General features: G+C 45.6%; 1 protein-coding gene across 1 annotated transcript; it reads left to right on the forward strand.

The window, feature by feature from the left end:
• Positions 1-3,229: 3,229 nt before the first annotated feature.
• LOC144768697 (uncharacterized) lies at positions 3,230-119,893 on the forward strand. Its single transcript, XM_078652558.1, has 2 exons — positions 3,230-3,501; positions 108,475-119,893. The coding sequence occupies exon 2, from the start codon at positions 108,498-108,500 to the stop codon at positions 110,466-110,468; it is 1,971 nt and encodes a 656-aa protein (XP_078508684.1). The 5' UTR covers positions 3,230-3,501; positions 108,475-108,497; the 3' UTR covers positions 110,469-119,893.
• Positions 119,894-144,179: the final 24,286 nt, after the last annotated feature.

Genomic DNA, 144,179 nt, shown 5'->3' on the forward strand with positions numbered 1-144,179 from the left:
CGCTCCCTTCGTGTGTTTCGTCCGAGGATGCCCTTCGCTTTGCCCCCGGGCTTGGTAGCTCCATCTCTTCTGGTTCCGGGCCTTGTAGATATCTGTGTAGGTCATTGGGGTCATCGAAGATTCTGCTTCCGTGCCTATCTGTCACTTTCATTTTGGACGGCCCCTCAAAGATGAATGCAATGTTCTTTTTCCGCAGGTGGTCCCTCTGGGCTAGGAAGCCTTTCCTCGCCTCAACTGTTAGTTTGGAGAAGTCTTGGGTGATTGTTACTTTGCTTCCGTTTACCAGCATCGGACGGCCCTTCCTGGCTACCGCAAAGATCGCATCAGTTTGATTTTCTCTTAGGGGTTTGCATATTATAGGTCTAGGGGCGTTGCTGTTCGCTTGCTTTCTGGCCGGTATGCGATATGCTTTGGTGATCTCGAGCGGTTTGTCGAAGCTGAGTCCGGTGAGTTTGGGTATTAGAGACTCCAGCATTAGGGCGCATGCCCCCGGTGTATCTTCCTCCTCTTCGGGCACTCCCAAGAGTCTTATGTTCCCCTTGCGGCTCCTGTCCTCTTGCTCCGCCATGGCTTTTTGTAGTGCCGTTGTTCTCTTTATCACCAGCCCCAGGTCTTTATGTGTTATGTTGGCATTGTCTTCCAGCATGCCTATCCTTTTCTCTGCCTCGTCTATTCTGCCATTGGCTCTGCTTTGCTCGGCTCTTATCGCTATTAACTCCATCTGGATGCTGTCTACTGTCTTTTTCGTGGCTTTTGCCAGCTCGTTCCCTTCTGTTATTTTCTTCAGGAGCGTGTCTAGCGTGATTGTGCCGTCCCCCTGGCTATTGCGCTCCTTGCTCGGGGAGGCTGGAGTTTCATTCTTGCTTTTTTTCAAGTCGTTTGTGCCCTGTTTCCCGTCTCTGCCTGCCATGGCTTCGGTTCCCCCTTTGGCCTGGTTAGTCTTGGGTTTCCCTTCTGTTGGCGGCTGTCTTTTGGCGGCTTTATTTTCCCCCTTCCCTTCCTTGTTCCTCAGGGTGCTTATCGCTGTTAGGGGGTTGTCTCTGAACCTGGGTGGCCACTTGACCACTCTAGTTTTTGTCCTATACTCCGCCAGCCTCTTGCGGTTCCACCCCTTGTCTTCTTGCCTTTTTTTCCGCTTCCCCCCGGCTTCCGCTCTGGTGGCTCTGCCCCCTCTACCGCTTTCTCTTGTTGTTGCGTTCGCTGGGGGTGTGGGGCCTGGCTATGGCTTGGTGTTCCCACGGCTCTCTGGGCCTCCCCTTTCACCCCTTGTTTCCGTGTGCGCTTGCAGCCCTGTCTGCCTCAAGGTGGCTACCTGTGCCTCCTATTTCCTTAGTCAGATGCTTGCTGTGCTTGGCCTTCTTCTTTCCTTTCTGTTTCGTGCTTGTCTCTGGCGTCTTTTTGTTTGTGCTTCTGTTCCGCTGCTCGACGTTGTCTGCCCGAGCTTCTCTCGCTTGTGCGTGTCGCTTTGTATGCCTTGCTAGTTTCTGCTGTACCGTTTGCCGTAGCATCAAGATGGCAGCCTCGTGCTTCTTTCCTTAACTAAGATGGCCGCCGTATTATCGGCTTGTTCCACTACGTTGTTTGTCTGAGCTTGAGGCTTGTGTATGCCGCCTTACAAGTTCGTGCTTTGCGCCTTATTGCAGCATCTCGATGGCTTTATCTCCGTCTGCGCTTCCCCTCTCGTCTGTGTCGCTTAACTGGTTCCCCGCTGTTCCGCTTTACCGCTGCGACAAAGATGCTGCAACAAGATGGCCGCCCCGTGCTTCTCTCCCTTCACAAAGATGGCCGCTGCGTTATCGGCTGGCCTCTTTGTTACAGCTGCCTATGCTGTGTCAAGATGGCCGCCCCTTAATTCTTTGCCTCTGCCAAGATGGCGATTTGTATTCTCGACCAGCTCGTTTGCTACGCGCAGATTTGCCTGCCTGCTTTGCGGTGCACGTTGAGCTATCTATCGCCGGGGCCCGCTTACTTGATTACCGCCTCCCGGTGGTTATGCTGAGTTGGCCGTTGCTTCTTCTGTCTCTTCTGGGCTGGTTGCTTCCAGTCGCTCGTGATGTCCTGCCTCCCTTTTCTCCTTCCTGGCGGGCAGTCTGATATGGGGGCTAGGATGCTCGGATGCTACGGCCACTGTTGGTCTGGTTCTGCCTATCGCTTGCGTGGCCGTGTTATCCTCCCGGGTTCCTCTTTAGTCACGCCGCCATCTTGGGGTCGCTCCTTTCTCTCCTGCCTCGATCGCCTTCTTCCCCGCCGTTGCTTCGTTCTTTGCCCATTTGGTCCGTTGAGCCTCTCGTGGGGTGCCGATTCGGTTCCTACACGCCCTCGTTATTTTTGGCTCTGTTTCTTTCGCGTTAACCTTGGATGCGCGCCGCTCGTTCAACTTGGGGGTCGGGAGCTCCGGACTTAGGTATCCTGCCTCCTTGCCATCCAAGCCACGCCTTAAACTCGGTTAAACGCGAGACCTATTGCATTGGTAGCGCTAAAGATTGACGGCCCTAGGACCCACACAAACTGCTGGGTAGTGGTCCTAATGGGGAGACTATTGCAGTTTCATAAATACTGTTGCATAACCTGATCAGATTGTTCACATAAATTGCCACCTCGTTCTCTTTAATATAAATAAAGGCAGGGTTAACGGGATGCCTTAATTAGGAGGTGATACACCTAGGCTTTGAATACAGAAGAGCCTCCCGGGGAGACTCATTCCTTAAACAACATGTGTGATCGCCGGTACAACTGCTGCTTGTGAGTCTTGGGCCGAGAACGTCCCCCCCTACACCGGGAGTTCGCCCACAGCGTGAAACAACCCCCTGCTGGATAGAAATCCAACAATAGAAAATGAAACACAGGACTAATGTCAAAGCAGATTAGAAAGTTTCTTGGTGCAAAATGAAAAGACACTGCTGCAAGAAAAAAAAAACTTCATTGACCATAATGCATTGCACATAAGAACGTTGGATGGTGAACATTAAAGTCGTGCAATAAGTGGAGCGAGCTGTGCAATGCACCACTACAAGGCCCATAGTGCAGTGCGAGAGCAGAAAGAGATGAAGGACTTGAAGCCACGGTGAGCACCAACATCGGAAGTGCATCCGAATCGCACCAGCAGTGACCAGCATCATCACATTCATCTGGTGCTTGCGTGCGCTGCTGCAGTGAGAGTGCACACGCTCCAGCACTGCACTGACTGCAGTATTTTAATTTTTTTGTAGGTAAAGCAGGTGCACAACTGGGCACCGTGGTGGCGTGCGCTTGCGGCTTGTTGCACGCACTGTTTTAACCAGATTGGTGTCACCCCAGACGGGGACGGGGTGACACCCGGTGCGGTCCGCACCCCCTAGTGACGCCTCGGTGATGTCAGCGCAGGCTCCTAGTTTACAGTCCGTGTCCGCAGATTCCAGGCTGAGGGTCGCTAGTTTGATGCTGTGAGCAGCAGATTTCGGACTCCGGGCTGCTCTCTTTCTCCCCGGGTTGAGCGCCGCAGGAATCTGTAACCCGAGCCAGGTCGGTTCATTGTGTTTATTTATTTAATGGTCTTTTAGGGAGGAGCGTCGCTGTTTTCAGTGCGGTTTGCCCAGGTTCGAGCACACAGAAGAGGGAGGGGCGTGTTTGTGATGGTGGGAGCTTTACTCGAGCATCCTCAGCATCTTTAATCTGTGCAGGCATGACGAGGACCTCTCGGAACCAGAGCGCGTCCCCCAACCAGTCGTGACGTCAGATTTTTGGGAGAGTGGCTCCCTTGAAACCTATAGGGGTTTTATGTTTGTTTGTCGGGCGGCGCTGGTTGTAAGGACATTGATATTCCTATTAAAAATGGGTTAAGGCCCATACCACATTTGAAGAGTTTCCTAACCTCTCGGCCATCCGAAACTGACGAATTCTGCAGCTAGGTTTGGGAGTTTCCTAAGGTATAGATCTAAAGAGCTTCATTACTCTGCAGGCTGGCATTGGCTGCTTCACACACACATACCTTTTGGCTCTGGGAGCTTCCTAACATGCCTAGTCCGCTTGCTGACCCTCTGCAGTTTTGTAAACTACTCAACCCTGGTACCACGGCTGGGCATAGCATTCAAGTTTTATTATGTCATGTGTGAGAAGCGTATGCAGTATTTTTTCAGTGCCTTCTTGTACTTGTAGTCTTGTTTGCTTACCTCTTTTATAGTTGCAAGACTACAAATGCAAAGAAAGAAAAACTCTGGATGTGCGACACACACCTGAAATGTGGGAGTTTTTTAATTGGAACTTGTAATGTGAAAAGCGTTCAAGTGACTATACCATGCACTATAGGAACAGTCTCACGTGAATGAAAATATTAACTGGCCAAGGCATGAAAATCTGTCCAACAGCGTCCCTAAATTAACTTTAGTGAAATCCACGGTTTAAGTATTTTGCTATATTTGAGGATTGCAGTATGGCAGATTGTGTTTTGAAAGTTGAATGCTGGTCCCTAACATATGAGCAGCAATGCTTAGGTTCCTTGACCAGGGTAGCCCCCTCGTATCCCCCACCTAGGGAATAGTGCATACATTTCTTAGATATGAGGTTCTGTTTTTGAGTCCTATAAGGGTTTGTGTATGAAGAAGAGGGCCTTAAACAAATGTTTTTTGTTTAACTCAATGCCAATATAGAAATGTAATGTTCACAAAGACAGAGATGGAATCCTTCCTTTTTGGATTTAAAATTGGCATGGCTGCCACCTTTTGAACCATCTTTATTTTTTTAGTGAACTTTTAATGACAGTTCAGGTAGATAGGTTTACAGTAGAGTAGCCTCATAGAGAAAAACATTAACAATGTGCATGTGATAAGACAAAGTAAAAAAGTATATAATACGTTTCTTAGTGCGTAGCTGGACTATACCTTGCCACGGTTTTAAATGCAAAAACAATAAGGTGATGGATGAAATGCTTGAATTAATTTCTGGCAATCGTTTGGGCCGCATCCCAATATCTTTTTTTGCCTACTATGCCACCACAGTTTGGAATAAAGCTGTACCTGACTGATGAGCCCATAAATAGGGCAAAACCGGTCCTTGGTTGATTGTGTTCCGGTTGAGGGAGGACCTGCTCAGCAGTTCGGGCTGGACTGTTCCAAATGGAGCAGGTTCCACAGTTTTGTTTATGACAAGGTCTAAACTGAGGTGACACGGTGTGCAAAGTAACAGTCGATTCGGATGCGGCCCAAATAATTACCAGTAGCTCAGATTAATTCAAGCATTACACCCATCACTTTTTTGTACACTTTGCTGCACTGTAAAAGCTCATCAGGCCCGTATATGATCTATAGTCGTCACAGTTCTGGGAAAGCATATAAATTACATCTTGCCCTGATGTGGTCTAACACTGCAACAAAGCATGGGCACGGGTAGCCTCCCAACCCTACTGTCAGTCCTGAAATGCTTTTCAACCACATAGCAAGGCCTGGGGTTGGTGGTGGTGTGGGGCTTGGATAGCTTCTTGGCCTATAGCCTGAGTACCCTAGTATGGACGCAAACACATGGGGTGCTTCTCCAACCCTGCAACCAATCCTGTGGAGATTCTCTGTCTTATATTCATTCCTAAAGGGCATGAACACATGCAGCCTGCGTTGGAAGCTTCTTAACACACACACAAACATTTAGAGATCTTTGACAATGTGTTTCACAAGGAAAAGTGTAAAGTGACAAGATCACCACCCATGCAAATGTTCTGCTTGGAAGTCTAAGTTTGTAGGAAATACTTATCTGTAAGGATAATATTTCACATTCCTCACAGAATTTCTATATATGAAACAGGGTAATTGGTACTTTTAAGAACCTTATCTTAAAACTTTACAGCGTCAACACATCATGTTCTAGTTGCCACACATCATTTGAGAGCTCCTAGGTGCATTCTAGCTCCGGACTCTAATAATAGTAAAAAATAATTTATGGACTGCTGACGTGGGGTGGGAGGGGCAATAAAGTAGAAAGAGATCTTCTGCTGCCAGAGTGTTTTCTTGTCTCCTAATCTGCATCATTCATCATTGGAGGGTCTATGTCCATCAAGAGGGATTTCAATGATCTTAAGTTGCAAGCTTCCCTCACCAAATCAACCAATCAATCAAAAATTTAGTTTATTGGTTGATAAAAAACCACAAATGTAAAACCAATATAATGCATATAAAATCAATAAATCTGTCCTTCAGGCCTTGTAAGCACCAATGTGACCATCACAAGCGCATAGAGCCAGACCCAAATACATGCCATACACAGACAAATAAGCTAGCAATCAATTTGTCTCATTGTTCAAACAACAGCATAACAATGTGGAAATTTTGACTAATTTAAAACCATTGGCCTTCCTATATTGTGTAAGTGGGCCCAGGGAAATCACAGAAAGTACATTACTAAATACGGAAATAAATATGTGATCACAAAGAATCGTACAGGCTGGAGAACATGCAAATATCCAAGGCTTAATGTGCAAGGGGGCAAAAACGGTGCAAATATTTTTGAGACGTTACCTCATCTCGCGTCCTCTGCCAAGGATGATCGCACAAAACATTGTCAAAATGTTTAATGCGAACATCAACACTACTGTGCAAAAAGGCATTATCAAGGTGCTTAAAAAGTGCATTAACACAATTGTGCAATGAGGCATAGGCAGTTTGAACCTATTAAAAAGCTTCCTTCCACCTGCCGTGTGAAAGTTTATCTGCACAATGCTTTATCAAAAGGGCCTAGTGCTCTGAGCTTGGAGCAGTTGTACAGCATACATAGTGCAGCTGTGCAAAAAAGCATTGTCAAAGTGTTTGGCAGAAGCATTGACAGGACTATGCAAAAAGGCAAACTTGTATAACACTCATTTCAGCCTCGTCGGCTTGGTTGCGTGGGGCAAATATTGATGCAGCTGTGTAAAGGTAGCATTTACTGTGCAATCAGAGCATCCAGTGGTAAGCAGAAAGGAGGCCATACCTCACGATCGTTACCTGACCGATCTTTTAATTGGTGCTTGATAGCGGTGCCAAGGTAGGGATCAATAATTCTCTTTTTCTATCCCTAGCAACCCCTCATTAATTAAGTGTTCTATATAACCCTATCTAACCCATGGACAACATTCATGTTAGGATTGTAATCTGTTTGTTCAAATTGCAAAAAACTGCACCAGTCGAATGTTCAGCATAACATTCTGTGGATTTATAACCTCTTTGGCCGCAATCCAGCAGGTTCGAACATCTAAAGCTAAGAACTCCTTATACAGTAATGACCGCCGGTGTATTAGTAGATTCGAGCACACACCCAGTACATGTACATTTTGCCTGATGACACAAGAGGCACAATGCATCTTGCGTTTGGGAAATCTTCCTCCCACTTTGGGACAAAATCGAGTGCTGGAAGGGGTCCAAGTCACAACTTTATCAGTTCCCTCTTGATTGTCAATGAGAGTGCTGCCTCGAAACAGGACTGTTCCTTGCTTATGTTATATGAGTTTATTATGAACCACCCATGCAATCGTTTTGTCAGTGTAGCTTTTTCTTCCCAGCTGCTTTTCTGCTGAATGCATTTGTTCACAAATTCCTTTAAAGTATAGTCAATTCAATAAACTTTATTCGGTTTAAAAGTGTAATTTATTTATTTATTTAAGAAGCTTATAAAGCGCGCGGCTACCTCCAGCGGGGGTGTCCCGGCGCTAAGATTACAGGTCAAATCGCAAGAGAGGTTACCAGGTTCAGAGCCATCCAAAAGACCAGCAGGGAAGCTTTAATTAAGTTAACGTTTAGGAAACAGCAAGGTTTTTAGTTTGCGTCGAAAGACTTGTTCTGATTCGATGAACCTGAGGTCCAGAGGAAGACTGTTCCAGAGCCTGGCTGCAATAACGGTGAAAGTTCTACCACCACTGCGGGCCAGCCTGAATCGGGGGACATTCAATAATCGGAGGCTATTGGATCTCAAATGCCTCACTGAAGAAGATATCTTGAGTCTTTTGCTCAGGTAGGCCGGGCAAGTGCCATGGATTGCCCGAAAGGCAAGGATCAGAATCTTAAAATCAATCCGTCTAGCTATAGGCAGCCAGTGTAGCTCATCTCGGTAACTTCTGACTGAGTTGCGAGCGGGGATGTTACCAATAAGCCTTGCTGCTGCGTTCTGAACGATTTGCAATCTTTCTATAAGATATAGAGGGGCACCTGCATATAGGCTATTGGCGTAGTCGAGATGTGCCATAATGAGTGATTGAACAATCGTTTTGCGGGAGGACTGAGGAAGATAGGGAAAGATCTTCCTTATCATGCGAAGTTTATTGAAACAGGCCGTTGATACTTTGTTAACCTGGGCTTTACAGGAAAGGGTACTGTCGAATAAAAAGCCAAGATTACGGGCAGACTGCACAGGTATAGGAGGGGGGTTCAGGACAGTGGGCCACCATAAGTTAGCAGGTGGAGTAGACTTCTGGCTAAAAAAAAGGACCTCAGTCTTGTCCGTATTTAGAGCCAAATGATTGGTAGCCATCCAGGTGCAAATGTTGCCCAGGCAGTTTCTGAAGTTGGAAAAGAGGGAGTCAGAGTGGTCTCTGAATGAAAAAACAAGCTGAGTATCATCAGCATAGGAGACCACTCTGACCCCCCAGGACTCAACTACCCTAGCAAGCGGGGCCAAATAAACATTAAATAATAAGGGGCTCAAGGCGGAGCCTTGAGGCACTCCACACGTGAGGGGTTTATCTTCTGATTCAAAAGGATGCATCAGTACCCTTTGGGTTCTACCGGATAGAAAGGATTTAATCCAGGCTAAGACTGTGCCTCCAAACCCCAGTTGGTGTAGTCGGGCAGTGAGTATGTCGTGTGAGACAGTATCAAATGCAGCGGACAGGTCGAGGAGAACCAACATGGCCTCCTCACCCCTGTCCACTGATTCCCTAATAGTCTCAGATACCTCTAGCAGCGCGGTCTCGGTGCTGTAGCCAGTTCTAAAACCGGACTGAGTATCGTGCAACAACTGGTTAGTTTCTAAATATTGAGCCAGCTGTTCCTGAACCACCTTCTCCAACATTTTAGCAGGTTTGGGCAGGAGCGAAATCGGCCGGTAGTTGCTGAGTTGAACAGGATCAGCGCCCGGCTTCTTCAGGATGGGAAGTAGCCTGGCATGTTTCCAGACCTCAGGAAAGTGGCCGCAGGCCAGGGAGAAATTCCAGATGGAAAGGAGAGGGTTGATTAAAACAGGGGCGAGGGTGCTCATAATTTTGGCAGGGACTGGGTCTAATGGCGATCCCGACTTGACTTTATGAAAAAGAGGCAGAGCTGTTTCGGGAGTGAGTAAATTGAAAGAGGTAAAGGAACAGTGTGAAGGATGGGGAGCAATGGTCTGAGGACTAAGTGCAGAGGTATCAAAGGAGGAGGAGAGTTTGATTATTTTATCCTGAAAAAAATCTGAGAGGCCGTTGCAAAGGGCTTGGGTGGGAACACATTGAGTTTTTAAAGCAGGGGGATTTATAAAATCCTTCACAATGGTGAAAAGGGTTTTGGAAGAATTTTGCGCCTGATGAATAAGTTTTGAAAAGTGGGCTCTCATCGAGGAGCGTTTGAGTTTTTTAAACTTATTTAGGGCATTTTTGTACGTGGATTTGGCAGTAGGATCGTAGGTCTGGCGCCATATGCGTTCCAGCTGCTTACATCTGCTCTTTTCCTCGCGTAAAGCAGGGGAGAACCAGGGGGAAGAAGGACGGGATCTGGCGGATGCCAGAGGGGTTAGCGGGGCAATATGATCCAAGGCAGAGATAAGGGCAGAGTTATATCTCTGCCCTTATCTCAGCCATAAAAGTTACACAACACAAATACAATATAAGTGACCGTGCATTGTTAAAAAGATATCCAGAACAGCAAAAACACGTGAATAAATAATTAAAAAACCTAGGAGACACTCATTACTGGTCCATATAATGTCTACAGTTGACAGTTGCTTCTAAAAAACCCACAATAAAAAATATACAGTCCTCTTTCAATAATTGGAGATACACCAATGCCGGTCGAATCTGCCTGAAGTTCAATCTTTTTGAAGGGGGAACCAGGTAGCTTTTGCGAGGGAATTCATACAGTTGACATAAAAACATAAAATGCAGCATGTCCTGAGGAGACTTTCCGTCGCAGCCGCAGGGAGCTGCCACTGTACCTGTAGTAAAACATTTAGGTCTGGAAAGCAGGAAGTAAAATAGGTTCAATCGAAACCTGGTTAAAAGGAATATTTTGTGCGTGGATAATGACCCCATAAGATAAGGCTCAGCTCTCGGGCTTGTTTTCGACTCTTGGTGTAATTCAGATGATGTTTTCATTTGCAGATTAATACAGGATACTCGCTATAATTACGTGAGTATTTTGTGATTGGAGCATCAATATATTTGTTTGGTGATGATGTCACTTGTGAATTTGTTACACTGAGTGGATTTTATTGATTTGTAGGAGGTGTAGGTGGTGAGATTAATTCAGAACACCTGTGAGTATAGTTCCTGATTATTAGAACATATGTTTATTGACTGAAAGAGATGTTGACATTAGGACTATATGCATTTTTTGCGTGTTTGTTTGTTAGGTCTCGCCTGTCGATGCGCATGCGCATCGAGCTTGCGAGACTATTGCGGTTTAAACAGAGCTTACCGAGATCAGGCGATTCCCAGGCGATTTCTTCCAGTGCACGTGAAAGCGCCAGCACAATGCCACCAGCCGCTTGCCTCGCGTTACCACATCAAAGGCAAGGCGGCCTCGTCTCAGGCCCCTGCTGCTTCACACCCTCATGCCGCTCTCCCCGCTCCGCCCCCTCCCCTGCCCGCCGTGTCCGCTTCACTTTGACGGCCGCGGGCCGTCTCTCGTGTTTCTGCTTGTTTCCTTTTCTCTCTCGGGTCCTAATCCCCGTCCATTACAAGCCTCGCATATGTAGTGTTTATCGACTACCATTATAAAGATCCTGCACGCAGCAGTCTCTTCGGGGACATGAGCAGCTAAGAGGCTCCCTCTATTGCAACCTTTCAAGAGCTTGCCGTCGGTTTTGAATTTGCTGGGTCCTTTACATTGTGGCTGCTGCTTGTTGATAAGCATTGTCCCTGTAGTGCAACATTGCAGCTCCTCCCTACTGCTTGGTATTGATTTGGGCCGCTTTCCTTTGCTTGCGGGTCGTCTCATTAATTTATGTTTCTGAGGCTCTCACCACAGCCTTGAAGCCCTTCCTCAGTTGCCTGTTCTGCAGGCTTCGTTTAAATCGTTTAGCCTTTGTTTACCACATAACCCGAAAGGGGGCATGGGCTTCTTGTTGAGCTGTTTGGACCGTAGAGTTCAGAAGGGTTGAACTTGCAGAGTGCGCGCTTTGGCCCAGACTGCCAGTCTGCAACGAGTGAGGCTTGTGCTCTTGTAAGCTTCTGAACTGGATGCACCAGCCACGCTTTTATTTGGCGGTTTTCTTTCAACCACAGGACTTAAAGATTTCTTGTTTTTTTTTCTCAACGCCCGTCTTTGTTACTGTGCCCTTCTTTATGCCTGTGACCCGTCTCACATTTTATATCCCTTCTAGTTCACATTGTCTTTTCTTTTGTTCTGTGCCTCTTCCTTCACCTACTCGGCGCACAAACATGTTTTCTTATTGAAATTGACAACACAGGCGCCGTCAAAGTTTGCGTGCCGAGTACACAACAAAAGAAATGTGCGAGTGCGCCATATCAAAGCGGAAGCATCCATCAGCTGCTCCCGGCAGCTGCTTTCGCCTCTTTCACATAGTACCCCGGCCATGAGGAGGGAAAGGAAGGATCCGTCACTGTTAACATCCCTGTGGCTCGGGTGAGGAAATCAGTCCCTATTTTAATAACTGTAGAAGGCTTTAAAACGTGTGTGTTTGCTTAATTAGCGCTTGTGTTCTCAGCGGATCGGCGTTAACTGCTTTAAACTAATGAGGATCATCTGAAATCCCAACCGCTTGCAGCTTGTTTTCAGCCTATCCTCGGCCCTCCCCCCAGCCCCTCTAGCCTGGTTTACTCTATCGGCAACCAAACACAGCAGTTCCTAATTCACCCCTGCCATTGCTGCTCCTTCTCGTGTTGGTTTCATTCCTCCCCTGCCTCCTCCCAGCTGTTTCTGATTGCTTTACCACCCCCTGGCACACCACTCCACTTTTTGTCTTGCTTTAATTACCCCAACATTCCTCCCTCGTGTTTCTTGTTTCCAGCATCTGTAGATATTTCCTCTTTTAAAAACACTTCCTCCCTGCTCTACAGTCAGACACACGCCGTGCTTCCTGGGACCCTTTCCTAAGGTTTGATTTTTTTTCCCTCTTGCAGGCTGCAATAATTATTTCTAAATGTTATTTGAGTACGGTAAATGTAAATTTAAACACTCTAAGATAAACAGCGTTTCACATTGCAAAAACGCAAACAGAGAAACAGTCCGTCCAAAGAATCGTTGAGTTTGGGGCCAGATACATTTCCTAATATATAATAACTTTCAGGCAATTTATCTTTACACAGCACCCATATTTGCATTATCTCATGAGTTCAATTGAGTAATTTAATCAATACTGGCGGTCAGTTCACCTGCTTAATTATAGCAGCCTTTGTCGTCCCCCTCGCTAATTTTTAAACGTTTATCCTTAGAGCTTGGAGAGTTTTCACTGAGAAATGGAGCATTACTTGCTACAAAATGGTTACAGAAAAAGTGACACGCAGTCTGTGTCGGTTTTCTATTGCGCTACTTTTAAATCTGGGTCTTTATAACCCTATTGTTGACCCTAAATAGGAAAATCCCATATTAATGTCCTTGTTGTATCGGCTTCAGCTGGTGTCCATGGAATTCTCTGGTGTTGCATGTCACCAGCAAATTTTCCACGATTTGTGTCAATGGCCATATAACATGTAATGCCAGACAACTGAAATGCTACATTGGATTATGTGAAAACAGTTTTAAATATGCCCCACTTTGTGTAATTCCTGCAAATCTTGGCAAAAGGAGGCTAAACAGTTTACTTCAAACATATGCGTGAATATTGAGTAAGACCAGGTCCTGAAAACTGACATCCATGCGCAGGTGTGTTACATACAGAGAAAACAATAAATCTTTTTTGAACTGATCTTATGAATATAACAAAGATGCAGTGGCCTCACTTCTCCTTCTTCCACTGTTAACACAGGACTCATCATAAAGCTTTTCCAGTTTATAGCTGCAGATTCAAGAAACAATCCAAACAAGAAACGGAATATATTCGACAACACTTTGCCTTCTGTCAGCAGAAACATTAATTATCCAGTGCGGTTCTCCATGTCTAAGTAACTCACTGTATCCGCACAAAGCTGAGGTCCTACGAGCAATGGGCATTAACTGCCATCGCACTACCTCACTCTCTCTATCTACCTCACTAACTCACTCTCTCTCACAACCTCACTCTCCCTCACTACCTCACTATCTCTCTCTCTCTCTCTCTCTCACTACCTCACTCTCTCTCTTTCTATCTCTCTCTCACACACACTCTCTCACACACACTCTCTCTCACACACACTCTCTCTCACACACACTCTCTCTCACACACACTCTCTCTCACACACACTCTCTCTCACACACACTCTCTCTCACACACACTCTCTCTCTCTCTCTCTCTCTCACACACACACACTCTCTCTCACACACACACACTCTCTCACACACCCACTCTCTCACACACACTCTCTCTCACACACACACTCTCTCTCACACACACACTCTCTCTCTCACACACACTCTCTCTCTCACACACACTCTCTCTCTCACACACACACTCTCTCTCTCACACACACTCTCTCTCTCACACACACACTCTCTCTCTCACACACTCTCACATACACACACACTCTCTCTCACACACACACACACACACTCTCTCTCACACACAGTACAGCCTTCTACCGCCACCACTCTACCACTCTCTCCACCATCACTCTACCACTCTATCCGCCACCACTCTATGTGCCACCACCCTATCCACCACTCTATGCACTGTACGCCACTCACACACGCAACGCCACTCACACACGCAACGCCACTCACACACGCAACGCCACTCACTCACGCAACGCCACTCACACACGCAACGCCACTCACACACGCAACGCCACTCACACACGCAACGCCACTCACACACGCAACGCCACTCACACACGCAACGCCACTCACACACGCAACGCCACTCACACACACGCAACGCCACTCACACACACGCAACGCCACTCACACACACGCAACGCCACTCACACACACGCAACGCCACTCACACACACGCAACGCCACTCACACACACGCAACGCCACTCACACACACGCAACGCCACTCACACACACGCAACGCCACTCACCCACGCAACGCCACTCACCCACGCAACGCCACTCACCCACGCAACGCCACTCATCCATTTGCAAAACAAAAAAGGTCAAACTCTTCTATTGCGAGACCTATTGCATTTTCAATGCTTGTTTATGTTTTTGTATTAGATTCTGGGGCATTGATACCCCTCGCATTTAGCCACTTCCGGCTGGAAGTCCATGGTAATGTGGTTTTAAATTAGGATGAATCAGTGGTGGTGAAAGTCACTTTTTATTGGACACATTGGTTGTTGGGGATGTGTGTACACCATTATATGGAGTTTGTTGGCTCACATTGTGGGTGCGTTTCACTGGTTTTGTTCTTTTGGGGTGAGTAGACGATACCATATATGTAGGGATAATAAGGATATTTCCTTTTTACATTATATATATATATATATTCTATTTTTAGATATATATGTGCAACTTTTCGTCCTGATGATGGTCCTGAGGATCTTATAGACCGACGGGGGACCGAAACTTCGACGCTGAACATCGTTTTGCTCATACATTAATTTTTTGTGACTCTGAATTTGATGTATTGTAATATGAAAGCTCTGTTATGTATGGTATATTGATTTTCCATACTGAAAGCAAAAGGTGTTATATACTACTACTAATTGTGTTTGGAATCTTAGTAGTATGTGTGTTGCCATGTTGCAATTAGAAAAAGAAAAACAGCACAAAATTACAAATTAAATATTTTTGTGGTATCTGTGCTAATTTCCCTGCATTGGTGGATTTATGATCACTGTCATGACTGTTTGAAAATTGTAATTATTCTTAAACAATTCCTTGGGGGACAATTTGTATTTTTGTTATTAATAATACCCAGTCCCCATGGGATTATTGGGTGGCTCTATTGTGATTAACATATGAAGCTATGGCCAGGCTTTTAGCCTGGTACACTTGAAGCATAGCTCCGGTGGGTTTCTTCCCTAATTTGAAAGCAAAATTGAAGACTGCTGCATTTGCCCTGACAACATCCCCTTTTTTTTCCATACTAGTGGGCCCCAATTAAGCTTGTTGTCGAAGAGGACCCCTAAATATGAGAACACATTTGTGTGGGGAATTTTTGAGTCTCCCACTCTAATTTGAAAGTTCTTCTTTGCCGGCTGCCCACTTGCATAACGTAGGATTGGGCATTATTAATTGCCAGATCCCTGTCAGACATAAATCCTGCGAAGGCGGTTAGCAGTAATTGTAAACCCCTTTCGGTCCTGGATATGAGGACCGCGTCATCCTCTAATAACAGCACAGGAATCCCTCGCCTTCCTACCCTTGGACTGTCAGCCCCAGATGCCTGTAAAACGTTATCCAATTCATTAATATAAAAGTTAAATAAAAAAGGAGCCAGTGTACAGCCTTGCTGGACTCCCTTCTTTATGTTAAAATCCCTTGTAACACGCAGGTCTTGTGAGAACCTAACATTGGCTTTGATTGACTTATGTAAGTGCTCCAAAAAATGTACACAACTGGTCTCCACGCCCATTGCCCTCATGGACTGCTAAAGCTTATTCCTATTGACACAATCAAAAGCTGATGACAAGTCCATGAAGGCAAGGTGAATAGTCCCAGGGCGAGCGACAGTGTATTTACTCAGTATTAGGTAAAGTTTAAAACATTGGGCAACTGTAGACCGTCCCTGTTGAAACCCATACTGAGTTTCTGACAGTATCCTCTTATCCTCTGCCCAGGATGATAGTCTTTGAAGGAGGACCCTACCCACCACTTTTACCACTGAGTCTATAAGTGAGATGGGTCTATAACAGCTAGGGCTGCCTCTATCACCTTTTTTAAAAACAGGAACTATTGTAGAGGTTGCCCAGGACGGAGGGCATCCGTACTGAGCCGCTGCATTAAAAACGGACTCCAATATCAGCGCCCAAAAGGAGGGGTCTGCCTTAAAAACAGTGAAACAGTGGAAACCACCCCCACACACATACAAGGAAATACACTGGGCCTAATATTCGCGGCGGAAGATCTAATGACCATGGATACAATTCTTCCAGTAGGTTGGTCAGACCATCATCTCCTTCTATTCAATATCCACACCCTGACTAACACAGGACCCACAAGTGTACAGGCCAGAACCTTTATTGGTCGTGATTGGAAGGGCCTGTTGAAAAGGAAAGAGGAAGGAAAGTTTGACTTTCGTCATGTTGGGACCTCGTTCAAATCGGAGAGTGATGTCACTACAAATTATCTATCATTATGCAATGAGATAACTAAGAAACTTGATGATACTATACCCCTGAAAACAATCAGGAAAAGAGGAAAACCCTCCGCGCCCTGGTACACGGACAAACTGAAAGAATTGAAAAGCGCCTGTAAAAAGGCGGAGAAGCTCTGGAGGAAAAACTACTCGGAACAGGAGAAAGTGATGTGGAGGCTTACAATCGTACAATATAAGAAGGAAATTACTAGAGCCAAAGCAAGCCATTTCGCAGACCTAATTCTCAAAAGCTCTAATAAGTCTCGCGACACCTTCACGATTATCAGAGAGCTATCTCATCCTGCTTGCGCTGACAGTCAAATCAAGCCCTCACAAGAATTATGTGACGGCTTAGCACTATTCTTTCAGGAAAAATCTGTAAAATTGTCGAGGGAATGAAAGGTAATTCTATCCCCACAATACAGGACAATAGCTATCAAGAGAACAGAGATAAGAAGGTGGAAAATGCTAGAGGCCCTTCTCCAAACGCCATCTTGGAACATTTTGAGGTCCCTCTAGAACAAAATTTTTGAGAATAGCCCTTAACACGTCATCAGGATCCCCTCTAGATCCTCTACCCCATAGAATAGTTAAGGACTTTGGAGATGAAATCTTCCCAGTGCTGCATCAGTTATGTAACCAATCTCTCTACACAGGCTCCGTACCTAAAGACTGGAAATTGGCGGTTGTCACCCCACTACTAAAGAAACCAAACCTGGACCCTAACTGCCAAAAGAACTACCGACATATATCGCTCCTACCATACCCGATAAAGATCATAGAGCGATGGGTCAGTAGATCCCTAGCCCTCTTCCTAGAAACCAACAACATCCTGGAAGAGGAGCAATTTGGTTTCAGACCAGCCCATGGAACTGAATCAGCCTTACTGACAGTTCTGGATGACCTACGAATGAGGGGGGACAGGGGAGAATCAGCAATCTTAATTTTGCTGGACCTGTCCGCCGCATTCGATACGGTGAACCACGACATCCTGATAAAAAGACTGAAGGACATTGGAGTCTGAGGAGTCGCGCTTGACTGGTTCCGCTCCTACCTGACGGATAGATGGCAGGCAGTAGCTATCCCTCCTTATCAATCAGAGTTTATTAAAGTTCCACACGGGGTTCTACAGGGGTCTGCAATCATCCCCATACTTTTCAACATATATATGCAACCCCTGATGAGTATCATCAAAAGTCACGTCATTAGCGTGACTAATTACGCAGACGATACACAGTTGATGATCTCTCTTGATGGAGCTCATGCAGACTCACTTGAGACCTTCCACACCTGCATGCTGGAAATGTCACTCTGGTTAAACCAGAACTCATTACAATTTAACAGTGACAAGACTGAAATCTTGCACTGTATGGTAGGAAGAATCCCCAAAAGCTTACCTACAGACTTCTGGCCTCAGCTGTTAGGAGACTCGCCTACCCCAGTGAAATCAGTAAGGAATCTCGGAGTTACTTTTAACAACAGTCTGAGCCTAGAGACCAACGTCAACAAGCAGGTCAGCAGCTGCCTTGCTTTAATGCGAGGACTGCGAAAGATGCTACCTCTCCTGCCTTCACAGGACAGAGCCAACATAGTCAGGAGCACCATCCTCAGCCGCCTGGACTACTGCAATGCCCTTTTACTGGAATCCCCTGCCTATCTTATTTCCAGACTTCAAAGTATCCAGGCGGCTGCAGCTAAACTGGCACTCTCTCTAGAACGAAGATCTTCTACCACTCTCGCTTTGGCTGACCTTTACTGGCTGCCTATACACCAGAGGATTTGTTTCAATCCCTATGTATTGTCTTTAGGGCAGCTCATGGGCTAGGCCCCTGACCACTCCAAAATAAATTTAACTGGTATGAGCCTACCCGGTCTCTTCGATCCTCATCTTTAAACCTTATCAGCATACCCAGGATCAAGAAAGCCACCTGCGGTGGAAGACCTTTTAGTATAGCTGCAGCTCATTTGTGGAACAACCTTCCTACTGACATCAGAAAAACAAACGAACTGATGGCCTTTCGAAAAAAGGTTAAAACATGGCTCTTCCCAAAAATCTAATCGCTCAGAACCTTAGACCACTGCCCTCTCTGTTACACAGGTTTTCTAAGCTATATGTACTCAGCGGCAGGATGCCCGTAGGGTTGCAGAGCGCTCTATAAATGCTATAAATAAATAAATAAAAGATCTGGGGGGATCCCGTCAGGACCGGGTGCTTTTTCAGCAGTTAGATCTATTCTGCCTTCCTGAATCTCACCCCTCTCAAATCTTAGAGCTGCCTTCTGAATACCATGAGGAGTTCCTTGGTTGTGCTCAGGCAGGCATTCAAACATGAGTTCAAAATATGATTCCCACTCTTCCTCTATTATGTGACAATTGAGCCCCCCCCCCGTCCTGATCAAACAGCGGTTTGTTGATCACACTCCAAAACTTCGAACTGCTTCTGAGAGTGCCAGGATCCAGCAACTCCCCCATGCTTCCTCCTTCAATGTACCCTTTTGTACTGCGAGGGCCAACTTGTATTCCCTACGGCAAGCGATAACATCGGCTTGCACTCTTGGTTAAATGCCAGACCTTCCCTAAGCCTCCTAGCTGCTTTAGAGCAGTGGGTGTCGAACGATCTGGGGCCGGCCAAGTATAGTCACTCTTATTCAGTTACCATAAGTCTAGGATGCCAAGATTCAGTATACTTTCCTGTAGGTATTTGGCAAACTTACCTTTCCCCCTTGTCAGGTTTATATCTGCACAACAAGTTTAGCCAGTGATCCCCCTGGGCACTCCCCAGTCGATGACAGCACTTCATGAAGGCCCCTTGCCTGGACACTGATTGTTTTACCAAGGCAAATTCCAATCTTACTTCGGTGGGGGAGGCTGACTTTGGAATCTGAAACGCTCCTTTATACGTTTGTATTGCAAGCTTCTCCAACACGTCCGCTTCTTCCCCCAGCATTATTTTGCCTCCATATGATAAAGTTGGAATCCGTTTTGATTTGATCATTATCAGTGCCTTTAGATTGTGGCCCTACAGACCTTTCCTCAGGTTTGAGAAGACAAAGTTTAGGGTCTCAGTTTTTGCAATGATAACCTTTTTTGTGCAGCAAAGGAATTTTGCGAGTCCAATTTCAACCCTAGGTACATGTATGTTGTAACTTCGTCTATGTTGGACGCATTCAGCGACATTTCCCGTTTTTTGCTATTCTTCGTTTCAGCGGTATAACTTTAGTGTTTTTGGAGGTTGAGTTCGAACTGGTTATTTACTGAGTACTCAACAAGCCTGTTGATCAGCCTTTGAAAGCCCACACGAGTATTGCTTAATGTTGGAAATGGGGGCCTCTGGTTGGCGCAGGTAAGTACCAGCGACAAGCAGGGACCCTCACTTCCAGTCAGGGTGGGAGATTACCTCTCAAGAATAACCCTTGCTCACCCTCTAGGTGCGTGGCGCGAGCAGACAAGGCTAAACTTCGGGGCGCTACAGTTCAGCATTTATGAACACACACAGCAAATCCAATGATCCCCCCCCACAAATGGACACCAGACTGTATGTATATCAAAAATACGTAACTTTATGAGAAGAAAATATGGATATGAGGCAGTGCCTTATCACAAGACCAATAGAACACGCAAGTTGAGGCCACAAGATCTTTACATAGGCAATTGTTCTTTCAGCAATACTTTAAATTACCAGAGTTCCTTTAGGAATGGTTATTTTGCAGGTTCCCACACTTCCTTCCGTTCTAAAATACTTAATACAGTGTTTCAGTCCCTTTGGTACAGGTTGGAGCAAGCTGTACGCCTCTTAGCGCTCCTGTGCGCTTCATATGGTGCGAGAAACCAAGGCCCTACCGATGCTCACGCATCTCGCGGTACGGGGCGTACGGATTGAAAGGCTGGTAGACAGGAGTACGCGGCGTACCGTCCAGGTGGTTCGCAGCGCACAGCTTCCTTCTCTTCAATCCCAGCGTCCTGTTTAAAAATGAGGTGCAAAGCGCACAGTCTATAGTGTGCGCTGCGTACAGTTCGTTGGGAGGAAAGCGTACCAGCAATACAATGCGTTCAGTTTTAAATGCACCCAGGTAGAGATACGCGACGTACCGTTCGCCTGGGTCTCAGCACAGTTCAAGATTAACCTGGTGTACGCAGCGTACAGTCCTGGTACGAGTGGTACTAGTAATTACAGTGCAGGACAGTGGTACGCGGCGTACAGAGCTGACGGGGAAAACAGAACGTTGCGGGCCCCGAGCCCGTTGCAGACAATTGATGAAGGGCGTACCTGGAAAAGCGTGGAGCAATTATTTAGTTTTCCCTCGTTGGAGGGGGACGTGTCGTAGGCTGATGGTGCGCTTGGTACACGGCGTATCTTCAGGTCGTTGACTCAACGGACGGGTTCTCACGGGTAGGCGCGGCCCACGACCTTCAGTACGGACGGTACTGGGGGGTCACTTGAGGGGGCGGCGCGACCTGTATTATGCCTTGGGAGGCCAAGCGGGGCGGCCGGGTACGCTTCAGACGTACGGGCGGCCGTCCAGGCGTGGATGGCACTCCGGAGGGAAATTCCGGGGGGATGGGCGAGAGAGCACTTCGGCACGCGCCAGTGGCAGGTGGGGGCAGAGGAGCAGGCGGCCTGACCCGAGGGGCAGAGAGCGGCTCTAGCAGAGCGAGGCTCTCAACGGGTAGAGGGCAGGCGAGCTCCCGAGTGCCACGGCCCTAGGAGGGGGCGAGGGGGTGCAGTCCCAGCTCCGGCGGGAGGAACACACGGCTCCAGTCAAACAGACGAGCGAAGACACAGGGAACCCACTGGTCCTGGGGTTCCGTTCAGGGGGCAAGCTTAGACAAGCCCTTGGAGATAGTTCTCAGCACAATAAAGCAAAGTCCTGGTCAGGGCTTCTCCTCTCCTTCCTCAGCAAGGCAAACAGCAGATCAGTCCTTCAGCTTCTTCTTGGGGCCTTCTGGTTGGGCAGAGGTTCGTTGTGGGAAAACAGGATCTGATTTCTTAGGAGCAGGGCTCCTACATTTATAGTCAGTTTCTTTTGTCTTTTCAGGCCAGGGGGGGCTTTGCATAGTCCTTTTCAGCACTAGAGCACTTTGTTGTGCAGACTCTGCCTTCTCCTTTCAGTGTGTGGGGCAGGGACAGCAGACGCTCCGCAGGAGGTGGAGCCAGCATTGAGAGGACAAGTACAGTCAGGAGCACTTTGTTGACAGTCTTCCCTCTTCCTGGGCTAGGTGTCGGGCAGAGTCATCAGTCGCTCCCCAGGAGGTGGAGCCAGCATTGTGGTGGCAGAGCACAGCCCTATTCAGAGTCAAGGGGCACTCCCACCACCCACTCTGGTGTAATCCCTCCATTTACCACCTGTCATCCCCAGACCTGTCACTCACACAACCCAGACAGCAGATACACATCCTGGCAGAGGCGGGCTAAAATGGTTAGGCAAGCAAATGCTAACTTTCTAAAAGTAGCATTTGCAAACACAGGATATTAAAATAAACTTTACTAAAATAAGTATTTTATTATTCTGAGTTCAGGCATACTAAACTTAACTTTCTACCATGCTCCCTGAGTTTGTTGGGATTATGTAGTGTAATAATTCCAGCAGCCCATTCTGGTCTATGGAGAGTAGGTAGCCTTACAATAGTGAAAAACGAAAATGGCTGCAATTCACTATTAGGACATGCCACACACATCAGGGCATGTCCTACCTTATGCTACAATGCACCCTGCCCTTGGGCCTACCATAGGGGTGACTAGTATGACGTTAAGGGAAGGTTTAGGGACTGGCAAGTAGGTGTACTTGCGCAGTTAGCATGACAGTACCAGACTGCACGCAGGTTCTGCAATGGCAGACCTTAGGCACATTTTACTAGGCCGCTTCTGTGGGTGGTACAACCAGTGCTGCAAGCCCACCAACAGCATTTGTATTTACAAGCCCTGGCACTCCTGGTGCATTTTACTGGGGACTGACAGTAAACCAAATAAGCCAATCATGGAATCCAATCACATATACACTTTACAGTAGGGAGAGCATATGCACTTTAGCACTGGTCAGCAGTGGTAAAGTGCCCAGAGTCATTAAACCAACAAAAACAGGTCAGAGAGAATATTGGAGGAAGGCAAAAAGTTCAGGGATGACCCTGCAGAAAGGGCCAAGTCCAACACAACCCCCTTCCAGCCAAAACGCAGGGTAGACCAATCACTACCGTGATGAGCTTCCCTGCTTAGGGCGATAGAACATGGACCTGGTCCGCAACAGCAGGGGCATGTTCCAGTTCTACGCCAATCTGAACCTATTTCAAATCCTCTGTTCATACTCTCAGGGTCCACCAAGCCAATCCATGGGGCACCCTTCTCTTCCTCTGGGGACACCACCGGTGCAGCCTCTAACCTTAACTTGTTCACAGGTGTGTCCCAACATACAGTCATCAAATCACAGTGGCCACTGACAGTAGTCAGGGCTGAGACCCAGGCCTCATGCCTCTCAGGGCTCTCAAACCTCTGTGGCCTCAGAGAGCGGGAGGCAGTAGCCCCAGGTGCTTGGCACCCTTTGTCCACTCTTCCTCCTGTCAGGTCAGGGGGGACACCATGCACCTTTCACTCTAACCTAGGGTCTAAACCCTCAAGCTGCACCAGGGTCAGAGACGAGGACTCCCTCCCTCTGCACCCCCTTCCAGAGTACTGCCCACTCCCAACTGGAGTGGTACCCCTAGAAGTGACATGGGTCAGGATACTGATTACAGTGGTTCCACCCTCCAGGTCAGATAGCCTCTGAACCTGGCTTCCCAACCCTGGGGCTAACCCATGCGGCTGAATGCTCACCTGGCGCACCAGGACTCCCCAGGGAGCACGCATGCTCCCCCCGAGGGTGACACATAACTCATGTGTCATGTGACAGTCTGCCCGGCGCAGATCTCCCGTCCCCTGTCCACTTGACAGTGCGCGAAGATCCCCCAGGACAGAAGTGGTGTCACCATGGTCATCCCCTCGGGACGCAGCCCTTATGGCTGGCCTCTGACCCACTGGTTCTCCCACAGAGGACTCTTTCCCCCTCTCACCCCTCCATCTGGACTTCTGTACCCTCCCAACTGGAGTGGCACTGCCAGACACCAGAACTACTGGACCTCTACTTACAGAGGCTCCACGTTCTCTAGATACTAGGATATCCTCCTCAAATGCTTCTTCAGACCCTCTGGAATCCACCAAAAGGTCAGCCTCCAATGTGAGCTCCCTGGGGTCAGAGAACTCACTCTCAAACAGGTGTTGGCATAGCTCTGGAGAACAGGGACCTAAAATATGCTCTCCCAGAATTGGATCACACAGCCCCTTACAAGGGTCAACCAAACTATCCTTCACCTCACCATCCAGTGCCTCACACACATACTCCACACCATACCCCTGGGACTGGCAAGACAGTATCTGACTGTCTCTGTCACACAACCCACACTCTTCTGGGCGGTCTCCATACTCACATTCCAGGGTTTCTACTTTGGGGGAACCCCTCTCCCTGTACCTCTCATCTAGAGTCAGTAGAGTATCCCTCCCACTACTAGGACCATGAACCCCTACGCCAGCTACCCTATTCCCTTCAGGGACGCTGCGCACTACCGTAGCTACCCCATGTCCTTGAATCTCCTGGTGTATGTTAACCCCCTCCAAGTCAGGTGCCACATCTCTGGGTGTGTGTACTACTCTCCTAGCACTAGATATCTGAATGTTGCTGCCACCATCTGAGCTGGACTCCACCTCAGCAAAGCTCAATCTCTGAGTTGCACACATTTCTGGTTGTTGGGCTGAAGCACTCATGGCTTCAAGCCCCTCGAGCTCCAAATCAATTTTCCTCATTCTCAAGTTATGCTCAAGCTGAATTTTCTTTTCTTCCAGGGCTAATTTCCTAGTTTCTAGCTCCAGTTGTATATTGAGTTTGGCCATCTCAATTTCATGTCTCCTGGTCTCCTCCCTGTCTGCCAACTCCTCTGGCGACAGACCTCTGGATGCTGTCTTTTCCATTCTCACTGACCCAGGCATGACTTTTCAAAAGTCCAGCAAAAATAAAAATCAATAAATCTGTTGCTGCGTTATAGGTCTGCTCTCACTATGTGGTGGTCAATAATTTACTGTATTGAAATCACAAATGCAAATTCGAAAATCCCATCCGCTGCGACCAATGTTGGAAATGGGGGCCTCTGGTTGGCGCAGGTAAGTACCAGCGACAAGCAGGGACCCTCACCTTCAGTCAGGGTGGGAGATTACCCCTCAAGAATAACCCTTCCTCACCCTCTAGGTGCGTGGCGCGAGCAGACAAGGCTAAACTTCGGGGCGCTACAGTTAAGCATTTATGACTACACACAGCAAATCCAATGATCCCCCCCACGAATGGACACCAGACTGTATTTATATCAAAAATACGTAACTTTATGAAAAACAAATATGGATATGAGGCAGTGCCTTATCACAAGACCAATATAACACGCAAGTTGAGGCCACAAGATCTTTACATAGGCAATTGTTCTTTCAGCAATACTTTAAATTACCAGAGTTCCTTTAGGAATGTTTATTTTGCAGGTTCCCTCACTTCCTTCCGTTCTAAAATACTTAATACAGTGTTTTAGTCCCTTTGGTAAAGGTTGGAGCAAGCTGTACGCTTCTTAGCGATCCTGTGCGCTTCGTATGGTGCGAGAAACCAAGGCCCTACCAATGCTCACGCATCTCGCGGTACGGGGCGTACGGATTGAAAGGCTGGGAGACAGGAGTACACGGCGTACCGTCCAGGCGGTTCGCAGCGCACAGCTTCCTTCTCTTCAATCCCAGCGTCCTGTTAAACAAGCATTTGCAATGCAATAGGTCTCGCAGCATTAAAGTTTGAGTTACTGGCATTGTGGATGACAATGCTTTGCATTCATTTTTTTTCTTGAATTTGCAATTGGTACATAAACAGTGCCAGGAAGCGGGCCACAGTGAGTTGTGAGGCAGGCAGGAGCACAGTGTCACCACTGTGCAGTGCCAGGAAGCGGTCCACAGTGAGTTTGTGAGGCAGGGCAGGAGAACAGTGTCACCACTGTGCGGTGCCAGTAAGCAGTCCACAGTGAGCGTGAGGCGAGGCAGGAGCACAGTGTCACACCTATGCAGTGCCAGGAAGCAGTCCACAGTGAGTGTGAGGCGAGGCAGGAGCACAGTGTCACACCTGTGCAGTGCCAGGAAGCGGTCCACAGTGAGTGTGAGGCGAGGCAGGAGCACAGTGTCACGAAGCGGTCCACAGTGAGTGTGAGGCGAGGCAGGAGCACAGTGTCACACCTAAGCAGTGTAACAGCCATGCAGTGTGCCCCCGTGCAATGCCACCCAGCGTTTTGCCAGCGCCGACCAGTGTCGGAGTATTGCCACCCCGGAATGTGTCACCGGCGTGCACCGTACCCCCAGTGCTGTGTCACCGCCGTGCAGTATGAAGCGGCAGTCTAAAGGGACGGTGGGGGCTCTTGGCCACGGGCAGCAAAGGTTAAATCACAAAAGGCTTTTGCCGAGCAGCGTTGCATACCATGCATACGACACACAGACACACGATGCTGTGCAGACCCAGGCCTCAGGTCCGTGTTTATTGCTCACAAGTTGACAAGTTTTCATTACAGAGAAGTTTCCGTGAACAGTCTGGCCATATCTAGGGTCCCGTGGGGCGATATGGAAGGAGAGGGCTGGGGAGAGGTCACAGAGACAAGGGTGGAGCAGACGTTTTGCAGGATAAATACGAAACAGTTTCGAGTAAACAGAGGCGGGGAAGGGGGTGTCCGGTGTAGGGCCGGGCAATATGAGTTCTAATCACAGCTTCTCCACTTGAGCAACTAACCGTGATTCAGGGCTAATGACTTCATGAGGCATTGCCAGTTCCCTTACCTGTCAGCAGCGGAAGTGCCTAGAAACCGTTTAAGGCGCTATACAAACACTGGGCATTTCCGCTAAGGTGAGCGGCCGCTTGAGAGTACCAGCTCAGCATATACTCTATGCGGATGTGGGCCATGAGGGGCGCCTCCACCTTCACCATCTTGTTCATCCCGGCCTGGCCTGGGCAGGCCCGGGAAGGGTGGGGGCCCCACCCGCTCCGAAGTCTTGACTTTCCTTAAGTTTTCCATGCCGGACAGGATGGGAGGGCGGCGGTCTGTGGCGCAGCCGTGGGCCCCTCAGCTGTCGTAGCGCCTTGACTCTGCACCCCAGGCGCGCAGGACAGGCAGGGCGGGCCCGACTCTAAGAAATGGGGAGGCTGGGTCTCCTGTCTGACCGGGGTGATGGCGGAATAGCCTCGTTGAGGTAGAGGGCTGTCCGGAAAGTACATGGTGGCAGTATGATGGGGTAAGTACCGAGCCACGAAGGTCCGGGAAGGGCGGGGGCCCCACCCGCTCAGAAGTCTTGACTTTCCTTAAGTTTTCCATGCCGGACGGGATGGTAGGGGCGGCGGTCTGTGGTGCAGCCTTAGGCCCCTCAGCTGTCGTAGCGCCTTGACTCTGCACCCCAGGCGCGGAGGACAGGCAGGGCGGGCCCGACACTAATAAATGGGGAGGCTGGGTCTCCTGTCCGACCCGGGTGATGGCGGAATAACCTCGTTGAGGTAGAGGGCTGTCCGGAAAATACATGGTGGCAGTATGATGGGGTAAGTACCGAGCCACGGAGGTACGACCGAGTCAGTACTCTGCCAGTCGGCAAGGAGCGGACAGCACAGCTGGGCCAAGTCCACGTTCAGCACAGTTTGGGTCAAATCTGGCATTTTTAGTATGACAGAGAAAAGCCTGAGTGAAGTGTGCTGGAAGGGGCCACGAGTGGGTGCAGTTTGTCATTTCCAGTCTGCGGACACAGGCAGCACGAGTGCGTAAAGTCAATACTGTGCCAGTCTGCGAACACAGGGCATCACGAGTGCCTAAAGTCAATACTGTGCCAGTCTGCAGACAGAGGACATCACGAGTGTGTAAAGCCAATACTGAACCAGAATCTGGATAAAGGGCATCACGAGTGCCTAAAGGCAATACTGTGCCAGTCTGCGAACACAGGGCGTCACGAGTGCCTAAAGTCAATACTGTGCCAGTCTGCAGACAGAGGACATCACGAGTGCGTAAAGCCAATACTGAACCAGAATCTGGATAAAGGGCATCACGAGTGCCTAAAGGCAATACTGTGCCAGTCTGCGAACACAGGCCATCACGCGTGCCTAAAGTCAATACTGTGCCAGTCTGCAGACAGAGGGCATCACGAGTGCGTAAAGCCAATACTGTGCCAGAATCTGGATACAGGGCATCACGAGGGGGAATAGTCAATACTGTGCCAGTCTGCAGGCAGAAGTTACGGTTGAGTGATTTGCCCCGAATCACTGGATCTTGAGCCCACGGCGACCACTCGAAGCTGGTTCCCCATCTCCAAAGTCGGCAGCTCTGAATGTTGACCTCGTCACTTTTTCGAAATACTTCCTATTTTTATTTATAATCTAGGAAGGCAGATGTGCTCTGATAGTAGAACGTGGTATTGCAATCTAGCCGCTCCTGTGCTGTGTACACAAAGAGGGAGGGGAGAGACATGCACTATGTACAGGTTTGAGTTGCAAGATGACTGGCAAGCACGCGAAATCGGGTGTTCCTGCACTTAGCCTGTTTGAGCATGTAACAAAAAGAAATGACACCCGCTGCTCGCATTTCACCGGTTCCTGCAGAGCTCAGACACCTCCACCGATGGGGTGCAGCGAGCCACCAAATCTGGTTAAATTTGGACTCAACAGACATTTGAGAGCCCCCGGGGCAGGGGCACTCACTCATAGCGTCCGTCCGGCCTGCCTGCCTCCCTCGGCTGTTTCTCGCTCACGCACACAGAAAGAGATTACAAGACGTGCAGGGCGAGTGCCGGTCCGGCGAGAAGGGGCGGGGGTGTGTGTCTGTGTGTGCGTGCAGGGGGGGGGTAGGGGGCGGCGGCGTGTGTATGCGTGCGTGTCTGTATGTGTGTGTGTGCGCAGGGGGAGGGGTAGGGGGCGGCGGCGTGTGTATGCGTGCGTGTCTATGTGTGTGTGCAGGGGGGTGGGGGGGCGGCAGCGTATGTACGTGTGCGCTGGCTGTGTGTGTGTGTGTGTGTGCGCTGTTAGTGCATGCAAGCAAAAAGAAAGCAGGGGCTGTTTGTGCGTCTGCGCAAGCGCGTCTCAGAAGCGCACTCACACGGACAAATCTGACACTGAAAAAGCGCGCGTCCGACTCGTGTCCACATTCAAGTAAGCACAAGAGGTATACTAAAGTATACAAGAGGGTCTCGATGCTCGACCTAAAAATGAGGTGCAAAGCGCACAGTCTATAGTGTGCGCTGCGTACAGTTCGTTGGGAGGAAAGCGTACCGGCAATACAATGCGTTCAGTTTTAAATGCGCCCAGGTAGAGGTACACGAAGTACCGTTCGCCTGGGTCTCAGCACAGTTCAAGATTAACCTGGTGTACGCAGCGTACAGTCCTTGTACGAGTGGTACTAGTAATTACAGTGCAGGACAGCGGTACGCGGTGTACAGGGCTGACGGGGGAAAACAGAACGTTGCGGGCCCCGAGCCCGTTGCAGACAATTGATGAAGGGCGTACCTGGAAAAGCGTGGAGCAATTATTCAGTTGTCCCTCGTTGCAGGGGGACGTGTCGTAGGCTGATGGTGCGCTTGGTACACCGGCGTATCTTCGGATCGTTGACTCAGCAGGCGGGTTCTCACGGGTAGGCGCGGCCCACGACCTTCAGTACGGACGGTACTGGGGGTCACTTGAGGGGGCGGCGCGACCTGTATTATGCCTTGGGAGGCCAAGCGGGGCGGCCGGGTACGCTTCAGACGTACGGGCGGCCGTCCAGGCGTAGATGGCACTCCGGAGGGAAATTCCGGCGGGAGGGGCGAGAGAGCACTTCGGCACGCTCCAGTGGCAGGCGGGGGCAGAGGAGCAGGCGGCCTGACCCGAGGGGCAGAGAGCGGCTCTAGCAGAGCGAGGCTCTCAACGGGTAGAGGGCAGGCGAGCTCCCGAGTCCACGGCCCTAGGAGGGGGCGAAGGGGTGCAGTCCCAGCTCCGGCGGGAGGAACACACGGCTCCAGTCAAACAGACGAGCGAAGACACAGGGAACCCACTGGTCCTGGGGTTCCGTTCAGGGGGCAAGCTCAGACAAGCCCTTGGAGATAGTTCTCAGCACAATAAAGCAAAGTCCTGGTCAAGGCTTCTCATCTCCTTCCTCAGCAAGGTAAACAGCAGATCAGTCCTTCAGCTTCTTCTAGGGGCCTTCTGGTTGGGCAGAGGTTCGTTGTGGGAAAACAGGATCTGATTTCTTAGGAGCAGGGCTCCTACATTGATAGTCAGTTTCTTTTGTCTTTTCAGGCCAGGGGGGCCTTTGCATAGTCCTTTTCAGCACTAGAGCACTTTGTTGTGCAGACTCTGCCTTCTCCTTTCAGTGTGTGGGGCAAGGACAGCAGATGCTCCGCAGGAGGTGGAGCCAGCATTGAGAGGACAAGTACAGTCAGGAGCACTTTGTTGACACTCTTCCCTCTTCCTGGGCTAGGTGTCGGGAAGAGTCATCAGTCGCTCCCCAGGAGGTGAAGCCAGCATTGTGGTGGCATAGCACAGCCCTATTCAGAGTCAAGGGGCACTCCCACCACCCACTCTGGTGTAATCCCTCCCTTCACCACCTGTCATCCCCAGACCTGTCACTCACACAACCCAGACAGCAGATACACATCCTGGCAAAAGCGGGCTGAAATGGTTAGGCAAGCAAATGCTAACTTTCTAAAAGTAGTATTTGCAAACACAGGATATTAAAATAAACTTTACTAAAAGAAGTATTTAATTATTCTGAGTTCAGGCATACTAAACTTGACTTTCTACCATGCTCCCTGAGTCTGTTGGGATTATATAGTGTAATAATTCCAGCAGCTCATTCTGGCCTATGGAGAGTAGGTAGCCTTACAATAGTGAAAAACTAAAATGGCTGTAATTCACTATTAGGACATGCCACACACATCAGGGCATGTCCTACCTTATGCTACAATGCACCCTGCCCTTGGGCCTACCATAGGGGTGACTAATATGATGTTAAGGGAAGGTTTAGGGACTGGCAAGTAGGTGTACTTGCGCAGTTAGCATGACAGTACCAGACTGCACGCAGGTTCTGCAATTGCAGACCTTGGGCAAATTTTACTAGGCCGCTTCTGTGGGTGGCACAACCAGTGCTGCAAGCCCACCAGCAGCATTTCTATACAAGCCCTGGCACTCCTGGTGCATTTTACTGGGGACTGATAGTAAACCAAATAAGCCAATCATGGAATCCAATCACATATACACTTTACAGTAGGGAGAGCATATGCACTTTAGCACTGGTTAGCAGTGGTAAAGTGCCCAGAGTCATTAAACCAACAAAAACAGGTCAGAGAGAATATTGGAGGAAGTCAAAAAGTTCAGGGATGACCGTGCAGAAAGGGCCAAGTCCAACACTTAACAAAAGCAGATCGTCTGCATACAGGATTTGTTACTCAGCTGTTGAGACCGAGGCTCGGTGCATGCAACACCACTTCTGCCAGGGAGGGTGAGAAATCCCATACAAAAAGTTTGAACAACAGCGGTGCCAATACACATTCCTGTTTCAACCCAATGGAGGTGTTAATCTTTATGGACAATTGGTGTCTGTTCCCCACCTTAATCTTTTCCTAGGTTTTGTCTATTACAGCTGGATGGCTCTTAAACGTTTGTGTGTAATTCCCCAGGGTAATAGTTTTTCCCAGAGGAGGCCTTGAGGGATGCAGTCAAAGGCCGCTTTGAAGTCCACGAAACACATAAATAGCAGTGTCTGGGTGTCACACACTCTTTTTATTATGAGCCCCACAGCCATTAAGTTGGTGGTGTGTCCTTGCTTTTTAGTGAACCATGTTAGGTTCATTGCCAGCCGTTTTGCCTATTTTGCCCACTCCTGTAGATCTTGCGCATTGCTGAGAAATAATAGAGGTCGACATCGAGGAAAGATATCAACCTGTAGTTGCTAGGGGATGTGGCTACCCTGCCGTTGAAGTTTGGGTGGATCACTGAGCCTCTCCAGCTTTCTGGAATGCTTTCCGTCAGCGGTATTTGCTTTAACATCGAACTCAGGAAACCAGCCCAGGTTGTAGCATTGTGCTTAAGGATTGCAGTAGGTATGTGATTAGGACCATGTACGCAGTTGGAGCGTGAGTTCTCAATTATTTTTTACCAAGGACCCCATTTAATGATCCAAGGGTTCGTTGAGTAGTCTAGAGTGGCACCATTGCTGTTGGTTTTCAGGGTCACCAGCTCGTGTGGGCTTGTGCTGTGTTATTTTTCATGTGGGATCAGACCTGGTCTCGGGACAGTGTGATCATCTTTACTTGCCTTATAATGTGTTTGTAGGTATTTAATCAGTTCTTCCTTGCTCATATTAGCATTGTTTGCTGCCCGGGGGCCCTTATCAAGCTTGTGGATTAGTTTCCAGATGCTTCAATGATCGTTCCGTTTGGAGAAGTAAAGTAGCTTTGCCCACTATGCTTCTGATCTATTTCTTTAGCAGCCATATTGCCTTTTTTAGTCTCTTATGCTCCCTTCATAGGCACTTTAGTAATACTGAGTCCTGTGGTGAGCACATAATTTGACGGAGCACTTTGTTAATCCTTCACCTGTTAAGACGAACTGGTTTTGGCTGGTTGATTAAACTTTTGTGAGAGATGGTTTTAATCTTCTCCTGATTGTTGGCCAGGTATCTTACTGCTAGGGTCTCTGACAGGCTCTCTATCGCTGTATTGGGTCCTCCCTTCTGGATAATATTTCCTTCAGGATTCCCTCGGCCTCGCTTTCCAAGCCTTCAATATTATCTGGGTTCCATTTGAGGCAGATTGAGCTTCAGCCTGCACTGTCCTTGTCTGATCTGATACGGTTGTGTCAGCGCTTAGACCAAAGTTTTGCAGGTGATGGTCACTCTCCAGTCTGTGCTCAATTTTAAAATCAACTAGTGCACCATACAGACTAGCGCTCACCATTGTGTAATCAAAGTATTAGATCATTTTGAAGGAGTGCCTTTGTACAGGCAGGTGGAATGTCCCCCGGGAAGCGTCGATTAAGTATTACCAGACCATCTGCTTCACAAGCCTTTAGGAATCTTTTCCCAAGGTTGTCATGGTGTCTATGCAGGGGTTGACTTGCGCTGGCAGCACCCATAACTACTCGTTGCCTCCTGCATGAGTGTCTTGAAAAAGGTTCAGGTTAAAATCTCCGGTAATTGTCATTTTTGCCATCTGTTTATCTCTGTTCAATTCCAGGAGCAGTTAGATCAGCTTCTCCACTATTTAAAAAAAAAAAAATTATTAAAACTTTTATGAACTTGAGAGTACAGAGTCATCCTGGCAATATCCTATTACACTTCAAAACATGATAAATAATAATACATCGATAGGCATGTGTTGCATAAAGTAAACATTTGGAGGATTATTGTTCAGTTCGTCTGCGCATCACCATGTCTTCTGTCGGTGACGTACATATCTCCACCTTAAGGCGTTCCACCCCCCACTTTGTGTCCCTCTTCTTGGGACAGCCCCGCAATTTGTAGACCTCTTTTTCCGCAATCATGCATCGATCCATCTCCGCCACTCATCCAATCGTCGAGGGTCATTTATCTGATCCCCAGAGCGTAGCTACGGCCCTCTTAACCAACAAGTACCCCAATGCCACCCATTTTTGCTCGATATCTGTCAAGTCAGTAAGTTCCCATATCTTCAATATTCCTAACTGTGGCGACAATTGCAGCTGTTTGCCCAGTGTATCCTTCATTTTTTGGGTCGCGTTATTCCATATATGGCGAACCTCTGGACTGTCCCACAAAATATGATAAAAGGTGCCATTCTGCCCACACCGTCTAAGGCATAGTGCGTCTGCTCGGTTGCCTATTCTAGCCAGCAGCATCCCAGAGAGATAGGTCCTGTGTAGGATTTTTAATTGGATAAGGCGAAAGCGGTGGTTTATCGATGTTTCTCTGGGGGACATTAATGCGGTCTGCCAGGCATCCTGGTCTAGTAGCCCTACATCTTTTTGCCATTTTTCCCAATGTATCTGAAAGGAGTCGGGTATGTTGTTGCAGAGCTTTAGATATGTGTAGGAGATTGCCTTTGTTGGAAGTGGTTCTGAAAGTTGTCGGTCCTCTAAAGGGGAAGAGTCCGGCAGGGAGGATACATCCAGTATGTTTGTGAGAAGGGGGTGTCTAATTTGTAAATATCTAAACATTTCACCCGGTGCAAGTGTGTGTTTGGTTTGCAGTTCTTTGAAGGTGAGAAGTTTGCCCTTGTGTAATAGGTCTCCTATATTAGTAATACCAATGTATCCCATTTATCAAATCCTTCATGACGACAAAGTAGACCCAATCGTTGAGAGGCCAGAGGGGTGTGCTTTAGTGTATCTGCCCTTCCATCCCAGGAGCTTGGTGGCCTGGAACCATACAGTTACTGTTTGCGACATAGGCCCCAGGTAGCGGCCTTTTCGGGCCTTACCATAGAGGGCTCCTAAGTAACCCTCCCGTCCTGTTTGATAGCGTACTAAATGAAATGTCAGGTTAGATGGGGAGCCATGAATCCATTGGTTAGTGGCTAATCGTTGTGTGGCCCAGTAATATAGGCGCAAATCCGGGAGGGCAATTTCCCCATCCATTTGTCAGTTTCTGGAGAGCAGTGTGAGGTGCACCCCCATCCCATAACAAGGTACGGACCTCCCCTTCAATGGCAGTAAAGTAGGTGTTGGCGACTGGGAATGGACAGTTCTGGAGCACATATAAGAATCGAGGGAGTACAAGCATTTTAAAGAGGGCAGCTCTGCCCAGGAGAGACAGGGGCAGTGACCTCCAATGTTTGACATCCTCTTGTAGCTGTCTAAAGGGGCCCAGAAGATTTTGATCGTAAAATACCTTTGAGTCGGTTGTGATGTAGATCCCCAAATATTTGAAGCCCCCAGTGGCAACCTCAATCGCATATCCACGGGGTAGGCGAGGTGGTTGGCCGTGCAATAAGTACAGTACTGACTTAGACCAGTTGATGGTATACCCCGAATATTTACCAAAATTTGTAATGACGTGAAGCAGACTGTTCATTGATCTCCGCGGGGATGCCAAATAGATCAAAATATCGTCGGCATATAGTGAGATTTTATCTTCCCTATCTTCGCTCCAGCGCAGTCCACGTATCGAGACATCTCGTCTTACCCAGTGCGCTAAGGGCTCGAGAGTCAGTGCGAATAACAGGGGGGATAGGGGACATCCCTGCCTGGTCCCCCTCTCTAGGGCGAATGTACGTGATGTATAATTGTTCACTTTGACCTGTCCCAAGAGTGCAGTGTACAGCAGCGTCACCCATTTTTGAAATCGAGGGCCGAATCCAAACCTCACCAAGACCTCAAACAGGTAGGGCCATTCTATCGAATCAAACGCCATGGCGGCGTCTAGCAACAATATGGCTGCGGCTTCTAATGAATATGGTTGCCTTCCAAGGATGTTGTGGATACAACAGATGTTTAGAGCGGTGTTAGGCCTGGTATAAACCCCAACTGTTCGTCATGAACTAGCGAGGGGAGGCGTGTGATCAGGCGGGACGCAAGAAGTTTGGCCAACACCTTTGCTTCTGAGCTTATAAGAGATATGGGTCTATAGGAGCTACAGTCGGTCGCCAGTTTGCCAGGCTTGTGTATGACAACAATAGATGCTAGTCTTTGATCTAAGGGGAGAACTCCCTGCGCTAGGCTCTCCTTGTACATATTTTTCAGCTGCCGGGCCACTTTGAGGGCCATGCCCTTGAGAAACTCAATTGGTATCCTGTTGGGTCCCATTGCCTTCCCCGAATTAATAGCAAATATGGCTTTACAGATTTCTTCTGCTGTTATGTCGGCATCTAGAGCTTCCCTGTCACTGTCTGAGAGAATGGGTAGAGTCATTTCCCCTAGAAGTTGACGCGAGTCGTCTGAGGAAGCCGCTGTCCTGGATGTATATACCTCCTCTAGGTTGTCAGCGAATGTTTCAGCCACCTCTTGGGGATCTGTTATCCATCTTCCGTCGCCCAGTAGGAGTTCAGGGACCCTTCTGGCTGCTTCGTCTCGCCGCTCGAGCCAAGCCAGCATCTTTCCAGCACTTTGTGGCAGGTGTGAAGTCTTGCCTGAGTTTTTTCATGCGCAAAGGCATAATATTCTAGTTGCTTGTTCCGGAGGGTGCGGGCGGTATCATCGGAGGGAGAGGTGTTATGTTTCTAGCCGGAGCAGGTCACTTTCTAGTTGTGTTCCTTGATCACTGCCTTATAGGCCTCCCAAATAGCGTTTGCCTAGTTGACTGAACCAATGTTTTCAGCGAAGTAGTAGTCTGTGTGTTCCGCAAGGTCCTCTCTGATGTCTGGGATCTTAAGGAGCCATAAGTTAATAATTATAGGGCCTTGGGTAGTGTGTTTATGAAAGGTAATTTCCACTGTGAGAGGGGAATGATCTGAGATACCCCTCGGAAGTCCCTGGGGGTGTCGGAATTGGCCTATGTCTGCAAGTGAAGTGAAGAAGTAGTCAATGCGGGACATACTTTTATGTTCATTGGAATAGTGTGTGAAATAGACAGTGGTGGGATTCAGCGTGCGCCAGATGTCTACAAGACCCATTGCTTGGGTTAAGTCTGCCAAGTGTGTACTGCTTCGGGGAGTTGATGTCTGGGGGTGTCTATTGTCCATTGTCATATTGTAGTCCCCACCCACTAATAGGGTAGAGTGCCGATCTACCCAGCGAGGGCGGAAGATATACCAATATTACATTAAATGACTTGCCCTCCCACAACACCTCTAAAACCGCAAATCTACCCTGTGGGTCAGTCCAAAACACAGGTGGGCATGAGCACAAGATTTTTACGGACAAGGATCCCCGTTCCCCTGAAGCCCGAGGTGAATCCTGCATCTGCTAACAGTGTGTATCCCCATCTATTAAGAGCCTTGCAACTATTTCCCACCAGATGTGTTTCTTGTAATAATATCAGATCGGGCGATTGCCTCTTAATGTATTGTAAGACCACTCCTCTTTTGATCTTATTCCCCAGGCCATTCACATTCCACGTCATCACAGACAGTTTATTAACTCTCGTATCTGTCATGGCTAGTAGTGGTGTAAAGCAAAGGGGGAATGCAGCGAAGTGTGTATAAGGCGCCTGCCATCCCCAATCCAGAAGACCAAGTCGGTGTAATTGCACTGCCAAAGCTTTCTCCACCACTCCTCCCTGAATGCACAGGCGATGCTTGCAGCTTAACGTTTGAACATGGTAAAATTTAGTTCACGTGGACGCTCTGTGTAGGAATGATAATAACATAGAAAACCCCAACTGCCCCCCCACCCCTACCCCTTATCTCCCTCCCTGCCTCCCTGCCAGTGGAATTCCAACTCTCCACTCCCCAACAAGGCAGAGTGCCTGTTGCCCACCCCGTTATGAATCGGGTACCTTGTTAACCACCTTTTCCCCCGCCCATGCAACATAGAATGATCATAGTATACTTAAGCTTGCATTTTGAGTCCGTTCCCCTAGACAGTGATCCTTACAAGTCGATATCCGGTATTTGAGGCCTAGGCACTGCAGGAGAAATGTTTCTTCGAAGATATGTCCAGCTTTCCCCCAGTGAATCTGTTTTTATAGGCCATCAGTTCATTTATGACCTAGTAGTGCTCCTTTGAAGACAGACGGGTTGAGTCCAGCTATTGAGTTCAGCGCTTACCATCTGGGTCTTTTTCTGAGTGGTGTTCTTTAGATACCAAGGCAGCTCGTTGGTTGGTGTTGTGTCTTTTATTGTTGTGGGCGTCTGGCTGCTTTCCCACTCGACGCCAGCCCTTCAGCCATTCCCATGCTTCTTCCGGGGACGGAAAAAAACATATTTTCCCATCCGATTCCACTCAAAGTTTGGCAGGGAACATCATGGAGTATTTGATGTGTTTATCACATAGGGATTTTTTGACCTCCGTAAAGCTGCGTCTCTGCGCTTGGGCCTTAACAGTAAAGTCCGGGAAGAAGGTGATATTTGTGTTATCCACAGTTACCGTTGGGCCAGCCCGCGCCGTCTGTAAGATTACGTCCTGGTCTCGGAAGTTAAAGACTCTAGCTATTAAAGGTCTGAGGGGGCCTTGGGCGCTCCCCCCCCCCAGGGACTGTGGGTCCTGGCGATGGAAAAGTAGCTAGAGAGGCATTTAGGTTGGAGTTTGTTGGTGACCAGGTGCTCTACAAAGAGGTCCACGGTGCTCTACAAAGAGGTCCACGGCTTGCCCCTTCGATCTTTCAGGTACTCCCAGGACATGAATGTTGTTCTGCTGTGCCCTCCCTTCGTAATCGTCCAGGAGCTCCTCCATCCTTTTCTGATTGTCATGTAACTGAGTTACTTGTTGTTGCAGAGTGGAGGTGTCGGACACAAGGGCTTTCATTGTGGTTTCTATGTCCTTGACTCTGGAGTCCATTTTCTTGAGGTCCGCTCTTAGGAGGGTCACTTCTATGTTCACCGAGTCTGTTCGGGGCTCCAGCGAGGTCCGAACACCTGCTATTGCCTCCATGACATCTTCTAGAGTAAGAGTCTTGACCGGGGGGCGAGGTTGTGAAGTTTTGTCTTCTCCTAACGCTGCATAAGGGTCTTCAACCTGCTTGGACCAGGCGATCTTCGCCAGCTGTTTCTGTGTTTGGGATTTTAGGCCTCTATTCGTTGCCATCTTGAGCTTGCAGCAGATTAGGAGGGTGTGAGGATATGTGGGGACTCACCAGTAGTTTCCACCACCTGCACGGAGAAAAGGATTTATCCTCCGCCGGCCTGTCGGTGTTCCAGGTGAGCCCGCCAAGGTGGACGGAGTAGGCTCGATTCCCGGCAGGAGGAGGATGCAGCCCCCGTCTGTGAGCACTATGTCTGTGGCCTGTATGTCGCGATGGGTGGCAGTCCGTTCAGCAGGTAGTGAGCAGGACACTTCCCCATTCGGCCACGCCGGAGGGAGCCTCTATAGTTTCACCCTTGGTGTGTGGCGAGGTCTGTCAATTCAGGGCGTAGAGCTCCTCTCCGGATATGGTGTCAATTTCCTGGGGTGCCCCATGCAGGGGTCAGAAAGTCGCGTCTGTTCCCCCTGGCAATGCCGCTGTGGCCACAGTTCAATAGAGGGGAAGAGAGGCTGGCAGCCGGTTGCAGAGTTTGCCCCCTGTAGTAGTGTAGAATTGGGGATGATGTGGCGTAACTGTATGTAGGCCACGAAGCAGGGGTCTCAATCTCCGGGGTCACCAGAAGTCAGCGCGCCTCCCACACAAGCGTCTCACTGAGGATTATGGTCATGCAATGCGGAGGGCACCAAGGTTACAACGCTGGGTATGTCGGCTGCCTCTTGAGCGGGCTCCAAAGCCAGGGCCTCGATTTTTGCCCTTCCACACAGCACCTCACAGCTCGTCGCAGCGGACCGAGGTGGCCCCAGGGCACATCTATTTCCCCCCTGGCGCCGGGTCCGTCCTCCTCACCTGCGGCGTCAGTTGACCCCCGAGGGACAATCCGGATCTATGGAGGACTCTGCGACGGCTCGGGCAGACCACGGCACTGCGGACCTCTCCCCGTTCGCCACTCTTGGGTCGCTGTAGTGAGTGATCACGTCTGTGCTCGGTCGCGCATGAACCCTCAGTCTCCTCAAGCCGTACCCGGAGGTTCCCGACGAGTCCACAGTTTGATTAGGCGTGTTCCGCTGCTTCTAGGTCTCCTCCACCGATACTGCATCCACAGTCGGCAATGGTATTTCTTCAGGCCGCCATCTTGAGGATTCTGAGCTTTCTGAATCAGCCTCTGATTGTAGCGTCCGCAATGGCGCTGCTCGAAATATGAACAGTGCGCTAGTTGTGGAACGGGTTAGGAGGAAATTCCCGACCTTGAAGGGGAATCTACCTCCAAGCATGTGATGATAATGACGGATTTTTGGGCGAGGGTTACGAAGCCGCTTCAAAGAGCGACCATTCCCGGCGGTCGCTAGCCACACCCCCCTGTATCTTCTCCACTATTTTGAATGTTTTTCTCTTAGATTAATATAAATATTAATCAGGACCAATGGAGTTGCAGACTGCTTGTCCCATCCCTCCAAACGTAGATCCAGTAGCCAGGGTTCTTCTATATCTAGTGGTGTAGCCTTTATGGATAGTTTTGAGTTCACATACCTGCCTTTTGCCCTTCCGTGGGTGCTACTTTCGCGTGCCCATCTGTTGAATTCAATTACCCCTCCAGATTCCAGGCACAGATATTTAGCTTGTTGTGTGTTTTTTGTATGATGCCTCAAAAGATTCCCGTTTCAGTCTTCACAGCCCTCCCCTTTTAGAACCAATGGTAACCAGCTCCAGTTGTCTGGTACACTATGTTTGGAGACTTGTTCAGACCCAAAGCCTTCCCCTGTTTGTGAATCTGCTGCTTGAATCTTCAACCGAGACCCTCGTGGACACGGACCAACCCACTGCACCTTTCAGAACTGAGGGTACCTGTTGGGTCCAACCTTTGTGTTGTCTCAAAGGGGGTGCCGTGGTTTCCAGTGTCCCTTGTTGGTTGGTTGATTTTAAGACCGGAGCAGGGCCGGATAGCACCCCTCTGGGATTTGTACTATTTTTATGCTCCAGCTCTGTAGTATCTCCTTACAGGCCATGACTTTGAATCAGATCTGCGGGCAATTGAACATAACAAGTGTGTGTTCAGCTACTTGCTTTTTACTGGGTGCCAAGAATTTCATGGAAAAGATGTCATGGGATTCGACTTCTGCCAGGCCAGACAAGCCCTTTATTAGCTTTAATATGTTTGTGTAATTTAGGATATCATAAGGGCCTCTGGTTCTGTATTCGGAGATCCACAGTAAGCTTGCTTTTGTTTCTGAGTTGGCAGCAGAAGCCCCAATGCTCTCTGAAATGTTTCTTGATGGACTTGTATTCTGTTCTTGTGTACCACCCCCATGAGTGATTACATTTGTCACATGGTGCGACATCTTCAGTTCTGGGTATCCTTCACACAGGCTGCAGATTGACTTAGAACTACAGTTTATTCTCAAATTCTCCATAGTTAGTGGTCCGGCGCCATTCTTGGGCTGGAACAGGGTCAGAGGCATAGTCCTGCTGGGTACTGATCTTCCTCCTTTCTGTACTGTCTGTTTCATTTGTTAGGCCTCCCAGCCTGCCAGGGGTGTTACTGTTCTGTGCCGATCTCCTGTTTGTGGGAGTAGATACTGCCTCTTCCTTCCTTTTTATGACAGCATCTTTAGTGCCGCCACTAGGGTCATTCTCGGCCTGTAGCTGACCTTCTTTGCCCAGTACCGGTCAAAACAGCAGTTGGGGCTGGAAGGGCACACCCATTTCCCAGTGCTCTCCAAACTCTTGATGCTCATCTCCTGTTTCCCCTTGCTTGGCCTCCATTTTGGTAGGGTTAGCAATATTATTGCCGTATTCACCTGGGGCTAACCCTGTGCAGGATCTCACTGGTTAGGCTTGGTGTTCGCCTTTCCTTGCTCGCTTTCTTTCCTGCTGCATCAGATTTTGTGGTGCAGGATTATTTGGTGATGGCAACTCAATAGTCACTAGATCTTGCTTTTGTTCATGGGTTCTACTTACAATAGGGGCCCTCCTGTCTCATTGCCGGTTTGTGCTAACTTTTTGGTTCTTTAAAGTACTTTCATCATTGGGAGGGGTAGTTGGCGTTGATATCTGCTCAGCTCTTCAGCATATTTCTCCCGGCAAGGTGCGATTTTCTTGCATCGTCTGCATCATCTACTTGTGCAGCAGCCATATAGTTACACATGATACTTTTCTTACTTCTCTGATCATTTCCTCCAGGACCACTGGTAGTTGTACCAGTTTGTCAGTATACTCCTTGCACGTGCACATTGTGAATTCCTCCTCCTTCCTTGATTGAACACTTTGAATCAGGTAATTTAGATTCCCTAGCTTACCATCTGTGCCTGGCACAAATACTGCAAGCGTATTTAACAGGTCCACTTGTACCTCTATTTTGTTAGCATGGCCATTCAATGCATCCACCATTGGTTGCATTGTGTTCAGTACAGCCTCCCAGAAGCTGTTGATGTCATTTGTGGCCTCATTTGATCTCTTTGCCCTCCTAGAGCCCTCTGCGCCTCGGTCTTCTATGGATGGGGCATAAAGTAGCTCTGCTTCCTTTATATTGGATAAGTGAGTGCTACCTCACTTACATGGTGCTGCCCTGGATGGTTCACCACTGCTGTTTTCACACAAGAATTCAATTGCAATGCGCAGGTCCCCTCTTTAAAGGCCAGAAATGCATTAAAAATTAAGGTAAAATGACATTGAGGTCCTCCGTTCTCTGGTATTTACTTGCTTTTCGGTTGCTGTTAAGTTAGTCCTTTTTTTAGGATGGTAATCTCTGGGGTTAGGGTTGGGGTAGTTGTGGTGGCGGCTGCCCCAGCCCATGTCTGTCGGACTGTCCACTGGGTATTCTGGCTTGTATTCAGAAGGACCAGGAGCTCTTTCCTGTTCCACATGCACTTCCTCTACTGTCAAGGGCAAAAGGAAATCAGAATACTTGTGGCTTTTGTCTGTATTCCTTGTCTCTGTGATACAGTTGCGATTTTTGCTTGTCTCACCCTGGGCTTGCTTGCAGACACCATCCGTGGCCGTCGTGGCTGTTAAGGCTGTCATGGCTATCGTGGGGCTCAGCCTCCTCCTCGATTTCTTCCGACATCCTCTTCATGACACTATTTGGCCTTGGTGTCTCCAATGGGCTGTCTTTCCATTTACTTTCCCACTGGGTGGTCTGCATGCTTGTACTAGTTTTTCCTAAGCACATGATCACCAGTTTCACTGATCTCTGACCTTTAGCCTTTGGCCTGGAAACACAACTACACCTGACCGAGCCTTTTTAGCCCTTTTGCTGGCCGGTTAGGACTGGGGCTTGTTATGCTTATGTCTTTTTGAAATCTTGCAGCTTGTGGCTTATGGCTTTATGGCTATCTGGCAGGTTTTTGAAGAGGTCGGGTAAAGCAATCCTGTGGATCGTACTCCAAGTCTAGCTCTTTTTCCGGCACTTCTCAACCTTTTATTCTGGGTTATCAATTGTTTATGCCTTTCCGCCTTACTGCTTGCCTTTACTTATTTAAATACTTGTGCTTCTTGCTGCTCTTTGTATTTTTTTTACCCTTTACCCCTGATCCACCTAGATCGGGTGCTGCCTGTGCCTCCTCTGCGTTTCCTTCTATGTCTACACTCTGCCTTTGGCCAGGTGGGGTGAGGTGGAGGGGGCGTTACCTCTGCTGCTCCGATCCCCCAGATGCCGTCTCTACTCTTCTTTTTATCCCTGGTGGCGGGGCACTCCCAGAGCCACAAACCGTACCTGATCCTAGGTGAGGCTGCTTCTGTGTCTATGGAGGCACGTCCGGGCTGCAACACTAACCACAGCTCTCCTCATGAATCCTCACATACTTGCTGCTCAATTCTTGGCTTGGTGCACTTCTCACTGCTCACTGTGACTCTCGGCGCTGGCCGTAGGGTCCATAAGTGGGCTCTGCCAGGCGTCCGTGGGACAGCCGACACAGGTGCACACCGGCGCTGTCCCCAGGATCCCTCCGGCTATGTTCTTCCTGGCACCTGGACCCTGGTCTTTGTGGTGTTCCTCGGGGCCACGCTCTGTCTCTTTATGGTCCTAGGCTGAGCCTGGCCGGCTGCCTTTTTGGCTCTGTGGCCCCCCGTGGCACCCGACCTGTCCTGGCTGTTTTAGCACTGTTGAGCATGGCGCCCTCGCGGTGCTCTGCTCTGGCTAGCGGGGTCGGTCGGGGTTGACAAACTTATCTCAGGACCTCTCTGTGATGGGCCTTTGGGCAGCCTGTGGTCCAAGAACAGGAGCTTTGCTCGCAGCTTCCCTCATGCTACTCCAACCAAGCCTCCTCCTCCGCCACCATCCACTTGCAACTTGCGATACGTCATGTCTGGTCTCCAGTCAAGAAGCTTCCTTCACCGAACTGATGAAGTTGAAGGTGGAGTTTTGAGGTTAGGTATTGTCCTTCACCCTGTTAGAATCTGGTAGGAGCTTCCTCGAAAAGGTCAGGGACGAGAGGGAAGAAAAGTAGATTGTAAAATTGGGGTTTAACTGAGGTGGAGAAGATTCATAAGGGGTATGAGGATTCAAACCCATGCTCACTTTGTTGCCTCCTTAGGGGAATGAGCAAGACACTGGAAGCTTTCCATGCTTGTGCTGCGATGTTTACTTTGTTGTACACTGCTGCGCTACTTTCTCTTTTTTTCCAGCACTAGATGCCCAACATAGTACTTCTCTATCAAGTGGTTTCTTTTTAGCTTTTCTGTGGCCTGCCCTGCCCCGGTCCACCGCGGCTGATTGTGCCGATTGTGTGGAGGGCGCGGCGCCATCTTGGGTGTGTCCCGAAGCGCGGTTGGAGCGAAGTTAGCGGTCCAGCTGCTCCTGGGAGCACGCCATAAAGCGGCAGGCTGAGCAGGGCTTGCTGTGGTCCATTCAGGTGGTGGCAGCTCCTGTTTCCCACTGGGGGTTCTGTGACAGCGTGGGCGGCATTATTCTCTTAGGCTCCCACAACATTTAAAGAGCTTGTTGTAATTGCGCTGACTGCACCTGCATGACTTTGATGCAGGCGCCGATCTATTTTAAATAACTGTCACTTTGCACTTTGTAAAGCTTCGTTTTTATATACATTACAGCCAGAGCACTTTTTACCTTTTCTGTGGCCTCCCGTGCCCCGGTCCACCGCGACTGATTGGGCCGATTGTGTGGAGGGCGCGGCGCCATCTTGGGTGTGTCCCGAAGCGCGGTTGGACCGAAGTTAGCGGTCCAGCTGCTCGTGGGAGCACGCTATAAAGCGGCAGGCTGAGCAGGGCTCGCTGTGGTCCATTCAGGTGGTGGCAGCTCCTGTTTCCCACTGGGGATTCTGTGACAGCGTGGGCAGCATTATTCTCTTAGGCTCCCACAACATTTCAGGTGGTGGCAGCTCCTGTTTCCCATTGGGGGTTCTGTGACAGCGTGGGCGGCATTTTTCTCTTAGGCTCCCACAACATTTAAAAAGCTTGTTGTAATTGCGCTGACTGCACCTGCATGACTTTGATGCAGGCGCCGATCTATTTTAAATAACTGTCACTTTGCACTTTGTAAAGCTTCGTTTTTATATACATTACAGCCAGAGCACTTTTTACCTTTTCTGTGGCCTCCCCTGCCCCGGTCCACCGCGGCTGATTGTGCCGATTGTGTGGAGGGCGCGGCGCCATCTTGGGTGTGTCCCGAAGCGCGGTTGGAGCGAAGGTAGCGGTCCAGCTGCTCGTGGGAGCACGCCATAAAGCGGCAGGCTGAGCAGGGCTCGCTGTGGTCCATTCAGGTGGTGGCAGCTCCTGTTTCCCACTGGGGATTCTGTGACAGCGTGGGCAGCATTATTCTCTTAGGCTCCCACAACATTTCAGGTGGTGGCAGCTCCTGTTTCCCATTGGGGGTTCTGTGACAGCGTGGGCGGCATTTTTCTCTTAGGCTCCCACAACATTTAAAGAGCTTGTTGTAATTGCGCTGACTGCACCTGCATGACTTTGATGCAGGCGCCGATCTATTTTAAATAACTGTCACTTTGCACTTTGTAAAGCTTTGTTTTTATATACATTACAGCCAGAGCACTTTTTACCTTTTCTGTGGCCTCCCCTGCCCCGGTCCACCGCGGCTGATTGTGCCGATTGTGTGGAGGGCGCGGGGCCATCTTCGGTGTGTCCCGAAGCGCGGTTGGACCGAAGTTAGCGGTCCAGCTGCTTGTGGGAGCACGGCATAAAATGCACACGTGCCCTCGTGGGCACAGCGGACGCGCGCAGCAGACGAAGGTGCGCCTAAGGTAAGCCTGTCTGCTCCCGTCCGCGCACCGGCAGCCTACAGCGTTAGGAACGCTGGTTGTAATGAGGTCGGGCTAAGACTGAAAAAAAATACTATAACCGGGAGTCTCTGTTAAAACTTGACACTAACCCGTGCAACAGCGACAGACATTGGGAGGTCCTTCAGTCCATGTCGCGGACCTGCCCCCTCTGCCAATTTCACTTCCAAACATCTCAGCTCAATGCCCCCCCTCCCTCTGCCCCTAACACTAACATCCGTGCGGCTCTTATCAATGCACGGTCACTGATAAAACATGCCGCGGATGTGCATGAGGTGATTGTGGATGAACAATTAGATCTTTTTTTCATTACGGAGACGTGGCTGAATGACTCCTGTGGTTGAACTAGCGATACCACGGGGCTATAAGATTTCCAGGCTGGATCGTAAGTCAGGCAGAAGGGGTAGCACTGCTGTGATTTTTAGAGAAAGGTGGACGCTTTCAAGGGAGCTCACAGGGGAAATCCTCGAAGGCGAAGCACTGGAGGTTTCGCTGTCCTTATCCCCACACTTTACCTTGGGGGGGTGGGGTTTGGTCTGTCGCCCCCCCCAGGGCTGCCGGGCACTTTCATTAAATCTCTCGAGGAGGTTATTGCCTCGCGAGTGCTCAGGTTCTCCAAATTCATGTTGCTAGGCGACTTTAACATACATCTGGAGAACCTACTGGCTCTAGGGACGAGGGACTTGCTGGACCTATGTAATCTGACCCACCTGACACAGCAGGTCCCCGACTCCACTCCTAATTGTGGTCACCTGTTAGACATAGCATGCTCTAATTTTAAGCTTACTATGTGGGATCCGCAGCCGGTTACCTGGTCGGATCACTATTTGATTAGTTTTTCGTGGGACATAGGTAGCTCCACCCCGTTCGTAGGGAAGGCCCCTGGACTGCCCCCAAAAAAGATCAATATCCCAGCGCTGTCCAGAGCGCTGTCTCTTAAGCTCCCCGATAAAGCCTCTGACCTTGATGGAGCAGTGGAAAGATTTTCTGACTGGATTAGCCAGGCCGTCAACTCTCTCCCGCAACCCTCCTCGAGATGTCGATCGCGTGGCTCTCCTTCTAAGCCATGGTTCACTGACCACTTAAAAACATTGAAGATGGGATGTAAGAAATTAGAACGGGACTGGCACCACGATTATTAACCCCGGGCTAAGACTGCACTCCGCACCGCCCAAAGAGAATATTACGCTGCCATCAAAGAAGCCAAAGGCAACTTTTTTACAGATAGAATATCAAAAGCCAACAACAACAGCAAATAAATCTTTGCTATTGTCCGCAGCTTTATGTCACCAGCGGCTGAACTTTCCACTCTTCCCATTTCCTCTCAATGGTGCAATGATTTATCCACCTTTTTCATTGCTAAGATCCATAAAATCCAGGCTAGTTTAAGGACTACACCCCCGGTGCAACACTCCCCCGCCGTGCCTCTTGCCCGGTGCTTCAATACACCTAGCCAGCTCTTTGCGCACTTAACTCTGGCAGAAGGAAGGGATGTTTTAGCCATTTTGAAATCATTAGAATCGGGTTCGCCGGCAGACCCTTGTCCAGCGAGGTTTTTGAGTGGGGTGGCTGACATAGTCGCTCCGGCGGTAGGGGCGCTTGTCAATGATTCACTCCAATCAGGCAGAGTGCCCCTGCAATGGAAACACGCCAAACTCCTCCCGCTCCTCATGAAGCCCTCAGCAGATCCCTCCCTCCTGTCCAACTATCGCCTCATCTCTCTTCTTCCGGCCTTAGTTAAGGTATGCGAAAAGGTGGCCTTTAAGCAGCTGGAGAATTTTGTCGAATCTTCCGGTGCTCTGCACCCGGCTCAATCCGGGTTCAGGACATCTTTTAGTACTGAGACAGCGTTGATGGAGATTACGGAAGCTATCCGAGAGTGCCTGGACGTGGGCAGCAGGGCGGCGCTGATTTTGTTGGACCTCTCTGCCGCGTTCGACACGGTACCCCACCTCCAGCATCTCTCCAGGCTGTCTGATATCGGCATCACAGATACGGCCTTGTCCTGGGTCAAATCTTTCCTGTACAATCGCTCCCAACAGGTGTGAATGCCCCCCTTCTCCTCATCTACCAGTATAGTGGCCACTGGGGTTCCACAGGGGTCAACGTTGAGCCCCCTTCTTTTCAACATATACCTCACCCCCTTGATTTATCTGGCAGAGAAGCTGGGTGCCAAAATTATGGCTTACGCCGATGACACCCAGCTCCTCTTCACCTGGAAGGGCAACTATCTTCAAACTGACGTGGCCCAGCGATGCCTCTCTTCCGTATTCGCTTGGCTCGCTCAGGCAAGCCTGAAAAGCAATGAAGATCAATCCGAGGTACTCCTCTATGGCCAATTTCCTCCGGCATTCAAAGAATCCCTCTGGCCTGCTGGGTTCCCCTGCCCTAGTGGGGACTGTGATGTCGTCAAGAACCTGGTAATCTGGTTCCTAGCCGACCTGGGCTTCCGTGAACAGATCTAACGACTCTCAGGAACGTGTTTTGGCACGCTCAAAGACCTTAGGAGGTTCTTTCCCCTGCTTCCCCGCTCTGCCAGGTAGTCGGTGGCCAGGGCGCTCATTCTATCGCGTCTTGACTACGCCAATGCCCTGTACATCGGCATCCCCGGGTATCTCTTGGGGAAGCTGCAGGTTATTTAGAACGCAGCTGTCAGGCTCCTGTTTAACATCCTGAGGAGACTAAGCGTACGTAAGCAGCTTAACAACCTGCACTGGCTTCCTGTGGCTCAGCGTGTGCGCATTAAAACTCTGACCCTGACACATAAAGCACTACATGGCCCATTCCCTTCCTATATAAGCTCTATGTTTGCTTTCTACCTACCCAACCACCCTCTCCGTTCTGCCTTTCAAAGACGGCTGGTAATTCCCAGGTTTCGACGAGCACGACTTGGGGGACAGTCTTTTGTGGTAAGGGCTACCACCATGTTGAATGCTCTGCCTGATGCTCTCCGACATACCAAGGAACTAGCTGTCTTTAAAAAGCTCCTCAAAACCCATCTGTTCAAGCAATCTGTGTAGCCTTTCTGCCTGCTATGTCACTGCCCAACCTCCGTGCCAGGATACTCTTGAGTAGCAGTGCGCGATACAAATCCCCATATAACATAACATAACATAAAACAAATTGTTTATTTGTGAACACAGTGTCTTCATGCCGTCTAATTCTTGAAAGCTTTGTTGGTTTGTCATTGGATTACCTCAGTAACCTTTCTTATAAACATAGTTAGGCCATAAAACACAAAGTACATATTTAATACCAAAGTCCATAGACCTTTTCTTGCTGTGCTTCTTTTAAAAACTGTAATGCTTCTGCAGAGAAATGTTGTATTAACAAACTAAAAATACTTTAAATGGTTCTCTGTTTTATGGAAGGTCAACTTAATTTCTATGAAGCAAAAGGGGAACCTTTTCCAGGTACATACGTGGCATAACCGAGAGTTAATATGTGCTCAAAGTTTTACAGAATCTACATATGGGTGTCTGCATGTGGCTTGTTTGCACAGATTTCTGCATGTTCATGGGTACTTATTGTCTGTTGGTATGGGCTCTTTGAGCAGTGCAAAAAGGAAAAATAAAATATTAATAACACAATGTTATTATCATTTTATTTTCTCGTACTGAGGCAGTTTTACAGGGCGGTCGTCACAGCCAACCGGGGGAGGAGTGATTGGTGCAGTTAAGTGCGCATGACAGTTTAACACTTGTTTGGCGCTTAGACAGGGAGTGGAAGGCTGTGCATGTTCTCCATCCAGGCTGTGCAAGAAAGCCAGGTGGAGAACATGCTAAGTGCGCATGACTGTTTGGCCGGCCCAAGACAGCAGGCCAAGCCGTCAAGCGCACTTAAGTGCACCAACCACTCCTCCCCTGCTAACTGTGACGACAGCCCAGCCCCACCCCATAGAACTGCCTCACTACGAGAAAAAAAAATGATGTTAACATTGTGTTTATTATCATTTTATTTTTCCTTTTTGCACTGCTCAAAGAGCAGTGGGTCGGCGCTCCCCTGCCTTAGCGGAGGAGCTGGCGCTGTATGTTTTGCATGGGTCGTTTGCATAGTGAGATCTGTTGATTCTAGCCAATACCTTTTGAAGTTATCGGGGGCCGGTCTATACTTACTCGTTCATCAATTTTGTAGACTTACAGCCATTGAAGATTGCAGAAATTAGTTACTTTCTGTGAGGTGCATTCCATGGAACATTACATTTTTTATCTTCACAGTACTACTAAGGTGCAGCAAATTGTGGAAATTTCTCTCTTAGATGTAAAGTTGCTCCTTTGTCTTTCCTTCGTTTTTTCTAGCAAGTTTTGCTTTTCTTTTTCTTTAGTTCATATTTATGCATGTCGGCAAAGATCGGAGTCAACATTTCTTAGTGACACAGGTTCTCTGTTGTTTGGCCCAAGCAGTATCGTACTGAAAATGGTTCCTCCTATTTCCCTGTACTGTTTGCTTGCTCATGCTTTTTCTTTTCTTTTCTTCTTTTTTTAAGTGAATATTGAGGATGCAGTTTGCATTTCAAATAAAAAATGTGTGATAACTTTGAAATGAATATCAGTCACATTGTTATTTTTATGATGTTACACACTAGGACATCGTCCACTCTGACAATCAATGGACAGGGACAGTTTATGTCTCCAATGGTGTCTTTGTTAGATCTAGCAATATGTGTATTACAGGGGCATGGTTGACTCTTGCAGCGAGTTCCTTCATTGGAGCGTTATGAGCAAGCATTGGCACAACTACAAAGTTTTGCCTATTGTATACCATAGGTTATAATGTGCAGCGGAGGCGTAGAGTGATGCACATCAGCTGAGTACAGGATGCTGTGGACATGGTCTCCACTGGAGTACTAAGCTAGCACCCCGGGTGAGTAATGGGGGATAGTCCTCACATGCGCATTCGATGATGTGCGTCATTGATACACTAGAGCACTGAGTGCTGGGTATCGGGGGACACTGCTTGATGCACAAATCTGAGACACACAGATCTGTACGTTTTATGGGAAAAGGTGACATTAACAAGTAGGTAACTTCCACACTTCTCAAAGTCAGATTAGATGTCTTGAACACAGTCTTCTTCGTCATGCTACTAGACAATGGAAGTCTTAGTCACCCTGGATGTATTTCCATGACACACATTTATTACACACTCGCGAGGTACAACAACCATACAAAATCAATGCACAATATGCTGGTCATTTTTAAACCAATCTCAATTCTTCAATTTAAATAAATGTACCTATAAAACAATACAAATATTATGATAATTAGCACTGCTGTTTCCTTGCTCCGACAAGGCCATTTATCAGCGGTGCTTGTATGTGCCATCGATAAATCGTCTATGCCTGGACTGCGTGGAACAGGATCACCCTGCAGTTGAGCAGATCTCACATGGGATCTGCAATGAAGGCTGCATTTTCAGCACAGTAGGAGGTTGAAGCTGCCATGTCTGAGCCATCAGTGTTCCTGGTGAAGAGCTTGAGATCTTCTATCGCCTACCTGCCGGACATGGTGAAGCATGACAGTGACTCCCAGCCTGCCACATCTTGCCCACCTCCCTCTGGTGGGAGAGGTGCTCTGGCTGTGGAGGCTCTCTCAAGACTTCCAGCTCTGTGCCACTGTCAGTTAAGCCGTGGAGTCGGGACGGTGGCATTTACAGCAGCCGAGGGAGCTGGGTCCACGCTTGGGAAGGTGGCACGGGGCATCCAGATACAGAGTAGAGTTGGCATGGATCCTGTGTTTCTGGCTGCACAACCTGTCATGGCAAGAGTCTGATGCTTTTTCCACAACTAGAGCTAAGGGTGAGGTTTTGTTTTCTTCCTTGAAGGTCATGTTGAACACCAGTGGTAGAGGAGGTGCACATGCTTCTCACACACTGTAAACAACTATGTAAACATGAATCTTTACATGCAGTGCGTGCTCTCCTGTGCAGAAACCTGCTTATGGACACTAGTGAGGTTTTCAGCAAAGGCTTGCTCAAGATCTGCAGCTTCCATAAAGGCTTTAATCTCCATTGCATTAAAACTGTCAGGTCCACACATATGACCGGAGCACACCATAATCAAACATTGAGTCTAGGGGATGTCCTGGTTGCTTGAGGCTGCTTGGAGCTCATTTCCCCACAACTATGTCTCCAAAATAGTAGGCAGCACATTCATAATGTTTAAACAGCCCAGGGGTATAGGCTACTATGTTGCAGCAGTATATACAGATGTACTGACACAAACTTTAATCCATGTTTTTTGGAGTTTGAAGTTTGGGCTTGCGGGAATACATCATCTTTGGGGTAGTTAACTTATCACACTTAAGAACTCCTTCCCTCTAACCATCAGCACAAATATACTGAGGGCCCGATACACAGAACTAACTTAAGACAAAATCCTAAACTTACTACCATTTTGGTATTCACAGAAGGCACTTACTCATTTTGGTATTCACAGAAGGCACTTACTCATTTCGGTATTCACAGGAGTCATTTAGCAGTCCTAAAGTTAGGAGTCCTAACTTTACTACTCCTTAACTGAGAAAATTCCTAATTTAAAGACTTTCAGTATTCACAGAAGGCATTTAGGAGTCCTAAAGTTAGAATTTGTAGAAGACCGTGGTAGCCAAGATGGGAACTTTACACTTTAGTGTATATTTCAAGCAAGGCAATTAGAGGTGGATAGCGTAAAGGGCAGCATTCATGGCATAATCTTCCTTTTTTGAATTTTTTTTATTGAGAGTTCATACACATACAATGCAGTACACAAAATAAATACATATAAACCATCAATGATAAAAACATTTCTCCGGCATTTTACTAATACGGCGAACCCGCTGGCCAACCTTCCCAAAAGTCCTTAAAAGTGGTAAACAACCGATATAATTACAATACCCTAGCAGCCATTTAGACTCTTGCTGCCCTCCAGGCCGCAACTGGAGCCCAGAGTCGAAGACCCATTTCCCTTGTCTTAGCTCCTTTTAACTCATAAAGTGCTTCCTCAATATTATGTATACCCAGCATCCTACACATCCACATTTGGAAGGTTGGTGCTTCAGTATCCTTCCATGCAGCGCTAATTAATATCCTCAGTATTGCTACAGCAATAAAAACTAAAGCTTCAGCCTCAATGCACATATTCAATTTCACATCGCACCCAATGATTATCAGAGTTGGGGATAGATTAATTCTAATATCTAGCAGCCCCTCTAAAAACACCTCTATCTCAGCTTTAATAGTATTCAATTTTTCGCATCCATAAAACATATGTATGATATCAGCTGGGCCATCTTCACATCTCGGACAATTACTGTCCGCCTTTTTCCCCCAGGAGAATAGTTTTGCCGGTGTGTAATACAAATTAAATAAAGTTTTGTAGTGTTGGGCCCTAAGGTTTGAGGATCGCAGAAATCTTTTATCCATCGCTAAGGCCTTATCCAGATCTACTTCCGGATCCCCCAACTTTGTGGACCAGACTGATTCCATCTTAACCATATCGTCCATTGACCCTTCCGTAAATATTTTGTATATATCCTTAATTCTATGGCCACCCATCTTCAAATACTCCAATAGTTCACAACTCTTTGTCAGGATAATGCGTGGCCTTATTGATTTAATTCCATTACCAAGCTGTAAATACTTAAACTCTTGACAGCCCTGTAGCGAATACTGCAGCTTGAGATCTTCCAAGGGTCTACACTCATCCTTACCATTATTTGACCCAGCGTGACAATACACTGTCTCTCCCAGTGCCGCCAGGGCCTATCCCTACTCAAATTTGGGAAGAGTGTCGAATTCCAAAGTGGCGTGAGATGATGGTATCTGGGTATAGCTAGGATTTTCTTAACAGTTGACCACATTCGCCATACATCTTCCAATATTTTATACCCCATTTTCTTGTAATACCTCTTCTGGGTTCTCCTCAACAACACACCTACTGCTTCGCTACCCAGTGCTAGCTGGAAGATCGATGGTATATCCTCCTGTCGCTGTTTCAAAGTTGGACCCCCTGGATGGGATAGGATTGCCATATCAATAAGAAGACATGCCCAATGATAACTCCTTAGATCTGGAAGCCCCAACCCACCTCTTTCCTGTGGCAATGACATGTATCTACTTGATCTCCTTATTTTACCATAGTGCCACAGGAAATTCATAAATATGGCTTCAATTTCCTTGATGATCTTCTCTTCTATTTTGAAGTGAATTGCCCTGAATTTATATAGGACCTTAGGAAACATGGTCATTTTAATGACATTAGCCCTACCGATTATCGACAACTGGAGTGAGTCCATCCTTTTTAAATCTTTTTCCATGGAGTGAAATTGCTCATTGCACCATCAGGATTCAAGCAAGCCGGGCAGACGAGGCTGAAATGCCAGAAACCGGTCCCCGGTAGCTTGTTTCCTTCCCAGTATAAGAATTGGCTTGGTAGTTTGGTTTGCCCTGTTCCCATCATGCACTGGGACAGGAACAGACTAATTTGCATATAGCCAAGTTCTGAGCTGGGATGGTGCAGTGAGCTAAAAAACGGTGATGGATCAAGCCCTGATCTTTGGACTGGGTAAGAGTGGTCTGCTTAATTCAGGCACTCTGTTCATCACCACTCCCTTTTCTGAATCATTTTGTCCACCATAAGCGTGGAAGGGTATACTCAGATGTGAGTCCCTTGCTCATTGCACCATCAGGATTCAAGCAAGCCGGGCCGACGAGGCTGAAATGCCAGAAACCGGTCCCCGGTAGCTTGTTTCCTTCCCAGTATAAGAATTGGCTTGGTAGTTTGGTTTGCCCTGTTCCCATCATGCACTGGGACAGGAACAGACTAATTTGCATATCGCCAAGTTCTGAGCTGGGATGGTGCAGTGAGCTAAAAAACGGTGATGGATCAAGCCCTGATCTTTGGACTGGGTAAGAGTGGTCTGCTTAATTCAGGCACTCTGTTCATCACCACCCCCTTTTCTGAATCATTTTGTCCACCATAAGCGTGGAAGGGTATACTCAGATGTGAGTCCCTTGCTCATTGCACCATCAGGATTCAAGCAAGCCCGGCCGACGAGGCTGAAATGCCAGAAACCGGTCCCCGGTAGCTTGTTTCCTTCCCAGTATAAGAATTGGCTTGGTAGTTTGGTTTGCCCTGTTCCCATCATGCACTGGGACAGGAACAGACTAATTTGCATATAGCCAAGTTCTGAGCTGGGATGGTGCAGTGAGCTAAAAAACGGTGATGGATCAAGCCCTGATCTTTGGACTGGGTAAGAGTGGTCTGCTTAATTCAGGCACTCTGTTCATCACCACCCCCTTTTCTGAATCATGGAGTGCATAAGCGGTGAAAAGTTATCCTTAATTATTTTTCCGGGTTCTGCATCTATTGTTATACCCAGGTAGACTACAGAATCCACATACCTGGCATCCTGCTTGGCTATCTTTTTAGAACATAATACTTGTGTTTTCCCCACATTTAATCGATAGCCCGACAAACCACCAAACTGCCCGGTAATATTAACTAATTCTCTCATAGCTGGCTCTGGGTCACTAGTGATAACTGCTAAGTCGTCTGCATATGCGAGAAGTTTAGTCTGGAACTCATTGGTGACTACCGGATTGATGGCCACACTGTTCATTATTTGGGTAATTAAAGGATCGATATATAACGCGAATAGGATTGGTGAACACGGGCACCCCTGTCGCGTACCCCTTGTTATATTTATCTTCCCAGATCTTTCACCCATCAACTGGATTCTTGCCGTAGGTGTAGAGTACATTGCTTGAATTGCCTGGCAGAATCTTGGGCCAAACCCCCTTTCCTCCAAAACCTTCCATAGGAAGCTCCATCTGACGCGGTCAAATGCCTTTTCCGCATCGAGGAGGATCATTGCGACCTTCTCCCCCCTGGCAGCCCCGATGTCAAATAGGGTAATAGCTCTCCTAATATGGTCAGTAGTACCCCTACCTGGGATAAACCCATGCTGCCAGGGAGAAACCAAGGTCGCAGCAATCCTCCCCATGCGAGCGGCCATGATCTTTGCATAGAGCTTATTGTCGCTATTTATCAGGTATATTGGTCTGTAGGAACCGGGATTAATCCTTGGTTTCCCTTTTTTGTAGAAAATCACTATAATAGTTTCTGTCCAAGACTCGGGTATTACTCCTGTATTCATAATACCCTTAAACAGATCCAGGAGCATCGGAGTTGTTTCATCCCTTAAACACTTATACATCTCTAGCGGTATAGCATCTGGACCCGCAGTCTTCCCACTTGCCAGATCTTGCAGGGCCTCTAATACTTCAGACAAGGTAATATCTTGCTCCAGAGAATCTATGTGGGCCTGTTGTAACTTGGTGCCCATATCAAGCCAACTTGTATTTGAAACCTCTGCTTCCGCCTCCTCCTGGTACAATACTTGATAAAATTTTCTAAAAGCTTCTAGAATTTGACTCGATTTATCATATGTTTGACCATCGTATTCTATTTGTGTCACTGTATTCTTCGAAGCCACCTGCCTAATTCGTAATGCCAGCGCTCTTCCTGCTTGCTCTCCCGTTTTGTATAATCTTGATCTCTGCGACTGATATTCTGCTGCCGCCTTTTTAGCCAGTTGTTTCTGGATCACTGCTTTTATAGAATTTACCCTTTCTAGACTCGCAGTGTATTGTCCCCCTAGAATTATATCCTGTCTATGTTGTGTCTCAGCCTCAATCAACTTGCCCATCAAAAGTTCTCTTTCCTGATTAACCCTTTTCCACATCCTAGTAGTATAACTGATGGTCTCACCTCTTAGCCCTGCCTTGAAACTGTCCCAAACTACACCCCTAGATGCGCTATACCTATTAGCATCAAAGAAGGCCTGGGACCACACCTTCATATGTTTTAGGTAATCCGCAATCCGCTAATAATTTCCTATCGAAGGTCCAGGGCCTAGGAATTTTTCGTGGTTTGTTGATATCCATAGTTAAAACTAGAGGGTTGTGGCCCGACAGAACTTTTGGGAGTTTGGTTATTTTCACCCTACTTAACTGGGTGGCTGAAATCAAAAAATAGTCCAGTTTCGTGTATTTATTGAAAGGGTGCGAGAAGTATGTATACCCTGGGTCGCCTGCCACTACGTTCCCCCACACATCAGTTAATCCATGTGACTGCATCATTGAGGTTACCGCTCTATATACCTTCGGCTTCCTGCCTACGTAGGGACTATCATCCGAGAAATTAGCTGAGATATTGAAGTCTCCACATAATACTATAGGAGTTGGCCAGTCTATCAATTCTTTCTTTAAACGACTGAAAACCTCCGAATCATCTATGTTAGCCCCATAAACCGTGCATATAGTAAATCCCAAGTTCATTTCACAGATAGCCCACCTACCCATGGCATCAGCCTTACACCTTTTAGCCCCCCCCCTAGGCCAACCTTACTGATAATAGCCACCCCTCTTATCATAGAGGTCTGGGACGAACAAGACAACATTTCGTATCCTTTTAGATTCAGCCAATGTTTTTTCTTCCAGGGTACGTGGGTCTCCTGTAGGCATATGATATCTAGACCAACCACATTAAGGTATTGTTCAAACCTACCCCTCTTTTTCCAGTCATTTAATCCTCCTATATTAAGAGATCCAATCCTGAGCTTAGGCATAGCTATATATCAAACATTGCCATCTCATCAACTTGTCTAGATAACTAGTAGATACATGATAGAAATAGCATGGCATAATCTTCCTAAGATTCAAGAGAACCAGTAAATGAGAAGATGTTGTCACACTATTTCCGGGTCAGCATGCTTTTAGTCTGTATTTAACCCACCGGAGCAGTCGTAACACTGCCTAAGGATATTGCAGTTGTATGGGGTTTCTCCCTGTGAGAAGCTGGCCTGGTATATGATGTACACTTATGTAAGTGGACACCCTGCACCAGTCCAGATAACCCTTATGGTGATTTAAGAGGTCTTTGACAACCTTAGAAAGCTCTCTAAGTGGTAGCTGTGGGAGAGCAGCCTTCAGGCTTGTTCCTAAAGGAGTGTAAAGCAGCTTGTTTTACCAGAATGTAATCTTATAAGTAAAAAATAATGAAACAAGGTATTTATAAAAATGTGTATTTAATATATAATACTCTCTAACGCATACAAATATCTCCTACCCGGAGTAATGCACAGTGCACACAATACTTTGCCAAGAAACACAGTAAATAGCACGTAATACACAGTGGCCCCAGGAGGGGAGCCAAACCATATACTAAGAAATTGGTATAAGAACCACGACTCAGATCAAGACAATGTCGAGAAGACGTAGACGTGCGGGGGACCCAAGGATCCACCCAAGGTTATTGACTAGGAACCCCACGGAGAGCCTGTGCAGTGTGAGAACACAACTGCACACTCCGTACAAGTCTACGTGTAATTCGCGCTTGGATTTTTAAGGATTAAGGGCCTTTCCCAGTGGACCCTGAAGAAACCCTTTGGAAGACAGAAGGTTGGAGAGCCACCCCAGCCTTGGATACCCTAGTACCCACGTTAGTTTCACCAGGGAAGCCCAGTGCATAGGTGTGTAGTGGTGTCAGAAACTGCTGTCGAACCCAATAGAAACTTCAGGAAAGTGCCACTGCTGAAGGAGGAGAAAGTGTCCATTGGAATCCGAAGGTGGATTCTTGTTGAGAGGTACCTGCAAGCAGTGGGGACAGAGTCGATGTCACTTAGGAGTGACCAGAAGATCTGGAAGATGAATGCACATCGATGTCGGGAGTTGCAGGAGAGTTGACGAGGACCATGACTCTGCAGCTGTGAGGACCAGGCGATGCTGAGGAAGACAAGGAGCCATGCACGAGCTGTCCCATGAAGTTTATCTGTTAGGATAAGATCCACATCTGCATGCCTAAGAAACATTCCGCGACAACAGATTTGACAAAATCCACTCTAACATCCACCTGGTCAAAAACAAAGCATGAGATGCAGCTCATACCAAGTATGCACAATATGACTCAGCTGCAGCGCACTCTAGACGGCACCCTCCACAATGTTTCCTTTATTGCTATTACTTTTGTTCTTTCTTATTTTTCCCTTAGTTCTTGGTTTTCGAATTAAAATAAAATGTCTACTAATTTATACAGTATTCATGAATAACAAGTATACGTCAATGCTAGCAATGCTCCGACATGTATCATATATGTAAAGAGCGCTTACACGTCAACGGAAACATTCGAAAACTTACAATAGTTGACAGGTATATGCACATATAGGATGTAAACACAGTTAGTCAATGGAGGTAACAAAACGCGCATGGAGACGAAGAAAGTAATAATCTGTACATGTATGAAGGTACACGTGCCATTATTGTATGTACTGTTGCACTCTAATCTCTAATGATGGGAGCTTCCATTTCTGTATTTACAGGATTGTAATACCATCACTCCCACAATGTATGACATATGTGAAACTGTATGTTTAATTGCATAAAAATCAATAAAAGATATATATTTTTAAAAAATGAAGGATTTCGAGTGTTGAGGGGTCGGTGTCCGGCGGGAGCACAAACAAGCCTTTGCAAATGCACCCAACGTAGGAGCTGAAAAAGGAGCAACGTCGGCACCAGCAAGGTCCAGGGGACTCGCCACAACCAGGGGAGTCGGTGCAGGCCCTGGGCAATCAGGGGAGCCCAAGAGAAGCAAAGGTGACCCTCAAATGGACCCACAGGCTGGAGGCACTGGATTCGCGAGAGGACCTCAAGCAGCTCACCAAAAGATGCAGGCCACAATGCACACAATACGGTGTGGCTGAAGATTCTGGTTACATGAGATGCTCGATGTTGGGGCTACTTGGAACCCGAAGATCTTCTTGGAAGGAATCCAACAAGCTTTTGCAACTGCAAGTTGATGCGGTGCACAGGGATTAGGTTATTGCAACCCCTGCGAGGGATACTGGCCTCAAACTTGGTGAGAGGGCAGGGCAGGCCTCGGGAGCTGTGGAAAACCACCACCTGGGTTTCAAAACCTTTCTGAGTCCGGAGGAGCTCAGGATCAGCAGACCGGCTACTTAATTGCGGTGCCTGCGAATGCAGGTGATTGACTCCTTCACTCCAAGGGAGATTCCTTCAGGTGTCTTTGATGCCCACAGTCCTTGGAAGGTTCCTGTATTGTGCACAGGCACAGACGATCCAGCAAAGTGCAGAGTGCCCAGACGGTAGAAGAAGTGGTGTCAGATCTGAATCTTATCTTTCGGTGAATTTAGGGACCCACCCACAGGTAAGCCCTTAAGTACCCTAAGGAAAGGGTTGGGATGATTCAGGGGACCCTCCCAGGGGAGGTTCTGGACAGTGGTAGGTTACTCCCTTGTTCTTTGTCCAATTTCACTCCAGAGCGGGAGCTGACGACTCTCAGGACTGGTTTGAACTGGACTATGCATGGGGACACCAAATGTGCCCTACATGCAGACTGAGTGGCTGCCCCAATACACTAGAGCAGCTTTTTTAAATGTAAAGGGATTCTCTTCCGTTTCCCTCCAGTGTGTCCCCACCCAGCTCACAGGAATGCAGCACTGCACAAATATGTTTGGGAGGATTCCTCTCCTCCTCGTGTCTTCATCAGGCTGGCCTGGGCTTCCCAAAATGGAACCCAGGGTCCTCAATGTAACATACCTGCGCAGGCACACTTACTCAGTGTACATTCACAGCACACTTTCTCTCAGCACTCTTCCTCCTTGCATTGCAACATTAGATGTACACCTGCATTCCGCACATGCTCATTCTGCGCGCCCTTTTTCTGTTTTTTTATCACCTCTCACTTTACCCTCACTCTTTATTACGTGTCTGTCTTTGAATCAACTTTCTCTGGCGTCTCTGGTGTTCTCCCAGTTGTCCTTATCGGTCTCTCTCTACTTTTTCGTAACTGTTATTCACCTATCAGTCTCACCTATTGTTTTATCATATCTTTCTGAATCGCCTCTTTATTTCTCACTTGTCCTCCTTCCCTTCCTCTATCTCCCACCTGTTTCCTTCGTTATCATTGGTCTTTCTGAGCTGTCTCCCTCTCCCAACTGTCTCCTTCGTTATCATTGGTCTTTCTGAGCTGTCTCCCTCCAGTCTTTCTCGTTGCCGCCTCTCTGATCTGTCTTTCCCTGAATGCCTGAATTGCCTTTGTCACTTGCCTCTTACCCTTCTTCTGCTCACTCTTTCACAGCTGTCTCTTTCTCACCCCTCTCTCTTTCTAACCTGCCCCTTAATCCTATTTCTCTTGTTTTCTCCTGCCTTTCTCTTGCTTACCAACTCGTTCTCATCTGTTTGCCTCCATCGCCTCACACCTGTCTCGCCTTTCTGTTTCTCATCTGTCCCTCGCAAGTGTGTGTGTGCCTCTGTTACCCCTTTCACCGGTGTCACACTTGTCACACCTATCACTCTTCACACCTGTCGTATGTTCATTCTGTTTCTCCTGTAGTCTCTCTCTGGCCTCTGCTCTAGTTTCCTTTTCCTTCAGGTACCTAAGCAAAGCCACACGCATAGAGATGCCTCTTCGCCAGGCTCTCTCCCTCAGCAGTAATAAATTAATTCGTTTGAAGCGTGTAACTTTTTGCTGTATAGTTTTTTGTGCCTTTATGCACAGGCTGCAAAGAGTCTGAGTCCCCAGGTCACAAACGGCGTCATTTCCAAGTTGCATAATGGTATCATTTTGTTTCATGTATTGTAACATACAAATGTCCCTGTCTCCGGCAGGCTACAGAAAATTCAAGATCAGAGAACCCTCCTTAACGTCTGAGTCTTGCATTGCTTTGCAACCTCTGCAGCCTGGCATCATAAAGGCTGTGTTGGATCTAACAAGGCGCAAACCAGATGTACCAGCACGACCCTAACTGAGCACACAGAGGAATGTACAGCCCTCACATTACTGACAACACAAAGAGGAGCTCACCCGCTCACCTACATGACAGGACACTGAAAAACTCTCCCACTGTGCTAAAGAGTGTGAGGAAAAACAGCCCAAATTACAACCGATGCCCAGGCTGCTGGCACAAGATGCCTCTTTGTTCCCATCTTGAACAGTTACCAAATAAAGAGACGGGCTTGGAAGCGGGAGTGCAAGAACAGATTTTTATTTCTCATGAGGAGAGCCTGTCATTTCGGACACGCGCACAATGTCTTCAAGAGGTGCTCTAACCGCAACTCTGAGGCCTGGCCTCTTATACACAGTTTTATGGCTTTATTACATTTGTGACATCCGTGGTATTGCTTTGAAGTACGGAAAAGGCATCTTTGGAATCCCCGGTTCAGGCCCGTTCCCACACATATCTACAGTAGGAGTCCCCACCCCTAATCTCAGCATGATGGCTATCGCGCAGCTGGACATTCCGCTGGGAACAGAAATGCGGGTGATCGGTCGGATCTAGGGGTGTGAGGGCATTTGATTAATCCCCGCTCCTTTGAAGTGAGGCGAGGTCCTACTGTAGGGGCTATAAACTGCATCTGTTGGGCTAAGTGATGGCCTGGGATCAGGCCGGACAATCGGGCAAGGAGGAAGGGGCTATCAAAGGGCCTGTTCTAAGGGTGGGATGAAAGAGCGAGGGGGCAGGGGTTTCAGCATGGGATGTGGCTCTGAGACAGGGTCGTGTTTAGAGGTGCGTTTATGACCCAAGCAGGAGAGACCGGGGGCTGTCAGGGGCGGGGGGGAATACTTGCGAGGCTGGGGAGTGAGGGGGGAGAGGGAGACGCTGGCTATCGGGAGTGGGCAGAGAGGCCTTGGTGTCTAAAATGGCTGTCGTGTACCTGCGTTCATGGGCCTATGCTGGCGGGATGATGCGGTCAATGCTTCGCGGTATTCGTTCTGCTTACAGCGAGGGGTATGGTGAACACAAATGAACGCCGCTTATGTACATATACATTGTCATTTTCCACAGTCGCCGCTTTTTAACATAAGTTAGGTCATTTCCGTGTTTATCATAACTGACGGGGTGTACATATAGTCATGTCTGGTCAATGAAATAGCATTGTCAATACTAGCGGATTGCATATATCCATGTGCAGTCTATGCGATAGACGAGGTGCAATACATACGAATTTACATTTGTCGTCATATATATACGAGTCTAGAGAACGGTATACAACTCAGTCGGAGTCAATCAAGGAGATGTTCCGGAACATTATGGAACCATGTTCTGACTCTCTCTCCGGCGGTATCAATGTACGGTTAAAAGTGACCGATGAAACATTTTGAAAGCAATACAAAGTGGTTGAGGGAGGAATTCAGTTCAATATAAGCAAGTAGTCAGAGGGGGGGGGTAGAAAGTTCGGAAAAAGGGGGGGGGGTCTTCGCCACAGTGTATTTTTAGCAGCGAGCCATCACTGGTAGGCTCTGGTAGTTCGTTTTCTTCCGTTGGCGCTGTTGAGCACCGGCGGTGGAGCTATAGGTCCAGCTCGGATCAATCCTTACACGTTGCAGGGTGCGATCTGTCCTCTGCTGTTAGACCACAGTCCTGCTTTCTAACTAATCTTTTCAAGGGTGCCTCGTGCTGGGCACCTGCATTTCTTTCTCCTTCCGAGGCAAACCCTATTCTACCTAAATGCTGTTCTTCTTCTCTGTGTCAAAATCCATGTGAAAAAAGGAAAAGGAGGGTTTGTCGGATAATCGGGGGAAGAGAGGGCGGAGTGGGATCAGATCTTTGAGACAAACCAAGGGAGCAAAGGATAACGAGCAGGCAGGCCCATCGATCGGGCTAAAAGGGCGGGGACTTCTGGCATGCGTGGGTCAGCAAGCAGAGGGCTTCAAAGCAGCCCTCCATCCTTTCATTTCCCGCGTTTGAGAGTGGTGCCTCGTCCCGCGTCTCGTTGCTCTGCGGCTCCACCTTTGGTCGAGGTCACATGTGCTTCATGATCTGCGGCTGGCTGTGCGTCACGTCCGGCCCCTCTCCTCCAGTGATTGTGTATCTTTGAATAGGTACAAAACAAGCTTTAGAGAACTGGCAGGAGAAGACATTTATACATTTCAATTCCGCCCCCAATCTTAAGTAGTTGGGGATACGTTCATCGGTCACAGTCAGAAGTTATCACTATGGAGTATGTATGCGGGCATTTCTACTGAGTTTGTACTAAGTCTTTTTGGCGTTCATTCATAACGTATATTGGAGAGAAGTCAGACTCCTATCAACTGCGCATTCCATCAGACTCGAAATCGGATCCTTCGATAGAGACTCGCCTTTCTAACCCGGGCCCTGGCAGTCTTCTATCATCATGAGAGAGGGGCAGAGGCTAAACATTCTTTTCTAGGGGAGCAACAGTTAATTAGGGTCATCAATTATACTTCGGGATATGGAGCTGGGGTCAATCGGGAGAAACGAGGACGCTTTGGACATCCGTACTTGGGTGCAGAGAGGTGGGGCAATCTGGGCGTTGGGGATTGTGTTTCTAACGAACTGAGAACAGAAGGCCACTGACATATAGTCCCCCGATAAAAAGGCCAGATTAGGGGACATCAGTCGTCTTACCTGTCCTTTCCTTCTTAGCCAATTCAAGCTCCGTCATTTTACAGAAAGGAGAGGTAGTAATATGGCAAATTACAATTGTTTTAGTTTCTGTTAATTTTGCCGAACACCTTTGTGTTCAAAAACCAATTAGGCTTGTGCCGGCGGGGCACAACGTTACCACACAAAGGAAGGGGGAACAGGGGGACCCTCAGAGAGAGAGAGTCGTCCGCATTTTAAACGAACTATTCGTTACACGTATGACATGGAGAGAGAGAGAAAGAGAGAGAGAGAAACGTGTACAATAATAGGCCATTTAGTGCGCACACAACACAGAACAACAGGGGTCAAGTTATATAGAAACACAGGCTCAGGGACGACGTAGATCCATACATTACGTACACATGAATTCAGGCGGGGGGAAATAGTACATGTATTATATACGAAAAATCCAAGACAAAACATAGAACAGTACTTGGCCAAAAAGGTTTCTTCCTGCATGCTGCGCATCCTTAGTATCCTACTTAATTCATCTGGCTGCCTTTGCTGGTGACTTCGGTTGCAAATACTTACACCTTTGTCAATTGTTTGGGGACTAACCTGGTCGGGTTAATACTCACGGTGGGATCTTCGAATCATTTTTAGTGAATGGGTATCCAGGCTGAGGCAACGGAGGGTGTCAGTCGGGAGAACAATGGGGCAGCTTTGAGTTTCATGTCTATGGGGGTGCAAGAAGGAGGTGGTAAATTTTAAACATTTGTAATATTCCTAGTTTTCCTGGAGGAGGATACTTGGGCAAACCTCACCCCGGAATATTCCTGAACCTTTCCCTATTTAGTTACCGTATGAATTTACTCATGGGTGTACGTCATTCTTGGTTGCATTATTTGGGGTGCCGGTTGGAGTCATATTTTGTCATACTGCAATAACCCGCCAAGTTTCTGGTTCAGGCCACCCTCCCAGTCGCTGGGTTCAGAGAGAGAGAGAGACAGTCGTTTCTAAGTAAGGGAGTGCTATATCTTTGTTTGTACGTCGCGTATAGGCACCATGTTCAGACCTCTTTTCCCCATTCCATCGGCCGTTCGATCATCACTTAAGTCATACATAAAACATTTCTCTTATCAATCCAAAGGTGTGCAACGCGTATTCAGTCGAGCTATACACATCAGGGCATACACGCGTGCATTCATATCACACAAATTCGTCCCGTTCTCAGGGGCAGTCCCCATAGACAATATACAATTTTTCCGTGCGGAACCATGGCGTGTTGCTTAGGTCTTCTCCATACTTTGGTTGACGTTCCGATGTGTCCTGCAGAAAGAAGGGAAAAAAAGAAGGGGTGGGGGCAGCGTTTTAAAACACATCAGCGCGCATAAACCCGAAGATGCTCTTACCTACCACATACTCGACCTATTTCCGCGGGATGCAATCCCTTTCATCTCGGCGTTTAAGCCCAGTGGGACCGGTAGCGCGGGAGAGATAATCTTTGATGGACTGTGTATTGCATAGATCGCCCAAGTGTGGTATTACGGATCGTGTGTAGGAAAGGGTCAAAACAAAGGGCAGTCAGTGTAAAGTGGGAGGTGAACTCGTGCTCTCCTTCGAGGAGGAGGGATGGTCTACAGTGGTACAGGGTCGTTTTTGTTCACTAGGCACGGAGACTAGAGGGGCTAGGTGGCGTTCCTTCGGAGTGGCTTAGGGGCATCTGAAACAACTTCCCTGATACATGTGGCACATAAGGTAGAGGCTAAATACCGGGACCTTTATCGATTGCTTTACGTTGCACAAAAATAAAAATAATAAAATAATTTAAAAAAAAACATATATCCAACAAACCTGGACCATTCACATTTGCGACATTTCTGTGTACTTTGCTTTTTAACCTTTAAGTAATCGAGTTGCTTCATTTCACCTGTATATTACTTATATCGGAAACAGTGGCCATTTATTTGAAACTTACCAATTTAAGCGCTACAACTATGTTTGCTTTTCACAAAACCTTTATTTAAAAATGTTGGCGCACAAATACGGGTCTACAACCACGTGGGCCAGCCACGGAGCAGACTGGAACTGTACATGAGGGGATATTTATTTGAACGGAGTTGGTGACCGTTGATTTCATAAAGGTGCGACAAGTGCAATAAAATCATATCGAAAATTCATTGTGGGTAAGTACCATAAGTGTCGAAAATTCGAACTTTCAATAATACGGTAATCAATTACGCGTCAGAACTTAATATCAATTCATCGTCCAAGTGTTCAATCAGTCCTCATCCCCTCCCTCCATGCGCTTCAAAAAAACTGCATACATATCTCATGATATCAAGGCTGAGCAACTGGAACACAACAGGGAGTTGCGAGTTTCATTTGTACCGGCGCCATTTTGGGTGAGGTCAGGCAGGTCCAAGTATAGTCAAAATGTCTCCTCCAACTCGTGGTTGGACCAGAGTCTCTTTCGGCAGTCAAAAAGTTTCGTTAAAGGGCAACAGAAGGGGCTGCCGATAAGAACCATCAGTCAAAGGGGGGAGGGAGGCAACAATCTTTCCTACCGGGTCATACTGGTGTTCCACCGGAACTGATCAAATTGGTAGTCTGCAGGATTTTGGTCATTCAAACTGAGGCTGGCGCCAGCATGAGAGCGCCAATGTCTCGCGGTTACGTCTTGGTCGTTCCGTGGGCAATCATGGCAGTCATTCCCCATCGGGGGCCCGCGGGAGTCGGGGGCCCCTGCGGTTCTCGTAGAATCTTCAAAGCTGAGGAGAACGCCTCTGGACGGGGGACTCATTTTCTAGTTGACAAGCGATCAGGCCATCTTTGCACGCCAGGCCCAATCTCCCCCGAGTGGGAGGAACTCAGCTGGTTCGGGCGAAACGTCGCTGCATCGCAACAGTGGACGAGACCCCGCTGGGCGAGTGGAGCGCCGCTGCACCGCAAGAGTGGACGAACCCTTGTCGGGTGAGTGGAGCGTTGGGGGTGCAGCTGAGGGGCCTCCACCTGGGGAGGTGGGAGAGGCTCGTCCGCGCTGCCTCTCCCTCCCAGTGCACCCCACGCCGTCTCCCGGCGCTGACTTTCGTGATGGCCGGACCAGGCGATGAGAGGGGGGGGGTCGGAGGCATAAGCAAGACATCCCCCCCCCCGTGGCCTGCAGGGCGCCAGAAGAAGAGGATGGGAAGACCAGTACATTCCGGGCCATCCACCCCACGACTTCTCCGGCCGATGGTGGCCAGCCGGGCCCCGCCCTGCACGTGTCGAGGCCTCGTCTTCCGGATGGGCGTGACCGTGGACCTGTTGCACTTCGGGAGCTTCCGGAATGGGGGTAGGTATCTGCTGACTTGTATCTATCTTATGTTACCGTTATTGGGCGTGGTGGGCGGTGGGACAGACATGTTTGGAGCAGGGAGGGGCGGCGGAGCCTAGCTACCTCGTGGCTGCCGTGATGTCAAGCTTGGCTTTCTCTCACCACTTTCATGTTTCTTATTGCGGGCTATTTCTAACGTTTCCTATTTCTAGCGAGGTCAAAAACTCATCAGTGGCCTACTGATTTTGCTCGACTTCCTTTTCCTTTCTTTTCTAGTGTGTTTTTGCGCTAAAGTTTCTGTTAACAGGATACGGTGATTACTTCGTATTTTACATATGTCCTTTTTATTAGGGGCGCCCTCCGGTTGAGCCAGATGATCTACCTCTAATAAATGGTCCGGGTGGAACTAGTTTACCAATCAGTGGGGAGTAGATAGGCATGACAGATTACAACGGGGGACAAAGGTCCGCATTACCTACCCTTCACTACTTGCAAAGACTAGACAGAATATTTCTATTCCACGTTATTTGCAAACAGAGAATACCTCAAAAGAACTATTCCTTGAACAATAACTGTCCAGACAATCAATCAATCAGTGGGGAGAAAAACAGGCATGACGGATTACAACGGGGGACAAAAGTCCGCATTACCTATCCTTCGCTATCTGCAAAGGGAGACAGAATATTCCTATTCTTCTCTGTTTGTAGACAGGGAATATCTCAAGAGCGATAATCGATAAAAATCGATAACAAACAATCAGTGGGGAGAAAGATAGGCATGACGGATTACAATGGGGACAAAAGTCTGCATTACCTACCCTTCACTATCTGCAAAGGGAGACAGAATATTCCTATTCTTCCCCGTTTGTAGACAGCGAATGTCTCAAAGAGCAACAGAGCAATCAATCAATCAGTGGGGAGAAAAATAGGCATGACTGATTACAATGGGGACAAAAGTCTGCATTACCTATCCTTCACTATTTGCAAAGAGAGAGGAACGTTCCTATTCGTCGCTGTTTGCAAACAGAGAATGTCTCAAAGAGAACCAATACTTCAAGTAGCACCCAAGTGTGGAAAAGTAAATTTTGCCATGTTCTGTGTCCCTACGTGTCATCCATCAATGTTATGTGTGCATGATCAATATGCATATGCATTCCCCATGTCCGATTCAAGACGCAATTATAGTTGTGTCCACCTCTGGTATGTCATTTCCCAGTCCCCGTGAATACTACGAATATCAGGCCTATGTAAAGTTATGTTGCCACGTTTCCCAGTGTGCACGTTATTTCATTATAAAGTCCCCGTTTCCAGGCCTCAACAGGGCCCGGACATCAGATTCAGCTCCTGTCTCCTGAAGCCTCGCTGAGGAGCGATCCGGCCCCCACCTGTATCTTCGACCTTTCACTTACTTCCTGCCTCGCAGTGCCCGGTGCAGCTTGGCTCTGCCTCTGAGTCTGCCAAGACTATGTTATGATTCCAGTTATCAGTTCAGTCCTCCTTCTCTGCATTCCTAAGCTACTGAACTGCATCAATAGTTTCCGTCATTGTCTAGCCTATTCGGCTCCATGTTAAGAGAAATACTGTATTTAATGGTCATTTAATATTCTCCATCACGCACTACATGTAGAATAAATGCATGCTCCAGTCTTAGAGTCAGTTAGCTTTTCCCCTCATGACTTCTAGTTTATATCAACATGTTCCCTAAACATCAGATACTAGATAGGGTTTAGGTACATGTCGCTCCGACCCTCCAGACTTTAGTCTCTGCTCCTAGCACAGAGTTCATCGCCCCCAGCTTCTCCTAGTAACACGTCATTGCCAGTTTGCGCGCACCATTAGGTTAGAGGTCCCGGCTCCTTAGGTAGCCCCCTCCTATGTTTCCGCCCATTCATGACATATTCTGTTACGTTTGCATCACATGTCTGAGTTACACCTCTTTTTACTCTTATCTTTCGCGACTGCTACGCGTCACGCCTTCTGCTCCACCCACTGCTACGCCTACTGCAATGTAATGCTATGTGTTTGCGTTATGTATATATGCTCTTGTATTGTTATTAAAAGCCAGCGCGCTCATCCCAGCCCCAGCAGCTGCTGGGCCCCTGTCGTCCTGCTGGGCCCCTGTCGTCCTGCTGGGCCCTGTCATCCTATTCCCATGCAGGTTGTCCTGTTCCTGTCCTTATGCTGTATTAAACCTGCAAAACTCCTACTACCTCGAATCTTGACTCTTATTTATTGAGCTATCTGTTATGATATATGTCTAGTCAAAAATAGGGTATTATTTATTTATTTACCACATAATGGCGCCCGAATAGGGACTTGCCCTTTCCCCACGCGTCTGTGAAGCCACGCCGGCCCCCTGACCCTCTGCAGCCGTGACGGAACCATACCGTGCACGTGCAGATATTTCTGCTCAAGTATCCCTCAGGCCCCCGGAGGAGACGGAGGAGGCGGTCCAGCATCCAGACGAGACGGTGGAGGAACGCGGCGAGTCCCGACCAGAGCCCAAGCCGAGAGTCCAAGGTCCGAGGTATCCGGAGGTCCACCCGTAACTGAAGTCCGAAGTCCGAAGTTCGTCGTCGTAGCAGTCCAGTCCAGTCCGAGGCCTTCCGTTCTTGCTGCCCGGTGAGTACCGTTACTGGGGTGGTATCTAGACAGGGTCAATTTAATTGACTCTGGTCTGTGGGTTGGTGGTACACAGTCCCACAAACGAAGTGTCCACTTCGGTGGATGCGGGTCCTGACGTGTCTCTTTAAGAGACCGGTAAGTTTCGTACTGTTCCAGCAGTGCATCTAGTTTCTGTTCTAGTCAGTTCTGTTCTCGAGAAATTCATGTGTTCTGTTCTCAGTATTTCCAGGTAGTATTCTGTTCGAACTGTTATTTATAATGTTCTTCATGTATTTTAATGTTGTGGTATGAGTGCGACGTGATTTCGTGTTTTCATTGTGTATTGTATTGTGTCTAGATTACAGTTCAGTCATGCCCATATTTTCCAAGTTACGTCAGTTAAAAACTAGAAAGGGTCTGCTGGAAGCAGCAGTTCCCGTCCCGCCCAGGGACAGTCCAGGTCACTTTATGTATCAGAAACATGGCATAAGTGCCATATTGTATCTAGATTTATGGGTAGAATATACCAAACAGTTAGAAGAAAAGTATAGATGGCCCGTATCGGGTACATGGGATGCCGAGTGCATCATGCGAGTAGAAGAAGCATTATGGAAAAAGAAAGCCAGACAATCACAGAAAGATGCCATCGAGTTATGGCGTAAAGAAGCTCATAAAAGAACCGAAAGAGAAATCAGAAAGTCAGAACTAAGTAGAGAATCCCAAGAACGAGCCCAAGAAAGAGAATTAATCGAGATAGGTGAACGAGTTAGAACTGAGCAATCAGACAGACAGAGGCATGCCCTTATTAAGGGTATGTATCCTCTTCTTGCTGAGGGCTTGCCAAAAGCGACCCCGGAGGCATCCAGTAATTTCCCGCCACCGTTAGTTCCGACCAAGCTACGTCACAAACCGACCGCAGCTGATATTTTTATTTCGTCCTATCTGGACGACACCGTCCCTGAATATGCAAATCCTGTTCGCGCTCCGCCAGTCCCTGTAAATCAGGCACATCCTGCTCCTCCAGACACCGGGGCACCCCATGCAGTACCTGCTACGGTACCCCCGGTCCAGCCAGCATTCCAATTTCCCGTCCCGCCACGAAGAATGTCAGTCGACGATTCTAGTTTAGGGGCCGCAGGAGGAGGTCTTCCTCAAACCCCGCCGCCACACAAGCGTTTATCAGCACTCGAATTACATGCTCAAGCATCACAGCGTACTCCCAAGAGTAATAAATCTGTTGCAGAAATCAGGCAAACCCTTGGTGAATGTGTCTATGACCCAGTTCCAGGCGAGTTTAATATGGTTTTATATTCAGTACGCGTAAGGAGGGTGACCGAGTATCTAGTCACCCTACCCAACATGAAAGAAGATCTAGACAGGATATATCGTTTCATCCGTACCGGGGATGACCCACAAAGTATTAGTGATGCCATGTCTCAAAGGAAAGCCGAGATTCAGCGTATGATATTAAAGTTTTTAATTAACTGTCTAATAAGAGAACAAGATTACCCGTCTAAAGACCCGGAAGAAATGAAAACTCTAACAAAGTGGAGTGATAATATAGCCGAAGGAAAGCACAATACCATTAGTGCCATGGAAAGTATGTACAAGAAAATCCGTAGAGAGATAATAAAGATACACGAACAGCGTAAAGCAGTACAAGTAAGCGAGAAAGAAAGTACCTCTGATCCTGAAGAGGAAGACGACGAGAATACTGCCAGAATAGCGTATGTAGGAAAACCTAGATTTCCAGATCGCCATTTACGTCTAGGACCCAAGTCAACTTTCCATCATTCAGCACCAGAACAAGGTTCTCTAGAACAAGTATTTCAAGCTACCGATCACATTCTGAAATCACGAATCGGTTATAGTGAGTTAAGTACCATGCATGAACAGGAACTAGTCCGATCAGCAGTCAGATGGATTACTGATTCTACCACTTTTCCAGACGAAATAGTGGCACAAATGTTTCTGAAATTGCCCCCAGCCGAGCAGCGACTGGTGGGTATGTATATGATCCAGCACCTCATTACTCTGTATGAGGGTCAGCACTCTGATCCAGGTCCGTTACATGATATCCTGAACGAGTTACTCCAGTATAGATGGAGAGGTCTAGGTACCGATTTAATTAGTGTCATTCTAGAACAACGCCACAAATATAGAACATTCTTGAACCCGCATTTTGTCCATGTCTCACCCCCAGAAAGTAAATCATTCTACATAGACAGACAGAATCCGTTACGAGAAGTCCACCCAGTCAGAGGAACGGGTGGCGAAATGCAGCGAGTGTTTGTATACACTCCGATCACAAAGATGGAACTCCTCGAGATGAAGAAATTAATTCCCTGTCATGACAAAGATCCAGCAGGGTTCCATAGAGAATTAAAAGACATGCTCCGTATGGGAGAATACACTTACCCAGATATCATTAAAATGTTAAAGGTTCTGCTACCCGCAGGGGTGTATGAAAAGCTAAAGGAAAAAGAATGGGAGGTGTGAGAGAAAAAGATAGATTGGGCAGTTCTAGAAGCCGAAGATAAGATACGTGTACCAGGTACCGGTCTTGGAGACAAATGTAAAGAATTACCAGAATTATTGATTCAAGTTTTACCCAGATTATTAACAACTAGAAAAGAAGACTGGGATGCAATCTCAGCCTGTAAACAGAAACAAGATGAAGATATTAGTGATTTTTATTCTAGGTTTGAAAAATGCTTTAGTATTAACAGTGGTCTCAAGACAAGTAGTGAGTCATACCCTCACCTTTTCGTTACCAAATTAGTCGAGAATTCAAGCCTACAAGTTAAAAACCGAGTTTTGAAAGTCGAAAGCACCTGGCAAGCTAATACTCCGTCCCAGATGCTCCAGATGCTCCAGTACCACCAGAATAGAATCAGGGAAGAGCAAGAACACGAGAGAAAACGTATGAAAGACACGAAAATGAAAGTACTAGTTGCACAATCTGTTCCTTAAGACAGTCAGAAGAGGGGTCAGAATCAAGCCAGTCATCCTGCAGCACCCGTTAAAGGGAACTGCAATTATTGTAAACAGCCAGGTCATTTTATAAACGAGTGTGCAGTTCTGAAACACAACATAGCTACTGGTAAGACTAAAGAAAGACCACGTCCGCCTAGACAGGAACAAGTTTCACAGATTCCTCAGCCACAGAATGCACAACAGACAGTTACAGCACCGCAGCCTATCGCTGCAACACAGCATGTCACATCGCAGATGTACCAGTATGCACAGTCTGAGTATCCAGAGTACCAGCCATATTCATGAAACAGCCTAGAGAGGGAGGTAGGCTTGCCTCTCATCGAGATACCTGTAGATCAAGAAGGTCCCTATGTTCACAGTCAAGTATTAGGGAAAGACAGAAAGTTTTTGATTGATACAGGGGCAAGTAGGACCACAATTAGTCATGCCGAAGTTCCAGGGGCTCCGCTCTCAGGCTCAAGAAATGTTTCCCTTGGATTTTCAGGAAAGCCTATCGTTAATGAGATTTCAAAGCCAGTCACTCTAGAAGTAGGTCCATTGTCCCGCACTACTGATCTGTTACTTACTAAGTCATGTCCAGAAAATCTGTTAGGCATTAAGACACTGAAAGATTTGGGTGCAGTCATATGCTGTTCCCCAGAGGGAATACGACTGTTCCTACGTGACTTTAAGGGTCACTATGTATTACGAGATTTTGATTCCAGACTGTCTAAAGTTCCGCAGCATTTATGGGCGCAAGGTCCAACTGATGTAGGTTACATGCAAATCACACCCCATCGTGTGACTCTCAAACCAGGTGTAGTGTTACCACGAATCAGACAGTACAGATTGCCACCTGAGACCGTAGCAGCCTTATCCAAAATTATTGACGAGCTCATCGCTCAAGGAGTAGTTGTAGAAACCGACTCCAATGTATGTAATTCTCCGATCATTCCAGTCATGAAACGTACTGATCCAAATGCACCCCCAGTATATCGATTAGTGATTGATTTACGGGAGCTTAACAAATGTATTATTCCTCAGTACCCAGTTGTCCCAGATATCTCTTCCCTATTGACAGCCATTGATTCCGAAGCCATGTTCTTTACTGTAATCGATCTTAAGAATGCATTTTTTAGTGTTCCCATTCATCCAGACAGCCAGTTTCTTTTCGGATTCTGTTTAAATGGAAGGAGCTATATGTTTACACGAGCTCCTCAAGGTTTCACAGAAAGTCCTAGTATTTACAGTCAAGCACTCAAGAGACAACTAGACAATATTCACATGCCAACTGACACTGCCCTGCTCCAGTATGTCGATGATCTACTGATCACAGCCCGTTCTGAACGTGATTGCGAGCGAGCGTCACTGACGGTTCTGTATTTCCTAGCCGAGATGGGGCACAAGGTGTCCCCTTCGAAGCTTCAATTCTGTGTCCAGCAAGTGGTCTACTTAGGACACTTACTGTCCAAGAGGGGTAGGCAGTTGACACCAGACCGTATCCAGTTAATAGCGAGTCTTCCCCAGCCCAGAACCCAGAAGGAGGTACGTGCTTTTATCGGCCTTACTTCTTATTGCCGACAATGGATTCCTCAGTATGCATTTCTAGCCAAGCCACTGATACAGTTAACGACACAGGAGGCAGCCGTATCGACTGTTCTCCCTTGGACATCTGAACATACACTTAGTTTCAACGAGTTAAAGAAAGCTTTATGTCAAGCTCCAGTTCTAGCCACACCGAACTACAGTAAGCCTTTTACACTTTTCGTCACAGAACGTGAAGGTACAGCATTATCTGTTCTCACACAAGATCAGGCAGGACAAAACAAGCCGTGTGCTTATTTTTCGAGCACATTAGATCCAGTCGCCCAGGCGTTGCCTGCGTGCCTCAAGTCAGTTGCAGCCACAGCACTAGCTATCAGACAAAGTGATTCCATAGTTTTAGGACACTCCCTGACAGTACAAGTTCCACACTCCGTAGAAGTTCTTTTAAATAGAACACAAACTCAGCACTTGACAATTGCACGTTTAACAGGTTATGAATTGACACTGTTCCAGCCACACATAGAAATCAGACGCTGCAACGTCCTGAATCCTGCTACACTGTTACCATCAGTTAATTCAAATCCTGACACACATGACTGTGTGGAAGTAGTCAACATTACGACAAAGCCAAGACAAGATCTGACAGACATTCCATTACTAGATCCCGACCTGACACTTTATGTGGATGGTTCATGTATGAGAACTAGTACAGGAGAACTAGTCGCCGCATATGCAGTGACTACTGACACTGAAGTTATTGAGACACACCGTATTGATACCCTGTCCGCTCAAGCAGCAGAGCTAGTTGCTCTGACGCAAGCCTGTATACACGCCAAGAACCTGAAAGTTAATATTTACACAGATTCACGTTACGCATTCGGAGTTGTACACGACTTCGGAGTGCTCTGGCAGGAGAGAGGTTTCATGACTTCTCATGGAACCAAGATTCAGCATGGTTTCCTTATTCAAGCTCTGTTAGATGCCATACATTTACCGACATCCATTGCTATCATGAAATGCAAAGCACATACGAAAGTTACTGACATTATTTCTCAAGGTAATGATCTAGCAGATCGCACAGCCAAGCTTACAGCACAGACTCCAGACATTCCAGTTAACATGACACACACTCCAGATCTGACCACATGCATGACAGTTAAGGACCCTACTCAAGATGTCATAGATATCCAGTTACATGCTACTCCCGATGAAATCAAGAAATGGTCCGAACAAGGAGGGGTCCAGACAGATCAAGGATGGTTAACAAAGGGTAGAGCCGCATGGTTTCTCCCCGACTCTATGGTTCAAGTCATTATTAATACCGCACATAGTCCAGCACATTTAGGAGAAAAAGCAATGTTAGATAGTATCCAGAACATTTGGTTTAACAAGCATTTACGAGCTGCAGCCAAGCAGAAAGTCCGTACCTGTATGATATGTTGTCAGTTTAATCCAGGTAAAAGTGTCCCGGTGGAACAAGGTGGATTCCAGCCCCCTGACCACCCTTTTGAGGTCCTCCAGATGGATTATATTCAGATGGAGCGATGTCGAGGTTTCAAGTATGTCCTTGTAGTTGTATGCGCTTTGTCCAGGTGGACAGAAGCATATCCAGTCCCAGATTACACAGCCGCGACCACTGCCAAGCAGTTGGTTCGTGAGTTCTTCCCTCGTTATGGACTCCCTAGAGTCGTATATTCTGATAACGGTCAGCCATTCTCATCTGAGTTGATGAAACACGTTTCCCTTTTGCTGGGGTACCAGTGGAAGATCCATTGTGTACGCCATCCTGAAGCAGCCGGTCTAGTCGAGAGACATAATCAGACTCTGAAAATCCGTATTGCAAAAGTGTGTAAAGATAAGGGTGTGGACTGGCTAGTAGCTCTGCCAGTTGCTTTGTTTTATATGCGCATGGTCGCACATTCCAGATCAGGTCTGTCCCCGTATGAGGTCGTATTCGGCCGCCCCCCTAACATGTGGGGTACTCCTAGACCCCGAAGTATTACTGATGTTTCATGTAATATGCTGACAGATTACCTAGCTTCCTTGATGTCTGCCCTCAACTCATGTCGTTCACAGGTTGCCGCCACATTTCCAGACAATACCGAGGTGGCACCGCATGAAATCGTTCCAGGTTCGATGGTGATGATCCGCAACTTTGACAGATCAAGTCCGCTGGAGCCTCGTTGGAAAGAGCCCCGACAGGTCCTCCTCACCACCCGTACAGCCGTGAAATTGGAAGGACGCCGCGGCTGGGTGCACCTTTCTCATGTAAAACTTTTTAAAGGACTGAAACCCGTCTTCAAGAACATTTCCCAGGATATCAAAACTTGTCAAAACATTGTTCCTAAGGACTGTCCCGCAAATGACATTGTTACAACCCCTCCCTTGGTAGAGAAAACTCCGCAGCAGGAGTATAAGCAAAAACTCCGGTCTAGTAAAATAAGTCAGTCAGTTTGATTGTCTAAGTCCTCCCCTAGGTGAAACGGTTAGACTGTTTCTGACATGTATAAAATAGACCCCCATAGTGAGAGAGTTAGTCAAACCTCAAACCGATGTATCGTTTTTCTAAGTTTCATATTATTCATCAGCATTATGATTTCCTGCACCAGTTATGCATTCTTCCTGTGTTTTCCAGTTCCTCATGTAAATAAGCCTTCTAATGTTACAGTAGAGCACACGTTTAGTGATCTGCCTCCTCACGAATTTTCATACCGCCTCGCTATGCGTAATAACTCATTTATCCGCATGTTACATTATTCACACCAGACCAGCAATGCCACTAATTGTTGGGTGTGTGGTCGACTCCCCCCTTTCCAGACACTGAAGGGAGTTCTGCCACTCTTTCCTTATCCATTTTCACATAATGGTTCGTGTGGAGCATGGTCCACGTTAACGTCATCCTTAACAGATATGTATTTTCTTAACAGTACATGTTTCCCAGACAAGCAAGGTTTCCCCCACAGAACAGGTTTAGATCTAGAAAATGAAGTGTATAATTTAGGTAACTATTCTTCGAATTTCATGGTCCTGAATGTTCAGTCTGATACTACTCCAGACTCACCTGCTATTTCAGTATTACCAGTCAAAGGCGAATTATGTGTCCGTAATTATGGTTCTGTACACGTAGGACATAGTGATTGTACTACTATTATCCAGTATAGTGACAGTGGGAAATCTATTTTTAAAGCTTCACGTCATTCTTATTTCGTTTGTGGTCAAACTGCATATGTTCGTCTGCCCCTCGATTGGGAGGGAACCTGTTACATTGCCTTCCTACTGCCACCTGTTTTCCTAGCCCCACCTGACTACCATAGGAATTCCTTCCTAGTACATACTAGACACAAGAGAAATCTCCCGATTGTCGATTATACTGAAACTGCTGCAGAACAATTCATTGATATTGATAAAGGTGTGTTCCCTTATTTAGGTACAGTTGTAAATAGTAAGCTAATCCGTAGGTTAACAAGAACCCTTGAAGCAGTAGTAGATGAGACTGCCTCCGCTCTAGGTAATTTAACTGAAGAGCAATCCTTTATGAGAATTATTGTGCTCCAGAATCGTCTCGTCCTTGACGTCATACTGGCCGATAGGGGCGGGGCCTGTAGAGTCATTGGATCCAGTTGTTGCATTTTCATTCCAAATAACGCGCCGTCTGTTTATTCAGCTATAACCAGACTTCATAAAATTGCCCATCTGTTACACCAAGATCCAGGCACCTGGACATGGTCCGGTTGGTTCTGGAACATAATTTCCGCCTGGGGATGGAAAATCCTGTCCTTTCTAGGTATTGCAGTAGCGATCATATTCAGCTGCTGCCTCTGTATACAATGTGGCCCTGCGATTTGCGGCATGTGTGCTACCTCTTGTATTCCTAGTCCCAAGCCCCGTTCTAAATCCCGTTCCAAGACAATTCGAGATGAACAAATGGTACTGTATGAAATGATAGATGGTATCATGAATATTGATGTTTCCTGATGGAAACGTAGTGACAAGGAGGGAATGTGGAAAAGTAAATTTTGCCATGTTCTGTGTCCCTACGTGTCATCCATCAATGTTATGTGTGCATGATCAATATGCATATGCATTCCCCATGTCCGATTCAAGACGCAATTATAGTTGTGTCCACCTCTGGTATGTCATTTCCCAGTCCCCGTGAATACTACGAATATCAGGCCTATGTAAAGTTATGTTGCCACGTTTCCCAGTGTGCACGTTATTTCATTATAAAGTCCCCGTTTCCAGGCCTCAACAGGGCCCGGACATCAGATTCAGCTCCTGTCTCCTGAAGCCTCGCTGAGGAGCGATCCGGCCCCCACCTGTATCTTCGACCTTTCACTTACTTCCTGCCTCGCAGTGCCCGGTGCAGCTTGGCTCTGCCTCTGAGTCTGCCAAGACTATGTTATGATTCCAGTTATCAGTTCAGTCCTCCTTCTCTGCATTCCTAAGCTACTGAACTGCATCAATAGTTTCCGTCATTGTCTAGCCTATTCGGCTCCATGTTAAGAGAAATACTGTATTTAATGGTCATTTAATATTCTCCATCACGCACTACATGTAGAATAAATGCATGCTCCAGTCTTAGAGTCAGTTAGCTTTTCCCCTCATGACTTCTAGTTTATATCAACATGTTCCCTAAACATCAGATACTAGATAGGGTTTAGGTACATGTCGCTCCGACCCTCCAGACTTTAGTCTCTGCTCCTAGCACAGAGTTCATCGCCCCCAGCTTCTCCTAGTAACACGTCATTGCCAGTTTGCGCGCACCATTAGGTTAGAGGTCCCGGCTCCTTAGGTAGCCCCCTCCTATGTTTCCGCCCATTCATGACATATTCTGTTACGTTTGCATCACATGTCTGAGTTACACCTCTTTTTACTCTTATCTTTCGCGACTGCTACGCGTCACGCCTTCTGCTCCACCCACTGCTACGCCTACTGCAATGTAATGCTATGTGTTTGCGTTATGTATATATGCTCTTGTATTGTTATTAAAAGCCAGCGCGCTCATCCCAGCCCCAGCAGCTGCTGGGCCCCTGTCGTCCTGCTGGGCCCCTGTCGTCCTGCTGGGCCCTGTCATCCTATTCCCATGCAGGTTGTCCTGTTCCTGTCCTTATGCTGTATTAAACCTGCAAAACTCCTACTACCTCGAATCTTGACTCTTATTTATTGAGCTATCTGTTATGATATATGTCTAGTCAAAAATAGGGTATTATTTATTTATTTACCACATAAGGCTAAATGAACCAATCAATGAACAATACCAGTATTTAAATACCGATTCCAATATAAACAATCAATCAATCAGATGGATAAAGCCATCCTACCAATCAGACGTAAAGACGTCCTACTTAACCTTACCCGGACCGGACCGTGTGGACAGTTCTTCGCCTTCCCTTTCCAGCGCTCGATCGTTCTCTTACTCCATGTTTTTACCGCAGCTTTCCTGTGGGATCCCAGTCAGGACAGTAGGTCGCTTGAGAGAGGTCCGTTCGGAATCGGTGAAGTTCATTCAATCGGCAGCCGGACGAGGGCCCTCTCAAGGCAGGTATACTCCAATCGTTCAGATGTTCACCCCATCGTCTGGACCTCTCTTACCGGACCTTATGTCGCTGATGGGCCCAACGTTGGGCGCCAATTGAGGAAAAACAGCCCAAATTACAACCGATGCCCAGGCTGCTGGCACAAGACGCCTCTTTGTTCCCATCTTGAACAGTTACCAAATAAAGAGACGGGCGCTGGAAGCGGGAGTGCAAGAACAGATTTTTATTTCTCATGAGGAGAGCCTGTCATTTCGGACACGCGCACAATGTCTTCAAGAGGTGCTCTAACCGCATCTCTGAGGCCTGGCCTCTTATACACAGTTTTATGGCTTTATTACATTTGTGACATCCGTGGTATTGCTTTGAAGTACGGAAAAGGCATCTTTGGAATCCCCGGTTCAGGCCCGTTCCCACACATATCTACAGTAGGAGTCCCCACCCCTAATCTCAGCATGATGGCTATCGCGCAGCTGGACATTCCGCTGGGAACAGAAATGCGGGTGATCGGTTGGATCTAGGGGTGTGAGGGCATTTGATTAATCCCCGCTCCTTTGAAGTGAGGCGAGGTCCTACTGTAGGGGCAATAAACTGCATCTGTTGGGCTAAGTGATGGCCTGGGATCAGGCCGGACAATCGGGCAAGGAGGAAGGGGCTATCAAAGGGCCTGTTCTAAGGGTGGGATGAAAGAGCGAGGGGGCAGGGGTTTCAGCATGGGATGTGGCTCTGAGACAGGGTCGTGTTTAGAGGTGCGTTTATGACCCAAGCAGGAGAGACCGGGGGCTGTCAGGGCGCGGGGGGGAATACTTGTGAGGCTGGGGAGTGAGGGGGGAGAGAGAGACGCTGGCTATCGGGAGTGGGCAGAGAGGCCTTGGTGTCTAAAATGGCTGTCGTGTACGTGCGTGCATGGGCCTATGCTGGCGGGATGATGCGGTCAATGCTTCGCGGTATTCGTTCTGCTTACAGCGAGGGGTATGGTGAACACAAATGAACGCCGCTTATGTACATATACATTGTCATTTTCCACAAGTGAACACAGAGGAATTTGCACACGTGCATTACTGACAACAAAAAGAGGACCTCTCCTGCCCACATTACTCACAGCATGCTGAGGAACTCGCCCATTCAGGTTACAGACAGTACACTAAGGATCTCGCTCACACATGTTACTGACAGTGCTCAGAGGAACTTACTCACTGTGTTACTGGGCACACTCAGAGGAAGTTATACAATACACAGAAGAACTCACCCACTCACACTACTTACAGTACACTAAAGAACTCGTAGTACACTGAGGGACTCACCCACTTATGTCACTGAGAGTACACAAAGGAGTTTACCCACTTGCATTACTCACAGCATGCGGAGGAACGCACCCATTCACATTACCGACAGTACACAGAGGATCTTGCTCACCCATGTTACTAAGCGCACACAGAGAAGTTACACAACACACAGAGGAACTCATCACTCACACTTTTTACAGTATACTGAGGTACTCCATGTCTGTCTCGACAACCACTGAGACCTCCGTCCCCACCGCCACCATCCGCACCGACCCCTTGCGCTCCTGGACCAACATAAACGACAACGACACCATCAAAATTATGAACACCATCCACTCCGGATCTCCGTCGGACCCATGCCCTCACCACAACTTCAACAAAGCCAGCACCACCATCGCACCCCACCTCCGGAAAGCCATCAACATCTCCTTCGAGACAGCTACCTTCCCAGAGAACTGGAAGCACGCCGAGATCAACGCCTTACTCAAAAAAACCAAGGCTGACCCCAAGGATCTCAAGAACTTCCGGCCCATATCCCTGCTCCAGTTCCCGGCGAAGGTCATCGAGAAGACCGCCAACAGACAACTGACCCGCTACCTTGAGGAGAACAGCATCCTGGACCCGTCCCAGTCCGGGTTCCGCATTAACCACAGCACTGAAATTGCCCTCATCGCCGCCACCGATGACATCAGGGCCCTGCTGGACAACTGAGAAACCGTGGCCCTCATCCTCCTGGACCTGTCAGCCGCCTTCGACACCGTCTGCCACCGTACCCTACGCACACACCTCCATGACGCTGGGACCCAAGACAAGGCTCTGGACTGGACCACCTCCTTCCTCTCCAGCAGAACCCAAAGTGTCGCCTCCCCCTTTCCGTTCAGAAGCCACTGAGATCATCTGTGGCACACCCCAGGGCTCACCCTCATGCCCAACATTGTTCAACATCTACATGGCACTGCTCGCCCTCGTCGCCCGACTGCACGACCTCAACATTATCTCTTACGCCGACGACACCTGATCCTTTCCCTCACCAAGGACCCCCTCACCGCCAAACCAACCTCCACGAAAGAATGAAAGCCGTCACCGAGTGCATGAAGAACAGCCGACTGAAGCTAAACTCGGACAAGACAGAAGTCCTCATCTTCTGCTCCACCCCCTCGGCCTGGGACGATTCCTGGTGGCCGACCACACTGGGAACAGCTCCCACACCCACCAACCACACACGCAACCTAGGGTTCATCCTAGACTCCACTCTTGCCATGACAATTCAGGTCAGTGCCGTCTCGTCCTCCTGCATCAACACCCTTCGCATGCTCCGCAAGATCTACAGGTGGATCCCCACCGAAACAAGAAGAACGGTCACCCAGGCCCTTGTCAGCAGCAGGTTGGACTACGGAATCGCCCTCTACGCAGGAGCCTCAGCCAAACTCCTGAACCGACTTCAAGGCATCCAAAACTCCTCTGCATGCTTGATCCTCAACATCCCTCGCCACAGCCACATCACACCCCACCTGAGAGACCTGGACTGGCTCCCTGTCAACAAGAGGATCACCTTCAGGCTTCTCACCCACGCACACAAAGCACTCCACAACACCGGACCAGCATACCTCAACAGACGACTCCGCTTCTCCACCCCCAACCGCCAGCTCCACTTCACTCGCCCCCGCCACAGTCCCTCACATCTGAAGAGCGATCTCCGGTGGCAGATTGTTCTCCCACCTCACCGCCAAGACCTGGAACACCCTCTCCCTCCTCCTACGGCAGACCCAGGACCTGCTTACCTTCAGAAAACTCCTCAAGACCTGGCTTTTCAAGCAGCAGCATCTCTCCCCCCCCCCCCCCCCCCAGTGCCTTGAGACCCTCACGTGTAAGTAGTGCGCTTTACAAATGTTCTGATTGATTGAACTTGTAGTACACTGAGAAACTCACCCACTCATGTCACTGAGTACACAGAGGAGTTTACCCACTTGCATTACTGACGGCACGTCCACACGAGCCAGTACTGACTCTCAGTACCCAGAGGATCTTGCTCACCCATGTTACTGAGCGCACGCAGAGAAGTTACACAACACACAGAGGAACTCATCCGCTCACTCTTCTTACAGTATACTGAGGAACTTGTAGTACACTTAGAGACTCACCCACTCATGTCACTGAGTACACAGAGGAGTATACCCACTTGCATTACTGACGGCACGTCCACACGAGCCAGTACTGACTCATCTACTATGTACTCTCAAACTATTGGAAAGTCGCACCACTAGTACCCAAACAACTGTAGTGCCATACTGGTGGCAGATCGTATGCTACAAAAATACCAATATCATAACCTGTACCTTTAAATTGCACAAAAATTGGGATTTTGGGGTTCCTTTGGTTCAGTACAGTGGTCATAACACAACAAACTATAGATATAGTTTTTGTTTGTGAACATACCATAGTTAGTGGAAAATATTGGAATGGCCATGTTAAGCAACACCACATTCTACTGTGTAACCGATTATAGAACAGTATCTGTTCTAAATCTGTATTTTATGGCTATTCTAACTTTGAATTCCTAGGGTAAAAACGTTTTTCCTTTGAACCATTTTACTTCAGTTACTAGGTTTTGCTTAAACATTTTACGTACAGTTTAAAGGGTAACTTAATTTGCAAGAACTAGACTTGATTTCTATCCTAAAATATGCAAACATAATTAAATGTTATTTGAACAGGAATTCTTTTCAGTATCAGTTTATAGTTCAGATTTTGGATACGATATAAGACAACCTTACCTCTAACCTTTTTACCATTTTTGTTTTGTTCTCCTTTCTTTCACATCGGATGCGTTGCTCAAGTACAGCTGAATGGGGACAAAACGCTAATTAAAAATAAAGAAAGGAATTGGTTGAGGAGATAATCGCACCTTTTCTCCCACTCATCAGTTTAAATGAACTAGAAGATTAATATTCTGTTTGCTGAAAAGCTGTGCCAGACTTACTTCCATTTATCCTGCAGGATGAGGCTGTTATTATCTTTTGAACATTTTCAGTTATCCCTGTAAGTGGTATCAAGAACCGGAGTATCTTGTAAAACAAGCACTGGCGTTGCCAATAGGTCTCGCAGTAGGAAAGTTGGAGCTATTGGTTTTGTAAATGACAAAGCCCTTTATGTTTTTAAAATGAAAACAAAAATAAAAGGCATTGTTATTTGCAATTGTAATAGCTACAACTTTCCTACTGCGAGACCTATTGGCAACGCCAGTGCTTGTTTATATAGTGCAAAGTTCACTGTAAGGACTTGGCACGCTTTATATACTATAATGGTAGCACATGTATTCTGTTACATTTCCACATAGTTGGAAGGCTCTCCTTTAGACAACAAAGTTCAGTACAGTAGGGCTGCACTGCACTACGATTTCCCACCCGCAATTGGCTGTCTGAGAAGAGGTAAAGGCCATCTACCACACATTTTGCAAAGCATGCGGGAAGAAAGAAAAAAGGAAACCCGAAAAAAGATGAAACTTTGTGAAAGAGAAACAGAAAGGAGAAAATTACAGAGAAGAGAAATGAGAGAAGGAAAACAAGAGAAACAAGGAGTTTGGCAAATGGCCGGAGGGAAGCCGGATGGGGGCGGGAGAGCCTGGTGGGGGGGCGGGAATGTGAGCGAGGAGCTCACGGAATACAAGCGAAAAGAAGAGCAAACAAAGCTGTTTTGGAGAGTGACGGGGGAGGAGTCCTTTGCGGCAGAGGCAAGGAGTGTGGCAAATGGCCGGAGGGAAGCCGGATGGGGGCGGGAGAGCCTGGTGGGGGGGGCGGGAATGTGAGCGAGGAGCTCACGGTGAGACTGTAGGGGGTGTCGACGGGGGAGGAGTCCTTTGCGGCAGAGGCAAGGAGTGTGGCAAATGGCCGGAGGGAACGCTGTGGAACTGCGAGGCATCGTGACTAAAGAGACGTCCGTGAACCATTAACAAACCCTCTCAATGGCCGTGGCAAGATAAACCTTGTGCGGGGTTAAAATAAACAGAAAAGACGTATATTAAAAAAGTCAAGTGCTAGGTGCTTACCAGTGTGCACAATTGAAACGGCATATGTACGCGGTACTACCGGCAATTCTGAGTCCATGCCGTTGAAAACAAGTCAGCGTGTGACGTAGTGAAGGTGGGTGTGGTTAAGTACGGAAGTGACGGTGCGTGTAGTTGGTGGTTAAAGGGGCAAGTCACGATATGCAATTTCAAATGGAGAATGTGAATAATAAAGTTACGAGCATCAAAAGTGAAAAAACTTCAACATGCTCAATGGGTGTAACATTTTAACAAATGGATACGTAGTACTAATTCGGATACGAGAAATTACAGCGAGCAAAATGTAAAACATAACAAATCTTGAAATGCAAGTGTATCATACCTAGAACGTCGAATGTGAGCGAGGAGCTCACGGTGAGACTGTAGGGGGTGTCGACGGGGGGAGGAGTCCTTTGCGGCAGAGGCAAGGAGTGTGGCAAATGGCCGGAGGGAAGCCGGATTAGGAGGGAGGGAGGGAGGGAAGCTGATGCGCGTGCTTGTTTTGCCACGTGATTCACGTGAACTTAGAGAAAACCGCAGCGCAAGAAGCCCTTGGTTTCACGAGGATTTTCAGGACATGAATTCTCGCTCCGCTCAATGCGCTTGCGCGCATTGATAGGTCGCGAGACCTAAAAAACAGTGGTTCTGGCCATGGTCGAAATGGCCTTTTTATTGCGCTGCTCGCTCTGCCAGATCTACTGTCGTCGGGTTGCATTTGGAAGTGGGGTTGGTGACCGCCCTGTTTCCCTTAGGCCCTGCCCACCGGGACTGGACTCATCGCCTGTTGCTCGTCATGCGCGCTGCTGCGTCTCTTTACTTCTCCCTTTCTCCCTTCTCACGAGGCGCTGGGCGTATTGGCACTTGAGGTTGGCCCGTTGTGTACTTGCCTCACGCTCAAGCCCCCCTTCTCTGAGAGGCTTGCGTCGTGTCCCACCACCGCTAACACACGGGATGCGAGCAGTACCAGTCCTTATTAGATCTGGAGTGAGTCGGTGGCTGAGAACACGACCGGAAGTAGACAAGGCAAACGCAAAACTAGTTTATGGCGGAGGGTCAAGTGCACTTCTGGGCTGTCTGCGCACGCTGAAACCGACACTCCCGTGATTCCACAATCATTTCACCCTCCCTCACGTGCGCTCACTCACACACACACACATTCCTTCCTTCTTTCGCGTATTCTATCCTCCTTACTCATCTCTTGTTGTTATTTCTATTTCCTTTTCTCTCCTATTTCATATTCTCTTTCATCTCCTCTCTCCCTCTCCTTTCTCGTAGATCTTTCCTTCCTTCTATACCTCACTCGCTCATAGACACGTACGTTTCTTTCTTACTCCTCCCATTTTCATTGCCTTATTTCTCGTATTTCTTTATTTAACGCTCCCTCTTCCTATCGTTTCGTCCACTTTGGTTCGCTTTCACTTTCTTTCTTTCACTCGCTCTCTCTGCCCTCCCATGCATTCCAATTTCTCTCTTTGTTCTCACTTTTGGTTTTCTTCTCTTCCAGGCTGTCTCACACAACAACCATGTGAACACAGGTCGATCAGACAAATGCTTTTACGTGGTCTCTCACGCACGCACAAACACACACACACACACACACACAAACACACGTACACACACTTTTATTTGTTAATTACGCACCTCGCAGAGGAGCGAGACCCAATGCTTTCTCGTATGTTGCGCACAAATTGTGAAGACACACAAACATTCCTACATACAAGCACACGCAACAAAAACTTTGGTAAAAAAACAAAAACGGATGCAATCTGGATATAACTTTGTTTTTTTAATCAAAGTTTTATTCAATTAGCCAACTACCAGACATGAATGAAATCATACATTTATGGTATAAAACATTCAAAAATCTTGAGCACAATAATAATTACCTTGCTTTAATATTTTTTCATTTTTATACCATATATTTTAATACAATAAAGGCATTTATTCAACTACCCGGCATGTTTTTGTTCATTTGCCTCTTTTGCCAACCAAGCACAATATATATGTAAATAAACAACCATAAGGTTCTATATGAACGTATATTAATTTTGTAATATTACATGTTCACATAAACTCACAAAACACGAGAGTTGGCGCTCTCTGCCACCCCAGTTTCCGGGCAGGAAGAACACTAGCACCTAGACTTGAACTGTGCGTGCTTCTTAGCTGCTGCTTGTAGATTAGGCATGCATTTAAGAATCCTCTCTGCCACACACCAGTGTGAGTAGGTGAAGAGTTGGGCGGGGCCATGTGCTGCGAGCCCCGCCCACCTCACATGCACTGAAGTTATCTCCATTAATGGTATCAATTCACCCAAGTGTCAGGAGTAGTGTGGGAATAAAGCACGTTCAGGGGGTAGCTAAAGGCATGTCTGAGGTAGCTGTAGCTACCCCCCGATTCCCGACCAAGCCTTGCACTCAGGCACTAGCACCAGGGAAGACGCCCGTGCGAGGGTCACTTTCCACACTGTGAGCAGCTGCTCCTTCCATCCTTTGAAAATTACCAATGGAGCCCTGGAAACATTTGTTGTAACCAACGTGCAATGCACACGATCTGCACTATCTGTCACTAGAGCATAACGCGCACACCCAGTCACGACCTCATAAGCAGTGAACGGTGAAATCCCACCAGATACTCAGGGTATTAGCAGTGCTCTATCATTTCATGGGTGGAAATAATCTGAAAACCGAGCCCTCAGGTGGGAGGGGACTTCGGTTGGGCATGGACAAGGAAACGTGTCATTATTGTGACACTGTCGGTCCTGCCTCAGGCTGTAACAAGCATTTGCAATGCAATAGGTCTCGCATTTGCATGAGTTTGAACTATTGGCATTGTAAATGACAATGCCTTTTTTTTATGCATTTGAAAACCTGCAAGCTGTGCGTAATCAAGGACTTTGTACTTATAGTCCTTGCTTATGAGAAGCAAGGCTGGCAGTCTCTTTTACTGCAATGCAATAGGGCTCGCATTTCAGTTTGTGCTATTGGCATTGTAAATGACAATGTATTTTATTAATTTGTTTTGAAAACCTGCAAGCGGTGCATACACATGCACTTTGTACGTATAGTCCTTGCTTACGAGAAGCAAGGCTGGCAGTAAAAGAGACTGCCAGCCTTGCTTCTCATAAGCAAGGAATATAAGTACAAAGTGTTTGTTTATGCACAGCTTGCAGGTTTTCAAACGCATAAATAAAAGGCATTGTCATTTACAATGCCAATAGTTCAAACTCTACCAAATGCGAGACTTACTGCATTGCGAATGCTTGTTTCATCCGGCATTTCCCCGGAGGGTTGGCGCCCCTTGAGCCCGGTTTTGCAAGCGCATGGACGCTGCTGGTGCCTCTGTCGCTTTCCCCAGCTCCCTGAGAATAATTGCAGAAGCCACTGAGGGTCTTCAAGACAGATAAAGTGAGGGGTCGAGAGAGACCGAGGTGTCGGAGTGGGAAAAAAAGAAAGTGGATGAATGGGAAGAGAAAGAGCGAGAAGAGAAAGTGAGCGCGACTGCTCTGAATATTTTTGCCGGGGCTTTTTTTGATTCCTCAGTCCAGCCCTTGTCTGGCCCAAGGCCTAACAGGCCTAACTGGGAAGTTGCTATTGGAAGTCGCCCTTCCTCGCCGTCCTTTAAGGGTTGGTTTGATCCAGAGGGGAGCAGCGGCCAACCGGCAGGCGCGTCAAAGGAGAGAGGGCCAGGGGAAGCAGGGAGGGGAGGAGCAGCGGCAGGCCCATCTTACAAGGAGGGGTGCCATCAATATGACGAGGATCACAGGTCTTCAAGGTACCACGATTTAATCTCCTCTATTCCTTACATACTAAAAGCTGAATAACTCTGCCGCTTTTCGTGGTTCACGTATTTCACAATTTATGCAGCGTATTCACAGTAAGGTGTATATTTCCTAGAGTCGACCACAGTGGATCACTTTTATGTGCATATATTAACGTCATTCAAAGGTTTTCAAAATACAGTGACCAGTACTTGAATTCTAGGATACAAATTGACTAATAACGGCCTTCTGTTACTAAAATACAATACATTTCCTTATAGACATTGATTAGACCGTTTAACCAATAGAAGCATTAGTTAAATTCTGTTGGTCAAAAAATCCTGCTAGTCAAAGTGTATACACAGTGGTCTTCCACCATCTGCTGGATGTTTTGTTTATTGCGTTTGACTTTTCACATTGTTTCTCTGACGCTATCCAAAAACGTCTCCTATTGGCGTATTTTATTTCATTGAGCGGTTACTGTGTTACAGAAATGACACCATTTTCCTCAGATGTGAGAACAATTAATAGTTCAGTACTCTGACTGAATTAATACCGAATATAGTTTTTGTGTGCGTTTTACCCTGCAACACAAGAAGATTGCTCCTGTGGTTTTTTAATGCATCACCCTTATAAGTTCCAGAATGCCATCTTTCATTTCCCAAATATTCCAGGCAACAAAGGCATATCAGAGGATAAGTCACCTTTTGGTATTCTGATTCTCTCCATTCTCAGTCTATGGCTGCCCCTTGCATTTCTAACATATAAAGAAACGTTTTAATCAGTGCAGTGGTGGCATATCTAAGAGGAGTGAATGCCTAGATTGAAAAGGTGCTGCGATGGGTGTGCTGAGTTCACTTTGCACCGGGATAGGCACTTGGGGTACCAGTCGATGTTGATTTCATTGTCAGATGGGTAGTGATGGTAGAGTGGGCATTAGTACATTTCTCTCTAAAGAAAGGGACAGGGAGTCGTAGTGTTTTTTCAGCCAGCTTCTTTCACTGGGGTGCAACACACTGGAGCGAACATTATTCCTCTTGGGGCCACTTAACATTTTACCTTTAAAACATTGCAGCAGTAATCAGCAGTATTGTTATTGGCAAATCATTTTTACTGATAATCCATTTTTGTTAGAATTATATCATATAACCCATCCCTATTAAACACAGGCAGCAGTGTAGTGAATGTTTCAAATAATGTATTCATGGAATGCGATTTTAAGCTAACACACAAAAAAACTCAAATTCTTAAAAATATGAGTCCACTTCATCATATTCAGTCAGTCCTTATAATAAAATAATAATAAAACATTTTTTAAAGTGCATCAGCTACCTCAAATAGAGGTGTCCCGTCGCTATAGCAGGCAAGCGGGAGAGAAAGATCGCAGGCTGTCTAGCTCTGGCTGAATAGCCAGGTCTTCAGCGCTTTCCTGAACTCCAATCCCGACTGGATTAGGCAAAGTTTACCCGGAAGAGAGTTCCATAATCTGGTCATAACTACTGTAAAAGATCTACCCCCAATTCGTGCCTTTGCCTATCGCTATACGCAGAGCAAATTCTGGGAGTCCGATCTTAATGAGCGTTTTTGTTGATAGGGGTGAATTTGTTTCCTAATGTAGCTGGGACAGTTGCCTGTCAGAGCCCTGAAGGCTACAGTCAGGGCCTTGAATTCTATCCGTTTTGCAACAGGTAGCCAGTGGAGCTGTTTAATATGCAGAGAGATGTGTTGTCTAAAAGGTACACTTCTGATCAATCTCGCAGCCGCCTTTTGCACCATCTGCAATCTCTCAATCAGATATGCAGGCAGCCCCCGGTAGAGACGATTCGCATAGTCCAACCTCGATGTCACTGATGCGTGAACAATGGTTCTGCGGCAGCACTCTGGTAATAAGTGTAGAACCTTTCACAGGCTTCTCAGTATACCGAAGCAAGAGGATGAAATGTACCGTAACTTACGTTGTGAACGTCCGGTCCGGTTCCCATTTTATGCCCAAGTTCTTTGCCGTGGTTGAGGGGCATGGGGGGAGTCCCATTTCCTCCAGCCACCACAATCTGTCCGATGGGGGGGTGCCTTGCCAAAAAACAGCGGTACAAAAGGGGGTGGTGATGGACGGAGCATCTGAATCAATCAAACACTCACACCCAGTCAAAAGATCTGGGTTTGATCCATCACCGTTCTTTAGCCTACTCTGCCACCCCAGTTCAGACATGGCTATATGCAAATCAGTCTGACCCTGTGCCTCATGGGAACAGTCCAGCCCGAACTGCCAAGCCATGCCTTCCCTGGACCGGAAACAAGCTTCCGAGGACCGGTTTCTGGCATTCCAGCCGTCTTCAGCCGGGCTTGCTTGAATCCAGTGGCAAAGTGAGCAAGGGACTCACGTCTGAGCATACCCTGCCACACTTATGGTGGTCAAAAGCGGTACAAAAGGGGGTGGTGATGGACGGAGCATCTGACTCAATCAAACACTCACACCCAGTCAAAAGATCTGGGTTTGATCCATCACCGTTCTTTAGCCCACTCTGCCACCCCAGTTCAGACATGGCTATTTGCAAATCAGTCTGACCCAAAAAACAGGACCTCAGTTTTCTCTGCTTTAAGCTTTAATTTATTATTGTTCATCCAGCTGGAGATGTCTTTCGGACTTCCCCTGAATCTGCAGAAGGAGTTAACTGAGTGGTCCTTGAAGGAGAATACCAACTGGGTGTCGTCCGCGTAGGAAATAGCTTTTATTTCCCATTGACAATGAGCGAGAAGAGCGAAGCCAGATGTATGTTAAAGAGTAAAGGGCTCAAAGCTGATCCCTATAGTAACCCACACCATAGGGGTTTGGCTTCAGACTTAAATGGGTAAAGAGTAACCCTTTGCGTATGGTCACTAAGATAGCCAGGCGAGAGCCGTCCCCTCCACTCCCGCATATTTGAGCCTGGCAAGTCGAATTAGGTGATCCACCGTATCGAAAGCTGCAGACAAGTCCAGGAGCACTAGCATGGCTGAAGCTCCTGTGTCCGCAGTCATTGTTTAGTGTAAAATGCTGCGTCTGTCCACAAAATTGGTCAGTTGATGTTGAACCAATTCTTCCAACAGCTAGAAGTAGTGAGATCGGGTGGTAGTTGTTAAGCTCACCCGGATCAGCATTGGGCTTCTTCAAGAGAGGCAGTAGCATAGCATGTTTCCAAGACTCTGGGAAGATGCCAGTGCTAGTGAGCTGTTCCATAACTGGTTCAACGTGGGATTGATAAGGTGTGCCAGTGCTCTCCATAGTTTTGGGGGGCATGGATCTTCAGGGGACCCCGATTTGCTTTTCAGGATCTTTATCAATGATTCCTGTTGTGAGATGGAGGGGCATTCTGAGAAGGGACCACCCAAACATGGGTTTCCAAAACATCTGATTTAGTAGTTTCCATTCTAGTCGAGAAGGCATTATAGACCTTCAATATTTTTTCCTCAAAGAAATCTGACAGTTGGTTTGGTAAAAGAACTGACTAGCCTAAAGATTTCTTTGCAGGAGTTCTCCGCGGTATTATTTCCATTTACAAAGTAGTCTCTACTAGCAACCCTCATAGATTTAGGAAGTTCTTTTAGAGCCTCCTTGTAAATCAATTTGACCGCAGGACAATATTCTTTCCTCCAAAAGCGTTCTATTTGTTTACATTTACCTTTTTCTACTTTGAGTTCCTCAGAGAACCAGGGAGCCGACGGAGAATTTCTAGAGGAAACTGGGGCTAAATTGTCCAAGGTGTCCGAGATCCACCTGGTCATGGCATTCAGGTCAGTTTTAGGGTCATTGGTGAATTGAGGTTTGCTTTCCAACAGAACTGGGCCTAAGGATTCCGGCATCAGTTTCTTCCAGTCCCGTTTAGGTATATTATGGGTTTTCCACCTTGTTGTGGTGTTTTCCTAATACATGAGAAAGGGACCAAGAAATAGTCTGTCCATACCATTTGTTGCGGGGGCTCCGCGACCAAGGACGGGATGTTAGAAAAAAACAGATCTAAAATGTTGCTAGCACAGTGGGTAGGGGATCTTCAATGTTGAGTGAGATTTGCCTCCTCAAGTGACATGATCAGCTGAGATGCATGAGTTCAATTGGGGTCCACAATATGTAGGTTAAAGTCCCCTCGGAGTGAGAAGTTAGCATAAAGTAGTGACTTCTGCGCAGTTAAATTGCAGAGATCTAAAGTTAGGCTGGGAGAGCAGCCAGGGGGTCTGTAGATCAATAGTCCTGCGAGAGAGGATGTGGGTCTAATCTTTATACAGAAATTCAAGCCTTCAATGGAGCCCATATTATATAGCTCTGTAGAAGAGATCTCCCAGGAGTCTCTCACAATGATGGCTACTCCACCTCCTTTTTCATCTCCTTTTCTGTTGGCACAGCATACTTTAAACCCTGGGGGGATAACAGAGCCAGCGCATGTCTAGATTCTTTTAACCAGGTTTCGGTCAGGAGCATCAAATCCCAATCATTATTAGATAAAGATAACCATATGTCGTCTGCATGTTTGAGCAGCGAGACCGCAGTTAATAAGGAAGGCACTTATTCTGTCTCCTGGATTCATTAACACAGAGTTTAATGGGGTTGCTCTAGTTTTTCCGCCTAGTCCCTCTGTTGTCCCTAAGACAAAGTTACAGTTTTTACAAAAATGCGGGAGAATATTATCGTTATTGAGAGGGGCGGCATAGCTAGCGCTGGCCGCGGTCCGGACATGGACGGCGTAGACGGGCTTGCCTTTGGACAGCTGTGCACACATCTACCTCAAGTGTGCTGTCACCGGAAATGAAGCAAGCCTGGGGAGAGGAGCTGCGTCCCTCCGCACAAGGAGCCAGATATGCTGCGTTGGACCAGGGACCGGAGGAAAGTGAAGTGTGCAATGTGCCAGGTAGCAAAAACAAATCAAACAACTTTAAAAAGCATCTAAAAAAACAATCTAAAAGTAGTTCAGAGCTCGCACTAGAAATCGCTTTAAATATAGCCCCTCTTCACGCTGCTTGTAATCCTCTGCAAGTCCGTCCACACATATACCTTAAGTGTGCTGTCTCCGGAAATGAGGCAAGCCTGGTGGAAGGAGCTGTGTCCCTCCACATAAACGGCCAGAAATGCCTCGTCGGACCAGGGACCGGAGGAAAGTGCAGTGTGCAATGTGCCAGGTAGCAAAAACAATTTCAACAATTTTAAAAAGCGTCTAAAAACAATCTAAAGGTAGTTCAGAGCGCGTGCTAGAAATCGCTTTAAATATAGCCCCTCTTCGTGCTGCTTGTAATCCGCTGATTATATACCTTGTAGGTTGTTTTGTGGGTGCATGACATATTTCGTCTTGGGTCCCTTTGTGCCACAAGTTAGTTCTAGTTCCAGGCAAATTGTACTTTATCCTGCTCACAGCTTTAGTATGGAAAAGTTAGAAGCCCTTTATGGTTCCTTTTAGACTTCACACACTCCTCGAGCAATACAGTTGACACGTTTCAGCCTGCACTCATTCCAAGGCTTTCTCAGGACATGTTACAGGGTCTCCAATAAACAGCTAAAAGGCACATAAAAATACAGTTAGCATAACATTATAGTTAAGGTTGTCTCTGGTATCATCATTGTAATAGCTATATCTTAGACCCTCTCCCATTATTGTCATATTTACAGCATCCTGGTGTTACGTGATCTATCATGATATACTATACTTTGGCTTCTATGAGATTGAAACTTAACATGTATATATACTGGCTGCAAAGGTACTATAGTTCAGATTTCTCTGTGGCATCCATGCACTCCAACTTTTATCAAGAAATGTGGGTCCATAATAGCAAAAATGCCTATTCAACTCATTCTTTTTGTATATCTATATTGTTTTTATGGTGGTATTAGACTGAAAACATAATATTAAGTACTACATGGAATGTATATGCTATGGAATGTCCTGCTTATTGTAAGCAAATGCTGGTATATTAGAATTATCATACATACTCTTTTGATGGGGACCTGGGCACAGGTCCTCCTTTGCAAGTTATCCAGCAGCTCTTGAAGATTGTGTTTCCCTGAATAAGTTTTCACCTTTGTGTCCCTCCATGGGGACATCCAATATCTATCTCTTAGGCAGGGAGACTTCTCTTGCTTTCAATGTTGCATTGACCATAATCACTTTATAATCCCTTTATGTCGCCAATTCAAAAAAGAACGGCATAAAAAGTATACTATGTACAATTAGGTTAAAAATACCGATCGTAAAATTACATAGAAATAAAGTTAAAAATAAATGAGTTCCACTTAGAAGTTCATAATGAGGTGCATATAAAATCAAACAGTTAGACATGTAAAAGAAATTAAAATCTTTCTCATAATTGTTTTGGTAATGCTTTTCCCCCCTTTCTAAAAATTGGTATAATAACTGTCTTTTTCCAGGCGGAAGCACCACCTGTTGGGGTATGACATTTAAAACGTAAGTGAGGAGTGGGGCCCATAACTCTTGGTTATTTAACTATTGGTACCCCATCGGGGCCAGGTGCTCTTGATAGTCTGCATTGCTTCTGGGCGTTTTTCACTTTGTCCAAACGTAACCATAGATATTCTTCCAATACAGTTGCCTGTGGGCCAGATGACAATGATCCAGCCTTGTCTGTCTGCCCAAAGACCTCTCCAAAATTGGTCACCCAGGCCTCCTCAGTGACATGTGAGTCAATGGTAGTTTCTGAGTTATCTTTGAGGAATGGGGTGTTAATTATGTTTCAAAAGTCTCTACTATTCTTCAAGACTGCCACCTGGTAAAGTTGATCCCAAGCCTCCTCTTTTAGAGCCCTCAATCTATTAGTTCTTGCTGCTTAATACGAAACTTGCAGCACTTTTACCAGGGCCACGTCTCTTGGTTTTTCTCTTAGAGCAGAATTGAGGTTATTGAGTGCCTTAGAACAGGCATCATAAACCCAGCAAACTACTCCTGGTGCCTTGGAAGCGCATGTACGTTATAAATCTTCATGGATTTCCGCTAGAATTCGTTTGAATGCTTGCATAATTTCATCAATCAGTGGAAGGGGCTCTAGGCAGCAAAACATTTCCTTGGACATCTTAGCAGCATGATCACTGAATGCATAGAATTTGGTCTCAGTATGGGATATCGGAGTTCTAATGGATTCAGAGGCCAAGATGTAATCAGTGGTTGAATTGTGAGACCAGGAGGAGAATGTATGTTATAATTGGCCCGAATTGGTGTCAATTGAGTTTGTTACCACAAGGTTATTGACCAAAGTTGTCTTTCTAATGCGTTGCCATAATCATTATGGCTGAAATGGTACAGCGCGTCCCCTGAGTCATCAACCAGGCCACACATCCCAGAGTCTGCTCTACTGCAGCTATGGGCGTTAAAGTCGCCCAGCCATATAATATCTAGAGACCTACACTGGGTTTTCATTAGTTGGCCAATGTCCTTCTCAATTAGTTCTATAACTTAGGCCATACTTCCTGCAAAGTTATTATTATAGAAGTTAATTAAAAGCCAGTCCCTCCTCCTTTGTCCTTTACTTAATAAAATGTGATAATTAGGAGAGTTATTTAAAAATGATATGACTTTGATCCTAGCTTAGTGTGACCAAACCTCCACTCGGGATACCTGCTCTAGATGGCACCACATTTGAAAGGTACAATACCGTTAATATGGATCAGCGTGGTATTGACGATTAAATGCTCCCAATGAGCAGGGTTCCATCCCTTGTCAACAGTATTCCAGATCTAGGCATTTTCTTTTCAAATCATTGTTTTGAGGTGTGTTAGCACAGCTGCATCATCTGCAATCAATGCCAGCTAGTGACTTTTGGAAGTGATGGGACGTAAAATTTGGCGCGGGTTTATGTTAGTGAGCAAAGTGAGTGAACCAGACTGTCATTGGAGGGTTTAAGGGGGAGGGGGTTTTGAGTGCTAATTTCAATAAACAATTTGGTGAAAAAGCAATAATGACGGTGTAGTCTTGAATATTTAAAAACCTGAAAGAGTGTCCCATATCCTGAAAAATTACACTGCAAGCATACCACGATAAAATTGAGATGAGCAAGGGACTGAGGGCGTCGGCCATATACCTGGCTATGGCTGAGTTTGTGGTCAAAATGAACCCATGCCTTCGTGTAGCGTCTGCTTACCTACCACATTTTAACCATATGTGCAAAAAAAGTAAAGACAGAGCATTAACCTTTGATATAAAATGGAAAAGATACGCAGTGGCTGAATTGCACAGTGTGAAAACAGAAAATCTAGTGCCGATCCCTTCCTCCCCACTTGACCAAATGGTAGGATTCTAGGCAAATATTTTATTTCAGAGACCCTTCTTTCTTTTCATTATCACATATGCGAGCACCTTTAAATATGGAAGTTCGGGCTGTACAACAACCTCTTGTGTATAATTTATTAGATAACAACGTTTTTCCATGTAGAACATGTATCTTGGCCAAATATTGGCTGTAATTGACAAATGACTTGCCATAATTTACTAATGGCATTAGCCAGAGACTGAAACAGTGCATGAGGCGTAACTAGTACCTGCTTAAGGTGGCATGGCCAGTTCCTCCACACTAGCAGCTAAGTGTGGGGGACGCTGCAGTTATATGTTCTACAGACTGTTTGCCGTAATGAAGTGGGTGAGAAAAATTATTTGGGTCATTCCTCATTCGGCACAAAGAACACTGATTCCGGCCCTGATACTCTGACGGTTTACGGTAATGTTCTCTAGCTGGGAGTTGGCAAGGCCTGTATTCGCCGTCTGCAGGTTGTGCAGAACTCAGATGCAAGATATGTCCGGCTTCTTCTATTCTTCGTGAACTGCACTGGCTACCAATTGAAAAGAGATTGCAATTTAAAACGGTATGCTTTATGTTTAAAGCTAGATATGGACTTGGTGCTTGCTATGTACAGGACCTGGTTTCTCCTTATCAACCCAGCTGGAGACTGAGATCTGAAAATCAGGCTTTATGCAGCGTGCTCAGAATTCGCCTGGCACCCACAGGAGGTCGGCCCTACGCATACCTAGGCCTAAACTTTGGAACGCCCTTCCACAATTCTTAAGACACTGTACCTCTCTGCTTCTATTTCGCAAACACCTTAAAACGTAGGGTTTTTACATTTTTTCACTTAGGGCCAAGCAACACTCCTACCTATGCGTAGCGCCAGGAATCCCATTGGGTAACTGTGCGCTCTATAAGTGGAAATCATAATAATACCAAATGAACCTGCCCCAGAGATCTTCGTGTACCCAGCAATCTTGACGATGTAAAAAACCATGGCAAGACAACTCTGGTGGCCATCAGAGCCTCTTGAGGGATTAATATTACATCCAAATGCAGTTCCGACCCATCACAAAACTGCACTGAGGGTCAACATGCCTGCTGCTATGCACAACATGTAATCTGCAGATTACAAATCTGTAATCCGAGTAAACAGCTCAGTGAGTCACCATCCCGGCCACAGACCGCAATCCTTCTGTTACTAGCATTTCCTAGTCACAATCCTTCAAATGTAGCTCAATGAGCCGTGAACTGGAATCTAAGTACTGCATGCTAACTGCAAGGGACTGGTTCAAAAGATATTGTTTGTCTTTCTTTCTCAATCCTTCCCTATTTCAAGGCTGCTAGAAGGGTTCCTCCAGGCTGGGTACTAATAAATGTCCACTGGTACAGACCACCCCAGCCATGCTGTCCTGTCACAAATCGTGATCTTTGTTTTCCCAGAACAGGAACTATCCACATGCAATAATAGCTAGTGTGGATGATGTGCTATTGGCCGCCATTGTCCCAGACAATGTTTCCCATGCACAGACACATACTGGTGAGTGGTTCACAGTCTCTGCCCTGCACTAGAAAGACGACCGATCACACTAAAGCCAGGGGGTAAGCATTAACATTAATTTAGCAGGTGCCTTACATTTTGTGGCTAGTTCGTGCTCATGCGGGAGGGCAATGCCCCATGTCTCAACAGAGGATCCGCCCCTGTCTGCAATACCACAGTTCTGTGTCATTTGCAATATGGAGTTGCCTGTTAACATTAGACTTGGAGACTGTGGCAGGCGCTCTGGAGCCTGACAGTGAAGAGTGGCCTGGGCAATGTGAGAGCTGCGGCAGCAAGGATCTCCTGGGGGCTGCTAACAGCACTTTCCTATCATGGCTTGGATTGTTTTTTTGGTTTTTGTTTTTAAAACCTTTATTTTTCCATTTTATAACTCGGTACAAAGAACCAGGCAGCAAGTAGTGGTAAGTACAGTGAGAGACATACGCACAAAAACCAAGTACAATTTTACATTGTGGCTTGGATTGTTTAGTGCATAGTGCTCATCATCCAGGTCCGAGCAGCACTTCCAACACTTGAAAACCTCTGCTGGCATTATGTCTTCAACCTTGGTGCCAGCTGGGAAAAGAATTGTGTTGTAGGGGAAGATAAATCGTCACACAAGACTTGTTGCTTGATTAAAAGGATATTTAATAAGACCTACAGAGATAAGCTGATGTTCCCATAAAAGCTAACAGAAAAACTGATCTTGCAAACAGCATACATGGAATACAAGTGATGCAAGGATCTAAATGGAACATTCACATTAAAGGGAAAGACCCTACACAGGTGATAAGTGAATACAACAAATTGCCCACCTATTCTTGAGCTTCTGAAGCAGAAAGAAACAAAGGCGTGGAGCCAAAAATATATTAAAGAATTAGACAAAGTTCTTTGAATGAAAGTTTGGAATGCAAAGGCAGTCGAGGGCTGAGGTGGGAAGCTGGACTGCTGGAATGTGAATAATTTGTGCAAATGGAAATGAGAGCATTTGATACCGAGGTAGAAGGTATTGCAGTGTAAATCTTTGGAACTCATCAAGGCTGTGATAACTGCACATCAGCCTTCGAAAGTAAGGCAGCCAGGGATGTGGTGAACCCAACTTAGATGGAGATGGCATGAAGAAAGAACTAAAGAGACCTCATTAGCTAATTGATGTTTGCCATTAGTATTCACTCCAAGCCTCTTTACACCCTCAAAGAGCTGGGACTCTATTGTAAGGCCCTCATTCTTGTCTTGGTTGACTTTTAACCAGGGTCTTTCCATCAAATCCTTTTCATCTAGCATGTAGTGAGGCAAAGCCAGGTCATGCTTGGATGGCTGTCCAAACCTAAACGAATTTGAGTATCTTCTACATTTGTGAAGAGTTGGAAACCGTGAGAGGTTATAAGGGAGGACAGGGGCTAAACATAAAGATTGAAGTGCGTTGAGTTAAAACAACTTTGTGCATGTACGCCTGCTTTATGGTGTAACCAGTAAGGTAGAAACTTGTTTAGGCTAATTCTATACATAGCACTGATATTGCTCTTGGTAATGAAAATATAATAATAATAATAATGTTGATTGTCCAATGTGTTGTGAAGTCAGTTAATGCCCATTCAACAGATTTATGAAAAGACAAACGGCATCTGTTTTTAAAATACAAAAGGGAATGTTATTACACGAAGTTAAGACAAACAAATCCTGAATTTCTCATGCAACAATCAAAATATTTCTAAGAATGTAATCTCCAAAGACATACGTTTGCACAAGTATTGGAAAAAAGAAGAAATTAGATCAGATCAGGAATGTGACTGTTTTTCATGTATTGAATGTACATTAGTAAAATGATGTGTAAGCATGGTTGATACTATAGCTACCTAATATTTCGACACGTTTCAGCCGTAGGAAAAAACATTATAATGGCGGTTTTCATCAGAACATTAATCAGACAATTAATTTAAAAACAACTTGGAAAGAACGAGAAAAACAAACTGTGACATCAAGTGATGGACTCAGTGAAGTCAGACGCTTGGAAGGACATATTTCTGACAGCTTCAATCATATATCCTAAATTAAACCTCTAAAGAAGACTATTGGCTTTTCAATCTAGTGATGCCTGCAAAAAACGATTCGACATTGGAAGAAATCATCAATGCCAGAGTACTAGCAGACTTCCTGAGTCCTCCTCACCCCCAAGCGTGGCCATCGCTTTCAGACTGCGTTTCCTCCAACTTAACTAGCTATACAAAATCTACTATACCTCTGAGAGACTCCTGATGATGGGCTGAGACCACTCTTGTGGGAGTACTATGTGCAATGCGGAGACAGATATAGAGATGTCCAATTATCTGTGAGTACTGGTGTAAATCGTGCAGACCTGGTATTGAGTAGACACATTGATCTTTTTGCCAAATTGCTGCACCTGGCTTCATAAATAACATAGTGGACTCCTGAGGAGTACAGGTTATGGTGGGAATAGACGCTCTTCTTGGTAAAAGGGACATTGATAAATACTGGCAATGGAAGATCCCCCATCCCAAGGAGGAATGGCTGAACAATATTGACAAGTGCTCATGAATGGAGGAGCTAGTGTGCCAGACCCAAATCTGCCCCCCTAGACCTGAAAGGATTTGGGGTCCATTGTGGAACCTCTTCCACACTTCTACTTGATAATCTTCTTAAATAAATAGTCTGAATCGCCTCTGAGACCAGGGTTTAATGCAGTGAAATACACATTTGTATTATCATTTTACTACACTGATGCACTTAATAAATGTATGTTACTGTTTTAAAAATCAATAAGAAGAGTTTTGATTAAAGAAAAAAAACATCAAGGTCCATCCTGGCTGAGGGTTGCAGAAACACTGAAATAGCTGTTTATTCTGTGACCTAGATATAAAAACTTGACAGAAATACATCTGTTTCACTCCATGAGGGAATCGGGCATAAGAACAAGGGAGAAAATACCCCTGTACCTTTTTGAGTGTTGAGCTGGGAGGTATTACTGTGAAAGCAGCCGGTTGATAGGGCGAGCATGGTCATTGGAGACCACAGAAGTGGGAGCTGGAGTCAGAACCCTAGTTTTCCTAATTGGAGCAAACAGCAAAGACACTTTAGCCACACTTGTATCGTGGTCAGAATGAGTTACTCTGTGTGGTTGAAAATGGACGTTAGCAAGTCAACGTGCATAGGTCCACCAGAAAGTTGTTAAGATTGTTATGAAAAATACTGGGATGTAATTAGCATTTTCTTCCCAATCTTTAAAGAAGATTCAGTGTGTTTGTATATGTTTTTTTTTCTCTTATGACGATCTGAGTCAGGTCACCCTTCTCTCGGTAACAATGCACTTTATAAGCCCATTAACATAACACTTTAAGTAGGCAGGGTCAAGGCATTGATCAAGAAACAACAGCATTTAAAACATTCAGTTGTTTTGATTGCCCACATTCTCAACATTGTATCTGCCCCATGTTAATTTTTTTTTTTCACAACAATTTTATTAGCAGGATCGGGCAAAAAGTACGCGTGGCTCCCCACAGTCAGGAGAACACCACCAAGCATTGTGTCACATGTACAACATAAATCTAAGCGTCCAGCTAAATAGTCAAGAGAAAACAATTATAAGTGGAATACAACTATGTCCTCCCCTGCCCCCGCTTAACCCAACTACCCAACCCTCCCATTCCCATTCCCGTGCCCCCCCCACCCCCCCAACGCACGTGTGTAGAGATAGCTTCAGCGTGTAACCATAATGCGATATTCGTGGCGCAATGCAAGAACTTGCAAGTAACCTGCAACTAAAGATCTTCCTCCACTTCTGGCCCCATGTTAATTTTGCTTTTACTTCTTGAACATATCAGCTGGACTGTATTCCTGTGGTATGAAAGGCTGATGCTGAAAGTGCTTTACAATAACAAGTGAATTGATTTAACAATAACTCTACAGCCTACAATCGAGGCTGGTCGAAAGGATGAAAGATGGCGGTGGTCAAAGCTGCATTGGCATGAACAGTAGTAAAGACCCGTTGAGCTTTAGACACATCTTTAGCATTCATCTAAAAAGATTTCAAATCAAGCACATCGGCATGTTATTTTGGAATCAACAATTATTTTGTTCACAGAAGCACAAAGGGTCAATTTCCATTTTTGTTCCTTTCAATATAACATCTGCAAGCTGATAATGTTAAAAAGATCTTGTCCTATGACTTTCCATTGCCCTGAATTTGCTAAAATTATTGCCATCACTCAAAGCATTTCAGAAGCGCTTGACTTTAGAACTGGGGAGCCAGGTTCGAGTCTCGGCGTCTGCTCAACATCTTGTGATTCTGGGCGAATCTCTTAATCCTCATGTCCCTAAAAAAATATGAACTTGTCCTTGTTTAATGTAACTGGTGCTCATGTAAAACGCTCCAATGCCCTTGGGTCAAGTTTGTGCTATATATGTATAAAACAAAACACTGCACACAAAAAAACACTAAAATGTGGTTTTATATAAGGAATACGGTATATCTTTTGGTAGTAAGTTATTGAAAAGGATTTAGATACGCAGGCCACATTCACCTCGTGCTAATTCAGAAATGCTAAGGTAAAGCACAGCGAGGCAACCAATTATAGAGCAAGAGTAGGTGGCAGCAAAATACATTAATTATTTTGTGCTTGGCAAACCCTAGTAATTTCGTCTTGGATAAAAAACAGCCTTTCAGCCCCATAGAAAACCTAGTTGAATTTATCATTATATTTTGCAAGCATGCCTGCACATTTCATCATTGATAAATCGATCAAACTCAGGGCCTCATTACTATGGTGGTGGGACTGCCACCTACAGGACGTCGGTGACGGACCCACCGTCGACAGCCCTTCGGTCCGACCGCCACATTACTAGCTGCGGCTCCTCCACTAAGGGAAGAGGATTGCCGCCCACTGCTCTCTGAACAGTTCAAAAAGGAAAACTAAAATGATAATAACGCAATGTTCTTATCATTTTATTTTTTCATACTGACTCAGCTGCTTTACATTCTAGGTGCGGGGTTGGGCTGGGCTGGTCGGAGCAGGGGGAGAAGTCGTGGGGACATGCTACGTGTGCATGGCAGTTGAGCCGGCCATTTTGGGCCAGCCAAACAGTTAATGCCCTCTTAGCATTTCTACACCTAGCTGTTTTGCACAGCCGGATGGAGAACATGCACAGGCTCCCACTTCCTGTCTGGTCGGTGAACGAGGCCACTCAGACCAAACACCACTCTGCTGTTGACAGCAGCGTTGTGATTGGCTAGGGCAGGCTGGGAGCCTGTTTGCTTTCGTGCTGCCTGGTGTCAGAAGAGAAGAGGATGGAGGAGAGGTGTTGCCGTACCCAGGTAGGTGCTATATTTTTTTTCATTCCTCTCCCCGCCCGCAACCCCCGTTCGGTAGGAAGCTGCCACTATGTATTACAGTGCTGGGTGTTGGACCCTATTCTGTCGGCTTTAGAGACTCTCAGAACCTGACGGGGCAGTGGTCAGAATTGTAGTCCCGAATGGAGGTAGTGCCTATCCTGGCACAGCTGTCGGGATTAAGATAGCCCTTTCAGACAGCCTGTTCATGGCAGAAACACTGCCATGTAAAGGCTGTTGGAAACCGACAGGGCTCTTGTCCCTCGTGGGCCACTGCAAAGTGACTGCCCCCACTCACATCCTTGCACCATGTGCCATGCTCCACATGGCACATGGATGCGCAGGAAGTGCTCCTGGTTCATGGATGTGCAGGAAGTGCTCCTGTTCATGGTAGCGTGTGCCGCGGCACTTTTCCTAGGCCGCCTCTCGGACAGCAGTGAAAATAAGCATTTTGAGTCCCTCAGCCCGACGGTCGCATCATAATTGGGCGGTCGAACCACCCCCTGTTTGTTGGGCAGTCTCCTGACTGCTGTAATAGCGGGCGACGGTCTCATCACCCGCTATCATAATAAGGCCCTGAGTTAACGAACGTCTCTGTTCCTTAAAGTTCATCTAGGCTGCAGCATCGCATTTCTCTCGGTTCTCCCCCTCATGCAGTGATAGGTTGGTTAATTCACATCTGTGCATTTGTGAGGACTGCCTTATGATGAATTCAGTTCCAAATATGAATCGATTGTTTATCATGCATTTGGTTCCTTGTTTGTGATTAGCTCAAACAACAGAATAAATCAGTGCCTGGTTACTGTGTAGCAGTTGAACCATGCAGCTGAAGAAGGCAACAAATCTTTTACAGGATTTCTTCCGCTATGTTAATTACTTTATTTCAACACCCAATTTCACCCGGCAACATTTTCACATACGTTTCTCCTCAAGATCAATTCCCCAAATTAATTTCAACATTGCACTAGATTCTCAGGTCTCGTGTGTTTTGAAAGTGTGTACATTTATTCCCTTGTAGTTATTGGTATGTCACCCTATGCTGCTGTTAGTTTCTTGTGTCTTTGACTGTTACTCTGGTTTATTTGATTTAAGCTTGGGCCTGGAATTGGAGAACCGGGTTATTTAGAACCCAGCGGTGCCAGGGGACACACCCGAAATCTCCGGATTCACCTGTCTCAGAGGTACAGAAACGCGGCAACTTCTTGGTGACGTCAAAGTTCAAATTTATTGGCTGCAACCAGTAACAGAGGTCCACGAAGTACAGTGGCTGTATATTCGTAGGAGACTGCTCAATCTTACAAAGCAAGTCAACCCTTTTTATACGAAATATTACGCTTCAGGCAAACATTCCTTATTTACAGTAAACCAATCCCATGTGTACAATAAAAGCATTGCATGACAAGCCCACATTTCATCGTCCAGCCCACTTTCAATTACCCGGCAAGACCCAACATTCTTCATCAGATAAATCGGCTGGACCCCTAATAAAAACGGGCACCTCCTCATCGTAAAACAGGTCATAAAGAACGGAGCAGAGACAGGTGTGTGTAAGATTAGACATAGTTGTGTGCAATAAAGGGTTTATGGTATGCTGTGCCTTGATCCCTAATCTCGATGGGCCACTGGGAAAGGAACTGGCCGAACAGGTTTGGCTTCAGGCAGTGGAGTCAGCTTGCCCAGGTCACACAGAAGTCAGCTAAAGGTGTACGTGTCCCAAAGACTCGTTCGGCCTTAGTCATCGGCCTACGTGAGGGCAACCACAAAATGGCTGCCGTACACAAAATGGAACCCGAGGGTTCAGAACGGAATCTCTGATCTCATGGTGATCTCGTTACTCGAACATGACGAAAATACTCATATATAGTATACTCGTCATTCTCGGTCTGCTGATACCAAAATCGTCATGATACGACGATGTTTATGACACGGGTCCAGAATCCACGGAACCTCAGAATGTATATAATTATTTACGTATTGCAAACAGCACTTAAATGGTAGCAGGGCACTTTTCAGTAAACCAAGTATGTTCAAATGAACAGACACAATAGACCGAGAGGAGGTGGAGGATTCACAACAGCATGCTTGGGGTGATTGATTGTAGAACTGAGCAAGAGCTTCGTCAAGGTTGGGGGCAGATCATTACAAAAGTTTCCTTCCTTTAAATGATAAGTTTCATAGACTTCTTTTCTTCCTTTAAATGATAAGTTTCATAGACTTGAGTGATAATGATTAATCATTGCGTCAGTGGATAGACTTACTGTTTAAATGAAATAAATCCTAAACCTCAGGTTGGCTAAACCTGGACGATCTTCCTGTATCTAAAAAGGCAAGAGTAATGTTCTCCTAAAGTTTCTTCTCGTCATTAAGGCTAAGGGCCTGGTTCACAACAGTATACTTACACTCAAGTTTAAGTGTATGATTTGTTCTATTCACAAACACATTTTACGACTAGTATCTTTGTGAATGCAGAGTCTCCACACATAAAAAGATAAGCCTGTCATATCTTTTTATGTGAGGTGTCTCTGCCATTAATGCAGAGACTCAGCAGTTGTAAACTCACTAGGTGTAAAATTTGTTTGTGAATAGCAAAAAAATCGTAAACTTACAATAAAGTGTGCGTTTACCTTTGTGAATCAGCCCAGAAATATCGTAATTTCTCAGGACGCAAAATCCCAAATCCAGGCCATGTCTGTCACGCTTGGGCACAAGTCACTTCATACCCTAGCTATCGGAACTGCTTTTGTCTTTTGACTTGGATTTCAAGTACTGGACTCCTGAGGCCTTCGAGGCTAGTGATTTTCTAATGTAGAGTGAAGCCTCATTTATGTAGTACGATGGTAGCCCCTTCAGTGAATATGAAGCAGTACAGAGGCAGAGGGAAGGATCACTAAGTTTCTAAGAGAAGAGGGTTACGATTAGAGAAGTCTATGATTTCTGAGAAAATCCTTTACAAAGGCAACCTATTATTTGCTTCTGTGTAATTATGTAGAAGACTATAAGCAGGGCTACTGGAATCACGCAATTCTGCAGCTTCAGCTTTTTTCGCATAGTTATAGATTTGTTACAAAGTCCGTAATCTGCTGCATAATCTGCAGATTTTAACCCAACATTTTTTCTAGCACCAACAGATTAAAAGTTACTAAAAATGTAGCAACATGTGTTCTTGTGCAGTGGAAGGCTCTTTTCGCAAAACTTAGCTGGTCCTCTTCCAGTTTCTTATTTCTTTATTTGGGTGTTAAACTGGTACTAATGAGGGTAAATCGTTTCCTAGACTATATTTTCATATGTAGAAATACAAAATAATGAAGCAATACTATAAGAAAATGTGCCTTATCATGCAGCATAATGTGCCTGTTCTTGCCGCATAATTTAGTTAACCATGCCACATAATTTGGTGATCTCCTGCCACATAATTCCAGAGACTCCGGCCATAAGCAAATTAACCAGCCATGGGTAAGCCACAGCTTTCATATGAATCACTTAGTAGTAAGATCCATGAAAAGATAATGTAGCGAAGGATCCCAGTTTCTGGATTCTTTTCATATAATACTGGATTGATAGCACTACTCATGTTACCTCTCTTTCGGACATGATGGTGCGTCTATGGCATGCTTCAAATCATACTGAAGTGGCTAGATAACCTCATCCAGCGAATGCAGTAGTGAATCACTAGGATAGGTGCGAATGAATACACGCTTGCTGTAGCCCTGTAGGAGGGGAATCGGCTTGCTGTGAGCCCGTAACTTGAATGTTCAAAATGGAACCTGATGCAGTGATCAGGATACAAAGGGTGCCTACTGTTTCTGTCCAGTTAAGAAGCATGTGTTAGAGCATCAAGGTCTAACCCTCAATACTGAGCATGACTGACATCTCTTGTCCTGCTATTTTCATTCCTACCTGGTTCAAACAAGTCCAAGTGTACCTTAAATTTCTCTTATCCCAACGTCTTAACTGCAGTCCCATCTCTCAGTTCCAAAGAGCCTCGGCCGGCCCATGCGAAGGAACAGGGCATCGGTGGAGTGTTTTATCTGCTCATATGTTTTTTTGCATGTTTCTGCAAACTTAAGCACTTCACTTGTTAAGAGCTACTGAGAAGAATTTTTTTTACCAAGTCTTAGTGGTCTTTGTAATAAGAAGATGATAGAATGTGTCTTTCTAGCTCTTTTTGTTGTAATGAAAGTACGATTGGTCTGAGGTCAGGAGTCAAGGGGTGATATAGGGAAAGAGTCTTGGCGTTCTGAAACCCATGCAGCCATTATCCAAAAGTGCTAGCCCTTTCCTCCTCCTTAAAATCCTTTCTCCCTTTTTGACTGTCTACTTTTTGTACGTATTATGGTCTATGTGCCGTGTGGAGTAGTGCTCCATGCCACTGTCAGTCTTTTATGAGCAGCATTTGAAATTGAATTTCTTTCCTAATTTGCAATGGAAAAATGTCTTACCTGGATGCGATGCACCATTTAATATTTACCTATTTATTTCATTTTTGCAGTAACACAACACTAGATTTTAAAGATGAAGGAGAACGATGCTGATCCGTGTGCAGATGGTGAGAAGAGCCTTGCTCAAACAGAAAATTGTGTGACAAGCCAGAAAAACCCTTCTAGCCAGGGACCATATTCCTGCACACAATGTACCAAAAGCTTTCACATGAAGGCAACTCTTGTAAGTCACCAACGAATACACAAGCGGCTGAGACCATTTTCCTGTACAGAGTGTCATATGAACTTCGGAATGAAGGAAACCCTGCTAAAGCACCAGAGAATTCACACCCAAGAGATGCCATTTTACTGCATTGAGTGTGAAAAGGGCTTCACTCAGAAGTACCATCTAAAGATTCACCAGAGAATTCATACCGGAGAGCGGCCTTTTGCCTGCTCTCAGTGTGATAAGAGCTTCAGTCAGAAGGGAAATCTTCAAAGACATCAGAGAATCCATGACGACAACCCCAGAAGAGAGAGGCGATTTTCCTGCACACAGTGCGATAAGAGCTTTAGCCTGAAGTCAAAGCTTCTAAGTCACCAGAGACTCCACCGATTTGCTAATGCCAAGAGTGGCCTGAAGACACTTCCTCAGAGACGCTATTCCTGCTTGCAGTGTGATAAGCGCTTTAATCTGAAGTCAAACCTTCTCAGTCACCAGAGACTTCACAGATCAGCTACCTTTGAAAGTGAGCGGCCACTAACACGGAAACCATTTTCCTGCACACAGTGTGATAAGAGCTTCAGTCTTAAATCAAATCTCTTAAGTCACCAGAGATTCCATTTCCTAGCAAGCGCTGAGATTGACCGGTCGCTTATCCCGAGGCCGTTTGCATGTCCCCAGTGTGACAAAAGATTCAGTGTAAAGATTAATCTTCTCAGTCACCAGAGACTACACAGTTTAGATAATAATCCTGAGAGCAAACAGACACTACCCCAGACAACGTTTTCCTGCACGCAGTGCGATAAAAGCTTTAGTCAAAAATCAGATCTTCTAAGTCACGAGAGAATACATAGTTTAAATAAACTTGACAGCAATCACACGCTACCCAAGAAACAATATCCTTGCTCTCATTGTGAGAAGAGCTTTACTATAAAGATATGTCTTCTAAGTCACCAGAGGATACACAGATCACCTAACCCAGACAGTGACCGGACCTTAACCAAGACGCCATTTTCCTGCAAGCAGTGTGATAAGAGCTTTAGTCTAAAGTCAAATCTTCTAAGCCACCAGAGGCTACACAGAGGCAGTAACCACGAGAGCTACCGGAAACTAAACGAAAAACCATTCACATGCCCCCAATGTGGAAAGAGCTTTGGTCTAAAAAGAGTTCTTCAAGCTCACTTGAATGTCCACACAAGGCCTTTTTCCTGCACGAACTGTGGAAGGAGGTTTAGTCAGAAGTCACAGCTTCGGAAGCACCAGATCAATCAGAGATGCCTTGGCCATGCTGAAGAAAATGACCCAGAGAGTGGAAGAAGCTTTGTAGGCAACTTGCAGAGGAAGCCTCCACTCGTCTCCCAGGAAAAAGTTGACAAACTGAATGAAAGGCATCATCAATACTTAGAAAAAGAGAAAAATATTAACTGGGACCGGAGGACAAAAATGCATCCCATGTGGGGCAGTATTTACGCTGAAATGCAAGCAGAAAATAAAAATCTCAAAAAACAAGCAGAGAAAGAGATACAGGAGGCACCGACTGTAAGTTCCCGTCCTGTGGTTCTAAAGGCTGCAACATTCATCTTCAAATCCCTTAGCACCGCCACTCCGTCAGCACCACCATCAGCAACTGAAGTAGACGAGGCAGCCAAGACATCCACCCCAGCTCCTGCAACAGTGAGTGAAGAGACCACTAAAAACCCTACCCCTACACCTACATTTTGGTCTCTTCCACCACCATCAGTGCCTCTGGCCCTGCCACAGCCAGATTCAGACTCCAAAGCAGCTGTGGTAAAAAATGGCTCCTTGGAAACAAAAAAAGACAGCAACGTTTTCACCTCATGAGAGCTTTTTACTAAATGTTCACTTGTACGGTACACCTCATTTAAATACCTAGTTTAGCAACATAAGCCTCATTTTAGGAAACACCCATGTTTGTTCACAAGGAAACTGGAAAAAAGAATTATCATGGTTGCTTTCCCCAAATGTTCTATGAACTTCAAAATAAGACAGTGTTCGAAAACTCTGTTTCTGCTGGCTGGCTATTTCTAGTTTTATGTGACAGGGATGCCTCTCAACATTGTGAAGAGCAGTAGATGTTCCTATAGTGTAGTGCAATATTTCCAGGAAGAATGGTGCTTTTTGATTCTCTGGGCATTAGGCTGAGCCATAATTTGCATCAGCTCCGTGTATCCAGAAGACAATATGTTTTTCTTGTAGACTGGCCCAAGGCTAGCTGTTTTCAACTTCTGTTTAGTGTGACGTTCTGTGAAAGCCGTCTTAAATGCGTATCAGCCTATCGTTGTAGGTGTCTATATGGTGCTTAACTGTGGGTGTATAGGGATTTTCCATCATCTGGGCACTATGGAAAATGTCTTCTTAGGAGCTTAGGGTGCTTCCGAAAACACCCCGACTCTCGCACTGTGGAATGAGATAGACATTCTTGACACACAAGAGGAGGACTGGTTGGTGTTCATTTAGCTACTTCCGGGAGGTTGTGGCACAAACTTTATCAGTATTGGAGTTGCTTTGTGTCTTTGAATATTAGACTGCCTTCAGATATCTCAGTTCAGGTAAACATCGATCAGGAGGGCGCTAAAACTAGACTTTGATAATTAACAAACATGTTTCATCAGAGTTATATCCTTCACTGAGGTTTTGATCTATTCATGTGAAATGTAAAAGCATTTCTTCTGATGAGCTGCAGAGAAGCCCCACACACCAGACTGAATGTACTGACAGTTCATTTCTTGCAGGGGATGCAATACTTCTTGCTCACAAGGAGGAATCGAGATCCTTTTCACCAACATCGTTCTACTAAGAACCTCAGAGGAATTAAATTACATGGTATAGATTTGAGCAGATCTGATTAGCCTTATAAAGTTTCATTATAGAGTGGGAATGTTTGCATGAGCTGCAAATGCAGGACCATCTGGAGATTTCAACCAGAAATAGATAAACACGACCTTCTCAAGAAAATACAATTGAAAAATAAATAACATCATGGACCTTGGCTTTGAACAATAGGCAGCTCAGTGCCGGAGCACACTGTGCTTTTTTTAATCAGTTTCCCACTCAGAAATGCTTGGAACAAACCTTTACGGCTTTGGTTAAGAAGAGTCACACATAATGAATGTTCTGAGTTTTGTGGGAGAACGTTTGAGCAAAGATTCTCCTAATTCTTGCCCGCCCCTTCTTTTAGGAATCCTGCTGCCTACAGGCGGGCTAGAAATTACTGTTTTAAAGATTCCCCACTCCCCTTCCACTCCTGCATACCTCTGCGAGCCAAGCTCTGGACAACAGTATGAGCGTTGTTTCAAACCATCACAGTACAGAGGTTCAGTGGGATTGTAAAGGGAGAAGAGTGAAGTCAAAAATACCTAAATTAAATGACCATAAAGGTATCATAGGCACAGGGTGGTTTCTATGAATGAAACAGATCCAGATCTAAGAGGCCTGAATCCATCGAAGGTATTCTTTTTATTATTTCTTTTGTCTTGCTGTCTTCCAACCTAATCTCGTTGGGAGTCGTTTCACAGACATGGCATTTTATGAGAGCAACATAACAGATTATTACCCAGAAATATTAGCAAACATATAACTACACATCTTATTGTCTAATGAAGCATGACTTCTTGTGGAAACATCCATGGAGCAAATTCTGGAAGATGCATATGTAGTGGCCAATGTAGCCGATTTGGCAGTTCGGGCTGGACTGTTCCCATGAGGAACAGGGCCAAGACTAATTTGCATATGGCTGGGTCCAAACTTGGGTGGCGTAATGAGCAAAAGATGGATGGATTTAACCCAGATCCCTTGACTGGGGGTGAATGTTTGATTCATTCAGCATTCCGTCCACCATTTGTTGCCACAGCACTTTTCATCCTAAATGGGATAGGTATGCCCAAACGTGGGTCCCTTGCTTGATGTGCCTCTGGATTTAAGTTAGCCTGGCTGATGAGGGGTGTTACCCTGAAACCAGTCCATGGAGCAAATTCTGAAAGATGCATAAGTAGTGGCCAATTTAGCCAACTTTGCAGTTCAGGCTGGACTGTTCCATGAGGAACAGGGTCAAGACTAATTTGCACATGGCTGGTTCCAACTGGGGTGGCATAATGAGCAATAAAAAGATGGATTTAACCCAGATATCTTTACTGGGGGTTAATGTTTGATTCATTCTTCATTCTGTCCATCATTTGTTGCCACAGCACTTTTCACCCTAAGTGGGATGGGTATGCTCAAACATGGGACCCTTGCTCGCTGTGCCACTGGATTTAAGTTAGCCTGGCTGATGAGGGGTGTTATCCTGAAACCGGTCCATGGAGCAAATTCAGAAAGATTCATAAGTAGTGGCCAATGTAGCCAACTTGGCAGTTCGGGCTGGACTGTTCCATGAGGAACAGGGTCAGGACTAATTTGCACATGGCTGGTTCCAACTGGGGTGGCGCAATGAGCAAAAGAACGGTGAATTTAACCCAGGTCTTTTGACTGGGGTGAATGTTTGATTCATTCAACATACCGTCTATCATTTGTTGCCACAGCACTTTTCACCCTAAGTGGGATGGGTATGCCCAAATCGAGGGTCCCTTGCTACCTGTGCCACTGGATTTAAGTTAGCCTGGCTGATAAGGGGAGTTAGCCTGAAAAAGGTCCATGGAGCAAATTCTGAAAGATGCATAAGTAGTGGTTAATGTAGCTGGCTTGGCAGTTCAGGCTCGACTGTTCCCATGAGCAACAGGGTCAAGACTGATTTGCATATGGCCGGGTCCAAACTGGGTTGGCGTAGTGAGTAAAAGAACGATTGATTGAACCCAGATCTCTTGACTGGGGGTGAATGTTTGACACATTCAGTATCCCATTCATCATTTGTTTCCACATGCCTCTGTATTAGGCACCTGGTTGAAATAATACTGTAAACAATCTCTGAAAAATGATTTGAAATTAAGAATTTAATGTTAGTAATGAGGCACACTTTAGCGTTTTTTGTAAGAACAAAAATGTGGCATGCAAAAAGAACTTAAAACACTTTGGTCCAAAAGGGAAAAATCCCCTCCTAATATTTGGAAATTCAAGCAAATTTCTTGAGATGTCGAGTTTGCACATGTCAGAGTTCAAACTGAATTACTCATTAAAGGCCTGAGCTGATAATGTCAGCCGTGCTAAACGGATAGCCATATATATATAAAGATAGTTTTAGCTAGCATTGTTGCAACCACAAGTCCAACTTGTCGTATTATATCAGTTGCAGCTGATTTAGCGCTCTGGCCATCGTTCTACCTTCTGCAACAAAGAATTATGTATAAAAGCCCTGGCCCAATCCATTCCCCCTGTAATAATTACTTAATAAAATGTAACTGATATGCTGTAAGCAGTGGAACCTATTTTCTGTCCACGTATCAAAAAAATTAATCGCAACCATGGTTGCCAAATATCTTGATGCCAATATATGCACCAGCAAATCCCACTTAAGAAACAGGCCTATAATTTAAAATGTTATAATAGCTCATTATTGTCAAAAGGTATCTCTTCATTTGCTGCATATAGTTGGCTTTGAAACAATCAAAACTACATATTTCCATTAATAGTCCAGCAGTTATTGCGATATATAATTTAAAACCGTGATCAGCTGTAACTTTAAATCACTTGGCAGTTGTAACAGCATCATATTTTCAATGAGAGTTAATGGGTTTGCCACAGTATTCTTTATTTTCTGGATGAGTGGGCCTTCCAGTTGTAATATCGTAAAAGATACCTTGTGAACATGAATTGGGCTAACCCTGTTTCAAGACGTTCAACAGCAGAATACTTTTCCTTGTATGTCTGATATTATCACACATGCCTTTACAACGCAAACTTTACCATGCATGCCTTTACGATATAAATGCCTTTGCCGTACATGGCAAGTACATTTAAGGTAAGTGTCACAAACTGATACCTATATATATATATATATATATCACACACACACACACACAGACACTTAAATATATATTATTTCTTTATATATTATGTTTAGAGTTTTATTTATAGCTACATTTAATTTTAAAAATGGCATTTACCACCGTTACCACTACCCACCCCGTAACCCTAAAATTGGCTTTACCACCACCCCACTACCCACCCCTAAACCCTAAAATTCCCTTAGCACTCTGTGCCACTAGCCACCCCTGAACCCTAAATTTATAATTACTTCCCTTTATCACTGCCCCCAGATCCTAATTATCCTTACCATTATCTACCACTACCCACTCTCAAATACTAAAATTAACCTTATCATGCAGTAACTCTGCCTACCCCAAACCCTAAAATTACCCTTACCGCCCGTTACCACTCCACACCCATGAACCTTAATGAATGAATGAATGAATTTGGGACTTGTATAGCGCATGGCTGCCCGGAAGCGTCCCAGCGCTGAGATTGCAAACAGACACCCAATGATGAAAGCTGAGGGGGGAGTGGAGAGGTTATTGCGGGAAAAGGTGGGTTTTGAGAAGCTTTCGAAATTTCATATAATTAGGTTCAGACCGGAGTTGGATTGGGAGAGAGTTCCAAAGGGTTGCGGCGACCACCGAGAAACGGCGTCCACCAGTACGAGCTCTTTTAGTTCGGTGAACCTTGGCCAGGTTGCCCTGCGCTGAACGTAAAGCTCTATTGGGTGTGTATGGGTAGAGCATAGATTTCAGTATAGGGGGTCCTTGGTTTTGCATGGCTCTGTGAGTGGTACATAGGGACTTGAATTTGACCCGTTCGCGGATCGACCCTTACAACCCTATACCACTACCCACTCCTAAACCTTAAGTGTACCCTTACCACTGCCCACCTATAGACCATATAATTACATTTACCTTATATACTTACACTGCATGGTAAAGGCATGTGTGGTAAAGAAATGCTGCGTGGTAAAGGATGTTTCCTTTTTGTCTTATTTACTGCATAACTGTTGTAATTGCAGCTAAGTCTCTGTGTGCACCAAAGCCAAGGCAACTTAGAGATCATTTGTGACACCTGTCAAATGTAATATGACACAAGAGCTCAAGCAAAATCCTATCAAAATTGTTGTTGAAGACCTTGAAAAACAGCACACATTCCTCAGCTTGAATTATTCATTTGCTAGGTTTGTCAAGATGAATACCTGATCATTTCATGAATGCAGAGATCGAAACCCTACTTAGAAACTTGAAAGAGTACCTGTGTTAGCTGCCCTGTCAGCTCAGCGGGCCAAGTTGGTCTGCATAAAACATTCTCAATAATACTTAAAAGGGAAGAACTTTGATGATATATATTGCCTTACATATTAAGTTGGAACTTTAACTAATCAGCAGCCAAGGAACGGATAAAGGTGGTGACCTTGAAGACGAAGGTAGGCTACCACAGTGGACAAAAACTTGCTGTTTGAATCATTTAGCATCTCGTGTGAGAAGTCTGAGAAAACCTGCCTGATCTATATATGAATCTAGGCATCATGACGCCAGTCCCTTATATTACACTTTTTGTTAAGTCATCTGCAAGGTCTGTATACAAATGATCATCTGGCAGGGCTTAAGGTTAAGAAACTGATGTGGATCGCAGATATCCAGAAAGTGGTGGATGCCTCCTGCTTTCTTAGGAACAATAAAATAATGACAGTAGAAAAGTTTGTACCTTTGTTAATCCGATGTGATTGCTTTAGCTCTTAGCTGTAGTAATTTTCAGATTTCGTATAGAATGTTATTTGTTCATTCTGTGAAAACATTGGAGATGGAAGGGCCTTCTTTAATCATTTTCAGATCCCATGGATCCTGAATGACGTGTCCACCAATTTTTAGGTGAAGGCACCCTTCTGCCGACTGTTGCTGCAATCCTTAAGTAGCCATTGTGAAAGGGTAGACATTTCCAAAACAAAATCTGAATTGTTCGAAATCCTGGTTTCAAGAGGAGGAGAAATATAGACAATTGTTTGGCTTTGAGGATCAATGAGGGCTGTAGAATTGTGGTATGTCAATGAATGTTGGGTCACATTACCCTGAACTGCCTGATGTATAGATCGAATATCTTAATAAAGGGCACCTTTGTACTGTGGTGCTAACTAATATATATTTAGTAACAGTGCAGCCAAATCATTGCTAATCTGTAGTTGCTGAAGAGTGGCATTGCTTCTTATGACCTTTATAACTTTAAATTGCTCTTGTAATTCAGATGGAAAAGACAATTGATCATTTTCATCCAAATTAAAATGAATGTTATAATCGTCCTTCACTGTTGGTGCATTGACAATTCTGAAGGCTAAGCACCAATTTTGCAGAGTTTTTCCATCCTATGCCATGACTTCTTTGTTAAGAATCAAAGAATCTGGTGGTTGTGTCCTTTCCATTTCCTTCCCAACTGTAGAAATGATCCATTAATAATCAATCTGGCTTTTGGGGGTTTGCATACACCCTGAGGAATAGCGTGTTCAGAGTGTGACTTTTTCCTGTGTCTGAAGCATACTTGGAAGTGAGAATTTACATTTCAAAGAGGGGTCAACAAAAATTTCCAGGGAGTAATAGAAATAAGGAATTCATCTGCATATTTATTGGGTGGTTTGTTGTTGAGGACCTGCAGCTGGTACTGGGTAGATGTGTAAGGATGAGGAACCAAAGATTTTTTATTTTTACAGACTGCAAAATTGCTTTAGGGGGGTGATCTCAAGCCTTCTCAACCTTTTCAGATCATGGTAGTACACAGGCACAACCTGTATGTTAGAAGCTCTGGGCCTCCTAAAAATCACTTTGTAGTACCAGAAGCATCCTTATCTGGAGATTTGATATTGACCTGATTAGCACTGTGATTTTCCTGACCTTTGGTGTGCGTTATCCACGTTTCGATACTCTCTTAGTTGAGAAAGAAACACATCTTGATTGAAAATGAATTCTAGTAATAAAGGAGTATCAGCCTTGCATCCCTTGAAGTACTTTCAAGTGAATTGAGTGCAGAGGCTTTTCTTAATGAATTGGTGGCTGGTGGCCCTTTGAAGGTAGTTGCAAGTACGAAACTGATATAATTATATTGCGCCAACGATGGTTCCACACCCTGAGCAGTACAGCTCTTAGCATCACCTGCATACATTATTCTACTACAGATGTAGTTGGTGGTTCATTGCGTACTGGAATGCTCATCATTGTCTGAGAGACTGGCATGGAGGGACTGATGATGAATGCTATGGCACCACAGACAGGAGTCCACAGACTGGGGTTCTGGAGGTAGGTGTCGAAAATCTAGTCTGGGACAGCTGTTGCAAATTGTCTCCCACATATGATCCATGACTTAACACCTGTGAAGTATGACGTATGCTTGGGCAGGGGAAAATGGATTAACGATGTAAAGGAAAATATTGGTAGAAAGATCGTCTTCCCTCTGTCAAAAGGTAAAGTGATTTTTCCCTATAAAAAGAGGTCAGTATTTTTAGGGGCAGTGAGTGCCCTGGCCCACAACCAAGTAGAATAATAGGTAAATGTGTGAGTTGAAGGTGACGGTTATTTAGGGGCCTGAGCCCGGCACACCTTGTGAAGCATGAGTGCAGCGGGTTGAAAAATACTTCCTTAAAGCAGCAGCATCTTGTAAAGCAGTCTGCCTTCTAGCTGAAAGATACCCAAACAGTTTGTAAATTGAAGAGATCAAAATGATAAGAGTATTTAGTAACACATTTAAAATTATGCAAGATGAACTTTGACCAGCTGGTTTAGAAAGAAAAAATGAATGCAGCCTTTTCTTTTTTGATTAATTACTGGAAGGTACGTGAGTCATTTATTTGGACAAAAAGATGTTAATGTACATAGCATGGTGATTGATTGGTGTATGCAGAGCATTTGAACTTATTATGACTTTGGTGGTCTCGGAGCGAGTCAACCACGCCGCTGCCCCGCTCCGAGACATTGAAGGCATCAAAACCACCCACCAGAGTACGACAATTTAAGTCTCTGGCAGGCTGTTCTTTGGCGGTCTCACGGCGGCGCTATTGAAAAAGACACCGCAATGAGAGCACCAAAGTCAGTTCCTGCAGGGCATGGACTGCCAAGTCCATCCCTGCAGGAACTGGGGTGCATGCGGACAGAAGGGCACAACATGTGACCCCTGCATGCACCCCATGGCGCAGAGGCACAAGGGGGGCCTGTAGGGCATTTTGCTTGCTCATGGCCACACTTTTCATGGCATATGCACCGTCATGAAAAGTTGAAAAGTGTGGTGGTGAGGAAACTTGTAATATGCTTGGCGGGGCTGCAGCGGCCTCCCCAAGCATATTGCGGCCTCAAGACCGCCGACCACTGCCAGTGATCTCTGATCGCTGACGGTTGCAGTGGTCCCAGGGAGGCCCAGCCGCTATGGTCGTATTAGGACATTCGGAAGACTGCCACCACCACGCCCCTGTGGGTCTGGCAGTCCGTGGACCGCTACACTCTTAATGAGGCCCTAAAGCTTACTGGACCAAATTATAATTTTTCAAAATGGAACACAGCTAGGCTATGATGGTTGCACCATCCCTAAAGAAAACAATTCTGGGATTCTTCAATCATAAGAGAGAAATAGATAGGGTAGCACTGAGCAGCAACGCCAACCATAATTAGTTTTTATGACAGTCGATATGTGCTCTTCGGTCAAAGTATAGTATATTGTCTTTGGAGCATACCTATATATAGTCTCACTCGCCGAAGCATCATAGCTCTAGAAGACCCATTGTCCACTATGATCGCTGAAACAGAGTTAAAATAAATATATCTTCAGTGCTTTCCTAAAAGAGGTTAGCCCCAAAAAATATTTATTTTACATCTGTTGTTTAAGTAGTCAGTTGGTTTTCTACAGGCTAGGAAAGATTCTCTAATCTGCTGACTTTTTTGGAGGGTGCCTAGTTGAATCCCTACGCCCCCACAGTGTTGTGTTTACCTCAGTGACCACAATTTTTGTTTGGGTTATTTTGTCTATTTTAAGCGGATTCACAGAAGTGTTGTCCTATTCCAATTTTAGAGAATCATGTTATTTCAGCATATTAGCTCTTGTAATCTTCAATGTCTGTGGATGTGTCATTTGCAGTATATCATTTTCTGTCCTCTGCACTTTATGTGCTTAGGGGGAGAGTGCATGTTTTTGCAAGCATCTAGTTAGGCAGTAGAAGTGGTTGCATTTTAATAGGATGTTTAGATGACTGCATTTTAATTTGTACAAAACGTTTTGAAGTATTACAATTATATGATACATTGTATGTTTCGTATTTTGGCTGCTGTGTGTCATTGCCAAATAAAAATAATTGGTTTGCCTAAGGTTTGGGCTGTTGAACTGTTGTGCTGGATTTAAACCAAGGTGCTGGAGGAATGTCCAGAGCAACACCACATCAAATGTTTTATATCCCATGCCCAGCAAACACACTACCTCTGCTGCCCAGGAGCACATGGAAGAAGAGTATATGGTTGGTTTTGAAGGCTAAGACTGGTCACATATAGGCTGTGGCCTCCATTAATCCCTTCTTCCCTGCTGCTGTATCCTCAGGAAGTCTGCCTGTTTGCTGGGAATTAGCAGGTGGGCTGTTTGGGGTATGGTGAGCAGATCACAGTTGTTTCTACCCATTGGTCCCTCAGCACCTGCACTAGTGTTTTGCAAAAACAGCATTGACGGCCTTGACATTGAGAAAAGTGCTGAGGTGTGACTTTTAAGCAAAGGAAGGGAAAATACGATAAGCTTCAGTAATCTACTTACAAATGAGGCCATTGATAAAAAACTTAAGATCTGATATACACACACATTTGACACTATAGAGAGAGGTATGGTGCAAAAGTGATAGTTCCAGAGACATTCATCAAATACAGACTTAAGCGGTAATGTGTGCAAATGCTCATAGTTTGCGGAGCAGTTTTGCAATGCAGGCAGTGGGATTTTCCCAACCAACCTATTGCTATTGCAGAGATTTGATGTGGTGAGATGCAAGAGTGTGGTATGGTGATATCATAGCACATAATGTTCTGAAAAGTCTAGAGGAGTTTAGGGGCAAGGATGGCTTGCAGCATGTGCGAGGAATTAGGTAAAAATAAACAGGGAAAGACAGACCCTCTTGGTTACATGAGAAACTGGGCATGAGGCTGCTTTAGTCCAAAAGGACTCTCATTGATGGTTCATACCTTTACATAATCTCACTTACAAATGACACAATGGGGAACTCCAGGCACCGGAGAGGTCGATGAACCTTTTCCACCGTGCTCGGAATTAGAGCTTCCTGCTAAATAAATTCATCAAAATATCATGATCCTCTATTTTACAATGATGAGAGGTTAAGATAGGTTTAAAGGCTTTATTTTATCTTTAAGGTAAGAATCTCATATTTTTATTCTGTTTAATAATTTACAGAAATAAAAGAAAGATTAGAAATCAGCAATCAAGGCAATTTCCATAAACAAATCCAATAAGCTAGCTAAGGGGCCTATTCTAAATAAGAACACATAAAGAGTTCAGCTGGAAAAGAATGGCAAATGATGATGGAACTTCTCATGAAGAATAGTTCTAGGAAAACTCAGCCAAGTTTCCCACAATTGCAGTAGCATCTGTTTTAGAATAGCGATCTATGCAATAGCATTGGCCCCAAATTAATAAAGGAATCACTTGAATATATCTAACAAGACATCAACTCTCCATGAAGAAGAGTCTTGGGCAGAGGAGAAATCCAGCTGCAAGACTACCGGACAGGCAAAAGCACAGTTGAGGTGTGGTGTCCAACTAGCTAGAAATACTTAACCTTTCATCACATGTATCAAATCTTTGAAGACACCTTCACTCGATGTCCTATCAGAACAGCGCATAAGGTGGTGTTGTCAGTCATACAATGCATCTTCTTCCGATTCCAACAATCTGCACTCTTGTCATCTGGATTGATACAGTATCTAACATGATTGTTACATTAGGGAAGGTTCCCATGGAAACCCTCTTACCGAAGCTAAAGACACATTATGAGCTTCAGCACAGAAACAAAGGCTAGTCAACAAATATGAAAACATATATCAAGTTAATGTGAAGCAACATTTATAAGTGTACATCACCATTTATTTTTTTACAGTTTCAATAAGTCTATTATTCCTAGTGGAAATGATCTAACATGGGGCGAGAGAATCTAAATGGACATAATACTAAAGTCAGCACATCTCTAGGATGATATCAATGCTAGGCTGTTGTACAGAATACTTTATCATGAGCAAAGGTCGAAGAGAAAGCTGCGAGCCTAGTCGCTGCACAGGCTAAAGTATAGTTACTTGGTGCAAAGTTTTTGAAAACTTGCAATTATAAATGAAACATTTCAAATGTTTTTTGTATCTACATATGTCACTCTACAATATATTACATTTTTACTTATTTTTGTTTACTAAAGGTATTCCCACAATTTTTGAGTCATTTCTAAAACATCCATATCATTTGTATTTAAACATTCTAAATTGCATTTCTAATAGGCTAAAATATGTCCGCTTCTAAATATGTGGTAATTTCTCTCAAACTCCCCACTTTTTGATGATGTATACCATCACAATAATTGTTGTTTTCACCCTCACAACCAAAACGAAAAATGTAGTTTCGCCTTCCAATATATCCAATCTCTTTCTCTTCACCCCTCTTGTGTGTTGTTATAGTGTGTTCATGTAGTCGTCATTCATTATTTCCACTAGATCCATGTCTGTAAGCATCATGGGCCAATTGTATCAAGCCTTTTACTGGTCGCAAACGGGCCGATCCACAGAATCGGCCTGTTTGCAAAATAGGGAATTGCAATTTTTGCGATTACCTATTTTGCGAATGCATTTAGGGAATCGCAATTTGCGATGCCATAGATGCAGTACAGGAAAAATTGCGACCTTGCTTTAAGGAATCGCAAATTACCACCAACTTCAAGTTGGTGGTAATTTGCAAATTCCTAGACAAATGCACATTTTTGCATTTTTCTAAGTGCCATGTCGTGCACACACATGCCCTTAGGGCATGTATGTGCGCCACATGTGCACACTTACCTTTTTTTGGGGGTGCATCGGGGAGGTCTTTTGGCCTCACCCCTGTAATTGCTTTCGCAATTTGCAATTACCAATTTGGTAATCGCAACTTGCGAATGTCTTCCCATTCATTCCTATGGGCATTCCTTAATAGCGAATCGCAATTTGCAATTTGCTATTAAGGAATATGTAGGAATCACATTTTTTTTTGCAAAACCTACATACATTGCATTTTGTGAATCCATAATAGCGAATCAGTAAAATTCGCTATTATGGACTCACAAAATTCAATGTTGATACATCTGGCCCCATGTCTCTTACATAGTATATATTCCCAGGTTTAATGGAGGACATATAGTAGATAATCAATTTACATTTTAACTGAATCTACGACTATGTTCTCATTAACGCATGTTTGAAACACGTAGAAAAAATTTAATTATATTAAACTAGACTTTTAAATAAAACAATTCTAAGTAAATAATCTTTAAATTATCAATCATATAATCGTTTATCACAAATACAGACAACCTTACAAAAAGACACCAATGAACGCTAAAAAACAATAAAATATAAGTATCCTTTTTTCAATTTTGACTAGAATGCTAACTAAATAATATAAAAATAACACAACATCCACTAATTAAAACAATCGTAAAAAAAGCAAGTTCTCATATTTTAATTTGCAAAAAGAATTGACTTCAATAAAACCTTTAAAAAAACGGCCACCCACCATTTTGTAACCGTTTTAACTGTGACAACCAGAGAGAACAGTCACATCGAGCACAGATCAATTTTGCATCAGTGAAAAACAAACCAACAGTGCAATCTACTGGCCTATCACGGTAAATAAAAACAAAGTCTAATATATCAACAGCGTGATTAAAATTAAATACTTTACATCCCGTTCCTAATTGCTATTTTTTTAAATATAATTACACTTGCATTTAAGGTTAATTATTGACACTTACCTCTGGTTTAGGAAGTTGAACAGTAGTGGTTAAGGTGGTCGTTGTTCGTGTACAGTAGTGGTTAATGAGGTTGTGGTTCAGGTAAAGGTCATTGTTGAGGATTTGTTGTTTAGCACACTCGTTATGGATTCGTCGTTAAGGCCGTTTCCTGGCATTAATATTGGTATTATTATTTCATCCCAGCTGTTGAGAACCAGTTGCCAATTTATTTAAACCTTTCCCGAAATTTTCATATAGACTCGGTATTTCCAATTCTTGCAGTTCTAGTCTCAAATTTGATATATTTCCTGCAAACTCCTCTATTTTCCCACTCTTGTCTGGGATATATGAACAGCAGTGAGTTAGCTTCAGCATGTGACAGACCCCTCCCCCTCTTTCTCATCCAAAAGGTATTGCAAAATCATAGACCTTATAGCAATTAGTTCAGTTTTAATTAGTAATAAAGCTCCAGATGTAATAGTTGCCATTTTGTCCACTACTGTGGCTAGTTTTCAGATCTTTTCATCATTTAATATTATTCCCACTGATGGTATCACTGCTCCAAATATATCTCCTGTTAATGAAGCTGCATTCCCTGCCTTTCACGGATGTCTATGTGCTGGTGTACTATTGACATGATACGTTTTTAATTAATATACTTAAGTAGCATGTTCCTTCCCTGTCAGCAGGTAATACGAAGTAAGCATTTTGTCCACAAATGTAGTACACCACAGGAATAACGTTCTCCGCTCCCTGTAATATTTGCCAAGTTCCCCCCAATAATTCAAATGTATGGTCACAACTGCTAAATCCTACATGCCTTGTTCACTTTTCTGTTCCTCTCTTATAAAAGCAAACCTTCCCTTTATGTTGGGCATCCACTCTTGAGTTTTGGATAGGTTAATTTCCTTCTAAATTCATGTTCCTCCTTTTTCCATACATTTTGTAATACATCTTCCTTTTGATTAGCAGTCTTTTTCATGTGCATGTGTCTTTCTTCTAACACCATAATATATGCCTTTTCTTCGGGATGCATCGACCTAACTGTAACGTACTTGACTTCTGTCTCTGACAGCTGGGCAGATGTGACAAGATAACAAGATTTAAAAGCATCTTCAGCGCTCATTCACTTTGTGAGCAATAAAAATGCCTTTAAATCTTGTTATCTTGTCACATTTGCCTTGCTTTCAGAGACAGAGGTCAAAAGTCAGGTTGTCTTCCTACTCGCCAGAAAGAGTGAGTAGGCCCTAAAAATAGCTTGTCATGAATAAATATGGCTCACCATAGCGAGCAGGCGAGTGGATTTTTCAAACCCTGGTCTGTAAAGCAGCACATAGCATGTTCATCACTTCGTTGTTGAAGTGTGTTCCTCTATCTTATTCAAAAAGGACCAGCATGCCGAACCTAGAAATGATTTCTCGTAGTAACAGTTTAGCTACCGTGAGACTGTCATTTCTCGTCACCGGGTAGGCTTCCACCCACCGAATACACAGATAATCACAAGGATATGTCTTAACCTTTTTTGAACAGGCATCTTGCTAAAATCAATTTGTAACCTGTTGAAGGAACCACTTGATCTCACTAAGCGTGTACCTTTGACTGGTAACTTTTTCATACATTCACTTGTTGGCATTGAACACATCTCCTGCAGTTTTCCTCAGCAATCATTCGGAATCTTGGATTACACCAACTTTGTCTGAAAAGCCTTACCATTGCATCTCTCCTTAAGTGTTTTTACCCATGATAGTACCTGGCCGTTGGAAACAACAAGTAGTCTGGCAATACTGATCTCTTATCTTCCGACATCCAAAAGTCATTTGGATTTTTGACACAACCTGCCTTGATTCCCCTATTTTGTTCAATTTTTGTTCCAGTTTCTTGTACTCCTTTCAGTTCTTTCCAAGTGTCAGTTATTTCCATCATCATTGCAAAAGCACATTTTTAATCAGTTCTATAGGCGAAACCATCATTTACCGTAAAACCTCTATTCATTTTGCGTGTTAACTAGGCACAATTAATACCTAGCAACAACGTATCTATTGACAATGGCAACGTATCCACTGGCTGTGTGATGTCCCGTACACTTTACAACTGCAATCCCCTTAGACAACTGTAAGACTGCCAATACATTCTTCACTTGTTGATATTTCTGATGGGTGATCCTGTTGAAGTTAAAAAACCTCTTTGCACCCATATTTGCCCAAGGTTGTGAACTACACCGAAGCTATATTGGCTACCTGTAAAGATGATGACTTTCAATTGTGTAGATAAACAGCAGGCTCGGGTAAGAGCAATCAGTTCAGCAACTTGTATGGAAAATACAAATTGGAGCCAGGAGGTTTCAATCACATCATTTATAGTGCTCACAGCATATGCTGCTCTCAGTGTGCCATCATTACTTGCTCACTTTGTCACTGGATTCAAGCTAGCCTGGCCGATGACGGCTGATTAGCCAGAAACCGGTCCCAGGATGCTCGTTTCCGGTCCAGGGAAGACATGGCTTGGCAGTTCGGGCTGGACTGTTTCCATGAGGCACAGGGTCAGACTGATTTGCATATGGCCATGTCTGGATTGGGCTGGCGGAGTGAGCTAAAGAATGATGATGGATTAAACCCAGATCAGTTGACTGGGAGTGAGTGCTTGCAATGTTCAACACTCCGTCCATCATCCCCTTTGGTTTTGCATCATTGTGAAGTGGTGTGGCTCACTGGTTAGAGGCGGCAGACCCGCAAGCAGAGGACGGCCGGGACCAGGGTTCGATTCCCGAGGCGGCAGGGTCGTGGACCAGGGTCAGCGGGCTCGATAATTCTCGCCTCGGTGTCTACTCCAGTCAGGGACCACACTCTGCAACTCTGGGCATTAGCTTGCCTCATCTTCACAACGGCCCCCCAGACCGCCGGGGATGCTTGGTCGCACCTTAGAGATACCCATTAGGGACCAGCACCTTAGAGATACCCATTAGGGACCATCTCTCAGGGTGAGCCAGGACGGGTTCCCCAGCGGTCGAAGCGCGGAGATACTCCTCCGGGAGTTGATTCTAGCGCTATATAAACCCACAATTCAATTCAATTCAATTACTTAGCAGGCATGAACTATCAACAAATAGGACATAATGGGGCTCAATCAATGGTTCATCTTTCATGTCTGGACGTGGCTTTGTACATAGTTCAGTGACATTTAGGCAATCCTGATCAAAATCATCATCCTTGTCTTTTTGATCAATTCACAGCAAAAGAGTGGAAACATTTAACACATCACAGCGCCTGATGGTAACATTTTCAGGTGCAAGAAGACTCCTATTTACTGAGTCTATTATGCGTCAAATACTGGAACCATCACTATCAATGGGTGTCCCATCACTATGTTTTGGCTCTTTTCCAGACTAACACTCGCCGTGGCCACTGCCTTCAGGCAGCCTGGGGTTCCTGATGCTACAGGGTCAGGGTCAAGGGTTGTTGAAAAGTAAGCCACAGGTCTTCAGGCTCCTCCATGCATCTGTGTTCAAATCTGAAAGTGCGCACCCATCTCTTTCACTGCATACCAGTCTGAAATCTTTGGTATAATCTGGCATTCCTAGAGCTGGGCACGACATAATTTATCTTTCAGATCTAGGGAGGCTTTGGTACATTCTCCATCCCAAGGAATTGATCAGACACAGCTCGATGTGTGAACCTCAGGAGAGGTTTTGAAGTCGGGGAACAATTTGGTATCTGTTGTTGACAGCAGCCAACCATTCCCAGAAACATTCTAAGCTCTCTTTGTGTTTGTGGTGAATTCATCTGCAAGATGGCTTCCACTCGCTCTTGTTACACCTTTCCGACTACTTTCGTAAAAATGTGTCGCAGATAGCAAACTTATTTTTGACAGTACTGCAGTTTACCTGGAAACCCTTTGTGTCCATTCTCTGCCAGGTGATCAAATAATGCAATGGTGCTATTTTTGCAAGCTTCTTTAGATTTCGAGGCTATCAGTAAATCATCTATGTACTGTACAGGCCCCAAATCACAAGGCATCTATAAAAACCCAAGATTTTTCTTTAGGATCTGACTAAAAATGGAAGGACTCTCATGGAGAAGTGTGGCTCAATGGTTAGAGCGGCAGACCCTGATGCAGAGGTCTGGCCCGGGACCAGGGTTCGATTCCCGCCTCGGCGGGTCTTGGGCTCAATTTCCCCGGACCTGATAATTCTCGCCTCGGTGCCTAGTCTAATCATGGGTCCCACTCTGTGACTCTGGGCAATAGCTTGCTCAATCTCCACAACGGCCCCAGCAGCGCTGTGGATGCCTGGCTTCACCTTGGGGGTGCCCAGGAGTGGACATTTCACAGGAAAGCCAGGATGGGTTCCGCAGCGGTATGAATACAGCGCTACGAGGCCTCCGGGTGGAAGTGCGCTATATAAAATACAAACATTTACATTTACATTTATACCCTTGAGGTACACAGCACCACGTGATTGTTCTCTGTTGAAACACAAAGAGAACAAAAATTGGCTGCCTTCGTGCAAAGGCACTGAAAAGAAAGCCTCACACAAATCAAATACGGGTAACCATTCTGCAGTACATGAAACTTGGAATAGAACAGTAGCAGGATGTGTTACAACTGGGTAACTAGGTACCACAGTCAAATGACTTTTTCTTAAATCTTGTACGATTCTATATTTCCTGTTTGGTTTTTGAATTTCCATTATCGGTGAATTATATGGGCTACCAATTAATTCTTCAATATGCCTTTCTGAAGTATATCTTCAATTACAAGTTGTATCCCGGCAATTGTTTCTGTGGACAATGGATAAGGTGGTGTTCTTGGGAAGACTGCATTTGGCATTATTTGGATATGAACTGGTTCTACACCTTTTATGAGTTCGATATCTTTTCCTGTAAAATCCCAAACTTCAGTACTCACTGTAGTTCTGAGATTCTCTGGTAGTTCAGCAATTGTTAACATGGTAAACATTCCTACATCAGTATTTTAATTAATTTGAAATCAACGTCTTCACCATTAGTTTGAAATGCCACACCATCCGGTGTGCAATAAATTGTACAATTCAATTTGCACAATAAGTCCCTTCCTAATAGGTTCAGTGGACTGGAATCGCAAATCACAAATTGGTGTTTTTCTTGAAAGGTTCCTATTCTGACTGTAACCTCTTCTCACATTGGATTTGACAATTGTTTACTTGTAACTCCAACTACTTGGATTGTTCCCCCCGGGAGAGGTAAGTCTTGAAATTCCACTGTTCTAACAGTGGATCGGGTAGCTCCTGTATCAATCAAGAACGATATTTCGTAACCATAGGCATTTGCATCTACACAGGAGCCACTTTGGTCAACCTCTAGGACTGCACCAAGTACACAGTCCTCTTCCTCTCTCAGGCACTATCATCGTGAATTTTCAGAACCAAACTCATCCATTTCAAACAAAGGACATTGTCCTAACACATCCTGATTCAAGTTCTGAACTTGTGGCATGACATTTTGACCTTGATTCAAGTTTAATTTTGGTATCTGGTTTATATTCATTTGGATATTTCCCATTCGATCTTTCATACCATGAGTCATTTGATTATGGCCATGCATTTGATTTTGAAACTGACATCTGCATTCTTTGAACTGTCATTTCCTGTGAATTTTGGACCTGCCCTGCAATATTTTCTGGATTTAATAGACATCCTCGCTTCCAATGCCCCACACTATTGCAAATGTGACAAGTAGTGTCTTTCTTCAAATCAGCAATATCAGTTTCCGATCCCACACCTGTAGGAACATCTCTACCTCATCCCTGAGGCACTCGCATTCCATTCAAATTTGTCACAAATCCTGCTTGTGCGGCAACAACTCCCTGCATCATACCCTGACCTCCATCCAGTGACGTAACTTGATATCCTTTTTGAGCCAACTTTGACTGTACAAACATACATTTTCTTTAACTCTCCACTGCACCATGTCCAATTTATCACTGCAATATTTCGCATATAGCATGATTTTATCTTGTGATTTTGACGGCCAGCAAATTACATTTTGTGTAATATGTGAAGTAATCTCAGGCTCCAATCTCAGAACAAACTGTGACATTAAAATCCCCATATCCTTCTCTTCAGGATATTCAGACCACTATGCTGTTTAAAAACCTGCAACAACCTTTAATTGTTTTCGTGAAGTTTTTTTTGGTTCTTGAGCTGTTCTTTTAATTTTTAACCAGTCAATGTCTTTAAGAATAATCTTCCCTTTTAGGAGTGTTATTACTGCCTCGTATTCTACATCACCAAAGGTGACAGAGCACATGTTCCCTTCTCTCTCTGGGGCTCAGCTTTTGGCCATTATACAGAAGAAATCTTACATTCAGACCACAAATCTGCTGGAACCTCAATAGTCAAGAATGTATCCATGTCTTTCCACAACCGTTTTTGAAAGTGTAATGAACCTTTCCACTTGATGGTAAAAAACAAAATGGACCCTGATGGAGGAACAACTATTGCCCACATGCTGGAGTGTCTCACAGCAAGTAGAAAAACATAAGAAAATATGACAGAGACTATTAACAGTTGCTTTGTCAGAGCAGGTTGCTTCATATCTCCCATATGGCTAGTACTGCGTCTTTTGGGTCTGATGACTTAACACATTTTCCTGTTTTCTTTGGTATAAGGGATCTTCAGTGGTGTTTGAAGGGTATGATTGGGCTTCGTCTTCGTTTACTTTGGTGGAAGGATCCATCCAACATGGGGGTGGGTTATCTGGTCTCATCAGCAGGTGTCTCGTCAACGATGGGGTTCTCACCTCAATCCATTGATAAATGGTCTTTGGTCCAATATAGGGTCATATATCAGTGTTCTGGAAATTAGAGCAACAGAGCTTGCCCTAAAGGCATTTCTATATCAGTGAGCAGTGCCCCAGGACAGTGTAATCACAGTATTCTATCTAAACAAGCAGGACAGTCTAGGGTTGTTGCAGTTGTGCAGTAAGACATTACAAATTTGGGTCTAGACCGTAGACAGGAGAACTGATCGGTCAGCAGATGATTTGGCAATGTAGAAGACTTTGATGGCATTCTGTGGCACTTCGCAACTGAGCCTCTCTAACGAAACTGCTTCATGCATCATTATCTAGACCTTAAGGGGATTTTGTTGTGCACTTATCTTGAAGCTCCTGCATGGTGTGAAATTTGGAACTGGCATCAAGAGTCCCTTTTTGTTTTTTGTGCTATGCTTCTCCCTCATTTCAATGATTTTAAGCTAAGAGCCAACGGAGAAAGGGGCAAATTATATTGACGACCTACCTGTTTTACCCTGTTCCTAGCTCTAGGATCAATGACCACATTCTTATGGTTTACCCACACTTTGAGGTTCTTTAAATTTCGACTCCATTTTACATTCGCTGCCATTTTGTGTTGCCTTTACACAGGCTGCTCGATGAACGAAGTATCTCTGCCCTTTAGACTGCAACGTGTTTTGAAACCAATCTCAGACACCAGCCGGCCTAACAAATCCTTGTCTGGACTGCCTAATCCCCGTATCAACTATCTGTTAGCCTTTAGTATTCTTCTCTTGTTGTATCTTATCTTACTGACAATGATACCTGCTTCGGCTGTCTGGTTTTCGGTCATCGACCTTAAGAATACTTTCTTTAGCATTCCCATTGCTGGGGAAAGTAGGGATATTTTTGTTTTTTCTTTGGAGGCCGAAGTTTCCGGTTCAAGCATGCACCTCAAGGCTATTGTGAGAGTCCCTCCATTTATAGTCAGGCTTTGAAAACTCAGCTCGATGCTTTTTCTTTGCCTCCAGGTGCCACTCTTATTCAGTATGTAGATGATCTGTTGGTTGCTGCTGATTCTGAGGACGTTTGTAAACAAGTTACTGTTTCACTGTTGCATCACTTGTCTGACCTTCATCATAAGGTTTCGCCCTCTAAATTACAATATTGTCGTCAAGAGGTTACCTACTTAGGTCATCTCTTGTCGAAGGAGGGAAGGTGATTGACCCCAGAAAGAATCCAAGCAATTGCACAAATGTCTGTACCATCTACACAGAGAGAGGTGCGTGCCTTTTTGGGCATTACCTCTTATTGTAGACAATGGATTCCAAATTGTTCTTTGTTAGCGAAACCCTTGTTAGCGCTTACCCTTAAAGATACACCCCAACCTCTCCCTTGGACAGAGGAATGCCAGAAAAGTTTTACTGATTTGCGTACTTCCTTGTGTTCTGCTCCTGTGTTAGGTACTCCGGATTACAGCAAACCTTTCGCACTTTATGTACACGAGAGAGAAGGTTGTGCGTTGTCAGTTTTGACACAACAATTTGGTGACAATCAACGCCTTTGTGCTTATTTTTCAGCTACGTTAGACCCTGTAGCTAAAGCATTACCTAGTTGTCTGAAAGCTACAGCAGCAGCAGTTTCTATTCGCCAATCTGCTGGATTGGTGCTAGACAATACACTTCTAAACATGACAAAAACTCAGCATCTTACGAGCACCCGTTTATCGGGGTATGAGCTGACGCTCTTGGCTAGTCACGTGCACATCAAGCGATGTAATACCCTAAATCCAGCTACATTGTTACCGATCCCAGTAGACAAAGACATTCAAGAGTAACATGATTGTTTTCTCCGTACAGAGGATGAGACAAAAGGTAGGATTGATTTAAAAGATACGCCGCTCCTGGACCCGGATGGGATCCTATGGGTGGATGGTTCTTGTTTTAAGCTCCCCAATGGTGAAACAACTGCAGCTTATGCTGTTACCACCTTGCATACAATTGTAGAGACAGCACGCATTAGGCAGAATTCAGCCCAAGCAGCCGAATTGATAGCTCTGACTAGAGCTTGTGTATTGGCTAAAGGGAAGAGAGTGAATGTGTTCACCGACAGCCAATACGCGTTTGGGGTGGCCCACAGTTTTGGCCGCCTTTGGAGGGAAAGAGGATTCTTTACCTCACATGGCACTAAAATACAGCATGGTCAGTTAGTGAATGACCGTTTGGAATCACTTGCTTTACCCACTCAGATAGCAATTGTGAAGTGTAGTGCGCATAAGAGGGTCACTGATGATGTGGGTGAAGGAAATGCTTTTGCGGACCAGATAGTGAAAGAGACAGCGAGAGATGTGACGAGTCGTATGTATGTTGCTGGACCTGCTAGTTGGGTCCGTCAAGGAGGAATGTGTGAGGACACAATAGAAAGTGTGAAAATGATTCAGGAGGAGGCTACAGAGAAAGAATTGAGTAAGTGGAGAGATGGTACGGGAATGTTGGATGCGACGGGATGTTGGATAGAATTGTCGGAACACCAACGTTGGCTGTTACCAGACGCCTATGTACTTCCAGTAGTGACTATGGCGCATGGTCCAGCCCACATTAGTGCGAAAGGAATATGCAAGCTTTTGGCTCCAATATGGCAGAATGCAGGGATCCCTAAATGTTCAGACAATCTTGTTAAGCATTGCATTGTCTGTTTGATGCACAACCCAGGAAGAGGGACACCAACTCCAGCAGGCCATTTTGCTCCCCCAACGTATCCTTTTGAGGTACTGCAAATAGACTACATTCATATGGAGAGATGTAATAATTTAAAGTATGTCCTTGTGGTGGTGTGGTGTGCCTTTTCTAGATGGATAGAGGCCTAAAGGACAATACTGCCTTGTCCACAGCTAAGGTCCTTCTGAAAGAATACTTCCCGAGGTTTGGTCTACCTCGAATTGTTTGGAGTGACAATGGAAGTGAATTCGTGGGTCAAATCATGCAGAAAGTATGTGCAGGTCTTGGTATTAAGCAGAAATTCTATGCTGCAAACCACCCTCAGTCAGCGGGTTTAGTAGAGTGCTATAATGGCATTCTCAAGCTTAAACTTGCGAAGATACAAGCCAGCAGGGGTCTTTCCTGGCCCGATGCTTTACCTTTAGCCCTCTTGTCAACCCAAACAACTGTTCATTCTCGTGTGGGACTTAGCCCATATGAGATTGTGTTTGGACGCCCGGCTAATGTCTGGGGTGTCCCTAGGCCTAAAAAGTACTCTGACATAGAATACCTGATGTTAATTGACTATTTGCATGACCTCACCACTAAATTGCGTGTTCTCCATCAGCAGGTACAAGACGCCTTGCCGCAGGCTTCCTCGGATCCTGGGCACACCCTCCAACCTGGTGATTGGGTGTGTCTGAAAAACTTTCAAAGGAAGAGGAATTTGGAGCCTCGCTGGCGGGAGCCGAGACAAGTTTTGCTTACCACACGTACAGCTGTGAAAGTAGTGGGGAAAAAGAATTGGGTGCACGGTGTGCACTGCAAAAAGGTGCCCTTGCCTTTGCCTTTCGATCAGTGGGTTCACAAGGGTATAGGTGATTGTGAAGGAGAGAGGGTCCCCCGGTTCATACCTTTTAGCGATGCACACCTAGAGTGGACTCAATCTGAGAAAGAAGATGACGTTTTGAAAGAAGCTATCCCATCACATTTGAGATTGAACACAACTAATCCAGAGACATTTTTCTAGGATCAGACTGTACCGAACAAAACTAGATACCATTTGAGATCTAGAGTAACTAAAGACAATTAGGGAATTTTCTTTCATGTGTGTTGTTTTTGTGATGTTGTCCATCTTATTAGGTTGCAGGGTCGTGGTAAGAGTCTTAGTGACCCGAGTCGTGACAGTAGGTCTGCGGGACTTGCAGTGTCATAGGACGGCTAATAATCACGGCTAAGTGAAGAAGGAAGACTGCCACGAGCAACACCTAGAAGATGGATTCTGTTAAGTTAGAAAATAATGATGACAAGAATATAATGAAAAAGCATTGTACAATTTTTAATAGATGTGGCGTAGTACTATGTGTTTTAATTTTGCTATGTGCTTGTGTGGGTTGGGATATTCACACTTTGCAGCTAACATCTGTACCTATATCTACTTCTCAGCCCATACCTTTTCGCACTACTGTTTCTCCACACCAATTTCGTACGCTACCAGAGCATGAGCAAATTAGGAGAATGGAGTATTTTAACAACTCCTGCATTCAATTGTTACACCAGCATCAATTGGTGATCAATACCACCGATTGCTGGGTATGTGGACTTTTACCCCATAATACAGGGAAAGGAATGCCATATTTAGTTCTACCCTGCTCCCTAAAAGGATCTGCTTGGGCTTACACCTCTATGTTTGCCAATGCCTTTGAAAATCAACATCGACATCCTGTTGGTCCGTATAGGGATGGAGTTGACGTTAGTCATGACGCACTGATAAAGGGAATAGTGGCTATGTCGAAACCTTATCACAAATTTAATGAATTCCCCACTGACGAACGACAAGCATACATTGACTGGAATGTGACACATTACGTCACTAGTCTTACGGACAGAGCCAAAAGGAAAAGATCCACACCTATATATACTGTACCCCACCAAGGTTACCTATGTCTCCAGGGAAATGGTCATAGTTCTAAGGCTCAATTAGGAAAGAGCATCTGTAACATTACATATACCTACGCATCCCGAACGTCTCCACCATTGATGGCGTCTCAAGGAACATATTTTGTTTGCCATGACAGAGCCTATACATGGCTACCAGCCGATTTCTCAGGAACTTGTTATATAGCTTTTCTCCTCCCTCGAACATGTACAGCTCCTTCAGGACATCACAAAACAAGGTACGCTAGAGGGGTTATTGCTTTGGAAGACACAGCAGGACAAGAAGGAGGCGATTTCCTTAAAGGATTCCTCCCATTTTGGGGCCCTATGGCCAATAGTAGAAACATCAGACACCTCATTCGTGTTGTTGAAGCAACAATAAATGAAACTGCCGGAGCATTGGGTAATATCACTGCCGAGCTTCAGGCGGATCGCCTTATGACATTACAAAACAGAATGGTGTAGACATCATTCTTGCAGATCGTGGTGGAGTTTGTAAATTGATCGGATCCAGTTGTTGCATTTATATACCTGACAACGCCCCTACAGTATACCAGGCCATCTCTAAATTACACCATATTGCTGAGTCCATCCACCAGGACGAAGGAAATTGGTCTCTAATGGGATGGTTTTGGGGACTGCTGTCCACATGGGGATGGAAGGTATTAACTTTTGTTGGAGTGGTTTTGGCCATCATCTTCTCGTGTTGCCTCTGTCTGCAATGTGGCCCCGCAATTTGTGGTCTTTGTGCCACTGTGTGTCCCAAAACCCATGTCACAGAAAACAGAGAATATGAAGATGATGTTGCAACAACAGCTTGAGGACCTCATGACCATTGACATTGATTCAGATTAACATGAGTCTTTGTGTATTGCCTGCGTAACGGCAAAAGGAGGGTCAGAGGTTCTTTAAATTTCGACTCCATTTTACATTCGACGCCATTTTGTGTTGTTTACACATGCTGCTCGATGAACGAAGTATCTCTGCCCTTTAGACTGCAAAGTGTCGAAAACCCCCTCCGTCCTTGTTTTGAAACCAATCTCAGACACCAACCGGCCTAACAAATCCTTGTCTGGACTGCCTAATCCCCGTATCAACTATCTGTTAGCCTTTAGTATTCTTCTCTCGTCGTATCTTATCTTTTGGCCTTTGCTATTCTCTCCCTGTGTTTTCTTATTTCGTAACCTTTCCTTTGAAGCATACAGACATGTCTTTCCATTGTAACTGAAATATGGGTACCAGTATTGATTAACTTTGGGGGGCCGGATGATGTAATACGAAAGCATAGACTATTCAGGTTGCACAACACCTTGTTTTCGAACTCTTCTGATTGGCTAAAACTTTGCGCATTGGGTGTATGTTTGTACAGATGTATTTTTGCTATAAAAGCTTGTGAGCCACGGAGTAAAGTGTCAGTCTCCTGAGAACCTACTTGGTGTACTTCTGGGACAACTGCGCCTAGCTGCAGCTAATAAATTTGGTATTTCTACGCCAACAGAGTATTCTGTGTCTCTGTATAACAAGGCAGGTGAACTCGAAGATTTCAGGCGTGCCCTGCGCCGCCAGGCTTTAAGGCCTGGTTCTTCAACTTCCTCCCAATTCGTCTCAGGAAGCCAATGCTGAATTTCTGTCCACCACTGGCAATTCTCTGCCCATGGTACCTCCATCTGTGGCTGCGCCCAGCCCTGTCTCTGAACCACAGTTCTACCTATACCACTTCCCTGCACGCCCCGCTTCAATACCCGCCTCCAGTCTTCTTACTTTTTTTTATTTTACAGAGTTTTATATAGCTCGAACTTGACCCGAATCGGGTAACAGAGCGCTTTAGATAGCACCAGTTGCATTACATGAGGACATATTCATTTTTGTTAGTCACGGGGATATTAAGTGATTTGCCCAGAATCACAGGATGTTCAGCGTCACTGCAGAGACTCGAACCCAGCTCCCCAAATTCAAGGTCGACCGCCCTAGCCGTTAGGCCAACTCCTTACGGCCATGTTAGAATCTGCTATTCTGGCATGCACAGAAGAAACAGACGGCACTTCGCAAAGCAATATAAATGGCGTGCCCAAGTACAGAGTGATTCAGAGATGGAGCCTGAATGCAAAGAACAGGCAAGTGGTAAAGCAGTATGTGAGTGGTGCAAAGATGCTTAATGAAGCAGTTCACCAATGGTAGCTAGAGACAAGGTACATGTGAATCATAAATGGTATACAGTTAGTATCTAGGTATGCGGTCAATAACTTCACATAGGGTACCCAGATACAGTGAACAAACAAACCCCGAATCGTATACAGCTTCAACCCTCATACTTAAGGCCTAGTTTAGTAGTTCTCCAGTAACAGAAAAGTGTATTTCCTCTTCATGTGTCTCCCACCTTGAAATCATCAGAGGGTAGAAACAGAGTTCATTCCTTTATATCAAGTGTATCATCCAAATAGAAGGGGGCTATTACAGGGTTAGAGGTGTAAATAATCCTAAAATGACATGTCTCATTTTACATGTTTGTGGAGTGCATATGGCATATTTTTTGATAAACCAATTTTTATGGATTTTGTTATAAAAGCCATAAACCATACAGTGCAAGCAGTGCATAACAGCTCTAGTATGAAATTCACATATAGTGTTGACATGATAATCAGTTTAACCCATAATAGCCCCACTATTTGCCCAGAATTGTCTTGTACTTGTGGGGACATCCTCACGCAACGTACATGGTCTTCTCCAATTTTGCGCACCATTCCATAGCCTTGTGCCAGGCCAGCACTACGGGTAGGTTTGCCGAGTTCCACATCTGGGCAATGTCCCTTTTTGCAATCAACGTCCTCAGACCCACCAGAGTGTGTTTCCCGTGTTTCCCCCATATCTTCTAGTAGACAAAGGAGCGCTATACATGGTGATGAATCAATTTGCCCACACAGTACTCGAGAGAGAGTGAAAAATAGCTGCCCAGTACTTCTCAATCACTAGGCAGGCCCAGGCCACATGGAAGAAGTCAGCTGCCTCTTCACCACCGAGGGAGCATGTAGATGATGGACCATCTGCAGTCTCAGCGGTGTCAGATATGCAATGTGCAGGAATTCTATTGAATCAGGCGGAACCTGGAGGAGATCCCCAACCCTCTTGGTGCCTTGAGGAATTCCCTCCATTCACTGTCATCTAAAGGGCCCCACCCATGATTCTCAATACGCCCTCACTGAGGCAAATTGGTCATGTGAATTAATGACTAAGGATCTGTAAACTCTGGAAATGCCTCCCTGGTCCAAGGGTCACACCTAACCTGGCTTCCCGAGGGCTGAATTTGGGCGCCTCCCTAATAAACTCTCAGTGGGACATCAGGGCGCAGTGAAGTTGTAGAAACTTGTAAAACTGGAATTGGAATTGGTGAAGGGCAAAGTAACTTTCGAAAGGAACGTATATGTGACCTCTGTCATAAACTCTGAGCCTAGAGATGCCATATATGTCCTATTTACTAAATCCTGCCAGGTTATCCACCTGGCCCAGCCCGCTGCCACTCCAGAAAGGAATCTGAATTGTAATCCTACCAGCCCATCCAGTCCAGCGCAGCTCAAACGTCCACATGGAGAACACCACTCCCGAAAGCTCTGGAAGAGAGTGAGGCAGCCCCGGACAGCTTGTCCACAATGGTGTCCCACCCTATGGATGCCAGCTCCACCCTGTTAGCTAGGTCCTCCATGCTGCGATGGAGCCACTAGTTTAGGAGTACAGGCTGAGAAGCCCAACAGAACAGGCGTATGTCTGCCGCTGCCATGCCCCCATCAAAGGTAGACTGTACACATTTCCCAAAGCTAATACGCGAGACCCGGCCATCCCAGAGGAAGGAGCTCACCTTGGCCTGTACCCCTGTAAACCACTGCTTAGAGAACGGATAAGGAAAGTTCTGTAGGGCATACAAACAGAATGGTTATTTCTTTTTCTTTTTTTTAAATTCCTCATTCTGCAATAGAGTGTACCTGAAGTTATCAGGGACTCGCTTCTCAGCTGTCCGAACCTTCACCACACCTGGAGTTGGGGAGTCTCGCTATGTGTACTTACAAAGTCGGGTCCCCTTACGTTCATGACACTTTCAATACTTTTATTTCGAAGTGGGGGAGCTGGTCACCTTGGCCACTCTCACAAGCATCATGCTTGTGGGCATATTGCCATTGCATAATCATTGGAGATTAATAGGGCTTAGCATGTCAGTGTGTTCAATCACCCAATTAGTTTGCAAACTGTGAATCCTCCCAAATCTCCCAATAGTTGTATTTCCTACTGGGTTTCCCTTTCCTATCCCACTTATTTACTCTGTTTATGGAAGCCACCCATTCTAAGTGCGTAGGGGAGACTGGTCTTATCCACTTAATGCAGATCTCCCTTCGCGCAAGCGGAATCAACATAAACAACAAGTTCTCTTCTTTCCTTGTTAAGGGTGTTACTCCCTCTTGCCGACAGACCCCAAAAATAACAAGATCCATACTTACTATGAGTGGTCTTCTCAGTACTGCTTCTAGGATTTTACTCACTTCCTGCCAGAAGCCACCGAGCTGGGGGCACTGCCAGAACATGTGCACATTGTCCGCCCTTGGTAGGCCACATTTAGAGCAGGATTTCATGTTACTGCCACTGAATTTGGATAGACGCTTCGGCGTCCAGTAGGCTCTGTGGGAAGTAAATAGGTGATTTCTCCTTAGAGTATCAGATTTCACAATGGACCAACATTTGCTCATAGATACTTGCCACAAATGTTGAAGGTCCAACGATGGCAGATCTTTTCCCCAGGTATTCTCCTGAATCAGCAGTTCCTCCTCCTTGGCTCCGATCAGTGCCCAATACCATAATGCAATTTATTTTCTCTTTGGGGAATTCTGCAACATTGAGGCTTCTAGGATTTTGTTTCCACTGCACTTCTCCTTCAGAGTTTTTACCCATCCAGAAAGTTGATAAAACTTGAATTTTGAAAGGGATGCATTTGTACTTGTACATAGAGACTCCCAATCTGTTAAAGTGTTCTTAACCAATAATTGGCCCCATACTTCATAACCTGATGTTTTTAGTGGTTTTGCCAAACTGTCTTTAAGACACTCCGGAGTTCCTGGAGAGTCCCATATAGGTGCAAACTCACTATAATAAGGGATATCCAGAGTACTCCTGATCTGGTACCACAGTTTCGCCGCTGATTCCAAAGCCTTCAGTTTTATTTTTTTGAAGTACTTTGGATGGCCAAATTTGTACAAGAAGTGGCCAGTATTATTGGTCATTGCTTTAAGATGTCCTGGGTACAGATCTTGTTTACCTAATAGGACCCTAATATGCTTAACTTGAAAGGCTCTATAGTATTCGACTAGGTCGGGGCTAGCAATTCCTCCTTCCAGTATTTTTCTCCGCAATTTCCCCCATGCAATGCGAGAACTTTTAGATGCCCAAATGAAGCTTATTAGTTCACCTTGTATTTTCTTTAGAGTATCTGTCTTAAATTCTAGAGGGATTGCACTGAATACAAATGTGAATTTCGGGAGGGTGGCCATTTTAATCAGGTTAGATCTGCCTAGAAAGGTCAGAGGGAGGCCTCCCCACACCTTCAGTAATTTTCTTACTTCCGCTGTTATCCTGTCTAGATTTATCTTTGCTATTTTATCTAAATTTTTGGTCAACTCTATCCCCAAATATCTGATTTTCTCCCTGGTGTAGTTGCTATTTACTTGGGAATTCCAGCTCATAATCTCTGTTTTTAATTGATTAGTTTGATAGCCGGATATCCTACCAAAGTCGTTTAGAGTGTCCTCAATAGCTTTAATGGATCCTACATAATTATCCGTGAAAATCATCAGGTCGTCTGCATACAAAGCTACTTTCTTTTCCCATCCATTATGTTTGAACAGGGTTATTTCCGAATTAGTTCTAAGCCTATGTGCCAACGGCTCGATGTATAAATTAAACAATAAGGGAGAGAGGGGACACCCCTGTCTAGTCCCCCTATTTATATCTATATTCTTTGTTAAACTCCCATTTATTAGAACCCTGGCTTTTGGTGTTCGGTACAATTCTTTAACACCTTCCTGGAAGTTTTCACCCAACTTTTTTTTTTCCAGCGTTGCATTTAGATAAACCCAGTTAACTCTGTCAAACGCTTTAGCCGCGTCCAGCGTTATTATTGTTAAGGGGATTTTCTCGCTTATCGCTATATCTATAGACCCGATAAGCTCGTGAGTAAGATCCTGCAAGTGCCTGCCTCCTACAAACCCTTTCTGATCTTCTTTTATCAGCTTACCTACTATTTTACCAAGCCTTTTTGCTAAAATGTGTGTAAAGATCTTATAATCACTATTAAGTAAGCTCATAGGGCGATAGGATTCACATCTTGTTGGATTTTTACCGGGCTTTAGCAAGATACTTATCGTGGCGTCATTCCACGAATCAGGAAGTTTCCCTTTCTCTAGATAGATTTTGTTTAGCAAGTTTGTGAGTGGGGGGGATAGGACCTCACTGAGTTTAATATAAAGTTCATTTGGTAGTTCATCCGGGCCTGCTGCTTTACCCCTCTTCAGGCCTCTCAGCACCTCTTCTACCTCCTCCTTTGTAATTAAGGCATTCAATTCTTCTTGTTCCTGATTCGATAACACTGGTAAATCCAGGGTTTCTAGGTACTTATCTAGGTCCTCACTTAATGGGGCAATGTCCTCTGTATATAATAGGGAAAAGAAATCTATGAATTCTTTTCTTATTACTTCTTCTTCTTCTGAACAGATATCTGAACCATCTTGCGGTAAGATATTAAGTATCTTGTTTCTACTGGCATACGTTTTTATTTTCCACGCAGGAGCTTGCTGCACCCCTCCCCGTACTCACAATGCGCCAACTTGCTTGCCTCCCATCTCTCTCTTACCCTGCTCTCTAATTCCCCTGTTAGCAGTTCTTCTTGCTTTCCCCTGTCCTCTTCCAACTTCCTTTTTGTTCAGGATCAACCTCAGCCACTATTAGTAGGTCTAGGTTTTTGATGTCAGTTTCCAGCATTCCTATCTCTTGTTTTGATCTTTTGTTTTTGTATGCAGATAAACTGAGTATCTTCCCTCTTATAACCGCCTTATATGCATCCCACATGACCTGCGAGGATACACCCTCCTTATTATTCTCGAAGTACTCTGACGACTCTATTTTGAGCTTCTCAATGTTCTGGGTAAGATATTGTCAAAAAAATGCCTCAATCTAAGTTTCCTCATAAATTTGACAAAACTAACTTCCAATTCTAATGGATCGGTGTTATTCGTGGGAACGAACGAAGTACCTTTTTGCAGTAACATTTTCTCTTGTCAATATCTTACCTCATAACAAAGACACAGAACAAGATCAACTGATGGAATTGAGATCTAACAGTACATTTCAAGCTCCCGTGAGCCACAAGACTCTAGATTTATTTGGACTCTAGATTTATTTGGGAAATTGGTGAAACAAGATCTAAGCAAATTCAATTTCAATCGAAAATACAAAAGAAACATCACACAAAAAGACATGGACATGTTGAAGAAACTGGCAAACAATGACAAAATCATTTGTGTTAAAGCCGCGAAGGGAGGAGCACTTGTGGTTATGAACGTATCAATGTATGAAACTAAAGTAACGGAACATTTATCTGACACAAATACATATATGAAATTAGATGGCAATCCCACTACCAGTTATACAAAGGCATTGAAATACATAATTGACAAAGCATATGAAACAGGAACTATCAATCAAAAAAACAGGAACTTTCTCATCAAACAAAATCCCAAAAGTCCGGTTTTATACATGATTCCCAAGATTCATAAAAATTTAGAAGACCCCCCCATGAGACCGATTGTTTCTACACGTGGCAGTCTACATGAACCTATAGGCCAATTTCTTGACAAATATCTACAACCCACAATAAAAAACATGCAAACATACATAAAAGACACTACTGATTTTTTGTTAAAACTTCAATCAGTGATCATACAACAAAATGAAAATGTAGTTTTATGTACAGCTGACGTTAAGTCACTATACACATCCCACATTCTTCTGGAATTGAAGCAGTGGAACAAGCATTAGTCAATACGAGCCTAGACCTACCAATGCAAACATTTCTTATGGGACTCATGTTGTTCACCCTTTATCAAAGTTATTTCAAGTACAAGGAGGAATGGTATCAACAGCTTGTGGGTACATCCATGGGCAATTGCGTCGCGCCGGCATACGCTAACATCTTCATGAAGGAGTATGAAGAAAGGCACATTCTTTCAAAAAAAGAATGGCATGACAACATCAAACTAATAGTTCGGTACATTGACAATATTTTCATCGTTTGGAGGAACACAGCTGAGAAATTGGAATCATCCTTAACTTCTCTCAACTCCATGGATGAAAGAATTCAATTGACTTGGGAAATTTCTAAAGAAAAAGTAACATTTTTGGATGTTGAAGTGACATTGACAGAGAAAGGTTTGGAAACTGATGTTTATCGCAAACCAACAGATCGTAATAATATGTTACACCATTCCAGTTTCCACCAAATGTCCCTCAAAAAACATCTTCCATTTTCGCAAATGACAAGGGTGAAGAGGATAACATCAGATTACCTTAAAGTTGAACAAAGATTGGATGAAATGGGAGCTAGATTCCTGGATAGAGGTTAACCAGAACAAATCATTAAGGAAGCCAAAGAACGCACCATGAATAAAAACAGAACTGACCTTCTAAAAGAACATCAGAAAGCAGACAACCAAAGAGTTGTAGCAGTATCTAAATTTTCTACTTCAAGCACACGTTTCAAAAAAATTATCAGGAAACATTGGTCAATTTTAAATTTGGAACCAGATGTTAACAGAATTTTTTCATCACCACCATTATTTGCCCACACAAGGGGCAGAAATGTGGGAGAAATACTCAAACAAAAAACAATGGAAACACTTTCATACAAAGGCACGAAACCTTGCTTCAATTGCGGAAATTGTAATAATATTATGAGTGGAAATGTGATATCACATCCAATGAAGGGTTTTAACATTAAATTAAAAGTCACGGCTACTTGCGACACAACCAACGTAATTTACTTATTGAAATTCCCATGCGGAAAGGTGTACGTGGGCAAGACTGAAAGAAAAATAAAGATACGCATTACGGAACACAAATCAAACATTCGCACACGCAACTTGAAATCTTCCGTTGCACATCATTTCGTTGAAGAACACCATAACATCTCACAATTGAAGTTCATTGTGTTGGAACATATTGAAAA

This window comes from Lissotriton helveticus, chromosome 7, assembly GCF_964261635.1.
Source record: "Lissotriton helveticus chromosome 7, aLisHel1.1, whole genome shotgun sequence".
Taxonomy (NCBI): domain Eukaryota; kingdom Metazoa; phylum Chordata; class Amphibia; order Caudata; family Salamandridae; genus Lissotriton; species Lissotriton helveticus.

Coding starts and splice junctions, on each gene's coding strand:
- LOC144768697 (XM_078652558.1), top strand. CDS start 108,498: ATGAAGGAGAACGATGCTGATCCGTGTGCAGATGGTGAGAAGAGCCTT.